At 47.0% G+C, this 140,568-nt stretch overlaps 6 protein-coding genes, 2 long non-coding RNA genes and 1 pseudogene across 17 annotated transcripts; 5 read left to right on the top strand and 4 right to left on the bottom strand.

Annotated features, from left to right (window-relative positions):
• The first annotated feature begins 45,199 nt into the window (after nt 1–45,199).
• On the top strand, nt 45,200–54,694 carry LOC128098217 (uncharacterized). Its single transcript, XR_008214166.1, has 3 exons — nt 45,200–47,176; nt 47,761–47,949; nt 54,523–54,694. It is a non-coding gene; the product is annotated as an uncharacterized LOC128098217 (long non-coding RNA).
• Nucleotides 54,695–58,082: 3,388 nt separating this feature from the next.
• Nucleotides 58,083–65,451, top strand: Mat2a (methionine adenosyltransferase 2A). The gene is made up of 9 exons (XM_052719006.1): nt 58,083–58,287; nt 60,666–60,743; nt 61,010–61,132; nt 61,810–61,922; nt 62,010–62,153; nt 62,316–62,534; nt 62,840–63,022; nt 63,117–63,250; nt 63,833–65,451. Exons 1-9 carry the CDS (start codon nt 58,197–58,199, stop codon nt 63,933–63,935), a joined length of 1,188 nt encoding a protein of 395 aa, XP_052574966.1. The 5' UTR covers nt 58,083–58,196; the 3' UTR covers nt 63,936–65,451.
• A 490-nt stretch (nt 65,452–65,941) lies between these two features.
• Ggcx (gamma-glutamyl carboxylase) lies at nt 65,942–85,175 on the bottom strand. Of its 5 annotated transcripts, XM_052718996.1 has the most exons (15): nt 84,976–85,160; nt 84,590–84,760; nt 81,743–81,901; nt 81,289–81,454; nt 77,060–77,138; nt 75,349–75,455; nt 72,928–73,091; nt 72,124–72,389; nt 71,835–71,966; nt 70,949–71,100; nt 70,354–70,523; nt 70,060–70,190; nt 69,473–69,620; nt 69,120–69,315; nt 65,942–68,800 (listed from the first exon to the last, which is right to left on the bottom strand). In XM_052718996.1, exons 1-15 carry the CDS (start codon nt 85,016–85,018, stop codon nt 68,608–68,610), a joined length of 2,277 nt encoding a protein of 758 aa, XP_052574956.1. In that variant the 5' UTR covers nt 85,019–85,160; the 3' UTR covers nt 65,942–68,607. The 5 variants fall into 5 exon arrangements, with proteins under 5 accessions (XP_052574956.1, XP_052574957.1, XP_052574958.1 ...); XM_052718997.1 differs by lacking the exons at nt 81,289–81,454; nt 81,743–81,901; nt 84,590–84,760; nt 84,976–85,160 and adding an exon at nt 80,509–81,276; XM_052718998.1 differs by lacking the exons at nt 65,942–68,800; nt 69,120–69,315; nt 69,473–69,620 and having other exon boundaries at nt 70,061–70,190; nt 70,379–70,523; nt 84,976–85,169.
• A 1,907-nt stretch (nt 85,176–87,082) lies between these two features.
• LOC128098219 (uncharacterized) lies at nt 87,083–107,756 on the bottom strand. The gene is made up of 3 exons (XR_008214168.1): nt 107,645–107,756; nt 90,874–91,446; nt 87,083–89,856 (listed from the first exon to the last, which is right to left on the bottom strand). It is a non-coding gene; the product is annotated as an uncharacterized LOC128098219 (long non-coding RNA).
• Nucleotides 107,575–112,516, top strand: Vamp8 (vesicle associated membrane protein 8). The gene is made up of 3 exons (XM_052719043.1): nt 107,575–107,813; nt 109,902–110,060; nt 112,106–112,516. The coding sequence occupies exons 1-3, from the start codon at nt 107,811–107,813 to the stop codon at nt 112,247–112,249; spliced, it is 306 nt and encodes a 101-aa protein (XP_052575003.1). The 5' UTR covers nt 107,575–107,810; the 3' UTR covers nt 112,250–112,516.
• Nucleotides 112,517–116,639: 4,123 nt separating this feature from the next.
• LOC128099696 (spliceosome-associated protein CWC15 homolog) lies at nt 116,640–117,158 on the bottom strand (annotated as a pseudogene).
• Nucleotides 117,159–117,316: 158 nt separating this feature from the next.
• Vamp5 (vesicle associated membrane protein 5) lies at nt 117,317–127,777 on the top strand. 3 transcript variants are annotated; one of them, XM_052719040.1, is made up of 3 exons: nt 117,317–117,931; nt 126,479–126,616; nt 127,253–127,777. In XM_052719040.1, exons 1-3 carry the CDS (start codon nt 117,929–117,931, stop codon nt 127,421–127,423), a joined length of 312 nt encoding a protein of 103 aa, XP_052575000.1. In that variant the 5' UTR covers nt 117,317–117,928; the 3' UTR covers nt 127,424–127,777. The 3 variants fall into 3 exon arrangements, with proteins under 3 accessions (XP_052575000.1, XP_052575001.1, XP_052575002.1); XM_052719041.1 differs by having other exon boundaries at nt 117,324–117,974; XM_052719042.1 differs by lacking the exon at nt 117,317–117,931 and adding an exon at nt 117,939–118,145 and having other exon boundaries at nt 126,483–126,616.
• Nucleotides 127,778–132,848: 5,071 nt separating this feature from the next.
• Nucleotides 132,849–135,610, top strand: Rnf181 (ring finger protein 181). Of its 3 annotated transcripts, none has more exons than XM_052719039.1 (5): nt 132,849–133,102; nt 133,780–133,907; nt 134,073–134,182; nt 134,328–134,402; nt 134,614–135,610. In XM_052719039.1, the coding sequence occupies exons 1-5, from the start codon at nt 132,978–132,980 to the stop codon at nt 134,698–134,700; spliced, it is 525 nt and encodes a 174-aa protein (XP_052574999.1). In that variant the 5' UTR covers nt 132,849–132,977; the 3' UTR covers nt 134,701–135,610. The 3 variants fall into 3 exon arrangements, with proteins under 3 accessions (XP_052574999.1, XP_052574998.1, XP_052574997.1); XM_052719037.1 differs by having other exon boundaries at nt 132,857–133,102; nt 134,606–135,610; XM_052719038.1 differs by lacking the exon at nt 134,328–134,402 and having other exon boundaries at nt 132,850–133,102; nt 134,606–135,610.
• On the bottom strand, nt 135,566–139,289 carry Tmem150a (transmembrane protein 150A). Of its 2 annotated transcripts, XM_052719033.1 has the most exons (7): nt 139,057–139,286; nt 138,609–138,656; nt 138,236–138,322; nt 137,321–137,388; nt 136,857–136,984; nt 136,529–136,706; nt 135,566–136,318 (listed from the first exon to the last, which is right to left on the bottom strand). In XM_052719033.1, exons 1-7 carry the CDS (start codon nt 139,119–139,121, stop codon nt 136,077–136,079), a joined length of 816 nt encoding a protein of 271 aa, XP_052574993.1. In that variant the 5' UTR covers nt 139,122–139,286; the 3' UTR covers nt 135,566–136,076. The 2 variants fall into 2 exon arrangements, with proteins under 2 accessions (XP_052574993.1, XP_052574994.1); XM_052719034.1 differs by lacking the exon at nt 138,609–138,656 and having other exon boundaries at nt 139,057–139,289.
• Nucleotides 139,290–140,568: the final 1,279 nt, after the last annotated feature.

Below are 140,568 nucleotides of genomic sequence, written 5' to 3'. Positions count from 1 at the left end.
ACACCCAGCCCACCAGTAACATAGGAATAACGCCATGAAAGTTCACTTGCTGGACATACCCTCCATTCTTAGTCTCTCTCTGTCCCAACAGTCTCGTGTAACAAGCTGGCCTCAAACTTTCTATGTATCTGAGCATGGCCTTGAACTTCTGATACTCCTCACTCTTCCCATGTTCAAGGAGTGCAGATTTGGTCATTATACATTACATGCATGTGTTGAAAGATTACATTGTACTCTATAAGTATGAATAATTATGCTTTAGTTAAAAATAAATAGAAAAGCATGGTAGGATTTTTTGTTTTCCAAGACAAGTTTCTCTGTGTAGCCCTGGCTGTCTTGAAATTCATTTTGTAGGCCAGGCTGGCCTCAAACTCAAAGATCCACATGCCTCTGCCTCCCAAGTGCTGGGACTAAAGGCATGCACCACCACCACCCAGCTAGTGGGCATGCTTTTAATCTCAGCACTCAGGAGGCAGAGGCAAATAGATCTCTGTGAGTTCACGGCCAGCCTGGCCTACATAGTGAGTTCCAGGACAGGTTGGGCTATAGAAGAACCCTGTCCTCAAAATAACAAAAAATAAAATAAGATTTAGCTAAGTGTGGTAGGTACACTTATATTCCTAGCACTCAACTCAGAGACAGAAAGAACAGGAGTTCAAGGCCATCCTTGGCTACTTTGCATGTTAGAGACCAGCCTAGGCTTCTCAAGACCCATTCTCAAAAAATAACAATAGTAGGAGCTGGGGAGATGGCTCAGTCAGTCAAACACTTGGCAAGCATGTGTGAGGACCCAAGTTCAATCCCCAGCACCCACATAAAAAGCCAGCTGTGATGGCATGGGCCTGTACTCCTCCTGCTAGGGAGGCAGAGCCTGTGAGCCAGCCAGCCTGGCAAACTGATGAGTCCCAGTTTCAGTGAGAGACCCTGTCTCAAAAAACTGAGCTGTGCCGGGCGGTGGTGGCGCACGCCTTTAATCCCAGCACTCGGGAGGCAGAGCCAGGCGGATCTCTGTGAGTTCGAGGCCAGCCTGGGCTACCAAGTGAGTTCCAGGACAGGCTCCAAAGCTACAGAGAAACCCTGTCTCGAAAAACCAAAAAAAAAAAAAAAAAAAAAAAAAACTGAGCTGAAGAGTGACTGAGGAAGACACCCACTGTTGACCTTTACCCTCTTACACCCATGTGCACACACAAAATGTACACACATACACACGATTTTTAAAAATAAAATTAAGCATCGCACATTTCTGTGGTTATTATGTGCCACTCACTCTAAAATCTAAAAGCCTTATGAGGATGGGGAATTCATCTGTATCTTTTTTTGTTTGTTTGTTCGTTTGTTTTTTGAGACAGGGTTTCTCTTTGTAGCTTTGCGCCTTTCCTGGATCTCACTCTGTAGACCAGACTGGCCTCGAACTCACAAAGATCTGCCTGGCTCTGCCTCCCGAGTGCTGGGATTAAAGGTGTGCGCCACCACCGCCCGGCTTGTCTGCATAGTTTATGGCTAGAGTCCCGCACATGGATTAGTTCTTGGCTCACAGTTCAGCAAATACTAAAGCTGCTTCTATGAGTGTGTACAGGAGGCTAAATCAGTGTCCTAGGACAAGGTAGAGCAAATAGAGAGATTCAGAAGGTTAATCGATTTCCCTAAGGTCACAGGTCTGATTTAACTGTGACATGTGATTGTGGAACTTTCCATCTCTCCATCCTGTCAAGGCCGCCTTTGAGATCACTTGCTCCCCACTGCTTGGGTCTGACAGTGCCTTTCTAAATAGCACCCTGCTCATCAGCCTCTCATAGCTCAAATCCATTCTATAAAAAACACAATAAAGTTCATGCTCTTTGTGTAATGACAGCATGATTCACGCTCAGCCAGGAAAACAGGAAAAAGATTTTCAAAATAGAAAAATATCACCTATCACCTAGAGTCTAGAGGCTATAATGGCTATTATGTCATCATTTTATTCCAGGGTTTTTTTTCTGTCCTAAAAGAAGAAGGAGTGTGTGTGTGTGTGTGTGTGTGTGTGTGTGTGTGCGCATGCGCGCGCGCGCACGGGTGTTCACATGTATACATATGTCCAGGTGAATGCATGCCACAGAATGAGCCTAGAGTCAGAAGACAACTTTCAGGAGTCAGTTTTTCTTCCTTCCAACCTGTTGAAACACGGTCATGCTTGTTTCCGCCTCGCTGTGTGTACAGCTTACTGTGGGTTCTGGGTACTAAACAATTAAATGTGGAGTCTTGTGTGGCAAGCATTCTGTACTGAGCCACATTACCAGCACATTTCTTTTTAGATAGACTCTCACACTGTAGCCTACTGTGGTCTAGAACTCACAGGCTGGCCTCAATCTCACAACTCAAGGCAGTCTTCCTACCTCAACTTCCCAAGTGCTGAGATTAAGGGATGAGCCGCCTTGCCTAGTTTATCCCATTCATTTCAATAACATTTGTTCATAATAGAGGTGAAAATTATAAATCCTGGCCCAGAGATCTCTGGTTGGAATCCCAACCCAAGAGAAGCGACGGTAGCAATGGGAATAGAAGGACTGGCCTGCTTCGGCTAGAAAGGACGAAGGGAGGAGGTGTCCCCAGGCAGGGAACAGACAAGGAGAAGCTGAAGGATAGGAGCGGAGGGGTGTGTGTGCGTGTGCGTGTGTGTGTGTGCGTGTGTGCACAATAACACTTAGGGAAGTGAATGGAAAGCTGTGGTGAGGGAGACCTGTGAAAAGCTGTGAACAACAGCTGAGACTGAGGAATACTGACTCGTGGGCTCAACAGAGAAAGCCCGTGCAGGCTCCGGCTGCAGGGTGGACGTCATAACCAAGAGGGGAACCAGAGCTTCCTCCCCAGGTCGGCAGCTGAGTGCCTGGGTAAAAAGTGGTGGCTCTGTAAAGACTCCGAGAGAAAAGCTGATTTGGGAGGCAGGAGCAGGAGGGGCAGGAGGAGTTCAATGCCATCCTCAGAGACTTGAGGTGGTAACCCAGCCTACCATGGACAGAGCCATCCCTAAGCAGGCGGGCCTGCGGCTGTATAGGAAAATGGGTGAGCAAGCAGAGGAAGCAAGCTAGTAAAGAGGGTTCCTCTGTGTCTCTGCTCTAGTTCCTGCCTCCAGGTTCCTGCCTCCAGGCTCCTGCCTCGAGGTTCCTGCCTCCAGGTTCCTGCCTCCAGGTTCCTGCCTCCTCGGTTTCCCCTCATTTGTGGATTATAACCTCTAAGACAAACAAACCCTTTCTTTCCCAAGTTGTTTTTGGTCAGTGTTTACCGCAGCAATAGAATAGCAAACTAGAACACCGCTGTTCTGGAGAAGCCAGGCTTGGTTCCCGGCACCCTCATTAGGGATTTACTATGACTCCAGCTCCAGGGGAGCCAATGCCCTCTTCTGGTCTCTGCGGGTACCCACACTTTCATGCACATAACTACACACGGACACACAAATAAAAAAATGGCTTCCAGCACAATGAACCCTTCCCCATCCCATCTTGTTGGTCCCTTGGGCTCCATATCATGTCCCTAATTTGTGTATGCAGGGCTTATTTTTATTATACTGGATTATACAAGGCCATTGTCATATAAGTACATAGATGAGCATACATGTTGAACATATTGCGTTCCATACCCATGGCCCTCCCTCTTTACCCCCATTAGTACCCTGCTCCCTTAGACAGCTTTTAAAAAAGATTATGTGTATGGATGTTCTGCTTGCATGTATGTGAGTGTACCACTTGCATGCCTGGTGCCTGAGGGTGCCAGAAGAGGGCATTAGATCTGGTTACAGGTAGGGGTGAGCAGCCATGTGGGTGCTAGGAATCAAACCTGGGTCCTCTGGGAGAACAATCAGTGTTTCCTTGATTGGCCCTGTTCTGACTGGGGAGAGATGGAATATTTATGTACTTTTAATTTACATTTCCGTGATATCTATTGAAGTTGAACTTTTTTCAAATATTTGTTGACCATTTGTACTTCATCTTTTTTTAATGTCTTTTTTTAAATTTATTTAATTTATTTTTGTTTTTTTCGAGACAGTGTTTCTCTGTGTAGTTTTGGTGCCTGTCCTGGATCTCGCTCTGTAGACCTCGAACTCACAGAGATCCATCCGCCTGGCTTTGCCTCCTGAGTGCTGGGATTAAAGGCATGTGCCATCACCACCCGGCTCATACTTCATCTTTAAATTTTTTTTAATTAATTCTTTGTGGATTTCACGTCATGCATCCTGATCCCACTTATCTCCCTATTCCCCCCATTTCACTTCTGCCCTCTGCCCTTGGAATCTCCCTCCCAAGAAACCAAAATTTAAAAGTAAACCTCCCCCCCCAAAAAACCTGAAACCTAAAATCCAAAGAACAAAACAAAACAAACAACAACAACAACAAAAAACAAATAAAAAAGTCTTGGCAGGGAGGCTGTAGTGTGGCCCAGTGAGTCACACAGTGTACCCTTGTACTTCATCTTCTAAGAACTGCCTGTTCATTTCATTAGACTGTTTATTGACGGTGTTGATTTTGTGTGTGTGTTTAGTTTCTTGAGTTCTATATATATTCTAGATATTAGTTCACTTCCAAATATATAATTAGCAAGATTTTCATAGACTTTTTTTTTTTTTTGAGACAGTGTTTCACTGTACAACCCTGCCTGACCTAGAACTGGCTGTGTAGCTCAGGCTGGCCTCGAACTCAAAGAGATCCACCTGCCTCTGCTTCAGGAGAGCTGGGGTTAAAGATGAAAGTCACCATGATGTCTGGCTTCATAGAGCATTTTATATTTTTCGTTTTAAAAAAAGATAGGTTTATTTTATTATAAATAAAGGAGAGGACATCGGATTCCCTGGGATTGGAGTTACAGATGGTTGTGAGCCACCATGTGGGTGCTGGAAATCGAATGAACCCAGCTCCTCTGCAAGAGTAACAAGTGCTCTTAACCCTGATCCATCTCTCCAGCCCCCTTCCACCTTTTTGTGGGTTCTCAGGATGGAACTCAGGTTGCCAGTCTTATAGGGAATCCTTTTACCACTAAGCCATCTAAATAGCTACCATAGGCCATTTTCTACATCCATATCAGACTTCTGTCCTGACGCCAGCCCATTTCAGGTGGGGCTCTGTTCTGCCTGACCTATGTGTCAGAGTTACAGTCATAGACCGTCTCACAGCTACAAACAATGACCACGAAAGCCGTTAGCCGAACTGGTGACTAAATCATGGTGACTAACTGGGTCCCTATGCCAACGGAGAGATAAGGCTTGAAAATATTGCCTGATTTCCAACCTCAGAGGCAGAAGATGGATGAGGTCAATCGGGATCATGGAGCTTCCTTCAGGACCAACTCTTTTTATTTTTATTTATTTATTGTTTTTTCAGGACCAACTCTTGTGGATCAGCAGAGTAGAACTCTCCCTCTCGAAGAGGGACTGAAGATCACTAGGAAGTCAGGCACATCTGGAGGGCTTAGGGACATTCCTATAGATGATTGCAGAGGCTGTGTAGACAGAAAAGAGCAGAACTGAGAATCTGGACATTCGGGGGCGGTCTTTACCCATCATGCAACCGGAAGTTCCCAGGAGAGTCGCCTCAACTAAACTCTCAAACAGACTTGTCTCTCTCAGGTCCCAAATGGCATCCATTCTAGCCCTCCCATGCAAGGGGCACCAGGCAGGGTACAATTAACTCTGGGCCTTTCCACACATATCTTGGATTCTTTATTTATAATTCTTTGTAGTTAAAAAAATTTTAAGACACATTCTTTGGGCTGGAGAGCTGGCTCAGTGGTTAAGGCTCCTGCGTTGCCGCTCAGATTCCATCCCAGGACCCACATTGCATGCTCACAGCTGCCTGCGTCTCCTTCCTTGTCCAGGGCATCTGAAACCTTCTTCTGGCTCCCAAGGGCACCTCCATGCAAATGGTGTGCACACATTAAATAAATAAATATTTGTAAAAAAATTTGCATTCTCGATGATATTTCTAAATATTTAAAAATATTTTCATGTGTGTGTGTACCACTTTCAAGCCTGGTGTTGGCAGAAGCAGAAGAAGGTGCTGGATCTTCTGGAACTTGAGTTACAGAGAGCTGTGAGCCACCATATAGGCTGAGAATCGAACCTGAGGCTTCTAGAAGAGCAACAAATCAAGTGCTCTTATTCTCTGGGTCAGCTATCTCTCTAGCCATCTCCCCCCTCCCTCCCTTCATTCCTTCCTCTTGAGACAGAACAGTCATGTAGCCCAGGATAGCCTCAAATGCTCTACACAGAGGATGATCTTGAACTTCTGATCCTCCTACCTTTACCTCCCAAGTGCTGAGATTATAGACATGTGCCGCCATATCTAGTGTATGTGCTTCTGGGCCTCAGACCCACGGCTTCATGATAGACAAGCACTATACCAACTGAGCTGCGTCCCAGGCTCAGAAACATTTCTCTATACAAAATTTAAGCCATCACCAACAGAAACCACAGCAGAAATAAACATTTCCCTTCTGAAGTTCACTATAGTGAGCAGCAGAGGAATTGATTTTTAAAGATGGAAATGACCAAGAACAAAGAAAGCCTTGGAGGGGACATAACCAATAAAAACAGTTGTGGACTGTGGTGAGTGCAGCTCAGGGGTAGGTCATGGGTTCAGTGGTGTCAGGCCTGGGTTCAGTCCCAACACTGAAAAAATTGTCCATCATTGGCAACCGAATTAGAAGACACGAGAAAACCAAACCCTGTCGGCTGTGAGAAAATCAAGAAGCATCATTCCTGCCCTAGAGTTCCTGAGAGGCCTGGGGTTTGGAGGCACCAGAGAACCCCTGACACATGCTAAGAGCTGCACCTAAAGGCAGGAAGGCTGATTAAAAGTCTGTTTGAAGCCGGGCGGTGGTGGCGCACGCCTTTAATCCCAGCACTCGGGAGGCAGAGCCAGGCGGATCTCTGTGAGTTCGAGGCCAGCCTGGACTACCAAGTGAGTTCCAGGAAAGGCGCAAAGCTACACAGAGAAACCCTGTCTGGAAAAACCAAAAAAAAAAAAAAAAAAAAAAAAAAAAAAAAAAAAAAAAGTCTGTTTGAGAAGCAGACCACTGACCGCCACCCTGTTCCTTACTGTCCTTCGGGAACAGCTGTCCCCTTTCTGCTGTGGGATGGTCTGTATGTCAAATGTGTTGCTGATTGTTCAATAAATAAATCACTGATTGGCCCGTGGCCAGGCAGGAAGTATAGGCGGGACAAGAAGAATAGAGCTGGGAAGTAGAAGGCTGAGTCAGAGAGACACTGCCAGCCACCATCAGGACAAGGAAGATGTAAAGTACCGGTAAACCACAAGCCACGTGGCAAGGTATAGATTAATAGAAATGGATTAATTTAAGCTGTAAGAACAGTTAGCAAGAAGCCTGCCACGGCCATACAGTTTGTAACCAATATAAGTCTCTGTGTTTATTTGGTTGGGTCTGAATGGCTGTGGGACTGGCGGGTGTCAGAGATTTGTCCTGACTGTGGGCCAGGCAGGAAAACTCAAGCTACACCTTTCCACCCAGAGAAAGGGACTAGGCTTCCTCTGGGAAATTTTAAAGAACAAATAGGGTTTCTGGGCTGGGAAACATGCTTTGCAGATTAGTGGCCGGGTACCTCGGTGGAAGTTTAAGGAGTATGTTGTCACCCTCGCACACTAAATAAGGATACCGACATCACGTCTCTCCTTCCCACTCCGCAAGCAGAACTGTAGCACTCAGACTGATTCCCCCTTGACAGGAAATCAGAAGAAACTTTTCCAGGAAATTTGGACAAGCCAAGACAGAGGAAAATTCCTACAGCTGTTAACACCAGAGGCTTCCCAAGGATTCTACAGTGACGTTCCCAGATCATGGGTCCCACATGTTCAAATGGAGAGGCCAGTGAGTGTCCCACCCTTAACTATGTCTGTAGACAGAAAGTCCCCCGAATGGTGGCCAGATAAGATGCCAAGGCCCCTACCTAAGAGGGGAGCATCTACAGAGATGGGAGTAGGTCAAAGACCCTGGGAGATAGTTCTTCAAAGTCATGCAATTGACGGAATGCCCACCGCATTTGAACTTACTGAGAGATTTATACTGCTCTGGGGAGCTGCAGGGGGTGGGGCTGAATTAGCAATAAGCACATAGAAACCAGGCAAATGACAAACAAGTCTTTTACTAATTCTAGAGATAAAGGAGAATTCTGCAGGAAAGGGAATGCAATCCATTGGATGGTTGGAGGGCATGGGGATGTGGTGAAGGGGGCAGTCTGGGAAAGGACATCCTCACTTTTGCGAGTTAAGAGCCAGGGGCTGGGACTTAGTGGTAGGGTGCTTGCTTAGTGTGTGCAAAGCCCTGATTCAAAACTTCCTACAAAGACTGGTAAGATATCTCAGTGGTAAGGTATTTGTGGCCAAGAGTGATGACCTGAGTTCACAAAGGGAGCACCAGCCTCCACACGTGTGCTGTTGTACACGCACATCCCTCCCAAACACTATACAAATAAAACTTAAACAAAAACAAAAGTAAACTTCCCCATAGAAACCAAGAACAACAGGGTCTCATGTACCCCAGGCTAGACCTTGAGCACCAGCATTCCCAGTTTATGGGGTACTGGGGATTGAATCCACAGCTTTGGCTTTGTGCATTCTAAGCAAGCTCCCTGCCAATTGAGCTACATCCTCAAGCCCTGCCTTCTTAACATAGTCCCCCTTTCAATCGAGCTCCCCAGAGTTGCCCTCTGTTGTTTGAAACAGAAAGCATGTTAGCTACATGAGTCTCTGAGGAACAGGCTTCTCACCCAGGTCACAAGTCTCTGGTCCTTTTGATCCCTTATAACCTGAAGAGTTACTCATCTTCTTTCTTCTCCACGCACCTTACCCCACCCTCCTTCCAGTATCCATCACACCCATTTACCAGAGCCGGATTTCCTTTGAATGTGTGGGTGGGGGTGTAGCACGGCCTGAATTATGTTACCAGGAAGATACTGAAAAACTTCCAAACTGAGGTACCTGCCTAGGCAGTCCCTGAGGGAAGGACCCTGGATTTCGACTCTTTAGATACATTCCATGCCTTGTCAATTTTTGACTTATGATTTTATTTTTCCTTCCTTTCTTCCTCCTTCCTTTCTTCCTTCCTCCCCTTTGTTTTGAGACAGGTTTTCCTGTGGCCCGTATACCACCCCCACCCCCCACCCCCCGGCTTTGTTCTGTACTGGGTATCAAACCTGGACCTCATATGTGCTAGCTAAGCACTCCATTAACTGAGATACATCTCCAGTCCCAGGAGACATGAATGATGCCATTTTCCTGCTTAATATTTCCTCCCAAGTGAGCCTAGGGCTGTGTGCACCCTAGACAAGCTCTCCACCAATGAGCTGTATCCCCAGACCTGCTTGGATTCACAGTCTTAATGGTCTACACTTCCAGTGGCAAATTGATTTAATTGGGGTGAGGGCTGTCACAAGAGCTCCCTACGATAGCCAGGCTGACCTTGAACCTGAGAACCTCCGGATCTGATCTCCCAAGTTCTGGAGTTACAGATGTGTGTCACCAGAGCTGGACTGCAAATTGGTTTTTTATTTTTAATTTATTCTACCTTCCCCAGAGACAAATTTGAATGAACTTTACACAATAAAATAGAAGTAATAGTAATTAGTAAATAAAACCAGACCAAACTGAATGCCACAGGGACAGAGAAAAGAGCAGCATTTCAGGGGATCTGTGGTAAAGTGATGTCATAAAATGCTGATATTGCTACAAAGTCATTGGAGAGTCAGACTGTCCATAGTGACAGGGGTAGAGATACAGCGCCACACTGCTGCCAGCACAGCCCTGGAGAGTTCTCTTCCCCTTTAGGGACAGACCTCCACTCAGGTAAGAGCAGGGTTCCTGACTTGGCTGTAGAAAATCATTTCAGAACAAACTCATATAAATCAGGATTAGAGTTTATTAAGAGGTCACAATATGTATTTTAAATGTGAGATTACTAGAAAGAGGCTCAGGAAAGGGAAGCCATACCCAAGTGTGGGCATGGGTTCCCCAGAGCAGAGTTGCCCTATCGTTCTTACAGTGGGTTGGAGTATCATCCTGTGGTTTCCGAGTTACATGCTCAGAGGTGTAATTAAAGGTTAAAGAACCTTCCTTTGTAAACAAAGAGGTAAGGTGAGTTTACGAGGGGTATTATCCAGACTTAGTGGTAAGATGAGAGCGCCCAAAAACCAAGGTCATGGATCATTTTCAACACAGCTCATTTATTGCCTTTGACCTCTTCCTTTCAGATGTCTTTTTCTTTATACTGATTGTGAGTTGACTGATTGTGTGTATGTGTATGTGTTTTCATGCACACACCATGGCACACGTGTGAGGTCAGAAGACACCCAGTTCTCTCTTTCCACCATGCGGGGTCCAGGAATAAACTCAGGTCTTTAGATTTGGCACCAATGCTTTCCCTTGCTGAGCCATCTCATGGGCCCCAGTTCAGATGCTTTTGGGAGAAGCCCACCTCTGTGGGCAACTGGCTCCTACAGTGGTGTGTGAAGTTTCCTGATTCCGTCACAAGGAAAAGCTAACCAGGTCCTTGGGTGAAGGGCCTTTTCCTTTCCTCTGATTTCCTTCTCCTGCCTCCTTCATTTTCTGCCTCCCTCTCTGAGCTAAGCTAGAAATCTCAGGCTTTAGGAATTACCCTAAAAAAGACAATTGTGATGATTGGAAGGAGAAACATCCCTCATGGCCTGAGGCGTCTGAACGTTTGGTCCCTGGTTGAGTCTCTTTGGGAGGCCTTGTTGGAGGGTGTGTGTAGCTGGAGGTGGGCTTCCAGAGCTAAAAGACTGGAGCCTGGCAGAGTTCTTTGCAGTTGTGCTTGAAGATGTGAGGCCTCAGCTGCTGTTCCTGAACCATGACCGCTGCCTGCTGCCTCTGCCCCACCATCATGGGCTCCAGCTCTCTGGAACCGTAAGCCCAAACAAACCCTTTCTCCTATTAGTGCTCTGGTCATGGTTTATCACTGCAACAGAAAAGTAACTAAGGTACTTACTGAGTACTGAAACCATCAAGATTATGGTGGGCCACATCTAAAAGAGAAGAAGCTAGAATGTTCTATTTGGGGGCTGGTGATTTTTAAGTTTACTGATGGGGGTATGCCGTAGTGTGTTTGTGGAGGTAAGAGGACCCCTGAAGCTCCAGGTGTCTTTCCAAGCTGCTGCTGTCATGTCTGCATTCCAGGCAGACAGAAAAGATCAAACGTGAGGAGGGAATTTCCCTTCTCTATTAAGGGTGTGTCTAGGAAGTCCCACTTTCATTTTAATGCCCCAACGTAATCACAGGACACTGTAGTGGTACTTCCTCATCAGGACCTCCAGCCTGCAAATAATGACATGGAGACATTGTTAATTATGAAATCTCAGTCATATAGCTTACATTTGTTTCTAACTATAACTTAAATTAACCCATTTATATTAATCTACATTCTGCCATGAGGCTCGTGGCTGTTACTTCTCCTTCTGCATGTCTTGCTTCCTCTGTGTCTGGCTGGTGACTCTCCCTTTCTTCTTTCCAGAGTGCTGTAGGAGAAACTTTTGCTACACCAGAGTTCTCTCTCTGCCTGGAAATCCCACCTATACCTCCTACCTAGCTATTGGCCATTCAACTTTTTATTACACCAATCACAGCAATACATTTTTCACACAGTGTACAACTATCCCACAACATTTCCCCCTATTTGTTTAAATAAAAAGGAAAGGTTTTTTAACTCTGATGCAATAAAATTATATACAATAAGAACAATTATTAGGTAAAAATTACATTCACAATGTTTAGTCCATATGTATTTGACAAATTGGGAAAAAATACTGTATTATCTAGTATATCTTAGTCTAAAGTTTTATACCTAAATCATTTTCTATCATAACTTATATTACCATCCTAAAATATCTTTTTAGACCTTAAAACATCATTTTGGATAAACAACTTAAGCATTTATGTTTCTCAACCTTATAAACTTTACATATCTATGTAAGTTTTTTTTTCTCTGAATTTGGTAACAAGGAAAACTGTAGCTATAACTATCTAGTTTTGGTTTGGGGTTTTGAGACAGACTTTCTCTGTGTAGCTCTGGATATCTTGGAACTCGATCTGTAGACCAGGCTGGTCTCAAACTCAGAGATCCGCCTGCCTCTGCCTCCCGAGTGCTGGGATTAAAGGCGTGCGCCACCACCGCCCGGCTTTATGTTTAATTTTTTAAGGACATTCCATACTGACTTTCCCAGTGGCTGCCCTAGTTTACAATCCTACCAGTGAATAAGGGTTCCATGTTCTCGACGTCTTCACCAGTATTTGCTGTTACTTCTTTCCTTGGCCATAGCCTTTCTAACTGGGTAGTTACAATTTCTAAGGCAAGCATTAAATCATTAACAAAATGTAGGATCATTAAACATATATCTTGATTGGGTTGCTGAGATGACTCGGTAAGTAAAGGCACCAAGCTTGAAGACCTGAGTTCAAGCTCTGGAACTCAGACAATAGATAGAGTGATAGAAACGACTCCCTCATGTAGTTGGGCTTTCTTTGGACTGACAGGTCCCAAATAATGACGCAGAGACTTTTTATTAATTATGAAAGCTTGGCCTTAGCTTAGGGCTTGTTCCCAACTAGCTCTTAAACTTAAATTAACCCATTTATATTAATCTATGTTCTGTCACGTGGCTCGTTACCTCTCCTCCATACTGCATGTCCGACTCCCTCCACATCTCATTGGCTAATCCTGCCTCTCTTCTTCCCAGAGTTCCTATCTCTGCCCGGAAGTCCCACTCGTCCTCTCCTGCCTGGCTATTGGCTGTTTAACTCTTTATTAAACCAATCAGAAGGTGCCTTGGCAGAGACACATTTTCACAGTATACAAAAAGATTTTCCCACAACACCCTCAAGCTGTCTTCTGACCACACATATGCCATGATACACACACACATACACACATACACACACACACACACACACACACACACACACACACACACACACACACACACAAAATACGTACATACATACATACATATGTTAGATAAAACAACAAGGTAGCCTTGAGTCTGTCTAGAGACACAGGGGAAAGTTTATGAAGTCTGTGGCAGCCATGGGGCTCCGTCGCCCTCACTTGTAATCCCAGCACTTGGGAGGCTGAGTCAGGAAACTTGCTGTGAGTTCCAGAAGAACCTGGTTTACACATAGTATAGCCTTGGCTAGAGTGTGAAACCCTGGCTCAAAACATGCTTCCTGTCCAGATGTGCTGGAGAGCCATGCTTCCTGACCTGAAGCTCAAGGCAAGATGGGCTGTTGTCTTAGATGATGGCCCCTTTACTCTTTTCATATGGAAGACATGACCAGGTGCACATACTTACGTGCAGGCAAACACCCATATACATAAAATAAAAGTAAATACTAAACAAAGAAAAGCCCATGAACCTGCACCAACAGGTAACCTCTGCAGGCCACACACATTCTAAGTCATTGTAACAACATTCATTCAGGCATCTGAGATGAGAGTTCGGAGTTCATGTGGCCCAGGACAGCATCCAGTGACTGGCAGGATGTGGAGAAGTTTTTGTTTTTGTTTTGATTTTGGTCTTTGGTTTTTTGAGACAGGATTTCTCCGTGTAGTTTTGGTGCCTGTCCTGGATCTCACTCTGTAGACCAAGGTGGCCTCGAACTCACAGAGATCTGCCTGGCTCTGCCTCCCGAATGCTGGGTGGCGTGTGCCACCCGGTGTGGAAAAGTTTTGAGAACCACGGGTGAGAATGTGGCTTTTCTAGAGGGAACTTGTCAATGTGTCAAAAACACTTGAGAAACACACATTCCCTTTGACACCTCAGTTACAGAAGTCTCTCCCAAGGAATCGATAATAGCCTGGCACAGCAGCACACTTCATGTCAGCACATGTTCAGATCAGAGTTCAAAGTCAGTCTGAGCAACACGGTGAAACCTGTATAAAAATAAAACAAAAGCAAAGTGGGGGGGGGGGGGCTGGAGAGACGGCCCAGTGGTTAAGAGCTCTGACTGCTCTTACTGAAGACTTGGGTTCAATTTCCAGCATCCACATGATGTCTCACAACCCTCTGTAATTCCAGTTCCAGGGGATCTGATGCCCTCTTCTGGTTTCCAAGAATACCAGGCACCCAAGTGGTGCAGGCATACATGCAGTAAACACCCATGCACACCAAGAAGAAGAGGAGGAGGAGGAGGAAGAGGAAGAAAGAGGAGGAACAGGATGAAGGGGGAGGAGGGAGAGGAAGAAGGAAGAAGTAGAAGAAGGAGGAAGAAGGAGGAAGAAGAGAAGCAGCAGTGGCAATTTTTGACCTTCTGAAACTATTTCCTGAACAAGAATATAACTTCCTGCCAGGTGTGGTGAAACAGGCCTATAGCCTTGGGAGGGCAAGGCAGGAGGATTCAGAGTTCAAGGTCATCCTTTACATACAGAGTTGGAGGCCAATGGAGGTACAAGAGACCCTGTTTCCAAAGTCCAAACAATAACAAAACTAAACAAAAACCAGCCCAACCAAAATAAAACCAATGTATTTCAATGTTGGACAATATCTATTGAGTTCTAGCCAAGAAACATGAGCAGTCATGTCCTTAGCCCTCTCTTCCTCTCCTGACTCTCCTGATTGTGTTGGCCATGTCATTTTCATACAGGACAGGTTAACAGTATCCACCTTCTCATACCACAATCCCCACAGCTGTCTGGTGGGCTATGTGTCTAAACCTGGTGTTCATCATCGGTCTTCTCCCATGACATCTTTATTCCTGTTTTTAGAGTCATCTTTTGACTGGTGATCTTTCATTGTCAAATAGTCTTTTTCATATTGGTATTATTAATTCTTGCATTCTTTAAAGTGTCTTTATTTATGTACTTATTTTTGAGACAGGATCTCACTATATAGTGCTGGCTGGCCTAGAGCTAGCTGTGGAGACCAGGATGGCCTTGAATTCACTGAGATGTGCCTGCCTCTGCCTATTCCTTGCTGGAATTAAAGGTGTGTGCTACCACACCAGGCTGTTTTTTATAGTTAAAGGCCAAGCTGGGTCAAAAATGATTGGGTCATTCTTTCTCTTAGATTTCTGTAGACATTATGTCTTAGGGTTTTTATTGCTGTGAAGAGACACCATAACCACAGCAACTCTTATAAGGAAAACATTTAATTGAGGGGGCTTGCTTACAGTTTCAGAGGTTCAATCTGTTATCTTCATGGCAGGGAGCATGGCAGCATGCAGGCAGACATGGTGCTGGAGGATGCTGAGAGTCCTATATCTTGCAGGCAATGGGAAGTCGACTGAGACACTGGGCGGTTTTCCTGAGCATAGGAAACCTCAAAGCCCGCCCCCACAGTGACACACTTCCTCCAACAAGGCCACGCCTACTCCAACAAAGCCACACCTCCTAATGAGATTATGGGGGCCAATTACATTCAAATGACCACACATTGTTTCTTTGAATGTTGTATTTGGTTAAGTTCAAGGCTTAATGAAGATTAAGAGGTTTTGTTTGTTTGTTTGGGAACAGGGTTTCTCTGTGTAGCTCTGATTGTTCTGGAATTCACTTTGTAGCCCAGGCTAGTTTCAAACTCATGAGTGCTAGGACTGCCACTCAAGCTATGCACCATGCACCACTAGGTCCAGCAAGATTTATTCCCTTATATATGATCTATTCCTTTTACATGGATATAATACAATTCTCTATTTCTGTCATTCAGCAACTTTACCAATATATACCTTAATCTGTATATTATTTAGGATACAAATCCAAGCAGAAACCCAAAATAACAATAGGTTTATTTATGTATTTAGTTATTATGTGTGTGTGTGTAGGAGAGAGAGAGATCAGAAGTTTGAACAAAGGTAGGTATGTTGACGCATCATCTAACCTAGTATCTATCACTCTATAAGCTTCACGGCAGACTTTCCTGGGTTGATGGGAAAGGTCTGGGAAAGCAGCACTTTGGAGATGAACTAATGGAGAGGAAGTGGAAACACTTTCCTGTAAACACACTGGACAGTAGCCGCCACGCTAAAGTGGCTGAGGTCTCAAGATGTCTGTTTCTCCCTGCCTCGTCACATTCTGTATTGAGATGATTTCCTAGTAATCAAATTCGTATTTTTCTTTTGTTCACATAAGCTATAGTATTAAACATAGATCCATCTTATGTAATGAGACTCCTGTTAGACAGCCAGAAAACTGGATTGCTCTTACAAACAGATGCAAAGGAAAACAGACATATAATCCACCTGCCTTATCCTCTCCCAAGTGCTAGAATTATAGGCCTGACTCAACACACATGGCTAGAGCACAATTTTTTATTTTATTTGCGTTTGTTTATGTGTATATGTGTGTGCTCTTGTGTGTGTGCATATGTGTGGAGGTCAGAGGACAACTTGTTTTCTACCACATAGGTCCTAGGAATTGAACCCAGGTCATCAGGCTTGGCATCATGTATCCTTACCCACAGAGCAATCTCACCAGCCCAGAGCACGCTTTTCAATCAACTATTTGCTTTAAACACCTTCTCATCAAATCTGTTTTCTCCTATCTGAGGCTATACCACACCCATGCCTCAGTTTTCATGATGCTGTGGCCACAACCCCCAAGACAACATTTGTGGCATTGCTGGTCTCTCGTTCTCTCTTAGATCCCTCATCCGAAGTAAGTCCCTCAGCCTGGTGGCATTTGCATGTGGCTCCTGTGGTATTTCTTCTTCCCCCTTTGGCTGCCGACGGACGTAGGGAGGAGCTGGCATCTCTGTGCGCATTCCAGCTGCTTTACTTGTGGCTGACAATGGACCCATTAAACTGGGCATTCCCAAACAGTGCCTTTATCTTTTGAAAATTCTTCCTCTTCCTCCCCCTCCTCCTCTTCTTCTTTGAGTCAGGGTCTCACTGTGTAGCCTTGGCTGGCCCAGAACTCACTATGTAGACTGGGCTGGCCTCAAACTCTGTGAGTCCCAGGTACAGTGAGACAACCTGTCTCAAAAAACAAGGTTGAGAAGTGATAGAGGAAGACGTCCTTGTAAGTACATACACATAACCACACACACACACACACACACACACACACACACACACACACACACACACGCACACAGAGAGAGAGAAATGTATACATAAAACCAAACAACAGAAAGAAAAAAACACAAAAATCAACTGAATGTTAAATCACAGCAAGAAAAATAAACCTAGTAATTTCATTTATATAATATATAAGAACTCACCCCACCGTGGTAGTACATGTCTATAATCCTAGTATTTAGGAGGCAGAGGCAGGAAGATCAGAAATTCAAGACTAGCTCAAGCTATATAACAAATTCAAGGTCAGCCTGGACTACATGAAATCCTATCTCAAAAAAAAGAAACAAACAAAAAACAAAGCAAAATGCCCCCACCCCCAAATAGAAACATATAGTGTGAGAAAATACACAGGAAAAGTAAAATTCTGAAAAAAGGAAGGGTAGAATTAAATTAAATTCAGATAATGATTGACTCTGGAAGTACATGGAGGAGGACCTCCTAAGACTCCAACTAAATATATTACTTTAAAGCTGGATAAAACACACATGTTTCACTTTTGATTTTAAACTGCACATTTATTTATGTGTAGCCACGTGTGCAGGTACATATGTGTGGTGGCGTGGATGGAGGACAGAGGTCAGTCTCAGGCATCGTAGCTCAGAAATACCATCCACACACACACATTCTTTAAAGATTTTATATATTTATGTATTTACTGAGACAGAGTCTCACTATGTGGTTCTGGCTGGCCTGGAACTCTGTATGTAAACCAGGCTGGCTTCAGACTCATAGACATCCACCTGCCTCTGCCTCCTGAGTGCTGAGATTAAAGACATGTGCCACCATACCCAGCCTTACCCCGTCTTTTAAGAGACAAGAGTCCGGGCAATGGATGGCTCAGCCAGGAAAGGCACTTGCCAACCAAGCCTGAAGGCCTGAGTTTGATTCCTGTAATGGTTGTTGCTTCTAATATTTTAAAAAATATTTATTCATTTTTTGAGTGGGAATGTTTCGCCTGCATGCATGTATGTGTGTCTCATATGTGCAGTGCTCACAGAGGTCAGAAGAGGGTTCAGATCCCTGGAACTGGAGTTGTGAGCCACGATGTGAGTGCTGGGACTCAAACCTGAGTTCTCCGCAAGAGCAACAAGTGCTCTTAACTGCTGAGCCATCTCCCCAGCCCCCGCTTCTAATCTTTTACTCAAAACATAGTCCAGGCATAGTGGCAAATGAACACCTACAATGCCAACATCATTTAGGGATATTAGCAAGCCGATCATTACCCATTTTGCTTGGTTGATTTGTGTGTGTGTTTGATATGTGTACATGTTCATGTGTGTACAGGTTCATGTATATGACCAGAATTCAACATAGGGCAACTTCCTTTGTCAATATCTGCCTTAAGGACTCTCACTGACCCTGGAACTCCCCAGTTGTCTAGACTGGCTAGCACATCAGCGTTTAGATGGATGAAGCCAGGGCTCTGTCCTTTGAGCTGTCTTCATAGCCTCCCTTAGAACACTGTGACTCTTGTATGTGCGTACATGTGTCCATGTGATGTGTGTGAGGGAGTGCTGGAGTGTGTGCTGCAGCACGTGTGGAGGTCAGAGGATGACTTTAGGGAGTGGGTTCTCTCTTCCCACCGTGAGCTCCAGGGACTGAACTCAGGTCACCATGTATATGAATCAAAAGCTTCACCTGCTCACTGCCCTTCCCCCGCTTTTTTTGAGACAGGGCCTTCCTGTGTATCCAACGCTAGCTTCAATCTCACTTTGTAGCCCAGGCTGGCTTTGAACTCATGACCTCCAGCCTCAGTCTCCTATGTGCAATGACTACAGACATGTAGCACCATGCCTGGGCCATTTAACTTTAGTGCAGTGTTATAATACCTGCTTTGAATTTCCTGACTGCTCATCGACTCATCTAATCTTCACATCATCTGCTGAGGTAAGAGCTTTTATTGCAATTGTGATGATAGTTACCCACTAAATAAGTATACTTAGTTACACAGATAGTATAGAGTACATATTACAGAGATCTTGAATTGTTTCATATATATATATATATATATATATATATATATGTGTGTGTGTGTGCGTGTGCGTGTGCGTGTGCGTGTGCGTGTGTGTGTGTGTGTGTGTGTGTGTGTGTGTGCGCGCGCGCCATGGGCATGAGATGCCCAGGGAGGCCAGAAGAGGCTGTCAGACCCTAGATCGCTGGCGTTACAGCAGTTGTGAATTGCTTCACATGGGTGCTGGGAACTGAACTCACGTCCTTTTAAAGAACAGCATTCACTCTTAACGGGTGAGCCATGCTGCTCACGAGTCATTTGCTGAGTAGGAAGCGGATTTGTTTTGTTTACCCCTTGTTCCACATGCCTAGGACACTGCCTAAAATGTATTTGTTGAGTGAATTCTGCACACAAAGTGAGCACACAGAGGCTTAGAGATGTTAAATAGCTAACTGACCCACTATTAGGTTACCAGTTAATCCAAACATCAGTTGGATTTCATCTTCTGACTGGCGCCCACATAGTCTAGGATCACAGAGCTTGGTGGGTTCCTAGCTAGTAAGCAGGGAGCTGTAGAGAAGAACTGGCTGCCTTTGAAAAGGTATTACTTCGTTTTGCAGAGTTTTAGGAACACGGAACAGGACTGAGAGGCAAGCGGCAGGCACAGCTGCACTTCACTTGCCCCCTTTCAGGGAGAAGGGGCAGGAGAAACTCACTCCTGGCTTTGGAGGAAGTGTTCTCAGGTGTCCCAGCTACAACTCCCTAGACATCTTGTCTGTAAGGAACGCTTTGCTCAGACTAGAGATCATTTGGTTTCACAGGTTTTTCTTCTCAAAGGAAATCTGGTGGAAGTCAGTTCCAGTTTGTATAGGCTGCCTGACTCTCATTCTCTCTCTCTCTCTCTCTCTCTCTCTCTCTCTCTCTCTCTCTCTCTCTCTCTCTCTCTCTCCTTTCTTTCCTCCCTCCCTCCCTCCCTCCTTCCTTTCTTTCTTTTTGATTTACTTATTTCATTTTATGTGTGTGAATGTTTTGCCTGCATGTATGTATGTGCACCACATGCATGCCTAGTGCTCTTGGAGGTCCAAAGAAGGCATCAGCTTCCCTAGAACTGGAGTTACAGATGGTTGTGAGCCGTCAGGTGGGTGCTAAGAACTGAACCCAGGTCTTCCATAAGGGCAACAAGTGCTCTTAACCACTGAGCCATATGGTTTGCCTCCCTCCTCATTCTTACCAAACTTGCATGAAATAACAGGCCAAGAGAGCCAGACAGAGAACTGACAGCAACCCAAAGTAGCACCCAAGACCAACATGGTGAACCATAAATTCAACTGGGTTTACCCAAGATGGAAGACTTTCATTTCAGAGGAAAGTACTACAAGTAGATGTGATTGTGATTGCGTATAACCCCAGCACTTAGAGGTAGAGGCAGGAGAATCAAGAGTTCAGTGTCACCTCCCAGCCCAGACTTCGTGAGGCCCTGTCTCAGTAAAGCAATTTGAAAGACTGCAAAGAAGGCTCAGCAGTTAAGAGCGCTTGTGGCTCTTCCAGAGGACCTAAGCAGGGTCGCCAGCACCCGTATCAGGCCACGCCCAACTGTTTATAACTCCAGCTTCAGGGGATCTGGTGCCCTTTTCTGATTTTCCTAGGTACACACACACACACACACACACACACACACACACACACACACACACACTCACCCTTGCACACACACATCGAGAAACCAGCTCCCCTTCACTGCAGCACTGTGAGGTATCTGGGTGCAAAGATCTCAGAACCTTGACTTCCCAACCGGACATTTGCTGGAATACCAGCACTTGGAGAGCAGAAGCAGGAGGACAGGGAGCCTGAGGCAAGCCTGGGCTACCCAGTGAGACCAGGAAAGAAAGAGCGAGGGATGGAGAGGGAAGGAAGGGACAGAAGGAGGGCGAGAAGGGCGGAAGTGGAGGCAAAGCGGCGTGGTTTCTCTAGCTTTAGTAACGACATAGGCATAAATCCCGAGGATTGCATCATGGCTGCAGTCATGTCATTCCCATAAAACAGCCTCTGGGCAGATGGTTGCTGAGTCACGGGGTCTGGTCGGTCTCCCTCTTCAAGTCAACTGTCTACTGCTTCTTACAGAAGCAGAAGAATTAAAACAAAACAAAAAAAACAGCAACAGAACATTTTCTGGTCCATGAAGAAATTGGATTTTATAAATTCTTAAAATTTCATGATGGAATTTTCTTAGGTTGTGCTAGGTTAATTTTCTTAGATGTAATATGGTGTTTATTTATGAAGGAGAATATCCTGATTTTTTTTTGAGACAGGGTTTCGTATATTCTGTTCTGGCCTTGAACTCACTGTGTAGCTGAAAATGACCTTAAATTTCTGCCCCCACTGCCTCTGCCCCCTGAATACGGGGGTCACAGGCGTGCACCGCCACAGACTAAGCCCAGCACTTCGTGCATGCTAGGCAAGCACCCTACCAATTGAGCTACATCCCCAGGCTTATGAGTACACTTTCCCTTTGTGTGTGCGTGTGTGTGTGTGTGTGTGTGTGTGTGTGTGTGTAGTGTATTTGCATGTGCATATTTTTCAGGCATTTTATTGACAGTCATCTCCCAGCCCTATGCAGACTAATTTTTAAACCAAGATTCATGATTCACATAGCATATTAACTATTATCTACCTTTGGCCTTTGCTTTCTCTCTCTCTCTCTCTCTCTCTCTCTCTCTCTCTCTCTCTCTCACACACACACACACACACACACACACACACACACACACACACACACACAGGATCTTGCCTCATAGTCCAAACTGGTCTTAAATTCACTATGTTGCCAAGGATAATTAAAACTCTCCCAACCTCCGCCTTCCAAGGATTACAGATATGTACCATCATGTCCAGTTTACAAGGTGCTAGCACCTAAACCCAGGACTTCATGCATACTGGGCAAACACTGAAGACTGAGCTATATCCCAGTCCTATGCTGGTTTTTTAAAAGGCTATGTGTGGAGATATATTGTGTACCCTAATAAAATATGCCTGAAGATCAGAGAAGAGAGCAAGCTACTAGATTAAACATAGAGGCCAGGCAGTGGTAGCACACACCTTTAATCCTAGCACTTGGGAGGCAGAGATCTGTCTGGATCTCTATGAGTTCAAAGCCACCCTGGACTACATGAGATTGACTCAGTCTAGGAGAGAAACAGAGGCAGACAGTGGTGGCATACACCTTTAATCCCAGAACTTGAGATCTCATGCCTTTGCCTGGGAAGTCACACACCTTTAATTCCAGCACTAAGAAGGAAGTGATATGGTTGGGTGGAGAAAATTATATAAGGCGTGAGGAGACAGGAACCAGAAACCTTTTCAGGCTGAGGAGTCCTAGAGGCAAGACGTGGCAGTGGCTTGTTCTTTTGTCTTTCCAATCTTTCAGCATTTACCCCAATATCTGGCACCAGGTTTTTATTAAAAGACCATTTAGAAATTGGTGTTACAGCGATGCCTAAGGATGAAGTCCTCACTGTACTTTCAAGTGATCTAGGAAAAATATACAGAAACTTTTAAGATTAAACCATACAAAATTTGCATATAAGGAGAGAGCCAGGGCTTCCTGTTTCCCAGGCTGGTCTTGAACTCCACATGTAGTCAAAGATGACCTTGAACTCCTGACCTTTCTATATCTACCTCCCAAGAGCTCCAGTTACAAGGGGTCTACCACCATGCCTACTTTATTGAAATTATTGAAATAACATAAATTAACTTAAAATAATTTGGTAAAAGATACTCAAACTAGAACAAAATTATTGGAACAGCTCAGAGGCCCAGTGTATACCTTTAGAGGAAAATAAGGAAAGCTAGCGTGGGTTTTCTTTAAGAGGAAAGTGCCGTACTTACACCCTACCTGAGAAGCACTCGTCTGTAAAGACTCCTGCTGCCAAGCATGCTGACCTGAGCTTGATCCCCATAATCCACATGGGCGGAGGGAGAGAACCAGCTTTTACAAGTTGTCCTCTGACCTCCAACACACCCACAGGGTGGCATGTGCATGTCCACACACCCACAACGCACACAAAATTACTTGGTAAAAGGTACACATGCAAAAGGAAGCTGGTGCTGTGTTTGGCTAGCCTGCGGCTCTGACCATGTCTCCTTAGGCAGTCTTCACACTCCATGCATGCCTGGTGGCCGATGCCGACTGCTCAGTCACTCACAACTTCTGTTATTCATTCCAGCCTTCGTGCCCTCCCCAAGCATTCGTGAGTTGGGCAAGCTGGCCAAATAGGTAACTGTCTTTAAAAATGGAACAGGCCGGGCGGTGGTGGCGCGCGCCTTTAATCCCAGCACTCGGGAGGCAGAGCCAGGCGGATCTCTGTGAATTCGAGGCCAGCCTGGACTACCAAGTGAGTTCCAGGAAAGGCACCAAAGCTACACAGAGAAACCCTGTCTTGAAAAAAAAAAAAGAAAAAAAAAAGATTAAAAATGGAACAGAACTGCTGCCCCGACCTCTCCCTTTCTAAATGCACTGACTCCAACTCATCTCCTTTTCCAGCTTTGGTCGCATGGGAAACCACCCATGAGGGAGCAGGTGGGATCCTCACCCCCTTGGGAAATGACTCTTTATGCCTTGAGGTGAATGAAGGGCCAGAAATGCAGTTCCTCAAGAAACAAGATAGGCCAGGCAGTGGCGAATGCCTTTAATGCCAGCACCTGGGAGGGAGAGGGAGGCGGATCTCTGAGAGTTCGAGGTCAGCCTGGTCTACAGAGTGAGTTCCTGGACAGACAGAGCTGTTACACAGAGAATCCATGTCTTGAAAAACAACAACAACAAAAAAAAAAAAAAAAAGAAAGAAAGAAAGAAAGGAAAAAAAGAGAAAGAAAGAAAGGAAAAAAAAGAAAAAGAAAAAGAAAAGAAACTAGATGAACATTCAAGAAACTGAACGCCAGTTCCCTTCTTCATGTTCAGAGAACCCTGGAGATCCCAAACAAAGCAGGCTAAGCCAGAGTTCCTTGTGTTCTTTTCCGTGCCAAGCATTTTCCACAGTTTCATATGTTGGAAACCTATGGGCTGTATCATTTGTGGGGTTTGTGTTTCCGTTTTACTGGGAAAGAGCTTTCCCAAGCTCAGGATTAACACAAAACCAGAGACTTGACCTGAGAGAAAAGGCACCAGGGCCTGAAGGTGTAGCTCAGCACTGGGGCGCATGCTTAGTAGACAAGAGCTCCAGGTTCAGCACAGCAACAAGTCAGGGCTGCGCCCACAGACGGTGCTGGTGGTGTGCCCTCTGGAAGTGACTCAGCCTGCCTCAGTTTCCTCCCCAAAATGGTAACAAGTTGTAACGGTTATGTTATGGGGCTATTTTGAGGATGTGTTAAATACCAGGAACCTTCCTTCCTTTCTTTCTTGTTTGTTTGACACCAGGTTTTTCTACATAGCCCTGGCTGTCCTGGAAGTCACTATGTAGACCAGGCTGGCCTTGAATTCACAGAGATCCACCTGCCTCTGCCTCTCGAGTGCTGGGATTAAAGGTATGCCTGGCAGGACCCTTTATTTATTTATTTATTTATTTATTTATTTATTTATTTATTTATTTATTTATTTTTGATACAGAGTCTGGATATGTAGCCCCAGTTGGCCTTGGACTCACTATGTAGCCTAGGTTGGGCTTGAACTCAGATCAGTTCTCCTGCCTCAGTCTCCTCAGTGCTGGGAATACGTGTGCACCTACATGGTCAGGTATTTTTGTTGTTGTTTTGTTCTGTTTCTTTTGCAACACTGGGGATTGAACTCATGGCCTCACACATGGTAGGCCATCACTCTGTCACTGAGCTATATTACCTGTTAATGTTTTTGTCTGAAGCAAGGTCTCTTTCTATAGCCTAACCTGGCCTAGAATTGAGCATGTAGCCCAAGCTGGCTTTCAACTCTTGGCGATCCTCCTTCCTCCACATCCCGACTGCTGTGACCACTGGAACAGTCTGGTTAAGTTGGTTGATTTGTGGTTGTTATTGTGGTTATTCAGTGCTAAGGATCAAACCTTGTGCATGCTAAGCAAGCACTCTTGCCCCTGAGCCTTAGTGAGCATTTTGATAATGAATGATATTTATTATCTTTCTGTAAAGTGGAGATAATAGCCATCTTACGAAGTTATGGTTGACACTACATGAGATGGTGACTGTAAAATGCTGGTGTGGTGTTGTTAACACAGTACAAGGTACTTTGCCAGCATTAGCTCTCTCTGTATCCTATGGCTCATCCGCAGAATCGGGGCAGTATTGTCTGTAGCTGTTGATAATGGTGGCCATGACCCGGGGAAAAGAAAGAGGCAGAGTTCTCAGACAGAGTTGGAGCTTAGGATTTATTTAGACAGTGCACGACTTTGCAGTCTTGTGTCTTGTTTGTTTGTTTGTAGATCCCGTAGCCAGAATTTAAGATGAGCCTGTCTCAATCTATCTTGGGACTCTTCCAACTAATGCCCCGGGCTGCCTCCCACAAGCATGTGTAAGCTAATGCAATAAAAACTGTGGAATTGAGTTGGCCTTGACTCCCAAACTGGACTGCTTTGGAGAAGGAAGAGGGGCACAGAGAGCCTCACTCAGAGCCAGAGACCCAGCCCAGCTTCCCCGAACACTGATGAATGTGCTGTCCTGCTTACTGCTTTACCTAGACTCTTCCCAGAGCATGCACAGTGTCGAGGGTCCTGGTCACCAGGAGAAGCTGCAATGCCCAGTGAAAGAGGTTTACCCACCCAGTTTTGCCCTAGGGTGTATCACACCTTCTTCTGGAAGACAGGAACCCCGACAGGCAGAAGCTTGCTCCAAAAACTATAGTGCTAATCAACCCACTGCCTCAGCTGCCCACTCAAGGCCTGGTTGGCACCCTCACTTGCTCCTGGCACTCCAGTCTGCAGAGGCCTTCACTTGAGTGGGCATGGAATGCTGGCAGGGGGCATAGGTCATTAGAAATTGGAAGCTGGGGATAATAAAACTGCCATCACTGCTTGCCCAACACTTCTACAAAAAATATCTCTGTCTACTTTTCACTTAGCCAAGGCCTGTGCAGAGCTGGCCTCCAACGCAGCCTTTTCACTAGCTTTAACTGGGAACTTGCTCCTTTCGGTATTTTTTAGTGTGTGTGTGTGTGTGTGTGTGTGTGTGTGTGTGTGTACCAGAGGATATCCTTGGGTATCAATCTCAGGAATGCCCTTTACCTTCTTTGAGACCAGACCAGTAGGCTAGACTTGCTGGCCAGGGAGCCCCAGGGAGCCTCCTGTTTCTACCTCCCAGAACTATGCACAGGGTAGAGGGTCCTGGTCACCAGGAGAGGCTACAATGCCTACAAGCATGTGCCATTATGACCAGCATTTTTATGCTTTTTCTCAGGTCTTCACAATTGCAAGGCAGGATATCTACCTACTGAACTATCTCCCCAACCCTGGTGAAATCAGTGTTGTCTGCCCACTGGTAGAGCAGGTATATGCAGGTATTTTTTTTAAAGATGTATTTATTTATTATGTATACAGCATATATGACTGCAGGCCAGAAGAGGGCACCAGATCTCATTACAGGTGGTTGTGAGCCACCATGTGGTTGCTGGGAATTGAACTCAGGACCTCTGGAAGAGCAGTCAGTGCTCTTAACCTCTGAGCCATCTCTCCAGCCCCATATGCAGGCATTTTTTGTTTGTTTGTTTTTAGATTTGCAGACTCTACACACTCAATTAGTTTGATATTAGCTTGGCATGCAAGCTCTTTCTCTTTATCCTGCGATGGGAAGTCGCTATGTGTCCTGTCTTCCTGAGGGACTTCTGGGGCAGGTGCTTCGGGCCCAGGCAACCTAGGCTGCCCACACTAGTGCTCAACATTTTCTGGAACCCTGTTGGCCACCCCACCCTGCCCTTTCCTCACAGAGGTCACTGTGCCCATGAGAGTCAAGAGAAAAAGCAAATGCATGCATTAGATGCCTGGGCCAACATTAAAGGCCTTGCCATGGACTCTTAAGCCTCCACATCAAATTGCTCAACAGTCTATTTCCTTGTGCTTAGTTTGTCATGATTCTAGAACATACCAGGCTTAATCCTGCCTCGTGGCCTCTGTTCAGCTCTTCACCCAGATTGCCCCATGCCTCTTTTCCTAGTTCCTGCTTCTCCTCACATCTCAGTCATTTCTCCCCTGAGGTCTTTCTTGGCTGTGTGCTCTCCATCTGCAAGCCTCCATCATTTCCCCATTCCCACCCCTTGCCCTTGGCCTTCCTCATCATTGACCGTACTTCTCCTATCTACAGCTGGTCTCCCCAAAACTGCCCTAAGTAGCTTTGCCTGTTTATTCTCAGCTGTGTCACTGGCCCAGTTACAATACGTGATACAGCATGCTGTCTGTGATATCTGTCAATTCTATAAATGAATGTGGTAGATCTGTGAGCTAATAAGCTTTCCCTATGGCTGACGCTAGGCAGCCATGTGGTTTGGGTTAATCCTGTTCCCTTCTGTCCCTGACTTGTCCATCTGTCCAATAAAGCAGGCACATGGGCTGATGTGTGTAAGCTGCTTTCCAGAAGCAATAATTGATGAGTCTAGGCCATATCCACTTACCACCGCAGACAGGCCCAAGAAGACGGCAAGAAGGGAAGGGAGGGAGGGGAGGGCGGGGAGGCAGGAAGCAGCTGCCAGGATGACTAATTGCGATCTCAAGCCATCCCCTTGTGCCAGTCCTTACAGGCCACAGTGAAGCTCGGGACGGCTAGCTTTTGAGACTCACGTGGTCTCCTGGTCCGATCTGTCCCTAAATGACCACGGGTTGCACTGAGAAAAGCAAAGCCATGTGTCATGGCGGTGACACTGTGGGCAGGAGCAGGACCAGAGGAGTGCCAGCTTTGGGCAGTTGCTCTCTAAAACCAGATTTGTGCTTCCTGGACCTTCTCAACAGCAGGCCTTGTGCTGGGTGGGAGCAGAGCAGGAACACAAGGGCGAGCCCCTCCTCTGGGTCCCGTGCTGGTCAGGCTGACACACCTGCTTCCTTTAGCCCCTGCTCTCCAGGATCTTCAGTCTCCTGACCCCAGCTCTGTCTATGTAGGTAGATGGATCCTTCTTCTTCAAAAGCATGCCTGGGATATCCCTGCTGTGCCAGTGGGCATAAGTGACTGATTTCACCGGAGCCCCCTCCAGCCTCCCAGAAACGTCTGCTGTTCTTCTGAAAATGCAGTTCCAAATCTTGACTCCCTTCCTCTCTCTCTCTCTCTCTCTTTTTGCATTGGTGTTTTTGCCTGCATGTATGTGTGAGAATGTCAGGTCTTGGAGTTACAGACAGTTTTGAGCAGCCATGTGGGTGCTGGGATTTGAACCTGGGACCTCTGGAAGAGCAGTCAGCGCTCTTAACCATTGAGCCATTTCTCCAGCCCCTTGACTCCATCTCTTACTCCCAAACCCACACCAGGCCTTGGTCCTACCATCCCCTGACTTGCTCATGCAAGGCATGACCTCTTCAGCTAAGCTCTGGGGTTGACAACATTTTAGAGACTCCACAGATGCCATATTTATGTACAAAGAGCTGAGCAATGAGGAAAAGAACCCAAAGTCCCCTCCCCGCACAACTGTGAATTCCCTGGTGGCAGAGAAAAGGTGTTGAATAACCTAACAGAACAGTGAGAGCTGAGAATTTCCCATCTGCACCAACAGGAGTAGGAAGTCCATGCAGCTCTTACACTTCCCAGTGTCTTATACCCCAAAGCCACAGAGTGGGCAGTAGTCTGCATGAGGGGAGACAAGCTATACACATCTACCAGGCAAGGACTGCTCTGTCCTGAGTCCTTTCCCATTCCTTAACCTGTCGTGTGTGTGTGTGTGTGTGTGTGTGTGTGTGTGTGTGTGTGTGTGTGTGTGTGAACATGTTCTTATGAGTGCATGCACCTGTGCAAGCAGCATACATATGCACATATGTGTAGTTAAAGGTTTGCATCCAGTACTTTCCTAGAACTCTTTCCTCTATTTTTATCCCTTAATTTAATTTTATGCGTAGGGGTGTATTGTCTGCATGTGTGTCTGGTACTGTATAGTTCAGAAGAGGATGTCAGATCCCCTGGAACTAGAGTTACAGATGGTTGAGAGCCACCATGTGGGTGCTGGGAACTGAACCCAGGTCCTGTGCAAGAGCAATAGTGCTCACTGAGCTATCTCTCCAGCCCCATCCTCCCCTTCTCCTTTGGAGACAGGGTCTCACTATATAGCTGTGGCTGGCCTGAAGCTCTCTTTGTAGACCAGGCTGGCTTCAAACTCACAGAAACCTGCCTGACTCTGCCTCCTGGGTGCTGGAATTAAAGGTGTGCACCACCACACCTCTTCCTTCTCATTTTGTTTTAGGATTTTTAAACAACTATGTCTTTATATCTGTGTATGAACACAGAGGCCAGAGGCCTTGGATACCATGAAACTGGAGTTGCAGGCAGTTATGAGTCACCAAATGGGTGCTGGGAACTCAACCTAGGTCTTCTGGAAGGGCAGCAAAGTGCTCTTAATAGTTAAACCATCTCTCAAGCCCCCTCTTTATTTTTTGAAGTAAGGTCCCTCAATGAACCTGAAACTTGGTGATTTGGCTGGGCTGACTAGCCAGTAAGCTCTAGAGACCTGTCTGTGTCTGACTCTGTCCCTCACGCATTGGGGTTGCAGATTCTCAGCGTTTATGTGGGTACTGGACATCCCAAGGCAGGTTTTCCTGCCTGCACAGTTGTGCAGTAGACACCTCACTAACCGATCTCCCAGTCCCTGGGGTTTCTTGTTGTCTGGGTTTGTTGTTGTGGTTTGATAGTCTCATGTAGCTCAGGCTAACCAAGACTCGTTATGAAGCCACGGAGTGTGACCTTTAACTTCTGAATTCCCTGCCTCCCTTCTGAGTGTGGGGATTGTGGGTCTGCAAATATACTCTCCCATGCCTGGTTTATTTGTTGTTGGGGATTAAACCCAGGGTTTCCTCCGTGTTATGCAAGCACTTTGCTGAGTTATATTCCCAAGCGCTTTCTTCTTCTTCTTCTTCTTCTTCTTCTTCTTCTTCTTCTTCTTCTTCTTCTTCTTCTTCTTCATCTTCTCCTCCTCCTCTTCCTCCTCCTTCTTCTTCATCTTCTTTTTTTTTTAGCTTTTTGAAACAGGGTCTCATTTAGCCCAGGCTAGCCTTGAATTTGCTAAGAAACCTGGCATTGAATTCCTTGATCCATCTACCCCACAAACGCCATGATGACAGGAATACATCACACACAGGACTTTAACTTCTCTTTATGTCCTTATTTCTCCTCTGTCACACTGTGAGCTCTCAAGGCTTCCTACCAAGGGGTTGACCCCACAGAACACGAACTATTAAGAGAAAGCTAGCAAGTCTCTGGTCCAATATTCTCATTAGAACAGAAGAACCAGGCTCTTGTCAAGACCATATGTCCAGGAATTCTTCATGTAATTAGTTCTGGGAAGTTTTGGACTGCTGAAGTACAGCCACTACACATTGGGACCGTCCCTTTACTGTGTGTACTGAGCCTATGGACGTCTCCCGGGCTAGAAAGGACAGCAAAAACAAAAGTGGTGAACGACCAATAAGGACCTGAATGATGGCTCATCGGGAAAAAATGCGAGCCTGATCACCTGACTTCACCCCTTGGAACCTCTTTTTTTTTTTTTTTTTTTTTTTTTTTTTTTTTTAAAGCAGATACGGCATACATCTAATCCCATCACTCCTATGGGAGGTAGAGGCAGGAAAGTCACAAAATTTAGAAGGACAGCTAGCCTTGAGTATGCAGGGTAGTGCAGCAGCAGAAACAGCAGAGCGAGGCTGGAGAGAGGACCCGGGGTTAAGAGCCCACACTGCTCTTCTGGTGAACCCCAGTGTGGCTCCCAGCACCCACAGGCAGCTCACAACCACCTGCAACTCCAGCTCAGGCTCTGAAGCCCTCTTCTGGACTCTGACACCTGTATTCACATATGCACATACCTACAAGTAGACACATGCACATATACACATAATTACAAATAAAATAAATCTAAAAAAATAAAAGAAACAAGAGAGACCCTGCCTCAGCAAGGTAGAAGGGAAGAACAGACTCCCCAAAGTTGTTCTTTGACCTCCACACATAGTCTACTACATCACACACACACACACACACACACACACACACACACACACACAATTTAAAAGGTTCCAGTGTGCCGGGCAGTGGTGGCGCACGCCTTTAATCCCAGCACTCGGGAGGCAGAGGCAGGTGGATCTCTGTGAGTTCCAGGATAGGCTCCAAAGCTACACAAAGAAACCCTGTCTCGGAAAAAAAAAAAAAAAAAAGCTTCCAGTGTTAAGGAAGTCAGTATTCAAACAGAAATGCCTTCAAGCTCACAGACAACCAGATTCCAAAGATACAGGGGAAGCATTGCAAGATGCTTTTCACGACAGGTACCAAGGAAAGCCATGTGGGTGTTAAGCTAGGCTTGACGGGTCAGGATGATGCAAAACTGAGGTCAGAACCTGAGCCAGCTCATCCACCTAACAAATCCTTATTGATCTGGTTACCACGTGCAAGCATCTAAGGGTTCAGAAGTAAATCCCCACCCTTGTGAAGCTGACATCCAAGTGAGGGTGGGGAAATCACTAACTAAAATGTATAAGCATAAGTAGGTTAGATAGGTCAGTGGGATTAACGTAAAACGGTGCAGCCACAACATGGCAGTCCTCAGAAATCGAACACTGCGATCACCATTCGAGAGGACTGGAGAGATGGCTCAGCAGTTAGAACGCGTGTTGCTCTTAAAGAGGATTCAGGTTTAGTCCCCAGCACCCACATCAATGCTTCCCAGTTCCCCGTAACTCCAGGAAATCTGGTGTTCTTTCTGGCCTCCACGGCACCTGTACACAAGGAGTATACATACAGACATGTGGGCATACACACACAGATGTAAATGAAGAGCGGAATGACAACTTTAGGGACGGAAACACGGCTCGGTGATAGTGAAATCTCGTGTTTTAGGAAGTTTTCTTTTATGCACATGAGTTTGACAGTCAGCAAAAGGGCCTCAAGGAGGCTGCCCCAGTTAGCTAGCCCATTATGTAACATGTCAGGAACTTCAGAAACTGCATGTGAGGAAACAATGGATGATAAGACTAGCTGGAAGAAATAGTGATCTTTGTTCTCAAGATCTGCAGAACCGAACAGGATCTTGTGACCAGCCACAGGACAGCACATGTCTCCTCAGGGTCACCCACTGTGAGAAGGCTCTGCAGTCAACCTTCCCCCACCAGGAGAAGGTATCCAGCAGCCTGAGAACATCCATCAACCATTTACTTTTATTCTTTAAAATGTATGTGTGGGGGTGTTTGCCTGCGTGTATGTCTATGCACCATGTGAGCGCCAGAATAGGGTGTCAGATCCCCTGAAACTGAAGTTACAGATGGTGGTGAGACACCATGTGGGTGCTGGGAATTGAACCAGGTCCTCTGCAAGAGCAACAAGTGCTCTTAACTGTTGAGCCATCTCTCCAGCCCCAACCACACTTTATAAACTGCTCCTAATTCAACTTTATCAAGGTGGACTTTGGACAAGAATCCTCCATCTTCTCATTGAGCTGACTCTCCCAATATAAACGTCTATCTCGCTTCAACACCTTGTTTCCCAACTTGGACTAGCCTGTCAGGCAACAAGTAACTAGACTTGAGTTTGGTAACAGTAGATACACCTAGCTTAACCTCTACAAGACCCTGGCTTCAATCGCAACATTAAAAAAAATGCCCATTTGATCCAGCTTTTTTGTATTAGCATATATTAAGTATACATTATAATGGGTTTCATGATGACATTTTCATACATGTGTATAATGTGTTTTGACCATATTCACCCTTATTCTTCTCCCTTGTTTTACTCCCACTCCCACTGATCCTCTCCTTCTTTCTAACTAATTCCCCCTTTACTTGAATGTATTCGTGTGTGTGTGTGTGTGTGTGTGTGTGTGTGTGTGTGTGTGTGTGTGTGTGTCCCAGTGTGCATTAGGGTTGTTGACAGAAGCACGGACAGCTTACCAGTGGCTATAACACTGAAGAAAATGTTTCCCCCTCCTCGAACCAAGCATTAGCTGCCTACTGACCCTCCGGTTTGAGTTTTGAGCCAGGGTCTCAGGGTAGCCCAGGTAGGTCTCAAACTTACTGTGTGGTCAAGGATGACCTTGAACTCCAGATCCCCCTGCCTCATCTTCCAAGTACTAGAATAGCAGACATGCATCAGAATACCTGGCTTGACCTAACAATTGTACTTGTAGGTCAGAACACAAAAGATTTGAAAGCAGAGGCTTGAAGAAAGAACTGACCACTGGTACTCATAGTGCTATTATTCACAATAGCCAAAAGATAAAATCAACTCAGATCAGGTGGACAAACAGATACGGAATAAACATATGAATAAGTAGTATTAAGCCTTTAAAAGGAATGAAATTTTCTCACATATGCTATAATATGCATAAGCTCTTAAAGACCTTATGCTAAGTGAAATAAACTAGACTCTAGAATACAAATGCCGTATGATTCCATTCACTTGAGGTACCTAGTATAGTCCAGATTATAAAGACAGGCTGAGCTTGACAATCCAGCTATTAGGAGACTGACAGTTCAGGGCCTGAGTTATAGACATAGTTCAAGGCTAGCCCTTGAGCTAGGGAGACCTCAGTTCAAAATAAAAATAAGTTTGTTTGTTTTTAAAGGAACTGGGGATATGGTTCAGTGGTAGAGAACTTGCTTACCATGGCTGAGAACCTTAGATTTAATTCCCAGAAGCAGAAAAAGAAACCCCAGAAGCAGAAAGTAGTGTGGTGTCTGAAAGGGCCAGGAGGGGTGGTTTTAAAAGTGGTTAGTGTTTAAAAGGCACAGAGTTTCCGTGGAGAAGACGAAACAACCCTGGAGAAGGTGTTGGTAGCGGCTACACTAGTGTGTGCATGCACTTAATGTAATGGAACTGAACCCTTCAAACGGCTAAAATGGAGCTGGAAGGCAGCTGAGTGGAGTCATGCCTGCCTAGCATGGAGGAGGTCTCGGGTTTCATCACCAGCACTGGGAACAGTGACTGCCACCCCAGGAGGGAAGAAGAAAGGTGACAACGATAGATTTTATGGTATGTATATTTCACTATAATAAAAATAAGCCAGTCGGAGTGGCTCACCCCTGAAGCCCCAGTATTCTGGGGCTAAGGCGAGACCAGGAACTCAAACTCACCTTTGGCTACATAGAGAGTTAGAAGTGGGCCTGAAAACCAACCCACCAAATAAGCAGTAAATAGATAAGGAAGGACTGGGGCACAGCTGAGTGATGGACCACTCGCCTAGCACGCCCAAGGCCCTGGGTTCAAATCCCCAGAACTGAAAGGAAACAACGGCAAAGCCGAGTGCATGCTTATAATCCTTGCAGGGGGAAGCAAGAGCAAGGGTGAGGAGTTCAAGGCCAGGCAGGCACACATGCTGCATCAAAAAGCCAAAACCACGGGGCTGGAGAGATTAGAGAGATGGCTCAGCAGTTAAGAGCACAGTTGCTCTTGCAGACGGCCCTGCTTCAGTTCCTCAAACCCACATGGTGGTTTTAAACATCTGTAACTCCAGTTCCAGGGGATCTGACCCTCTATTCGGGCATCTTTGGGCACCAGGCATATACATGGTGCACAGATACACATGCAGACGAAACACTTATACACACAAAATAAAAATAAACATGGGCACAAACAAGGGAACTGAAAAGATGGCTCAGTGGTTAGAGAGTGCTTACTGCTCCTGTAAAGGACTGGTTCCTCACACCCACGAGGCAGCTCACAACTGTCTATAACTCCAGTTCCAGGGGATCCCACACCTCTTCTGAATGCTATAGGTTCCTGCACACAGTGCACATACATATGCTCAGGCACCCACGTATGCACATTAAATAAGTAAATAAAAAACAAAGACCAGTGAGAAGGTTCAGCAGGTAAAGGTGCTTGCTGCCAAGCCTGATGACCTGAGTTCAAGCCCAGGACCCACATGATGGAAGGAGAGACCTGACTCTTGTAAGCTGTACACACACACACACACACACACACACACACACACACACACACACACACACACATACAGGCATGCACACACAGGCACACAAAATGTAATAAAAAATATCTCTAAAATAAATAATAAACAGATCAACAAATGCAAAAGCCTTAGGAAGGAACAGCCACGAGGCCATCTTGTCCGAACCATTTTTGTGAGAAATCATTGGTTTAGCTTTTTAAGTCTTTATAATTATAATCAAGTCTAATAGTACCAGGGGAATAGCTTATGCATGGAGCAGGGGGAAAATCTTCCTCAACCTGGGGTGGGGAGGGATACACTGTGCATATGGTAATATTTGGTTGAGATATGGGGGCAAGAGTTCAGTTTTATTAGCCTCCTAAGTGAAGCCACAGGACTGCAGAGATGGTCAGCCATTTAGAGCACTGGCGGCTGCTCTTGCAGAGGACCTGGGTTTGATTTCCAGCATCCACACACTGGCTCACAACCATCTGTAGCTCCAGTTCCAGGGGAGCTAATGCCCTCCCCTGACCTCTGTGAGCACCAGGCCCACATGTAGTATCCATCCATCCATCCATCCATCCATCCAGGCAAGACATTCATACATATAAAATAAGTCAATCTTTTTTTTTTTTTTTTTTTTTTAGGCTACTGTTTATAGACTCCAGTGACATTTCTTTTGGGAACAGGAGCACCCACCCTCTGAGAGTTGCATGTGACCATCACTTCATTTCTCTGGAAACAGTTCTGCCAGGACAGGAACTGAGAATTCTTTCTGCATGACGTCTGGATGCACGCTCTGAGAACACTGGGTTCCTGCGGTTCTCATTAAACTGCCCTCTAAGCTCCAGGGTCTGGAAGAGGTCACGGTCATGAAACTCCCTTATGACTTTTTCCCCCAGAGAACCCTGGATAAAGGTGAATAAAAGCCTCATCTTAGGTAGTAGGTTCTGCCCCAAAGATGTTTCCTCCCATAAAACCAACCCCGAGTCTCATGCCAGGGGCGTTCCAGACAAGGGCAGTACAGCCAAGTGTCAAGTGCACGGTTTCATGAGCCAAGGCTGAGAGGCAGCTCTCCTTGGGGTTCTTTAACTGGCAGGTGCAAATAGGTAGTAAAAGGATTTGTTTTCCTTCGGAGATCCGACAGCCAGTGGCTAACCCCACCAGTGGCTAACCCCACCGCAGCTGCCTTAAAGGCTGCAGGGCACCTCTGACAGATGTGGTGGCTGCGGACCAGCAAGGTCTGCAGAGAAAGCTTCCTTGACCCCTGTCCCCACCATCTTGGCCCAGTTCACAACGCAGCTGCCTGGACTCATTCTGCTTTGCAGTTCCCGTGGGATTGCTTGCCTATTCATTTGTAGGAACCAACACTCACACTAATATTTTTTTGGGAACTGACTTAAAATGTAATGCTGAGGGATACTAGGGGTCTATGGGCAATCTCTCAAGGAAATTTGTCTAGAATTCTATGCTTGGACTTTGTCTAAGCCACAGTGTGATGGCTTATAGCAAGCAGAGATCAGAAATCTGAGGTTGTCAAGGGTGATTTTGTTTTTATTTATTTATTTATTTGATTTTTTTTTTTTTAGATAGGGTTTCTCTGTAGCTTTGGAGTCTGTCCTGGAACTCACTCTGTAGACTAGATGACCTTGAACTCACAGAGATCTGCCTGCCTCTGTCTCACTAGTGCTGGGATTAAAGGCATGCACCACCACCACTCAGTGGTTTTGTTTTTAATAATTGATGTCATTATTGTGGAATGATTGACAAAATTATTATAATTAATGCATATAACCATTGTTTTGTACAATAATCTTTATTTCTGTTTATTATTATTTTACCTTTAAGAACTTGAAAGCTTAAGCATGGATATACCTCTGCACATATTACTTCTGTTTGCGGAGCCAACCTCCAAGCCACTTTTTACTTCTGTCTCTTGTTTTGTGCCCCAAGAGGCTGACGCATATATGGACTTCAATACACCCCCTTAACATCTGATCCAAAGAGGCCAAAGAGAATCCCTCCAGAGCCAGTGGGGAAAAGGCAAGAGGAATTGGACATCAGTTCCTCTCCATTCTCTGGCCTGGTGTCTGAAGGCTGGCCACCCTGACCACTGCCGTTCTCCGGGCTCTAATATCTTCAACAGCCTCCCTGTCTCCACGCAGACTTTATAGCACCTCACAAACTAGCCCTGCAGTTGCCACACCCTGACCTTACATTGATAGTCTCACATTATTGAACTCTGATGAAATTATGGAACTAGAGTGTACCTCTGTTTCTCGACATGATCCTGATAGATACTGTCACTTAATGAGTCAAGAGACCCTGGTCATGTCACATAGGCACTATAGCCTTAATACTCAATGGCATTTTATCTCCACTTTGAAGATGAGCTCCGCATGTAAAGGTACCTGTCACCAAACACCAAGACCTGAGTTCAGTCCCTGGACCCATGTGGTGTGTGTGTGTGTGGGGAACAAACTCCCACAAGTTGTCCTCTGACCTCTAATCCCACCATGACATGCATATGCCCACACATATATAAACACATATGCACACATACAAAAGGAATAAATAAACGTGTGCTAGAATTTTCTAAAGCCAGTTCTTGCTGGGGGGGCCTGTCTCAGTAATAAAGTATTTTCTCAGCATGCGCCAGACCCTAGGTTCAAGAATTAACACAGAATAAGAGAGACTATTGTTTGTCTGTTTGTTTGAGACAGGTGCTCTCGTAGCCCAAGCTGGTCTGGAATGTGCTACGAAACCAAAGCTGCTCTTGAACTCATGATCCTTCTGCTTCCACCTGCTGAATGCTGGGATTGCAATCCTGTGCCACCATGCTTGGCAAAATGCCAGTTCTTACTCTTCCCCACAGGTGTTTCATCAGGAAGCACACTCACTTTAAAAAACCAAAACCCAAACCAAAAATCATTGTGTTCGTGCTTTCTGGGTTTCACAATTTCAGGAACAACTTAAAATAACATGCTGGGGTTTTTTTGTTGTTGTTGTTTTGTTTTTATGTTTGGATGTTGCTATTGGGGCAGGTGTGATGGCAAACACCTTTAATCTCAGCACTCGGGAGACAGAGGCAAATAGATCTCTGTGAGTTCAAGACCAGCCTGGTCTACCTATTGACTTCCAGGCCAGCCAGGGCTACACAGAGAGACCCTGTCTCAAAGAAATAAACAAACAAGCATATCAAAATTGATGCTGCTGTGAAAAAGCAGGCACTGAAGTCTTCTTCCTAAAAATGCTCAAAAGTACTGCATTTTACTGTGATAGACACAAGAAATAATAGCCTGACAATACTCCATTCCTAAACTTGATCACAAACTCAGGAAGGTAAAAGAAAATGTTTTCAATATTTTGGCCCCAACTGACCAGCATTTACTAAGAGAATGTCAAAGAAAATATTGGTGTGTTTTTCTTTTCTTGGTTGGTTCAGTTTTTTTGACAGTGTCTCATGTAGTCCAGGCTGGCCTTGAATTCTTGATCCTTTTGCCTCGACCTCTCAAGTTCTGTGGTCACAAGCTATCATCACTAAGGTGGTTAACGTTTTTCTTTTTAATTGACACACAATAACTGTTCATATTTATGGGGCAAAGTTTAACAATATAATGCATATATACACATAGTGTCATAGTCAAATCAAGATAATTAGCATTTCTGTCTCATCATTTCTCTGTTTAGAGTCTTCAAATTTCTATCTTCTGGGCTGGCAAAATGGTTCAGCAAGGAAAGGTGCTTGCTGTCAAGCCTTATGACCTGAGTTCGATCCCTGAAACCCACGTGGTAGAAAGAGAGAACTGACTCCTGCAAATTGTCCTCTGATCTGCACACATGCATTATGGCATATGCATGCATGAACACATGTAACACAAACATATATGCACACACATATACATACACCCCACTCACAAATGAATGTAAAAAATCCCCCTCTTCTAGTTCTTTATAAAATAAATAAATATACAGTGTTATTGTAAGCTGTAGTCAGACAATGGATGTTCCCCAAAGCTTGTTTAAAAAGCTCAGTCTCGTATTGTTCTCATCTGATTAAGAGATGGGGTGGGTAGGGTACTGAGGATTGCTCACATTTGAGACTCAGAAGGGTATGGCCCAGGTCTGGGGTGGGGGAAAGGCTTCACGGTGAGGGGACCTGGTAGAAAGTCAAATGTCCCCACTCACCTACCACATAAGAGGACTCAATCACAGCATCCAGGCTACAGTCTAGATTTACAGGGGAATGGAGGGGTCCTCACGGCCAGGCTCTCGCCCTTGAGGACTTTCCCTTCTATTGTTATTTGGTTTAACAGAAAGACAATGATTGATGAAGGGGCTACACTTGCCAAACAGTGTGGTTCACGCAGAGCTTTTCATGTGGAGTATCTGCTACAGGCGGCAAAGAAGAGTTGAGCCCGGAGAAGAGCTGGGGACAGGGCAGGGCATCTGGGCCCTCCAGTAGAGAGGGGACTGGCTACTTGGGGGGAACAATGACTCCTGTGATGGCAGAAGCTGGTCAGGTTGCCAAGGACTTGGTGAAGCCAGACTTAATAGAGTTTAGATCCAACGCATGTGGAAATGAAAGCCACTGTCCATCTTTGAGCCACGACCCCAAGTTGAAAGGGGAGTTTTACAAAGGTGGGTTTTGCCGATATGGATGGAACGAAATAAGGAAATGCAGAGGAAAGACATCCAGAACTCTCAAACTGTTTTCTAGCCATCAATACCTGGAAGGCTTGAGCTGAGCTGAGTGTTTATTCACAAAGAAGTCCTTCCTAGAGTAAGTGTGTTCTTTTTCCCTTTTGAGAGCGTCTCATGTGGCCTAGGCCTCCTCAAACTTGCTCTGTAATGGAAGATGATCTTGAACTTCTGATTTCCTGCGTCCACTTCACAGTGCTGGAATTATGAGCATACACTGCCATTCCTGGTTTGTAAAATGCTGGAAACCAAACCCAGGTCTGCATGTACACTAGACAAGCACTGTCCCAAGTGAGACATCTTTCTGGCTCTCTCTTCTCTTTTAATGAACTTTATTTATGCTTCTGTAAGCTGGGCATGGCAGCACATGCCCTGTAGTCCCTATACTCAGGGGGCAGAGGCAAGAGGGTCATTGCAAGTCCAAGACCAGACTCATAGACAGAGCAAGCTCTTAGCCAACCAGGGAGATATATTGAAACCCTGTCTCAAAAAAGCCCAGAATTAGTCTGGGGAGGAGGCACAAGTCTGTTTCCTCGGCACCTGGGAGACAGTCAGGCTAATCTCTTCATCTAGTCCATCAATACAGAGTGAGTTCCAGGCCAGCCAGAGCAGTCTAGTGAGTTTCTGTCTCACAACAAAATAAAATAACAACACGAACGGAAAACCCCAGAGAAGTGGGCCTTTCGGCCTTTCTTCCGGATGGTGGCCTGAGCCTAAGTATGCTTTTTCCAGGACTTTGGACTTTTCCGCCTTTTCTAAAGCTCTGTTCCCGACCATGTGACTGACCTCAGGCCTAACTCAAACAGCATGGCTTTCCCTCCCTCTTAAGCTCCCACCTGTGAATATATAATAAACCTTTCTCTAACACTCAAAGCAACATAGTGTTCCTGCCCCGGGGCCCCTATCACTCTCAGGAGTTCCTTTTCACATTTCCTTAGCAAATATATTCCCTGTGGGAGAAAAAACCAAAAACTCCCCAAGTACAAAACCAAGTTCAGAGCCAACTTAGGCTTCATGCTGAGGCTAGCCCAAGAATGAAACCCTGATTCAAAAAAGGCAGACAGCGGCAGGGTGAGGACTGTAGCTGGGTGGTAGAGCTCTTACCTGGTATACTTGGGGCTCTGGTGTACATGGCGTATACAACAATAAAAAAACCCACTTCCATCCTGTCTTTAATCCTGGCACTCAGAGGACAGAGGAAGGCACATTTCTGTGCCACCATGTCCAGCTTTGGGGGATTTTGCTGTTTTGACACATTGTCTCACATAGTCAAGGCTCGTCTTGAACTCCTGATTCTCCTGCCTCCACTTTTTAAAAAAAAAAAAATTTAATTTACTTTAATTTTATTTTTCTTTATTAAGAAATTTTCTACTCCTCATGCTATCCACAGAGCCCCCCTCCTCCCTCCTCCCACCCCCCAGCCCTCTTTCCCAAGCCACCCCTACATCCCCCAAACGAGGTCTCCCATGGGGAGTCAGCAGAGCCCAGCACACTGAGCCTAGGCAGGTCTGTCATCATAGGGCCTTTGTCCAGTGACTGATGGAGGCAGACACAGAGATACGGCCAGGCACCAGGCTGAGCTCCAGGAATCCAATTGATGAGAGAGAGGAGAGATACTGCAGGTGAGGGACGTTGAGATCATGATGGGAGGATGTGCAGATATGACCGCCCACACTAGTGGAAGCCCATGAACTGTGGACTGGTGGCTGTGGAGCCCCCATGGGACTGGACTAGGCCCTCTGGATAAGGAAGACAGATGTTTGGCTCGAACTGTTTGTGGGCATCCAGGCAGGAGGATCGGGATCTGTCCCTGGTGCATGGGCAGGCTTCTGGGAATCCGGTGCCTGTGGTGTGACACCTTGCACTGCCTCCACTTTTTAAAGACTGGAGTTACAGGCCTGCGCCAGTATGTCCAACTCTGGATGAATTTTATTGAGACAGGATCTCATACTGTAGCCCAGGCTTGCCTTAAAATGACTATGTAGCCCAGGCTGGTCTCAAACCTGGGACAATCCTCCTGCCTTGGTACCCTGACTACTGGGATGACAGACATGTGTCACCACATCTGGCTTTGAATATGCCTACTTTTGCTCATACATAGTATTGATCTACTGGTGTTTCAGAAGGGGGCCTAGGGATTTGACTCGACACTCTGGTTGATCAACTTCCCTTTCACAATTCACCCCAGCCCGGGCTTTGGCCTGTTAGCCTCAGAGGCACCTGGCCTACTTCCCTCAACAGCCAATGACCTTTTGTCTCAGGTCCAGTAGCGTGTTTATCTTCCCTAGGCTATCGGAGCCATTAAAAGAATGTATTAGTTTGCTTTTTGGCTTCCCTGTTCTCTTCTGTTTCCTTGCTTGACAAGATAAAGAAATTGTACAGCTTTGTTTCTTAGCAGATATTTGTTGTTGTTGTTCTTAGGGGAAGGGGCAGGAAGGAATGCCTAATCTGAAACAGAATGAGAGAATTATTCTTTCATTTCTCCACTGCGTGAACCTATTTGTCATTGTGTCCTAAAACACAGTAGTTACTGGACAGGACAGAGTGTGTGGAGGGCGTTGAGTGTCGCAAGTCCATGTTGTTATTCCTGACTTATAGGGTCTAAAGTCCACTCAGCAGTCTGTGCAGAACTAGCTTTATGCTCTGGATCAGAAGGGAATTGGGAAGGGAAAGAGACAGCCAAAGGCTAGGGTGGTCAGGAAGGTCAGAGGAGGTAGAACTCGGAAAATGGGTGGGTGGGGCTGGGAAGTAGGAAGCCGAGTAGGGGGTTCCAGGCAGAGAGAGGCCCAAATCAAAGTTGCAGGATCTGACATGGGCCAGATATGTCCGAGAACCTTAGTGTTAGGAGTTTATTGGAGAAAACAGGGCAGTGGGTGCAGACAGCAGATGGTAATGAGGACAGGGCTCATGTTTCTTTTTGTAAATTGCATTTATTTATTGTCTGTGTATCTATACGTGTATGTGCATGCACTCACATTTACAGTATACAAAGGCCAAAAGACAACTTATAAGAATTGGTTATCTCCTTTTATCATGTGTATCCTGGGAATAAAATGCAGATTATCAGGCCTGGTGGCAAGTACCTCTATCTACTGAGCGCTCTTGCTAGACTGAAGGAGAGCCTTGTCGCTGAGTGGGGACCCCAAGCCCACGCTGTGGCTGATGCTGAGGGTCTTGCACTGGGAAAATGCTTCTGTGACAAGTGCTTGTACAGGCTTTTGCAGGCAGCCGTAAAGGGTCAAATGGACTGGGGAAAGCCTTGCATTTATCTTTTCTTCTGTGGAAACGGATGAGTTGGGCAGTGAAGCAAAAGAGAGGTGACATGAGCCGGGCGGTGGTGGCGCACGCCTTTAATCCCAGCACTCGGGAGGCAGAGGCAGGCGGATCTCTGTGAGTTCGAGGCCAGCCTGGTCTACAGCGCGAGATCCAGGAAAGGCGCAAAGCTACACAGAGAAACCCTGTCTCGAAAAACCAAAAAAAAAAAAAAAAAAAAGAGAGGTGACACGAAAAAACGAGGTTTCCTCTCTGGGTTTTTCTCGTTGCTGGTATAAACACTGTCTGTGGGAGTACCACACTCTCCTGTGAAGGTCAGGGGACACTTTCTCTCCTCCCACCACGTGTGTCCCGGGGATCAAATTCAGACTGCCGGGCTGGGCTGCAAGATGGCTTCTGTCCTCTGAGCCATCTCAGAGCCCTCTTCAGCATACATTTAATATTTAATTAAAAATTGAAAAACTTGCTAGGGACAGAGGTTCCCTGCAAAAGACTTGATTATAAAGCTTTATCCTCATGATCCCGGAACTCCAAGCTCATCTGTCTCTCTCTTTGTTTAACAGTCAGGCCAACAGAATGAAAAGGCCAAGTTTAAAGACTGAGCAAACACAGACGAAGGAAAAAATGACACGGGAGCCTGAGAGTCTGCTTTCTGGATCCCGACCGTCTGCTTTTTAGCATTTCTTCTTTCAGATAGTTCACTTACTGTAGTCACAAACATTTCTTGAGTGTTAGAGGCAGGGATGGTTTAGGTTGTACAGACTGGGCAGTTCCTGGTCTGATGGAGGCGGCATCATTAAGCCATAAAGCATGAACAAAGAACGGCCATAAGATAAACTAGGACAGAGTTAGAGCACAGGGCAGCTGCATGCTGCCAAGCCTGGAGAGGCGCTAGACGGCGATGTGGGTAGATGCACGCACGGCCACTGAACACTTAGCAGTATTCCACGCAGTCCATATTAACTCCCGTGATCCTCAGCTCACCACAGCCTCCCCGAGGTCGGTCCCATCACTGTCCCAAACTATAGAAGACAAAACGGAGGCACAGCGAGGCTAGGTCACCAGGCCAAGGTCACCTGTGAGTGTTGAGATGGACCTCAAGTAATGTCGCACTGTGCTCTTTCTCTTGTCTTTAAAATTATTTATTATTTAAATTTTTCATTGTGTATATTCACGGCACATGGTACTGTATTATAAGGACATTATTATACAAGTATATATCGTACATCAAACACTAACTCCATTTCTTCCCATGACCCCCTACTTCTTCTTTACTGGGGATTACACATGCTAAGGAAGTGCTCGCTCTACTGCTGATATTTACCCCTAGACCTCCGTTTATTTATTTACTTACTTATTTATTGAGACAAGCTTTCAACAGGTTGCCCAGGCTTGGCTCCGTAGCTCAAACAGTCCTTCTCATCTCAGCCTCCCATTGTCTGGGGTTACAGGCCTGTACCGCCAGAGCTAGCTATATATTATTATTATTTTTTTTTTTTTGCTGGTGTTGTTGGGTGTTTGTTTGTGTTTTGTTTCGTTTTTGCTTTCAAACAAGGTCTCTTGTAGCTCAGGCTGCCCTGGAACTTGTCATGATATTAACTACTTTTTTCTATGACTATCTATACCCATTTTCTTTTCTTTTTAAAGCCTACACACAGTTTTGTTTTGTTTTTTAAACACACTGTAACCTGTTTAGAGTTCTTTTCCCCTTCTGGATCTGTCTTTACTGAGCATCTGCAGCATTCTCTGATGGAGTGAGACAAATCTTAAACTGCTATGTCAGCCGACGCCTGTGTGGCTCAGCTTAGTGCAGAGCACTGGCACATGGCACTGGTGGCTGGCTCCAGTCTGCAGGCAGTCTCTGTACACTGAGCCTACCCGAGAGACCGTGGTCACCAGGAAGCCGTGTTTGACTCCATGTTCCAAACTTTTTTTTAAGCCTTTTTAGGCCTTATGTGGATATACATGGCTAGGTATTGGGTGTCATATGTCTTTTTCTGTCCCACCAGCCAGCTCCCAAATAATGACATGGAGACTTATATTAATTGTGAAAATTCAGCCGATAGCTTAGACTTGTTTCTAACTAGTTCTTATAACTTAAATTAACCCATTTGTTTTAATCTGTGTTCAGTTACCTTTACTCTGTGCTGCCCATGCTGCTTCTTCTCCACCTTTCTTTTTCCCAGTGTCCTTTGTGCCTGGAAATCCTGCCTAGCTATTGGCCATTCAGCTTTTTATTAAACCAGTCAGAGTGACACATCTTCACATTGTACAAAAAGATTATTCCACAACAGTCTCTTGTAGCTCAGGTTGCCCTGGAACTTGCCATGATATAGCCAAGGAAGCTCCTTAACTCCTGATCTTAAACCACAGAAGTTCACTACACACTGTGTTCTGAAGCTCCATACTTTTCTTTCCCTCATTTCTCCCCTGAGAAAGTGACATTCAAGCTGTGACCTGATAGATAAAGAGTAGGACTAGAAGGGGGTGAGATGCCCTGTATTTATCACCTGAAGTTTTATACAAAGAGCAAAAATATTTAGCCACAAAAAGTGTGTGATATTCCAGCAGAACTAGACGGTAAGACCTCACTGCTGAAGACACAACATGCTTTGGCTGCAGGACCCAGTGAAATCAAGCTGGCACTGAGCTGGGAGTTTCTTCCTTGCCGACTAGGCCTCGTCACACTGGAAAGTGCTATGCGGGCTGCTGAGGAAGAAAGAGCGTCAACACTCTTGCTCAGCTGTGGACCCACTACAGACCCACTAGACAAGATGAGTCCACAAGATAAATCTGCCACAGGATAACCAGTTGCTTTCTGATGGCCCGTGGGGCCTGCTCCATAGGAAGGAATTCATGTCTGGTGTTGTAAACCTGGTCAAAAGCCCATGTCTCAGAGGCCACGGGCTAGAGGGGGAGCTACTGCTGTTGGCAGCTGAATGAGCATGCTATGCCTGTCCAATTGTCTTCTAAACAACTACGCTTATGCCCATAAATTAGTGCGGCTCTCAGCCAAGCTCCTTTTGCAACGGGCAGCTGGTAATGCAGAGACTAACTGGTCGGCGTGCTGAGAATCAGTGACCACTGAATGGTCAGCTACAAACTGGGCATTTCTAGCACCCTGTCCTTGACTCAGGGAGCACTGCGGAGGACATGGCAGAAAGAACTGGAGAGTCAGAGGGAGGAGCAGATGGTTTTAAACACTGTCTTCAGGGCGTGAACACAGCCCCTGCACTTCTGAACTCTCAGCAAGCGTGAGTGCTGACACAAGCATGCACAAACATGGTCCACCCAAGTCCTCTCTTGAAGCACGAGGAAGCTCACAACGTCCCACCCACCCTGAGAACCTACAGGCAGCTAATAGTCATTGGGTGAGCGAGAGACACTTTTTTCAGTGGTGTAGCGACTGGTAAGTTGCCTGTGTTCCTTCCTAAAAACAACCACTCACCTATGCCCCCATAAGTAACCCTAGTGAAACTCACCAGGACACACGTGCACCCGCACATGCACACACATGCATCCCAAAAACCGTGAGAGGGGGACACCAGCTGGGAAGAGGAAGGAGATCAGCGGGAGGACAGAGAGGGAATTAAGGGACACATGATCAAAACATATTTTATTCACGTAGGAAAGTGTCGTAATGAAACCCATCACTAAGTCAATTGATATATGCTAATTAAAAAACTTTGAGAAAAAGAAAACCACCCTCCAAAAGTGTGAAGGCTCTTGCTGAGAATACTCCTCCGTTCTCTGTCTTTTCTTTCAGACTTGGTCTGAGCAGAGGCAGCCCAGGACTGAGGTGCACTCTGGGGGAGGTGGTTTGAATGGTGTGGTTATTTTCTCTGGGTGAGACTTAGACCTTGGTGCCAGGGATCTGAGGGTTTCATGGCAACAACTGCCAGGGCTCCTGGGAAAGTCCCCAGGCATCTAGAGCCCTGCAGTCTTGGCAGCCCCTGTTCCCCAAATGGACACGGCATCAGTCAAGGCCAAGAACCCAGCAAACAGCTGGCGAGCTATTTTTAAAATCCAGTGTAAAGTCATATACGTATAAGCCCCAGTGGATTTCCCTGGGGGAAATCTCGTCCCTCGAGTAGAAAATGCTTGAAGTCAAATAAGGAAATCTCTATTTTGATTCCCAGCAAGGCCAAGTGCAGGGCCCTGCTGCCTACAGCAGTAAGTACTAATCCGGTTTAAGCAGGAGAGCGGCAGAGCTGGGGAGCCAGGGCAACTGGGGGGCCTGGAGAAAAAGGTCAGGCCTACTGATATTTATCGGGTTAACACTGTTAGCGTGTGTCCAGGTGGGTCCGGCAGAAGAAAAGAACAAAGACAGGAGCTGCAGCTGCGGGGAGGAGGGAGTGAGGCTTGTATCTGCCCATCCGCCGCCGCCGCCGCCGCCGCCGTGCTCTGGAAACCTTAGATTCCCTCGTGTCCCTGCCCAGAAATTAAAAATACAATTAGAGGACCCAGAGGAAAGAAGAGGGAGGGAATCCATGGTTCTGGAAGGAGTGGGCAGACAGGGCAGGAGGCGGCAGGCCCGCTCTGTCCAGCCAGCTTGTCTGGCTCTGGCCACTGCTTCTTTTTGTGATCTTGCCACTCAGCTTAGGTCTCAGGCGCCAATGGGAAGATAAAGTATCTTATCCCTGGACCAGAGGCACAGTATGGCCCGTAAGGACAAGCATTTTGCTTCTCCTAACAAACACTTTTTTTTTTCATACAGTAACCCAGATTTACTTGTCTGTGGTTTTCTTCTTTGCAAGGCCTGAAGTAACAAATTGGACTGATATATCTAGAGAAGGATGTCTTCTCTGTTCCCCCCACACTGGGCACTTCCCACCGCTCCTGCCTCATACTCGCCTGAACGTAAGACCAGGCGTAGAGAGCCATACGCCTGTGATCTCAGCACATCAGGAGACCAGGAGCTCAAGATCATCTACGTGGAGTTTAAGGTCAGCCTGTGACAGTAGGCTATTTCCTTGCGCTATGTGGAACTATGTTGAATCCATGTCATCAGGCCCCCGCCCCCAGTCTAGTCTTTTATGCCCCCCCATCCTCCTCCTACCGACCTGGTCTTCAAAACTCCCAAATGCTCAGGTCCCACTGTTTTCATTCACACAGCTGAAACAATCATCTGGGTCAGGAGAAACCAGCATTTTCTCTGCCGCAAAGTTCCTCATCTGCCTCTCACTATGTGGGTGCTGGGAACCAAACCCGGGCCCTCTGCAGGGCCAGCAAGTGCTTTCTTTTAACTAACCTCTCTAGCCTTCAGGCTGACCCTTTTCTCTGATCCTCTGATCTCTACTTCCCAAATGCTGAGCTTACAGTACACTCCATCACCCAGACTGAGAAGTCAGTTTCCTTTCTCTCTCTTACTGTTTTTTGTTTTGTTTTGTTTTGATACAGTTTTGTTTTGTTTTGTTTTATATAGCCCTGACTGGCCTTGAACTCACAGACATCTGTCTGCCTCTGTCTCTGCCTTCCTAGTGTTGGAATTAAAGGCATGCGCTGGCTACACCTAGCCAGTTTTTTTTAGTTAAAATTTGTATTTATTTCATGAGGAGTGGGGGGCATGTGCACGCCACAGTGCACGTAAGGGGGTCAGAGGACAACTGCAGGAGTCCATTCTTTCCTTCCACCTTATGGGTCCCGGGGATTGAACTCAAGTCGGCAGACTTGGTGGCAAGCGCCTTTACCTGCTGAGCCTTCTTGCTGGCTGAGTAATTAAAAAAATGCAGTCTAGATTGTTTTCTGTAGTCAGAGTCAGTGCCTGTGGGATTTAAGTTTTGGAGTCTGCAGTCCATTCACAGGGCCCAAGTTCCCTTCTCATAGGGATGAAATGATTTCATTTTGCCTGCATGATGAAGCAGGCCAATGTACAGGCCATGCCTTGACCCAGAAAAGGAATCAAGATCGCAAGAGAACAAGGTTCTCCAGCAGGCTTATCATCTGCAGTCCAGCTGAGAGCTGAAAGGATCATTTGCACACTTAAATGTGCACTTTTGCAAACAGGGATGGCCCTGCTTGCCCAGGAGGTCCTAGATGATGGAAGTTACATACTTACTCCTCAATCAAAGCTTTGACTTGAGGCCTAATATGTCGCAGGTCATTAAAATGAGCGAGGGAGCTGCTAGAAGCTTTTATTTTGCCAGTAATAATAAGTGTGTGCAGAATTTCTTCAGTAACTACAACACTGTTGGAGTTCTGGGCACTAGGGCTCATAAAAGGGCTGGATGTACCTGGGGGCCACTCCAGGAACACACATTGCTTCTGTCAGTCTTACTCAAAGCCAATGATATGCAACCATCTGCCAAGTGGTCCATATCTCACAGCAACATCCACCACATTCTAGCAGACCCCTTCCCAGACAGCAGAGAGTAGAGCATCAATACTGTGGCATCCTAAACTCCCAGGGAAGCCTGAGCAGGTTTGATTAACCACATCTGCACAAATCCCTGGATTCAGTCCTTGGTCACAACTAGCTAAGCGGCAGATCCACTAGGAGTGCCCGGGGTCTGCCTTCTTAGTCTCCTTGGAGAGGCAGCCAACAACCATCAGTGCAGAGGTCTTTATAACCTGCATCCTTCCAGTCTTTGCTCATGAGTGACACTGTCTGCATGAACTGCTGCTCACTGGTATAGGAGCACACCTCTTCCTGGCAGTCAAGGTTGTATAAGTGGCCCAGTGCCCCCAGCCCACGGTAGGGGCACTGCCAAGCTATAGGCAGGAATTAAAGTGTAAGCATGCAGGCCAGTACTTTTGCTTCGGTGCCACCGTGATCAGAGAATACCTAGACAAGCTTCCACCTGTAAAAGCTGTTAGTTATCAGAGTCATTTGTTTTCTTAAATGTCCAACTGCAGCCTGCTGGGAGCTGCCTGCATCTGCCTACAGCCGGGGATAGATAGCTGTGAGAGCTAAGGATGAGAGGGGGACATCCAGATGATAGTAAAAAGGATTTCGGGGGCCGGAGAGATGGCTCAGTGGTTAAGAGCATTGGCTGCTTTCCCAAAGGTCCCAGGTTCAATTCCCAGCACCTACATGACAACTCACAACTGTCTTCGACTCTATATCCAATGGATTCAACTCCCTCACACAGGCATATATGCAGGCCAAACACCAACACACATAAAAATTCAATGAATAAATAAAATTTAAAAAAAGAATTTCATCCTGTCCCAATGCTCATACTAACAGATCAAGTCAAAAGAGCCATGGCTCGAGACAACTAGACGAGAAACAGCTGGACTAAACAGCCGCCAAAGTGGTGTCATGGCACCTGTAAGAGTCACTGGATGTGAGAAGTGGCCTTTGGTCACAGCAGGTGCCACTTAACCACAGCTTCTTGCCACTGCCGCCTCTATCTATCTATCTATCTATCTATCTATCTATCCATCTATCCATCTATCTATCTATCATCTATCTATCTATCTATCTATCTATCATCTATCTATCTATCTATCTATCTATCTATCTATCTATCTATCTATCTATCTTATATCCGTTTTATTATTGGCCAAAGAACAGGATAATCTGGGAGACAGACTCACAGATCACCTTCTCAACCCTTGGAGGTGTTGGAAGTCAAATATAACTAAAAACATGAAAGGGAAGAATATTCATGCTTTTTCTGGGAATGGGAGACTTTCCTCAACTTCAGACAGGCCCACTTTTTGCTGCTTGGATGTTTGCTCTCTGTCATCAAGGTAATTGTCAACTGCTGTAATGCTGGGGGATGAAGTGCCATTTAACATGCAGATGAATTATAATGATGCTAACTGGTGCTTTTTAAATAAAAAATGTCTCTGGGAGGTTCATGTATTTGAACACTTGATCCCTAGGTGGTGGTGCTATGTGGAGACATTACAGAACCTTTAGGAGATGCAGCCTTGCTGGAGGAAGGATGTCACTGGGGTGGGCTTTGAGGGTTTATAGCATCTCCCCACTTCCGGTTCTCTCTCTCTACTTCCTGTGAATTATGGAAATATACTCTCAGTTTTCTGCTCTTGCTGCCACGCCTTCCTTGACATCATGAACATCTAGCCCCTGGAGCCATAAGCTAAAATAAACTTATCCTTATGTTGCTTTGGGTCATGATATTTCATCACAACAACCACAATAAAATAACTAAAATAATGAGGGTCACTCTGGTTGCTGTCTTAGATGTAACCAGTTTTGACAATCTCACCTGCTAAGGAACTTATATCAACAGACATCCTGTCCTCACAGTAACATTAGAGTTGGGCAGAAATTGGGCTAGGTCACACAGGCAGTACAGTGGGTTACAAGCGTACCTTCTGACCAGTTGTGTGGCTTACAACTGTAATCCTAATTATACAGGAGGCTGAGGCAGGAGAATTGTAAGACCTATGCCAGTCTGGGAAACTTGTTGAGACTGTCTCAAAAAAAAAAGTCTGTCTGTCTATCTGTCTATCTATCTACCAGTCTACCTGTCTGTCTACCTATCTATCTATCTGAAGGATGAGAGAGATAGATACCAGTACTAGAATGCTTGCCTAGCGTGCTTCAAACCCAGGCCCCAATCCTAGTACAAAATAAATAAACAACAAACATAAAAGAAAGGAGGGCTGAGGAGGAGTGGGAGAGAGACTGACTGATTCTAAGCTGGGTATGACGACACAAGCCTGTAATTCCAGCACTTGGGAAGCCGAGACAGGAGGATCATCCAGGCTGAGCGACACGGTAAGACCCTGTCTCAACAATGACAGTAATAAAAGTATATTCTGAGGCACTGTGGGGTTAGGTTATAGCTTGAACGTATGGCACCCATTCAAGGGTACCCATTTTTTAGCTCGTAACAGTTATCAGTGGACAAATCTGATTTTTTTTTAATTGAGTTCTCTACAGCTGTGGCTGGTCTCCAACAGCTCCTCCTCCTCCTCCGAGTACTGGGATTGCAGGTGTGAGTCTGCACAACTGCCCAGCTCCCGCCACCATTTTTTTGCTTCAGTTTTCTTGTCTCTTACCTGGTACCTACCTCACTGCGTTCCTGTGCCACAGGTGTTAGGGAGAAACCTCAGAGCTAAAGACCAGACTGAGACCATACCTAGTGTTTCCAGGTTCTTGTCAGAGAAAGAGATGAGACCAAGTAAGCGGGGGAGAGGAAGCAGATTTTAGAGCATATTCAAGAGGGAGTAGACTTCTCCCCACAAAAAAGCAGCTGGTATATTTTTCTAAAAGAAAATGAGGAACCGGGCAGAGTGGCACACATCTGTGATCTCAGTACTTGGGAGGTGGAAACAGAGGATTAGGAATTTGAGGCCAGCCTGGGTTACATGAGAACCCTGTCTAAGCACAAAGACATGCACAGAGAGACAGAGAGAGGGGAAGAGAGAGAGAGTGAGTTTATCTCTGGGTTGTGTCTAGAGAAAAAGTCGCTGAAATTGCTAAGAGAAAACAGTCATGCCTGGCAGCTCAAGCCTGGTATCTTGGCTACTCGGGAGTTGGGGGGGGGGGGGTCAGGGGGACAGAACACTCAAGGCCTCCCAGGGCTACAGAGCAGGTTCAGTGCTGGACTAGAACACATACAACTCCTACAAAAGAATTGGGGACACAGCTCAGCGGTAGAGCACTAGCCTGGCATGCTCAATCCTCCACTGTTGAAGAAGGCAGAGAGACACCATGACACATTTCTCTGAACAGTAAAGTGTGTGTTCATGGGAAAGTTATGAGATGATGAAGTATTACTATTGCAGAGAATATGACATTTATTGTTTGGCTATAAAGAAATCTTATCAATTTAGATATCAGATCTTTGACCCAGGCTCAAGTCCCCGATCTACCACTGAGTTGATGATGTATGACTTGGATGAATTACATGCCAATTTTTTCATCTATAAAACAAGAAGAGAAATAAATACCAACTGCTCATTAGAGCTGTTTTGAGGTGCAGACATTACAGCAGTGCTTGTCCAGTTGTAGATACTGTCCTCAGTATCTCCTTCAGTGTCTTATCACTGTACACATGCATTCTTCTATCCTTCACATTAAGAATCAAGAGACAAAACAGAAATCCAAAATGTCTTTACAAGGAAGGAGATTGGGCCAGTGAGATGGCTCAGCAGAAAAAGGTGCTTGTTGTCAAGTCTTCTGATCTGCATTGGATCCCTGGTAGAGAAAGAACTCCTAAAAGTTGTCCTCTGACCCGTGCATGCACCCACAAATGTACACACATATACACAAACAAGTTTTAAAAGTGGGAGGGAATTGATATAGTCCCTGTTTCTGATCCTATTAGAGTTAGCTTGCTTCTGAAGCTGTCTGCCTAAAAGCCAGGCACACGTTTGGAGATGTCCGGCATAGATTTCTTTCTCCTTGGTGTGTCTTTGCGTGGAAGGCTCCCAGTCTCAGGCTTTCCTTCAGTTTAGCTTCAGCTGCCCCGTCTGTCACCTGGTGATTGACACATGCTCACTATTGTTCTGGCCTTCTGCTGTGAGTAGGCATCCTTTTCTCTGGTGCTGGGTCAATGCCGCTGCTGGGGTTTGTTTGTTTGTTAGAAACAGAAACTCTTGCAGTCTAGACTGATCTCATACTATGTAGCTGAAGGTTGGCCTTGAACTCTTGATTATCCTGCCTCTGCCTCCATCCCAAGTGCTGAAATTACAGGCGTATGCCCATGATAAGCTTTTTTTTCCCCTTTGGGTGAGACAGTGTGATGGCTATTCTTGGTTGTCAACTTGACTACATCTGGAATTAACTAAAACCCAAGCTCTGAGGGATTTCTTCTTGATTCGGTCACTTGAGGTGGGAAGATCAAGCTTAAATCTGGGTCACCCCTTCTGGTGGCAGCCTATATAAGGAACATGGAAGAAGGAAGCTCTTGCTCCTTGCCTGCTGGGCCACACTCATTGGCTAGTTCATCCTTCCACTGGCTTTAGAGCCTACTTTAGGATCTCGACACATACTGAACACCAGCTGAGACATCCAGCCTCATGGACCAAATAAGTATTGGATTCTTGGACTTTCCCTCAGCAGACAGTCATGGCTGGAATAGTTGGACCATAGCCTGTAAGCCACTCTACTAAATTCCATATATATAATATGTATTCATTCTATCAGTTCTTTTCTCTATAGAACCCTAATACAGTGTCTTGCCTGTGGCACTGGTTAGCCTTGAACCTGAAGCAGTCTTCCTGCTTCAGTCCTAGAGTGCTGGGGTTACAGGCTACAGGCCTGTGCCACAGTGTCCAGCTCAACGGCATACATATGTGACATAGATGTCTTTTTTCACTTGCCAGAACTCTCTCCCAGAAGCTCTGCTAAGACTCACAAGACCCGGGTTGTTCTAGTTGCTGAGTGGGTACCAAACATCAGCTTTCCCAGTCCTGTCTTTAAAAGCGTTCATAGGTCTTACGATACATTATGATTCTCTGGGTTGAGAAATCTGGAGCCTTCAGGCAGTGATTCAAATGTTCCCTATGTGCTTTATAACAATTCAATATTCAACACGTCTCATTAATTCTAAATATGACTTAAACTAATAACTTCTCATTTATTTTGCCCTCAGGACACTAATTACGAAATCAGAAATCTCATCCTTCCTCCAGAACAGGATGGCCATGTGCCTCTCTGTTAGTGAAGAGCTCTCGATTTTATTATTGCAAGGCTGCTCACAAAGTCAAGGTAGGACCTCTTTTCACTGGTCTTGTCGGATCTCCGAGGTTCATCTCCCTACTTGTTTCTTGCCTCCTTCATGATGGCCCTTCTTCGCTTTAGACACTCTCTCCAGCATCTTGTTCAGTGCATTCAGGGCAAAGCTTCAGCAAAACAGACCACCTGATGATCCTGGAGATTATGTACCAAACTGGGAAGTGGAGACACCCATCAGTTAGTCATTAAATCTGCAATTTCAAATAGCACTTAGCAGCGTGAGAAAGAATAGCTAAACCCTGTGAGAAATCTCTGGAGGCGAAGGCTTCACCTAGGAAGTGGCAGCTGAGCTGGAAGAAAAGGACAGAGTGTGCCAGGGACCATTTTGAAGAGTCTAGACTAGGACAAGAACCAGGCCTGTCGTCATACCAGTACCTGCCAGCCTCACAGTTGTTCTCTTACAGAAGAAAGGGATGGACAATGTGGATAACATAAAGAATGAAAATGGGCCCTATTCTGATGTGAATCAATTAATGACTTGAACTGTTAGTAAAAGAGATTCAAAGTAGAAGATGGAGGGGAATGTTGTACATGATAAGGTTGAAGTAGTAGTAGTAACATCATACTCCATCCTTTAAAGACAGTATACTCGGCTTTAGCCAGGCATGGTGGAACACACCTGAAATCTTAGCTCCCTAGAGGCTGAGGCAGAGAAGCCTTGCCATGAATTTCTAGGCCACTCTTGGATACACAGTGAGATCCAGGCCAACACAGGCTACAGAATGAGATCCTGTCTCAAAAAGCAAAGCAGAATATTTAGAGAATTTTAGTCTCTGTCTTACCAGTAAATGGACACCTGTAAAAGATCATTCACTGCTTTAAAAATTCTAGCCGGGCAGTGGTGGCGCACGCCTTTAATCCCAGCACTCGGGAGGCAGAGCCAGGCGGATCTCTGTGAGTTCGAGGCCAGCCTGGGCTACAGCGCGAGATCCAGGAAAGGCGCAAAGCTACACAGAGAAACCCTGTCTCGAAAAAACAAAAACAAAAAAACAAAAACAAAAACAAAAAAAAAATTCCTGTTATAAGCCAGGTGGTGATGGCACACACCCAGCACTCAAGTAGTCTGAGCCAGGCAGATCTCTGTGAATTTGAGGCCAGCCTAGTCTACAGAGAGAGTTCCAGGCTGTTACACAGAAAAACCCTGTCTCAAAAAAAACAAAAACAAAAATCCTGTTATATGTTAGACACTGTTTTAAAAATTTCTTGAAAAAAATTTCCTAGAGTTGGGGATTTAGCTCAGTGGTAGAGTGCTTGCCTAGCAAGCGCAAGGCCCTGGGTTCGGTCCTCAGCTCTGAATAAACAAACAACAACAAAAAATTTCCTACTATTATCCCAACTTTACAGGCCAAAGACGAGGTACAGAGGTTGCTTATTCTGTTAGTAAACAGCAGAAGCATGACCCAAAGCTGGAGGCCCCTATATTGACCTATGAGCGAGAGTTAATAATGTACAACTGAGTCTAATCCTTTGGCAGGAGCAGCCAGCTGTGGAGCCTGGAGCGGAGGAGTATCAGAATTTAATGAGCTAATCATTGAATTCAATCCCTTTCCTCTCCCTCCCTACTAATAAACTTTTTAATTATATTCTGGCTTCCATATGGATTTTTCTGCAGGAAGATAATGCACTGACCAGTCTACATAGGCATTTTGGTCTAGTTGGCAATTTTACTACTCATTGTGAGTTACTTACTCTTAATGGCTGAGCCATCTCTCTAGTGCCCAAAACAAGTAAAAATTATGAAAGCCTTGACTATTTTCCCATGAAGGGCTAGTTTGAAAAAGAAAAACAACGAATAAGAACAAAATATTGTCTCTTTGGTGCCTTAACATCAGGGATGTGCTCTTGGCCATGGAGAAGAGCCTGCTTCTCCTATCTTTGTTGAGGCTCCAAGCACGGCCCAAGAGCTTCCTTTGTTTTCCACCGTGCCTTTCTCAAACTCCCACCTTTCCACTGGCACACACCCTAGAGAGAAAGGCTCCTTGCCGTTCACAATGTACCTAATTTTCCGAGCCATCAGCATCACGGTATCAAGCGCTTCCTATGGTAGGAGCAGACTGTTCACTAAAAGCCGATGTTCTTCACAAATGATAGATCTCGGGAGCCACCAAGGACACCAGCTCCAGGCTTGCCCTACGGCTGGTCAGAGCAGATGCCTGACACTGGCCTCACAGTGGCTCTCTGCATGCAAGCAGCTCCCCACTCCACTCTTTGGTGGCACATGTTTTATTTCACTTTTTCCTCTTAATTCCTTTCATGGGCAAAACTGAGACAAATGCCAAGGTTTGAAAGGGAGAGTGTCATGAAATCGAGGCCATTTGACCTTGACAAGCGATCTGAAGCACATTCGAAGGCTTGGCTAGCGCCCTCCCCAAGACACACACACACACACACACACAAAGGCTTGGCTAGCGCCCTCCCCAACACACACACACACACACTGATCGCCCTCCCCAACACACACACACACACACACACACACACACACACACACACACACACACACACACACACACACACACACACACTGATCGATATTCTCCTGAAAAGACTGATTCGACATCCATTTCTCCCTCCGAAGGATGCAAAGCCAAACCGTGCAAGGTCAGACTTAGGACAGAAGAGGCTCTAGCGAGGCCTCCGCGACTCCAAGGGTCCACGAAGCCCGGCGCGGGGGGAGGGGAGGCTGGCAAGTGGCAACCGTTTTTAAACAATGCAGCAATCCCGTCAGTTGCCTTTACGGCCGTTTTCCCCGGAGCAGTTACGCGAGCAATGACTAACACATGGGCCGGAGCCCCTCGGAATCTCTCGCCCCCCGCAGGGAACCGCGCAGGATGAAAAAGGGCCGCGCACAGCCGCCTCCGCGGCCAGCCAACATGGCCACCTTGCCAGGGCACAGGGCCACCCGGCGCCGGCGCACGAGGCGGGGGAACGGCGCGGGGGGGGGGGGGGGCAGGAGAGACCCTCGGCTAGAGAGTCACCGCACGAAACGGCCGCCATGCCCGCCGCCGCCGCCGGGGGGCGCGCGCGCCGGCGGACCTCCGCGGGCAACGGTCGGAAGGGATGTGCCATGTCCCCGCACAGGGGGAGACCGTCCCTCGAATCCAAGTCGCCTTCCCCTCCGGCGTCCGTCGTGGGAAGGGGCCTCGAAGCCCGGTCTCTCCACGTACTCACGCCTCCGTTTACCTTAGACCGCCGAGACGGCTAACTACGGGCAGGAGGCGCGGTTCCCTCCGCTGTCGTTCCCCCCCCCCAGCCCGGCGGCAGAATGGTCTGGCCCGCACTCGGCGGGGCGCACCCGCCTGCCCACCCCGCACCCCCGCCGCTGGCGCATTGGCGCGCGTCGCCGAGGGGCGGGGCCCGAGCCGGGCGCGCGCCGGCGCCGCTCTATAAATACCGGGCCCCGCCGCCCGCCGCTCCGAGTCTCCAGCCTGCCGAGAGCCGAAGCCAGCCTCCCTCTGCGCGCTTCGCAGTGCCCTGCCTCGCCGCTGCTCCGTCGCCCCCGAGTCGCCTTCTCTCGCCGCCGCCGCCGCCATGAACGGACAGCTCAACGGCTTCCATGAGGCGTTCATTGAGGAGGGGACGTTCCTCTTCACCTCCGAGTCCGTGGGGGAAGGTCACCCAGGTGAGCGGACGGGGACTCGGAGCAGGGAAGGGGCGGAGGGCAGTGGCGCTGGGAGGCGGGGGCGGGACGGGGGGGGGGTTGTCGGATCGGTGAGCGCGGCGGCCGCGCGCCTGCAGTGTGTGGCCGCCGCTCCCCTCCCCCCTTTCTCCCATCCCCATCCGGCGGCGCGCCCCGGCATGCGGAAGGTTCCAGAAAACGAGAAGGGCGGGGGCCCGCGGCAGCCTGCGATCGGCGCGGGGAGGGCCCGGTTTCCTCTTTGGTCCCGTCATCTGGAAAAAGGCTCCAGTGGGCGACCCCGCCCCGCGTGCTCGCGCCCGGCCGTCGGGAGCGCGCGCCCCGCATTGCAGCGCCAACCACGTGTTCACCGCATGTGGCTTCGGGGCGAAGCGGAGCTGGCGGGGCCTCGAGCTACCCGACCCCTGGGTTTGAAGTGGGGGGGGCTGCTGTCTCCAAACGCCCTGTCTCCATTATACATGGCTTCCGGCCACTGGAAATGCTTAAGAGTATGGGTGGACATGTCCTTAGGCCTTCAAGGTGACAGGCAGCCGCCGACTAAATATAGCGCGAGTTAGGGAGGGCATCCCTTATTTGGAGGCTGCGTGAAAAGGATGAGGAGCATGAATTAAGTGCAGACTCCCATCGCCTTAGGTTTCCTTTTAAAGTCTTTCCTTTGGCGCTTTCCCTCGACTAAAGGAGGATTTTTTTCACGATTCTTTTGGCTTTGTCCACTGAGCCGCCATGATGAAATGGGTTACAATGAAGCTATTTTAGGGAACTTTGGGTCTCAGACTGAACATACCATCTAGTAAACAGCATGCTATTTGAGCTGCTTCTGTTAAAGGGTCCACAGTAACATACTACTTGGTCTGGTGGAAGAGATGATCTGCTTGTAGTTAGTGGCCTCATTGATGATAAAGAACAAACCCAGGAGGATCTTGATGCATGAAAGTCGAGTGTCGCTGTGGGTTTTTCCTCGAGGAAAGGGGTACCTCCACATCGATTGAGCCACTCCCTTGTTACAGTTGATAGATTGGGTCGTAAGACTCTGGCTGCAGTACACAAAATCCACATGACTGGAGCCAGGCATGGTGGTACACTTCTGTAATGCCAGCATTTAGAGTGTAGAGGCAGGAGATTAAATTTGAGGTTAGCCTGGGCTACATGTTAACACCTTTTCAAGGAGAAATTGAATATGCTATAGAATGCATTTGAACAGTTTCCTGGATCATCTCTTGCTGTTAATTCCTGTTCATAGTTTTAAAAGTCTCGTTTCCCAGTTAGGTTAGTGTTCTTCAAGGTTAGAGTGGTTGGTCTACATATGGCCTTGGTTTATTCAGAACCCCAGGTACAGAGATTTGGTACTAGTTAGAACTTAAGGAACTGAGTGGTTCTACTAATAATAGGGGAAATGAACTGTTCTTTTAAGAAAGAGACCTGACAGTTGGCTTTTTTGGTGGGTTAAATTTGTAACGAATTTTAAATGTGGGGGATGAAATAGAACGATTGATCTTTAAAACATACTGTGAAGTTATTTCATGGCGTAGGCTTTGGGATTTCAAGATAATCATCATTTCTACTTTGGCTTGATTAATCTGAGTTTACGTGGCCGTTCTGTTTATTATTTAACATAGAAAATAATTGAAATACTTTGAGGTGGAACTGAATTCATTGTAAGGTGTAAACTATATAATGGACTAGAATGGCTTAAATATGCTGAATGAATGTTCTGGCTTTTGGTGAGCATGTGTAACGATATTCAGGCTAAAATACCAAGTTTTCAAATAGCGTACATCCCTGTATACAGTAATTTTTATTCTGGTAAATAGCTCCTGGTAAAGCAGTGCTTTTATTTACAGTTAAGATCTCATACTTAATGCAATGAAGTAGAATTGTTCCCTTCAAAGTTATGTGGGTAGGGCCAGTGAGATTGCTGCCAAACCTGTTGAGACTCTGTCAGTCTCTGGGATCTGGGATACATAATGGAGAACCAACTCCTCTTAATGTTGTCTCCTGATCTTTACATGAGCACCATGGCACAAGTGTGAGCCAGGATTATACAAATAATGCTGTCTTATTTTTACCATAAAAAGTTCTAGCCTAGAATGGTGATGTGACACATGCTTTAATCCCAGCATTCTGGAGACTGAGTCAGAATTGCCATGAGTTTGAGCTCAGGCTAGGTAATAAGCTGAAACCCTATCTCAAAAAACCAAAAGGCTCCAGAGATTTTTCTGGTGCGGATAAGTCTATAATCTTTTGACAGCACAAGATTTTTGTCATCTACAAATTCACAGCTGTACTTGGCCCTCAAGGTGGCCATCTACTGCTAGTTACATTATAGATGGGGTTAAATTGAATCAGGAATTTTTATTTTCCAGATAAGATCTGTGACCAGATCAGTGATGCTGTTCTTGATGCACACCTTCAGCAGGACCCCGACGCCAAAGTGGCTTGTGGTGGGTACACAACACTTGTTTATGAGTGAGAAAGAGGGCATTTGAAGCAAAGTCTGGTGATTGATCTGTGATGCTACTAGCTACTTGGGAGATTGAGGCTGGAGGTAGCAAGTTAAATGCCCGTGTGGACAGTTTAGCAAGACCTTATCTCAGAAGTAGAAAATGAAGCCCAGGGATATAGCATATACAAAATGGATTGAATTCTCCAACTTCCCCCACCCCACCCCCACCACTAATATTTTAGGTATAAATTTCTGTTTTATTAGAAACTGTTGCTAAAACTGGAATGATCCTTCTTGCTGGGGAAATTACATCCAGAGCTGCCATTGATTACCAGAAAGTAGTTCGTGAAGCCATTAAGCACATTGGATATGATGATTCTTCCAAAGGTATGTTCTAAATATTTAGTTTTCCGTAAACTCATTTTTGCAGACATAGAATCTGATGCTGGCCAGAGAAGCTTCTAGAATGTTGCTAGTAATCCTTAACTGATTGCAGTTTACCATATCCTCTCAGCTTTCTGATCCAGCCTATTCTGTCCTCTAAAAGTGTGACATTTAGTGCAAAAGCAGTATCTTCTACAACTAAAATACAGATTCATATCAATAGAGAGGCCAGACATGATGATATACCTGTAAATTGAACTTCTGGAGGTCAGGCAGGAGTTAGCTGCTTAGTTTGAGGCCAGCCAAGTTAAAAACCTTATTTCAAACCATGTTGGGAAGGGGGGCAATAAGTGAATTGTATGAATATGGTCTCTTAAAATAATGAATCGTAAATCTCTGCATCAATATTTTTTTCTTCACTTAATCCTTAGCCTTTTATTTAACCCCTCCCCCCCCCTCAGGGTTTCTCTGTGTAGCCCTGGCTGTCCTGGAACTCAGAGATGTGTCTACCTCTGCCTTCCACCTTCCAAGTGCTGGGATTAATGGTGTGCATGTGCCACCATCACCCCGCTACCCTTCTTGTAAAAAAGTAGAAGTGTCTCAATTGCTAGCAACACAGCACTACTCTTAACACTAAAAGAAAAAAAATGAGGGTGATTGGAACACCTTGTTGTTTGTAGGGTTTGACTACAAGACTTGTAATGTGTTGGTTGCCTTGGAACAACAGTCACCAGATATTGCCCAAGGTGTTCATCTTGACCGGAATGAGGAAGACATTGGTGCAGGAGACCAGGTATTGTGATAGTTTGTTGGCATCTCTTTTAACAGTAAATCTGAAACTTGGATTGCACTTTCCCATTTCACTTTTCCCATTTCTTAGGGTTTGATGTTCGGGTATGCCACTGATGAAACTGAAGAGTGTATGCCTTTAACCATTGTCTTAGCGCACAAGCTAAATGCCAAACTGGCAGAACTACGCCGCAATGGCACATTGCCTTGGTTACGCCCAGATTCTAAAACTCAAGTAAGTGGTTATTTTAAAGCTACGTTCATCTCAAATTACATTAAAATTCCTAAGTTACTTAATTATACTGACTGGGGAGAGTAATGTCTTTTTGCTATATTTAAACATATCATAGAGAACAACGCTGGTTAGACAAGTGTTCTGGTCTATTTTGCATTCAAGGTGACTGTGCAGTATATGCAAGATCGAGGTGCTGTGCTTCCTATCAGAGTCCATACAATTGTTATATCTGTGCAACATGATGAAGAAGTTTGTCTTGATGAGATGAGGGATGCCCTAAAGGAGAAAGTGATCAAAGCTGTTGTACCTGCAAAATACCTTGACGAGGATACAATTTACCACCTACAGCCAAGTGGCAGATTTGTTATTGGTGGGCCTCAGGTAATGAATGTATGAAATGTTTTGGTTATTGTTGGTTAGTTTTTGGCTGACTCCACCCCCAGGTCACATAACGCACACCCCGGGTCTCGTGTAGCCCAGGCTACCCCCAATTTCACTGTGTGTCTGATGTTAATGTGGCTGTGTGCAGCTAGCCTTCAACACCTTGTCCTGCCTCAGCCTTCCAAGCACTAGGATTGTACATGTGAGCTACTGCTAGCCACATATGTATCTTGAATGGTTCCTAATAGCCTAGTCGAGAACCACTTAGTAAGAAAGATTACATGACTTAAATCCTATAATTTCAGGGTGATGCTGGTTTGACTGGCCGCAAAATCATTGTGGATACTTATGGCGGTTGGGGAGCTCATGGAGGAGGGGCCTTTTCAGGAAAGGATTATACCAAAGTGGACCGCTCAGCTGCTTATGCTGCTCGTTGGGTAGCAAAATCCCTTGTTAAAGGAGGTCTGTGCAGGAGGGTTCTTGTTCAGGTATGTAATGAACAGGGAAATGGGAGAAGGGTATTTAGTAAAATAGTTTATATACTTCCCTATTTTATAACCATATTATATCACTGACTTTTAGGTCTCTTATGCTATTGGAGTGTCTCATCCATTGTCGATCTCCATTTTCCATTATGGCACTTCTCAGAAGAGCGAGAGAGAGCTATTAGAAATTGTAAAGAAGAATTTTGATCTTCGCCCTGGGGTCATTGTCAGGTAAAGACGGTAAAGCCTGTTGCTAGTGAGAAACGGGGAGGGGGTGGGCATACATATAAAACCTGAGGAGATGACGGTGGACTCCTCTTTGAATTCCTAGAACATGCCAGGATGTTCAATTGCCTGGAGAGGACCTAGCTGATAAAGTTAGTAGTGTTCTGTGACTCAGTAACATCCTAAAAAGTTCTCCATCTTCAATTCTGAGCTTTGTGCTTAATCTTAACTAAGGGTGCTACATTAAGAATTAATAAGCTAAGGTGGGATGATCAAAGTTACAAAGAAAATAACCATAGTGGGCAGTGCTTGGACCTTGGTAAGTATTTAACTGGAATTCCTGTGAATGATAAGTTTTCCTATTTGTCAAGCCAGGGCTGGAAAACAAGAACTGTAGTTACTAATAAGGACTGTGCAAGGAGTTTGGACACCAGGGAAGTAACAAACACTTCTGCCCTGAACTTTTTTCCTAGCAAGCCCCAGGGAGAACTGAACTCAATTGCCAGAGCTCTTGAATGAGTCTTGCTGATTGTTTTGCTTTGTTTTAATTTAATGCTACATATTAAGTTATGGACTTGTATATTCCAGGGATCTGGATCTGAAGAAGCCAATTTATCAGAGGACTGCAGCCTATGGCCACTTTGGTAGGGACAGCTTCCCATGGGAAGTGCCCAAAAAGCTTAAATACTGAAAGTGTTAGCCTTTTTTCCCCAGACTTGTTGGCGTAGGCTACAGAGAAGCCTTCAAGTTCTGAGGGAAAGGGCCCTACTTCCTAAAATTTTCTGTCCTCTTTCAGCTCCTGATCAGTTGCAGTCACTCTAATCAATGACATGAATTTTAGCTTTTGTGGGGACTGTAAGTTGGGCTTGCTATTCTGTCCCTAGGTGTTTTGTTCACCATTATAATGGATATAGTGAGCATAGGTGATCCATGTAACTGCCTAGAAACAAACACTGTAGTGGATAATGCTTTGAAATCGAACCTTTGTGCCCTGTCACCTAATCCTCCAAAGTCCTAATTGCAGTTGCTTTCCCACCAGATGCTGAAAATGTCCTTGTAATGTGCACGTAAAGTACTTGTAGTTTGACTATAGACGTTGGCAATGCCATAGCCCTGTCAGCATGAATTTGTAATGTCTTGAGCTCTATTTATTGAATGTGAAGCCCCTTCCCTTATCCTCCCTGTAACTTGGTCATTTCTAATTATGTAGTTCTGTGTCAGGGAGTGTTCCCTATCCAGTCAATCTTGCATGAAACGCAAGTTTCAGTTGGAGCTCTAGCCTGACTTTAAAAAAAGGCAGTTACAATTAAACCATCTCCCTGGTGCTTATGCTATTAATTGCCACCTCTTAAACAGCACCAAATCAAAATCTCTCCACTTTTCAGCTGTCTTTGGAGGACGTACGTAATAAGGTTTTATTTAGTAAACCAATCCTATGCATGGTTTCAGCACTAGCCAAACCTCACCAACTTGTAGTCTAGAAAAACAGGCACTTGGCACCCTGTGATGTCATACAGAGAAGTCACGGGGCAGTACCTGAGGGTCTGTAGGTTGCACACTTTGGTACCAGGTAACTTTTTTTCTTTATAAGAAAGACAGTACTCCACACTGCACAATAGCTCCTCCCAGGGTTTTAACTCTGTTTTATTTTCAAAACCAGGTCCAATGAGCTTTCTGAACAGCTGGTGTGGCTACAGAGAAACCAGCTTCCTTCAGAGAGCAGTGCTTTTGGCGGGGAGGAGGAAAGCCCTTCATACTTGAACATTTTCTAATTGCTTATTTATTGTATTCTGGGGTATGGCGTAAGTACAGAGAAGCCATCACCTCAGATGGCAGCTTTTAAAAGGTTTTTTTTTTTTTTTCTTTTTTTTTTTTTTCTTCCTCAACACCATGATTCCTTTAACATGTTTCCAGCATTCCCAGGTAGGCCAAGGTGTCCTACAGAAAAACCTTGGGTTAGACCTACAGGGGGTCTGGCTGGTGTTAACAGAAGGGAGGGCAGAGCTGGTGCGGCTGGACATGGAGAAAGCTGACTTGGCTGGTGTGGTACAGAGAAGCCAGCTTGTTTACATGCTTATTCCATGACTGCTTGCCCTAAGCAAGAAAGTGCCTTTCAGGATCTATTTTTGGAGGTTTATTACGTATGTCTGGTTCTCAATTCCAACAGTTTAATGAAGATCTAAATAAAATGCTAGGTTCTACCCAAACTGTGTCCATAAGTTGCTTTCTGATTTAAAATCTGTATGCAACTCCTTACTGCATCTGCCACCCATTGCCAAAGGTAAAGTTCTCAACCATGTATATGAGAAATCGTGGCTAAAAGTTTGGAGTGGTAATTTAGGAAACCTAGTTTAATATTTTGCACATACCATGGTGTGTGTGTGGAGATCAGGACAACATGTAGGGGTGCTTTTATTTACATTTGCCATGTGAAATCCTGGGAAGCATCACTTTACATGTTTGCATGCTGTGGAGGTTAAGTGTCCCCCCACCCCCCAAGCAAGTAAAAGATTCTCTTGAGTTTAAGGATAGCAGAACTAGTATGCTCCTGCTATCTTCAGGTGGATGGGGAAGATTCTCAGGAACTTGAAAATACCTATTACCTGGGATTTACAAGTATGGGTTTACCTGAGGGGGGGTAGGGCTTCTGTGGTGACAGGAAGACATTTTAAGACACTTTGCTCTTTCAACGCTAAAAACATTTTAAGAGACTTTAAAGTTTATTAAAATAATTGAACAAATTTCCCAAAAGTACAGCTTTAATTTATGGCAAACAAAACCCACTGTATGGTCTGGTAAAGGTTTAGTGATTTCAAGGAGCCTAGAAACCAAACCCTCTGTGGCTCATACTTGGAATCCCAGCATTCCAGAGACCGCAAACTTGGGTTATTTAGCAATTCTCCATCTCAAGTCTTTAGATGCCATTCCATTGTGAATAACCTTGTTGGCTAAGGACAGGAATGAGATAAATGAAGGTTGCTTAGTAGCAAGAACAGCTATGGAGAATTTTTAAATTGCTCAGTTGGCTGTAGTGGCACATGCCTGTGGTCCCAAATGCTGGGAAACGGAGATAGCCAGATTTTTTTGAGTTTGAAGCTAGCCTCTGGTATACATCGTTCAGGACAGCTAGGGCTACATAATAAGACCTTGTCTCCAAAAGTCCAAACATGGTAATAACTGCAATACCAGCTGATTCAGAGTTCAAGATTATCCTCTGCTACAGAATTTATCTTTGGGGATAGCCTGGTCTAAGTGAGGCCATCTCAGAATTGCTGAACTGCATAGATGTGCTTACAAGATCTCTGGCCCTCAGACTATAACAGTGACTTAGGGCAGAGTATGTCCTAAAAATACTAGGTACATGAACACTAGCTAGACCAGGGAAAACAGAAGAAAAAGTAAAACCTTGGAAGCGGGTTCAGGGCTAAGGACAAGCATAAAGTATACACTAGAGATAGTAACATGGGGTACAAATTCTTAACATTGAAAGGAAATTTGCATTTTTAAATTTTGCTACATGTATAATGGTAGGCCCCTTGGCTTTTAAAAAGACATCAACGATCCATTGCCAGAACAATTGTAGTTGGAGAGCCTAGTTTCTCTGGCAATGCTAATAAACTTCAACCAGATAGTTTCGCCTCTCCCCATGCTGGCTTTGAACTGATCTTCCTGCCTCTATACTGAGGTCACAGATACGTATCATAGAGCTTCACTTACACAGTGCTGAGATCAAACATGCATGGCAAACTAACCCTCTATCAACTGAGCTCCATCTCTAGCCCCAAGCAACTTAAATTATTAGTAATGCCCCCATCTCTACTTAATTCACCCAACATTTTTCTTGGGGAAAAAGGTAGTAAATGAGCACGGAAGCAGCATCTTTCTACAAACTAAGTACTTTGCATGAAACCTGGGTTCATTTCTCAGCACAAGTTTGAAAGACACCCCTCCCGAACAAAAACGCTTTTCTTGCTAGTCAAAGGTGACAGGTTAAGGGAACAAGGAAGTAGCTGAACTTGGAAAGGACATAGTGCCAAGGTGTATTCATGGTGTTACGTAAGAAAAGATCACGAAGAAGAATGCAAACTGGTGGTGGTTTCCTGTTTGAGAAAATGATCAGAGCTCTCTGCATGGCCATCAGTAGCCTATATACAATGTTTTGTATGCATTAAGAGGGACTTTTGGTCTCCATACTTGGGCCCAACCTGTGCAAAAAAAGATGGTGGCCCTGCCTTGGTCTATCCTTAAATAGACTGCAGTATAAAGGGTAAAGGAATAGGCCGATAGTAGAAATAAAAATAGGATGAATAGAAGATGTGATGGGGCTTGACACCAAGGAAAAGGAAAACCTCAAGGCTTATGACTCAGTCATGGCTTAGAGAGCTGCATTCACTAAGCTGATTTATACTAAAGCAAGCCATCTGGCTTCCCTATTTAGTAGTGCTACTCTGATACCACTGCTACTGAAAAACTTGCTATAAAAAGGAATTGAAAATAAAGAATTACTTTGCATTTAGTACCTGACCATCCTAATCAATTAGATTAACACAAGTTTTAAGCTATACTGCTTCAACTTTACTGTCAGTGGTTCTGAAAAGCATTAAAGAGCAGCACATGAGACCTTAAGTCCAACAGATTTCAGTTCAAATTGTCAACCCACTCCTGGATGCCTTTGGGTAAATTTTACTTGCTTTCCTTTCTCCAAAGGTAAAATTTAAGCATTTAAGACCAATGCTTCTTAAAGTACTGAGTATGATAATTCAGGTACACTGCTTCAAACAGTACCAGGCACATAGCAAACACATGGGTTCAGCTATTTTCATTGTGGTACATTCCTTTTCCTAAAGAACCAGCTTAAAAATGACTTTTATAAACCAGGCGGTGGTGGTGCATACCTTAAATCCCAACACTTGGGAGGCAAAGGCAGGTGAATTTCTGAGTTCAAGCTCAGCCTGGTCTACAGACAGTTCCGAGACAGCCAGGGCTACACAGAGAAACCCTGTCTTGAGGGGAAAAAAGGAAAAAACAAACAAAAAAAAACCCCTTTACTGTAAGAGGATAGTTCATATTGCTTCTAAAAAGAGCCTTCAGTTCTTCAAATTCTTCTCTGTTGCCTTGGATTCTATAAGCTATCATCTTAACTTATAAGAGGGGTAATGTAAAAGGAAAAAACTAGGTTTGGTGATGTACATGTAACCACTCAGAGGCTGAAGCAGAGGAACTACCATGAGTTTGAGGCCAGCCTGGGCTGTACTGTAAAAGCCTGTCTCAAAATAGATGATATTTCTCCAGTAAATATCCTTTGCATAGGCAGCAACCTGTACCAGGCTGTCCCCACACCTCCACAGAACATCTGGACTTCCTCACAACTCAGAGTGAACATGCTCAGCATCTGGCTCTGAAGGGTTCGGGTTTGAAGAGTCGGGGTTGGAAGCACTCGACTCATCAACTGGTTCAAACGGTCGCAGGTTTGCGTATGTCACCTCTTGGGCTAGCTGCTCTAGGGAAGGTCGGCCTAAGAGCAGATTTCGGAGTGAAATTCGAGTCATCAGGAAGCTGAAAAAAAGTTAAAACAGTCCAAATTTATGTTTCCACATAACTCCAATAAAGCCCTCAGGAAACACTTGGTCTTAGACCCATTCACCTGGGGACACAGACATCTACTTTATTAACCTTCCTAAATGCAAGGACCCTGCTCCCTCCGAAGCCTGACATATTAGAACAGGAATAACCATGGAAAGGTTACAGATAAAAAGAAGAGGTGGGTGAGGAGGGTAAAGATCCCTAGGAGTCTCTACTGTTACCCTCACTAGGGGAAAGTGACCAACTTGCAAACATCTGACGGCATTGACAAATGCTGTGTGAGTGAACTCACCTGCGTCGGAAGACATACAGCTTTCGCAGCAAGAAGCGCAGGAGTCGCTCATGCAAAGGGCTATTTCGCCGGCGTTCAATTTCTTGGAGTTTCCGCTGTCGTCTTAGAAAGGTCTGGACCAAAGGTGTTGGCTCAGGGCCCCCTTTTACTTCCCCTTCCAAAAGAGGCTGAAGTTCTGGAGGCAGAGGCCCCGTTTCTGTCCAGAAGACAGCAAAAAGGAACCTGAGATGGACCACTCTCTCCCTCAGCCATTTCCCTCAACTAGAGGCTTCAAGCACTCCCTTTACTGGTTAGAACCTAGAGCCCCGACTTCTGAACCAGGCGCTCTCTCCGTCACACCTCCATGCACTCACCACTTCCGTTCTCCACCTTCTCCTTTAATTCTTGCAGATATGCCAGGTCTTGCTCCAGGGCGACCTCTGTAGTGTTGACATAGACGTACATGTAGCAGGAAGGACTGGACGATACAGTATAGACTTTGTGGTACTCTCCAGCAGGCAACTGATGGGGGAACAAGAGATACATTCACCTCGAACCTCCCTAGCTGGCCTATGGCCTCCCTACTCTGACCCTGCCGGCACTCTCTTTTCCTGTGTCTTGGAGTTGAAATAATGGCCTCTAGAATCTGGATAAAGTTGTTCACAGCCTCAGGGCTCCTTTTTTTTCTTCCGGTGTTGTGTTTTGAGTTTTGATCTCACTATGTAGTCCAGGCTGGCCTGGAATTCTCAGTCTTCCTGCCTCAGCCTCCCAAGTCCTGAAGTTGACAGGCAAGTATTTCCGATGAAGCCCTTGCTTTCTGAGCCCCCACTACATTACTGCGCTGATAAGGATTTCTTTGTAACAAATGAACCCTGCTTACCTAAACTTCATACCACTTCTAAAGTTTTTGTTTGGTAGTACTAAGTCCCCAGCTGCTGTCACTGTTAGCCCCAGCAAATACCTGCATTTTGTCTCCCTCCTGAAGAGTCTGGTTTTTCTGTTCTGCTACCAGTTCCACAGTGACCTCTCCCTGCAGGAGCTGGATGCTAGTGTTGCCCAGGTCTTCACTCACAAAATTCTCCAGGTGAAGACCTGCCAGAGGCAAGAGAGTTCACCATCCCACCCCACCCCGCCCCAGCAGAACAGATTTTCACTACCATCACCTCCAGAGTCCCCTCCCTCCCCCACCATATGCAATGTCTCTGGTCAAGGAAGTCAAGGAAAGAGCAGACTCTCCCCTCACTTTCCTCCATACCAGGGAAATCTGCAATGAAGACCACCTCAGTGTGGTTGTCCAGACTGCTCTTAATGTCCTGTAACTTGGTCCTCCAGGGAGACAAGTCCATCAAGAGTGGCTGCACCCAAGGTGTGCGCTGGAAGGGGGACCAGACAGCCTGCACGATGTCCACACGAGGGTCAAAAAGCCTTAAAAAAGGAAACCATGTTCTAAGGAGGCAGTGGCCACCCACCCACCAGACTTCTTCTTTCTGTTCCTTTCTTCACTGGACCCATGGAGAGGGAATAGGAGTTCCCAAAAGGAGCAATGCCTACTGTCAGCATGTTATTGCCAGTCCGTGACAGAGAGATGGGAAAGAATGTGTGTTAGTGGCCACCTGAGGAGAAGGCATTGTGTTAACAGTGTCTGAAAGAACAGTCAGTTCACTTTCTCCTGGATGATGGTGCCCCCTGCTGGACATAACCAGCTATGCCCACAACCAGATCAACCCCGACATGCACTAGACTGAGAGACAGCCTTGTAAAAAGCAAGACAACATGAGGAGACATCAGCTTTTCATCTTGACAAAAAGAGCTGTGCTTCATCTTTCCCTGTCTCTGCTCCCCTTGCCCACCTCTGCTGGAAGCGGTCATTGATGGAGACCCAAATATCAAAGTAGATCTGGGGCTCAGTGACATTGTACTTGGGAAGCAGGAGGCTCAGGCAAGTGGCATATTGCTTCAGCATGTCTGCATGATCCTTCCATCGCCGGCTCTGTGTGAATACCTGCCCCAAACCCCCATATTAGTCCCACTTTGTCACTGTCAACCTCCAAGACATGCACTGCCAATAACACAAAAATCTCTGCCTGCTGCCTAATTTGAGCAGGAGGGCAAAAAAAGGAACTTGTCTTCAGGTGTGAATTTTTCATTACTAGGTATTTACTTACCTTTCCAAAACATAATCTTAATTCAAAACAATGACATCTCTATCCACGTTAAAAAATAAAAAGTCCAGCACTAGACATTATAGCTAAAAAGGGACCAGCCTGGGCTACACAGAAAGACTCTGGCTTAATTAATTAAAAATACGGTCTGGCGAGATGGTTCATCACGTTAAAAACATTTGCCATGAAACCTTGATGACTTAAGTTACCAGAACTCACAGAGCGGTAGAAATAACTGACTCCACAAAGTTGTCTCCACATGCACCTGTCTATCTGTCTCTCATGTGCGTACACACGTACACACGTACACATACACATACACAATACATTTTTTTAAACTACAAAAGATCCAGGGATGAGGCTATAGCTCAATGGTAGAGTATACACTTAACATGTGTCAGGCCCTGGGTCTAGCACCAAAAAAAAAGAAAGGAAGAAAAAAGAAGAAAAGGTTCTGTCTGGTTTTGGAGGAAGTGCAGAGACCCAAATTTGTTTTACTTGATGGTATGTACAGGACCAAATAAAATGTCGAAGCCCAAGGAGCTCCGCAGAAGTGCAGCACCAGATGTCTCACCCCAGGGTTAAGGTAGCCAAGCTCGCCAGTGAGGCCATCACGGTAGGTGATCTTTACATGCTGGTGGGAGCGCGAGTGTACCATCATGTCCCAGGAATAGCCGTACAGCCCATTTGTCCAGTTGTTGTAACCCTGGGAGGGCAGAGCAGAGAGCATCAGCTTAGTGCCTCTCAACCCAACCTCATCCTCCAAAAGGGAAGAGCTGTAAAGCCAAGCCCTTCCTTCCCTAATCCTGCCGCATCCGCCACAGTCCAAGCTCAGCCTCTGTGGCATGTATTAAGGAACAAACCTGGGTGAGGAAATGGGAATATGGCAGGAAGAGCTGCTCCAGAAGGTAGAGCAGGGTGAAGACAGCTCCCAGCTGGTGGCGCAGCCCCACCTTTGGACCAGCTCTGGCACGGGCTCTCTTATACACACAGGAAGCACTAGGCCGAGGAGCATCTTTGGTGGGCAGCAGCTTTTGCAGCCTTTTGGGGCATCGAGCTACCAGCTTCCGAGGCCATTCGGTTGAGCAGAAGAGGGGGCTGCTGGCCAGCATGACATAGGGAAACATACCTAGGAAAGCAGAGACATGTCAACATGGTCAGGCTCCCCCTACCAGCTTCCCTTATGAAGTACCTCTAACATATTTTACTTTAATGAGCTCCGTCTTCGTTTTCTTGAGACAGAGTCTCATGTAGCCTATGCTGGCCTAGAACTCATTATGTGGCTAAGGATTACCTTGACCTAATCTTTCTTACTCTATTTCCCGAGTGCTGGAACAAGAGGTGAATGCCATCACACCTGGTTGTGTGTGGTGCTGGGGATGGACCCCAGGACTCTGTGCACACTAGGGAAGCACTGGAGCAGCTGAGCCTCGTGCCTGGCCCTGAAGGAAGTGCTTAACTTGTTCTCCCTGCAGACCCTCACTGTGCAACATGTTGTCCCTGAGGTCCCAATCCTCTCACCCTTACTTGTTCCTACTTCACAGTGACTACACTGGGTTCAGCTTAGCTCCTGACCCACCACCACCTCCACCCACAGACAATGCCTCTCTCCAGGTGTTCCACACAGCTCTGCAGTCACTGCTTCCTACCAAGCGGCAGGTACTGACCTATGCTGAAGAGCTGAGAATTCATGCAGTGGAAGTAGGACACGAAGAAGAGGCCAATGGATCTCGAGGCATCAAAAAAGAGCAGGAAGCCAGCTGAGAGGTCAAGGAGAAGGCCGCACCAGTGCACCACCAGCAGGCTTGTTAGCTCCTCGGACAACACCAGCCTGCAGACACAGGGACAAAAGTCCAGGCCCAGCCAGCTGGGTCACCCAGCAATCACAGCACAACTGAAGTACTAGTTGCCTTAGCAACTTGTCCCTGATGAAGGATCTGCCCACCAGTGGGGTACAACAGCTAAGCCCCAAATGCACCCATAAAAATGTTCTACATTGGAGCTTACTAACCCCTTGACATTTTCAGTAGTCCTTTTTTTAAATATCCCCTGTGTGATGAGTAAAGCCCAATCTTCTAGGATAAAATTTGATGGAAAAGTATACTGCAGGGAGCCAGTTCCTCATGGAAGTCATAAATGAGAAGCATTGAAAGGTGAGTGCTGGGCATGAATGGGCTGGCCCTGAAGGCCCAAAGAGGCAAGATCTGCATGACACAGGACAACAACAGGATATCCAAGAGGAGTCCCAGTGAGAGCCCAGTATCTATGGTGTAGCATAAACCAGACGCCTCAAACTAGACCAGTGACTCATTGCAATGAACACTCACAAGTAATGATAGATGACCAAAGGGCATAGTGTGTGACTCACTGTGTCCCGCTACAGCGTCCACAATGATTTTTCTTTTCTTTCTTTTCCTCTTTTCTTTTAAATTTTATTTTGTCTTATCCTGGGAGGGAGGTTGCAAGGGTAGAGGGTGGATGGGAAGGGACAGGGAGATGAGTGGGATCAAGATGCATGATGGGAAATCCACAAAGAATCAATAAAAAAAAAAGTTAAATTGGGAGGGAAAAAAAAGGTGAGTGCCAGGGCTGGTCCCCAGAACTTCATAAAACTGGATGTGCACACCTGTAATCCTAACCCTTGGGAGGCAGAAGCAGGAAGATCAGGAAGTTCAAGTTCATCCTCAGGGAGCTGGAGGCCAGCCCGGGATATCTTTTCTCAAAAGACAAAGAACAAACTTGTTTTAAAACGCTGACTGCTTTGGGCTGGTGAGATGGTTCAGTGGACAAAGGTGTTTGCTACTAAGCCTGGAGTCAGGAGGGAAGGAAAACTCACAGATGGAGCTGTTTTAGAGTTGGTAACAACTGCTCTGCCATGCAGGAGAAGCACTGTCTGTCTCTACTAAACTGTCTGAGGAGCTCCTACAGAAGACTGTGGTTACACCGCCTTTAATCCCAGCACTCGGGAGGCAGAGGAGCTCTGATCTCAAGGCCAGCCTGGTCTACATAGTAAGGTCCAGACCAGCCAGGCAGGCCTACACAGTGAGACCCCGTTTCCAAAAGATTAAAAAAATAAAACACAATAAAGAGTGGGTTCAGGGCCAGGATGCTTGCCTTACGTGTATGAGACCCCAAGTTCAATCCCCAGTACTGTCAAAATGTAATAAAAATTTCAAAAAATGGGGGTTGACAAGGCAAGGACACAAGCAACTCCCACTGCCACCCAAGGTAACTGCTGGGTCCTGGCTCATTGACAAGTGTGCTGCCTAGTTCACTGTCACATCGCACAGGCTGGAGTCATCTGGGAGGAGGAGACCTAACTGAGGGACTAGAGGAAAGTCTTTCAGGACATTTTCTTGATTGATTGATGTGGGAGGACCCAGTCAACTATGGACAGTGGCACCTCTGAGCAGGTGGTCCTGGTATAAGAAAGCAAGCTGACAGGCCTGGAGAAATGAGTGAACAGTTAATACTGGCTGCTCTTCTAGAGGACCCAGGCTTGAGTCCCAGCACCCACATGGTGGCTCAAATCTGTAACTCCAGTCCTGGAGGATCTGATGCCCTCTTCTAGATTCCATCAACACCAGGCACCCATGTGTTACACTTACAGGCAAAACAGACACATAAACAAAATTTTTCTTTCAAAAGAGGAAAACTGAGTAAGCCATGAGAAACAAGCCAGTATGCAGCACTCCTCAACAGTCTCTGCTTCTGCTCCAGCCTCCAGGTTCCTGCTCTGCTAAGTTCCTGCCTTGGCTTCCCTCGGTGACAGCTGAGGATTAGGATGGACTAAATGTGGGAGGCAAATAAACTCTTTCTCCCCAAGTTGTTTTTGGTCATGGTCTTATCACAGCAACCGAAAGCAAAGTGGGACACTACGTCTCCCAATTCTGATCCTTTCTCTTTTTGACCATCTATAGCAGAGTCTCCCAGAGGCAGCTGGGCCCCATCTCTGACTATCATTGACTCTGCATTTGGCTGAATAGGGAGACAAAGCAAATGTCAGACATGTGTTACACAGACCCGACAGATGAATCACCCACTCAGTACACGGAACCCAAAAAGGCCCCTACCTTGACTCTACTCACTTGAAGGGACTAAAGAGCCAATGCCGGGACAAGTGTTCCATGGAGTAGCCCTCAACCCAGTCTGCATCCAGCTTTTTCACACCCGCAATGAAATACACAATGAAGATCTGTAAACATAACACGCAGCATGAATGTTTAAGCAAACAAAGAATCCCTGGTTTTTTCCAGAAAGCTCTGCGGTTAAGGACTTGCTGCTCTTGCAGAGGATCTGGGCTTGGTTCCCAGTACAACCACCTCTAACTCCAGTTCTAGGGCATCTTCTTCTGGTCTCTGTAAGCACTGCATGCACATGGTACACACAGACAAGCAGGCACACATGCATACAAAAATAAAAATAAATGTAACTTTAAAAAAAAATTTAAAGAATAAAAATTCTCATCTCAGCCAGTACCCAAGAAAGAACATACCCATTCCTCTAACCTTTCGTCTCACAGTCATTCATCCAACAAGCTCTTTAAAAAAAAAATCTACCTATGCCAGGCACATTAGGCACAAAGGAAAAAGTAATAAAAGCACAGAAGTGATTATCTCATGAGGAGTCTAACCCAATAGACAAGGTACTATTCATTCCACGATGGGATGAGAACTCAGGGACTGGGGAACTGGAAAAAATGGAGGGCCCATCTAGCTTTCTAGCAAAAGGAACAAAGAAACATCCAGTGCCGACAGGATGGCTTAGTGGGTAGAAGTGCTTGTGGTACAGGGCTGACAACCTGAGTTCAATTACCAATGTGAAAAAGATGCAGGGGGCGCATCTGTAATCACTGCTCCAAGGATGGGAGACAGAGACAGGAGAACCATCTAGAAGCTTTTGGGTCAGCTAGCCTGGAGTATTGCAGCAAGGGAAAAACATCAAGAGACATCCTCCCTCAACACAGTAGAAGGAGGGACCCAACTCCCCAAAGTTATCCTCTGATTTCCACATGTATGCTGCAGTACATGCACACACACAATAAATTAATAATTTTCTTTTGAGTTCAGGTCTCACTGTATAGTCCTGGCTGTCCTGGAACTCAGTATGTAGACCAGGATGGCCTTAAACTCACAGAGATCCCCTGCCTCTGCCTCCTGAGGGCTAGGATTAAAAGTATGTACAACCAGCCGGGCGGTGGTGGCTCACGCCTTTAATCCCAGCACTCGGGAGGCAGAGGCAGGCGGATCTCTGTAAGTTCGAGGCCAGCCTGGGCTACCAAGTGAGTTCCAGGAAAGGTGCAAAGCTACACAGAGAAACCCTGTCTCGAAAAACCAAAAAAAAAAAAAAAAAAAAAAAAGTGTGTACAACCAAGCCCGGCTATATAAATAAATATTTTTTAAAAACAAGAAAGAATCTGAGGAGGCAGAGGAAAGGGCCTCTGACCACTGCTGACTATTAACAGCTCACAAGGAGCCCCTTCCCCACCTTGGCTGGGAGGTACACAGTGGGTAGAGCATTCTCCACAAATGAATGCGGGTCCACGTTTGAATCCCCAGAACTCATGTAAAGTAAGGCATAGTACTGTGCCTCTGTATTTGCGGCATCCTACAGTAAGATGGGAGATGGACACAGGGGAATCCCTAGAAGCTCATGGGCCAGCCAGCTAGGTAGCATCGAACAACAAGGAAATAGAGACTGGGCTTGATCCAGGTGGAAGGTGTACACACACACACACACACACACACACACACGCACAGACACACAGACACACAGACACACACGCACAAGATTCCATACCTGGCCTCTTAGGACCGTGTAGTTCCAAAGGGGAACGTGGGCATTTTTCTTTTGGGCATTCAGCAGGCCATCCACAGACCTATAGGAAGGAGGTGAAAACATCAAGGAAGGCTTCTTAGTCCAGCTACATTCCCACCCTCCAATCAGGCCAGATGTATCTACCTCAGAAATAGCTCTCAAACTGGGCAATGGTGGTGCACGTCTTTAATCTGAGCACTTGGGAGGCAGAGGCAGGAGGAACTCTGAGTTTGAGGACAGCCTAGTCTACAGAGCTGGTCCCCAGGATAGCCAGGGCTACACAAAGGAATTCTGTCTCAAAAAACAAAAAAGAAAGAAAGAGACAGTGAGGGAGGAAGGGAGGGAAGAAGGAAGGAGGGAAGGAAACAAGGAGGGAAGGAAGGAAGGGAGGAAGGAAGGGAGGGAGGGAGGGAGGGAGGGAGGAAGGAAGGGAGGGAGGGAGGGAGGGAGGGAGGGAGGAAGGAAGGAAGGAAGGAAGGAAGGAAGGAAGGAAGGAAGGAAGGAAGGAGAGCAAGCTCTCATGCCCTCCCTGATTCTCTGGGCTATTCTGAGGATCTCATGAAACACATGAGTAAATCCTTCTGGGACATGATGTTGAAAAGAGGGGGTCTCATATCACAGACTGGCCTCAAACTCACTAGGTAACTGAAACTGGCCTTGAACTCCTAATCTTCCTGCCTTCACTTCCCAAGTGCTAGAATTACAGGAGTGTACCACCATGCTAGGCAATATGAGTACACTGTAATGGTAATTACTATTAAGATCATAAGAGAATACTATCATAGATGTTCTGTAGCTTATAAAGTAATATCCCAATAAACCCTTTAGAAGCTGAAAATAGCCTTAATTTGAAAATGTATTTGATATACATAACCTACTAGATATCACATGCACGGCCTATATGCTGTGTTAAATGTGCTCAGAACACTGACAACAGCCTGCAGTTGGGCAAGGTCATCCAGGACAAATATTTAATAATTAAAGCATTGGCTATTTGGTTGAACACTGTGCCAACTAAGTGAGAGACAACGGATATGCTCTCACTACCACATCGAAAGACACTAAAGTTGAACCCTAAGTTAGACACTGTCTACAGTAAATCATAAGAATAAAAACTTGCTGGGCATGGTGGCGCACACCTTTAATCCCAGCACTTGGGAGGCAGAGGCAGATGGATCTCTGTCAGTTTGAGGCCAGCCTGGTCTAGAGTGAGTTCCAGAATGGCGAGGGCTGCTACACAGAGAAACCCTGTCTTCAAACAAACAAACAAACAAACAAACAAGAACTTCAGTGTAGCAGGTATAGTGGCGCATGCCTACAATAGTGGCGAATGCCTACAATTCCAGCACTTGGAGGCAGAGGCAGGAGAACTGCTCAAGTCTGGAGCCAGTACGATCTACATACAACGACAGTTTGACTCAAACCCACACATACACAGTGGTTCCTATTAGCTCAAGACTGGAGCCAGAACAATCTACATACAATGATAGCCTGACTCAAACCCAACCACACACAGTGGTTTCTATTAGCTCACTCTTCAGTTTGTCCTAAAGAGTCACATCAGGTTCAAAGCTATAATAGAAAGGACAAGGAGAAACAAATCTGAGGGAGTGCTTGAGAAATCTAAAGGGGTGGGCTGGAGAAACGGCTCAGGTCAACAACTACAGTTCACTCCTGGAGCCCACAAAAACCTGACCTCTATACATACACCACAGCATGTACACCCTTGTTCTCCTGCATCCTGTGTTTCCATGTACTATGGAGCATGATAATAATAAATACAATTAAAAAATAAAAATAGACTGGGCATGGTGCACACACTTTTAGTCCTAGCACTCAGGAGGCAGAGGCCAGCAGATCCTCATGAGTTCAAGGCCAGCTTGGTTTACATAGCAAGTTCTAGAACGACATAGTGAAACTTTGTCACACACACAAAAAAAGAATAAAGTAAATAAATAAATAATAAAATCACAAAATGGGGGACTGGAAAGATGGTTAAGAGCACTGGCTGCTCTCCTAGAGGACCTGGGTTCAACTCCCAGCACCCATGTGGCAGCTCACAACCGTCTGTAACTCCAATTTCAGGAAATCCAGTGCCATGTTCTGACCTCCATGGGCATAGGAACACACATAGTACACATACATACATGTAGGATAAATATATACACACATGAAATAAAATTAAAACACAGATACAGAGGTGCATAAACACATGCACACACAGAAATACACACTGCAATATCTTTTATTTTGTTATGGTGTTTTGAGACAAGGTCTTACTTTGTAGCCCAGGCTAGCCTAGAAGTCACCACGTAGCCCAAGCTATAATCTTCAAGCCTCTACCTCTTCAATGCCGGGAATAAAGGTGTGCACCATCACATTCAGCTATACAGTATATAATCTTGGGGGGCGGGGGGGGCTGGGAAAGTAGTCCAGAGACTGAGCACTTACTTAGCATGTACAAGGCCCTGAGTTTGACTCCACTTCCATAGGGGTAAAAAAGGAAAAATAAGTTCAAAATACTCCCCAGCAAAATAATGCAGAGCATAAATGAACATTTATAAAATGATACCAGGATCCAGTGCTGGAAGATACTGATTTTAAATCTTATCCTGAGAGAGAACTGAAAAAGCTAGAACATTCACACCAGACTTATTCTGAGGCAGAAATGAAACAGGTTTTGAAGAAGTGAGGGAGAACGTGGCTTACACTGTGGTTGGAAGACCTAGACCGGCAGTCAAGGACAACGAAGCCCATCTGTTTCCTCCCTGCTGTGTAAACTTAGCACGGTCTTCATTTTCCCAAGATTTACTTCTTCATCTACAAAACTAGTCCAACTCCAGGAACCTCGTATTTGTTTTAAGACAAGGTCTCACTATCTATCTATCTATCTATCTATCCCAAGCTGGCCTCTAATTGAAAGCAATCCTCTTGCTTTGGCATCCCAAAGTGCTGGGCATGAACAACCAAACCCGACTTTTCATAGGGTTAATGAGGAAAAAATATTTAAATATGCCTGCCACATACAAAGCCCTGAGTATGTGATAGGTGTTCTTTTTTCAAAATGTCTAAAAATCATAAAAATGGAACTTGGAAGTGGGAGATATCTGTCAAAATGACCTCTTAATTCTCTATGATCAAAGCAAGACATCGTGAATGGGTTTCAAGTTTGACAAAGATGGGGGCCAGGGCCTGGTGGGAGTGGACATGCTCAGCATGCGGGAGGCCGGGGCCAATCCGCAGCCCATGTGTGCACACACAAAGTTTTATGGGAAAGAACTATACACTCGTGCATCAGTGGTGAGCCATCTCCATCTAGCTCACTGAGCTTCCACAGCTACCTCTCACTAACAGGAAAAATCTCCTCGAGGTCTCCTGCCCCACCACCCTGGCTCGAAGGCTCTCCCCCACCTCCCCTGATAGATGGTCACCTAGGCCAGAGACGGAGTGGGTTACTTTGTCCTAGGACAGCACTGCTGGGCAACCCTGGCGGCCCTCTCCTCTTGGTATCTGCTATCATTTCCACCTCACAGCAACGTCTACGTTTGGCTATCACTCTGCCTCTCTGGGCTGGCTCACACACAGAAAGTAAAGTCTGCAGCCCTGGAGTATCTGAAAACAGCTATATCTGGCTTTAGTCTTCTCTTCTTCTAAGAGGGATACAGGAGTGGATATATCAAGGTACCTGGAGAGATAGGGAAAAAGTGAAGGAGTGGGGTGGAGCCATTTTCCTAGGTCACTCCAATCACCCCATTTGCTGGTCCTTCCCCTCCCCAAATCCATCCAAGCCAGGCAAGCAATAGAACCAAGCAAATAAGGGCCCTCACCATCGAGCCTACCTCAGCTGGATCCCCAGAACCCACACGGAAGGGGAGAACAGGCTCTCCCGAATCCATGCAAGTCAGAGTGTGATCGCAGACCACACTTTGCAAAACTTGGTTAAAAATGTGTCTGTGAGCCGGCACGGTGGCTCACACTTGTAATTCCAGCCCTCAGGCTAGGACAGGAGACCAGAAGTTCAAGGCCAGCCTAGACTACATAGTGCGTTCCAGACCAGCCTGACATACAGCAATACAAATCCCACCTCAAATCCCCGCTCCCAAAAGATCAAAACACCAATAAAAGTTGTGCCTATTGGACAATTTCTAGGACTTCACTGCCCACCCCCTCCAGTAAGCATCCTTATCCCTATTATTTCCCGAGGCACATACCAGTAGTGGTTTGCATCCATGAATGTCAACTGAAAGGCCAACAGACCATACAGATAGGAGTGGTTGTTCCACGACGTCTTGTCCAAGAGAAACACGTACCAGTACGGGAGCAGGAATAACACACAGCTTAGCCGGTAGCACAGGCCCAGCAACATGCCCAGAGCCCCTGGGGGTTTGTGAGGAGAGGATTCAAGGTCAAAGTATCACCACAGGCCCCGATTCCCTGGGACTGAAATTAAGAAAAGTCAGCAGGCATTTTATAATCAAGCAGAGAACGAAATGAAAGAAGGGTAATGGGGTCATGACGGCTCACATGACACAGATGAGCGGCATGAAGCTGAACCACAGCAGAAGTGATACAGACATCCGTGGCTCACCAGCCTGCTTCTGGTGAGTTTCCGACAGGCCAGTCAACTCTCCCTGGTTCAGACCCCCAGCACCCAGTTCCCCTCACCCAGAAACATGATGGTGTAGACAAGATACATCCAGTCAAGTGGCAGCGGGCGCAAGGCATCCAGCAAGGGGAAGCGGCACACATCCAGCCCATCCAAGTACTTTCGGTCCAAGGAGCTAAGGCCTCGTTCCTGGGGAATGTCCAGTAGCATCAAGAACGCTATAAAGCAAGTGGGGGAAGACAACTGTTAGGCATCCACTAACAAGGCAAGACACAGCTCTTAGCATGCCCAGCCCCACACTTGAAGTTTAACACCAGCCTGAGCTACACAGTGAGTTCAACTGCAGGCTGAGGTAAAGAGAAAAACCCTGTCTCAAAAAACCAAAATAGCAGTCACTACTATTAGTACTGAGCCTGCTCTGTGCTAGGAATCATGCCACTTGTGTGGTCTGAGAAATCCTAAGGCTCTGTGAGCGGATTCCCACCTGCAACAACCGTGCTCACACTTGGTGCAGGGGTAGAGAGGTTGGAGAGATGGCCCAACTGAGCAGTCACAAGGACTAGAGTTCAGATCCCGGCATTCACATAACAAGCTGGGAATTCTACGCACATCTGTAATTCCAGCTGTGAAAGAGGTGGAAACAGGAGGCTTGCTGGCTTTACCAGCTTCTAGCCTGTTGAGAAACTGCAAGCCCCAGGGGCTCAGGGAGAGATTCTGCCTCAAAGGAATGAGTGAGTGCAGTGTGACAGAGACCATTTTCTAGCCTCTGTGCTCATGCACAGGAACTCTCCCCTGTGCACACATGTGGGAGTGTGTGTGTGTGCATACATACACTCACACAGTAACAAATCTTAAAAAAAAAAAAAACCTTCACAAGCCAGTGTTCCTAGAACACACCTTTAATCCCAGCACTGGGGAGGCAGAGGCAAGCAGATCTCTGTGAGTTCTATGCCAGCCTGACCTACATAGAGAGTTGTAGGCCATCCAGGACAGTGAGATCCTGTCTCAGTAAAACAAACAATAAATAAGACAAACAATAGCAAAATGTTACAGGGTTGAAGATAGGATTAAATAAGAGCTATGTACAAACCGCTATAGAAACTGTTAGGGTTCAATTATTACATCTATAAAGATAGTCTACTGAGTCATAAAAAGTGTTCCAGAGGGACTTTAACACTTTTTTCTTTCTTTTCTTTTTCTTTTTTTTTTTTTTTTTTGCCTTCTGACATACCCGGGAAAGCAGTGGTATTTGATCAACACACTAAGATAAATAAGGACACTCTGATCTGGAAGCCGGTTTAGGTTCAGGGAAGGTTTCTCAATCCCAGAAGCAGTTGCATTAGCCAGTCTGGTTAATTATCTGTAGGGCATTTACTTGCTCATGACAAGATATCTAGTGCATCCTGGTACCAGCACAGATGCCAGCAACCACCTATTCCTCTTCTCCAAACGTTCTGACAATTAAAAATGTCTTCAGGGAGCAAAATGGCCTGCAGCTGGAAACTACTGGACTTAAGGGAGTAATATCTTGGCACATCTGTAACTCTGTCAGCTGTTATGGTTATTTCTCTGAAGGACTTATCATAGCTCCTAAGCAGCTTCCTAACAGGAACAAAATGGGTCCCTTGTCAGGTGTGCTGGTGTTTGTAATCCTAGCACTCAAGAAGAAAGAAGAGCACTCAAGAGGCCAGGCAAGCCTGGTCTATGGAGTAAGACCATTTCAAACACCACAGAGAGCTGGGGGGACCACTCAGTCAGTAAAAACAAAAGTGCTTCCTGCAAGTAAGATTGCCTGAGTTCAGATCCCTAGTGCTCATGTAAAAAGCCCAGCCCAGTAGCTAGCGATCTCAGTGCTGTGGAGGCAGGGGGACAGGATGACTGAGCCCTGGGATTTGCTGGCCAGCCAGTCTAACTCAATGGGTGAGCCCCAGGCTCAGGAGAGACCCTGTCTCAAAAACTACGGTGGAGAAATGATTAAGGAAAACACCTGACATTGACCTCTGGCCTACACGTGCGCGCGCGCGCGCGCGCGCGCGCGCACACACACACACACACACACACACACACACACACACACACACACACCTGGCGTGCCTATGCTTGAACCCGTTCCTCTAATCTATGTATCCTATATAGCCTCAATCAAAGCATTTCTGAACACTAAACCCTAATGAGAGGTGACGAGGCCAGGTATGATTCTAAACTTCCAAGGAATTCTTCCACTATTCCAATACCTTCAGCGCTAAGGAAAAGAGAGTATCTAAGAAGTAACCAAGAAACAGGTGACTGGGTTGAAGAGAACGGCTCAGCAGTCAGGAACACGCACTGATCTTCCAAAGGACCAGAGTCCAGTTCCCAGCACCCATATCAGTCAGCTTACAACTGCCTTTCAATCCAGTTCCAGGGAATCCAACACCCTCTTCTGACTTCTACAAGCAAGAACAGACCTGGCATACATGCACACAGAAACTGTCCTGATTAAACTTGTCCATTTCAAACAATCTAGAGGAACCTCAACTGAGAAAATGCCTCGATCAGATTGGCCCGTGAGCATTGATGTGGGAGGGCACTGCCTACTGTGTGGGCAGGTGATCACTGGCGGTGTAAGAAAGCAGGCTGAGGAGTCCATGAGGAGCAAGTCAACAGCAACGTTCTTCCATGGTCCCTTCTTCCGTTCTGCCCTCCAGACTCCTGCCCTGACAACCCTTTATGATGAACTACACCTGTAGGCTGAAATAAACCCTTTCTTTTCCATGTTGCTTTTTGTCATGGTGTTTTATCACAGTAATAGAAAGCAAATTAACACACACACACACAAACAAAATAATAACAAATCTTAAAAAGAAATAGGATGTCATTTTCCCAACCACAACCAAAATATATCCCCATCTAGAAAATGAACTTACCAAAGAGAAAACGAAAGACAGCCAGGTTTGCGGGGTCCGTTGGTCGGTTAAGCAGGGTCACGACACTCTGCCAGCTAGATAAATCTGTCCATTCAAACCCCAAAAGTTTCTCCATGCGGCTGCCCTGGCTGAGCCCTGATGTCCGCGAAGACTTGTTTTTATGTACTTTATCTACAACCAAGAAGTGGGGAAAATGTGTGCATAGGAAAACCGAAGTCCCCAAAGCCTAGGGTCTCTACCCACTGGGTTCTCCCATTGATCGGACTACTGAACGCTTCTGGGTTGCAGGCCCTCCTCCAGGATCCTCCTACGGTCTCACAAGACTGCCATCTCTCTCAATATGCCCCTTTCCAAGACACCGTCCCTCTCGCCAACCCTTGGCCTACCTGAGGCGGTAGCGGCCCGTGCAGAGCCACGGTGCAAAGCCATGACTGCTGGGACAGACGAGCCTGTGCAGCTGGGTCCCAGCGAGTGGAGTCCCAAGACTTCTCTGTCTTAGGCTCCGCCTCCTCGACACGTCAACACACGCGCGGCAGGCCGGAAAGCGCCCGCACTGTCGTAAAGGCCGGAGCACCAGGGGCGTGGGCGGGGCTAGGTGTGTGGGCGGGGCTAGGGGCGGGGTGGGGCGGAGAGATCCTGAGCACAGGGCTGAGCCCAGAGAGCTTGCCGAGCAGGGGGATGGGGAGAGGGCAAGGGGTTTGGGGGGATGGGCAGCGCAGGGGCAAAGGGGCATGCATAAATCTAACCTTGGCATTGTGAGGGAGGAGTGACCGTTCCCAGAACAAGTATCTCTATGCTAGCTACCCATCACACACCTGAGCTTCAACCCCTGACACCTCTGTTTGGTTGTTTTGAGGCAGCGTCTCTCTTTCTAGCTCTGGCCGTCCTGGAGCTCGCTTGTGTAGACCAGGTTAGCCTAAAACTTACAGAGATCCATCTGCCCCTGCCTCCGGAGTGCTAGGACTAAAGGCATTCACCCCCATACCCAATTTACCTCCTTTTGAGACAGAACTAGGCTGGAACTCGCGGTGATACTCCTGCCTCTGTTTCCCAAATGTTTGGATTGCAAGACTAAGACATACTTTACTAACCTCCTTATGTCCTTCCCGAGTCCATCAGGTGTCTCTGGGTTTGAGTGTCCCTAAAGTGCTTCCTGGCATTAAAATAAAGTAAATCGAGTGGGCTAAAGGGCAGACTTTCCCACACACTGGAGAGTTAAGGATGCACTTGGAAGAACTGCCTCTATTTAAGGCTAGTGTGCCAACCTTTCTGTACCTAAAAGAACCCCTAGGTTTGAAAGCAGCAGGAAGGTGAAACAAAGGAGAGATGCAGAGCAAGCGCTGTGAGTCCAGCCATCAGTCAGAGGGTCCGGAATACAGTTGTAACATTCAATTCCCTGCTGGAGGTGGCCCACAGAATAAGGAAAAGCACCCAGAACAGGATGCTTCACCAACATTTTGGTCTCAGGACACTTTTACACCTTTGGAAACAGAGGAAACTAGTTTTCTGTGTTTATTTTTGTTTTGTTTCGAGATAGGGTCTCATGTAGCCCAGGCTGGCTCAAACACTGTAGGTGAGGGTTACCATGAACTATCAATTCTGTTGCTTCTACCTCCTGAGTCCTGGTATTACAGACATGTGCTGTGAGTTCTGGCTTTTTTTTTTTTTTTTTTTGAAGTGTGTGTATGTGTGTGTAATGCTGGGACTCAAACCCAAATCCTAGAGTACACTAGGCAAGCACTGTATGTCTGAGCTACAATCCCAGCTTTGAAGATTTTTTTTTTTTTTTTTTTTGGTTTTTCGAGACAGGGTTTCTCTGTGTAGCTTTGCGCCTTTCCTGGAACTCACTTGGTAGCCCAGGCTGGCCTCGAACTCACAGAGATCCGCCTGGCTCTGCCTCCCGAGTGCTGGGATTAAAGGCGTGCGCCACCACCGCCCGGCTTGAAGATGTTTTTAAAGATCTCTTTTTATTAATGTGTGTATTTGTGTATCTATATGCCTTGTGTGTGCAGGTGCCCACAAAGGCCAGAAGAGAGTGTCAGATAACCTATAGCTGGAGTTACAATGGGTTATGAGCCCCAGAATGTGGTGCTAGGAATAGACCTGTGTCTTCTGCAGAGTAGCAACTGAGTGTCTTTCCAGATCCTATTTTGAAGAGCTTTACATTGAGAAGATTTTTAAATGAGTATCTAGGTGTGGAGAGATGGCAGCAGTTCAGAGCGTGTTTAGTCTTGCTCTTGTAGAGAGGACTCTCTTTAACTCCAGTTCCTGGGGGATTCCAGGCCTCTGGCCTCTGAGGGCACCTGCAATCATGTGCACATTCCCTCACACAGACCTACACACGTAACTAAAAATAATAAAAATAAATTTCAAAAAATATACATCAATGCTAAACGTGGTGGTGCAAGCCAACACTCAGAAGGTGGAGCCAGGAGTATTGGGAGTTCAAGGTTGTCCTCAGGTATATAGTAAGTTCCAGACCAACCTATATAAAAAGAGAAAACAAAACAAGCAAACAAAAAAAAAAACCCAAAATTATATAACATACACATATATACATGTCTGTTGACTTATTCAAACACAATTAAAGAATTATTACATGTTTAGGTAAATTACATCTGTAACATAATAGGTCACTGGTCTAGCATGTGTGAGGCCTTGTGTTTGATCCAGCAAGTACTACAATCTTTTGTGGAAAATAAGTATATTTCAGACCCAACCATAAGGCCTTTGTAGTGGTGTAAAAGAAGATGGCCCCCAAAGAGAGTGGCACTAATGGGAGATGTGTCCTTGTTGGAGGAAGTGTGTCACTGTGGGGATGGGCTTTGAGGTCTCCTATGCTCAAGCTACACCCAATGAGACAGACCACTTCCTGTTGCCTGCAATCCAAGATGTAGGACACTTAGCTACCTCTTCAGCACCACATCTGCCTGCACACCACCGTGTCCCATCATGATGATAATGGACTGAACCTCTGACCTGTAATTGAGCCACCACAATTAAATGTTGTCCTTTATAAGAGTTGCCATGGTCATGGTGTCTCTTCACAGCAACAGAAACCCTGACTAAGACAGAAGTTGGTACCAGGGACTACGATACTGCTGTGAAAGGCCTGACCATGCTTTTGTTTGGAGGAATTTGGACTTTGGTACTTTGGGTTAGGAAAGCAGTGGAATGCTTTAAGCATTGCTTAATGAGCCATACTACTAGGGGCGTGGAAAACAGTGGTGATAAGAGTGATTTGAGCTGGTCAATGGTGGCACACATTAAAGAATTCCAGAGGCAGGTGGATCTCTGTGAGTTCAAGGCCAGCCTGGTCTCCAAAGGAAGTTCCAGGACAGGCTCCAAAGCTACACAGAGAAACCCTGTCTCAAACAAAACAAAACAAAAGTGATTTGAACTCTGTGTGTGTAGTGGGGAGCAGGTTAAAGAGGTTTCAGAGAAGAATTTTAGTATGTTGCCTAGAGATTGCTCTTGTGATATTTTGGTGAAGAATGTGGCTGCTTTTTGTCCTTGTCCAAAAGGTTTGTCTGAGGTGTTGCCTGTGAGTCAAGATATAAGGACTCTCATCTCCTGCTCTAGTATCATGTCTGCCTGAATGCTACCTTGCTTCTTGCCATGACAATAATGGACTAAACCTCTAAAAATACAAGCCACCCCAATTAAATGTTTCCCTTTTTAAGAGTTGCTGTGGTCGTGGTGTCTCTTCACAGCAATAGAAACCCTAACTAAGACAGTCCTCAAGAGACAGGCCTCCTCAGAACCAAACACTTGGTGGCAGACCTGGTGTGAAAATGAAGACAATCCTTCCTCAGTGCTCAGAGAAGGGATTGGAGAGATGGCTCAGTAATTAAAAGCACTGGCTTCTCTTCCAGAGGACCTGGGTTTGATTCTCAGCACCCATATGGATGCTCACAACCATCTGTAACTACAATTCAAAGGGATCCGATGTCCTGGCCTGTTCAGGCATCAGGCACACACATGATACACACACACATACATGCAGGTAAAACAAAAAAATAAATCTTGTATTTTAAAAAAGTTTTGGCTTGACTTTTGAGCACATATTGAGATATGGAGAGGCCAGGTGACAAGCATAGAGTATGCCTGTAGAACAGATTAATAAGAAACTGGCCTTTGATCTGCTCTGTGGGATCTGGCCAGTGACCCTCTGGCAGTGTCCGTCAGGCCCTGTTTATCTGTTTCGTTGACAAGCTACAATTGTGGGACCTGATAATATCCCACATCAGGGCTGGAGAGATGGCTCAGAGGTTAAGAGCACCGACTGTTCTTCCAGAGGTCCTGAGTTCAATTCCCAGCAACCACATGGTGGCTCACAACCATCTGTAATGAGATCTGGCGCCCTCTTCTGGCCTGCAGGCATACATGCAGACAGAACATTGTATACATAATAAATAAATCTTAAAAAAAAAAAAATCCCACATCAAAGTGATGTATTCTTTTTGACAATTCATTTCCCTACAAATCACACAAAATTGCATTTATAACAAGAATTTATCAGGCTAGGTAGTGGTGACACACACCTTTAATCCCAGCATTCAGGAGGCAGAGGCAGGTGGATCTCTGAGTTCAAGGCCAGTCTGGTTTACAGAGAGAGTTCCAGTACAGCCAGGGCTACACAGAGAAACCCCGACTCAAAAAACAAAAAACAAAAGCATCATTCAGATATTCAGAGCCCTGGCAGCATTTGTCTTGACACTGTGAAGTCACAATGTTTTTCTGTTTTAACTGTTTTTTTTTTTAATTTAGGTATACATATATGTGTGTGTCATGTGTATGCCATGTATGTGCCCACAGAAGCCAGATCAGATCAGATCCCCGGGGGCTAGATTTACAGGGAGTTATCGATGCCCAGTGGAACTGAACTTGGGTTCTGGAAGAGCAGCCACTGCCTTTAACTGCGGAGCCATCTCTACACCCTCACTTTAGCTATTTCTAAAGTCCATTAATCCATTTGTTCACTGCTTTGTGATCCAAACCAAAATGACCTCCTAGTGGTGGACTGCAGGGGTCTATAAAGCAGACGGGTAAGTTCAAGAATAGACTCAGAAACATGCCTTCAAGTCGGAATAACCTGAATCATAGGTGGAATGAACTTTAAATCACCATTCCTGTTTTAATCTTCTTACCTGGATGTTTCCTGTGAGACCTCATCCTTTTGCTTTTGTTAATCCCTGCCCATTCATTACATGCTCATATGAGAAGACTTAGTTCTTCCAGCTTTGAACAAAAACAGCTTTGAGGAACTGCAAAATAGTTACAAGAGAACAATTGCCCAAGATTCAGGGAAAAAAAAAGTTGTTTTTTTTTTAATGGAACAGAGGGTGACTGGAGAGATGGTTCAGGGACTAAGAACACGTGCTGCTCTTAGAAAAGACCACAGTTTGGATCCCAGCATCCATGCCAGGTGGCTCACAGTTTCCTGTGACTCCGGCTCTAGGGGATCTAATGCCTTCTTCTGGCCCCCATAGGTACCTGAACTCATATTTACATACCCACACACAGAGGCACACACATAATTTAATAAATAAACTAAATCTTTAAAAAATGGAACATGTGTAGCAGGGTAAGAGGTCTGCAGAGCAAACACAGTATCTGAGTTTGGATACCTCACACTCATAAAAACCAGGCCTGACTCTGTGCTCCTGGTCCTAAGGGATGGAGACAGAAAGATGATAGCCAGGGCTCACTGAAGCAATCACTAAGCAGTTCATCAAAAGACTCGGTCTCAGAAAGATCAGGTGGAGGCTGGAGAGATGGTGTTCAATGGTTAAGAGCACTTATTACTGTTGCAGAAACCAAGATTTGGTTCCCGGCAACCACGTGATGGTTCACAACCATCTCTAACTTCCTCTTGTGTCCTCCTGAGGCACTGCATGCACATGGTGTACAGACATACATGCAGGTAAAACAAACACATAAAATAAAAATAATAAATGAATAGCATACGCCTATAATTCCAGTACTCAGGAGGCAGAGGCAGGTGGATCTCGGTGAGTTCGAGGCCAGCCTGGACTACAGAGTGAGTTCCAGGACAGGCTCCAAAGCTACACAGAGAAACCCTGTCTTGAAAAAAAATCCAAAAAAAAAAAAAAAAGAAGAAGAAGAAGATACCAGCCATTAACATCTGGGCTACACCCGCATGCACACATGTGTACACACATGCACACACACTGGAACATGTGCATTAGAGCCAATGCCATCACTCTAACTTGGTTATGAGACAACCATTCCTCACTGCTCTGACAAGCTGAAGAAATAACCTGAGGTCGAGAGAAATAGTTGCTTAGCATCCATCAACGGAAGTGACATTACTCTGGCAGCATCCATTCTTGTCTTGTGTTAGAGATGTGTGGCTACATGATGCACTTTATGCTCATGGCTGATGTATCTGAAGTTGGTGTTGAGTTTATACCAGCAGAACAGAAAACGCATTATTTTTGCATTACATTGTGTAGTTAGATTTCTGTTGCTGTGATGAAACACCATGACGAAAAGCACCTCAGGGAGGAAAAGTTGGTGTCAGCTTCCAGTTCCGCATCACAGTCCATCACTGAGTGACATCAGGGTGGGAACACAAGGCAGGAACCTGGAGGCAGAAACTGAAGCAGAGGTCCTGAAGGAGTGCTGCTTACTGACTTGCTAGCTCCTGGCTGGAACTAGCTCCTGCTAGAACGCTGGATCACCTACCCTGGGGTGGCACCACCCACAGTGAACTGGGCCTTCCCACATCAGCCATCCATCAAGAAAAATGCCCCCACAGGCTTGGGCAAATGACTCCAGATGGTGTCGAGTTGACAGAAGAAGCAGCCAGCACCCATTTCTTCTTCTAGCACCTACGTGAATGGAGTAAACTGTCACTGGGCAGCTGATCAGCTAATAGCTCTGCTAGTACTGGCTTATTTTTCTTCCATCAACCCCAAAAGTATATTTCCCACAAAACTCAGTGTTGTTTTATATACAGTTCTCTTACATTTTTGTTAGTTAAACATAGCTACAATCTTATATTAGCTTCTCTATTCAATCTGTTTTGAAATGTTAGTTAAAAGATATGAAGGAAATAGGGTCATGCACATATTTAACTGGATAAGAGGAAAAATCAATTTAATAGCCTTTTTTAATCACTGTAGATTCTTCTCTAGTACCACACCTATCCATACTGTAAAAATGGTTTTATTTATTTATTGTTTGTGTATGGGGGTGTGCTTGTCTGTGTGTGCGCGTGTGAGAGCACTTGTCGAGGCCAGAGGATCACCTTAAGGTGCTGGTCTCCACCTTCCACCCTTAGACGGGTCTCGTTGCTGCAGCGAAAGCCAGGCTGTCTGGTTTGCAAGCATCCTGAGATTCTCCTGCCTCTGTTTCCAGTCTCCTCCTGAGAGCATACTGGGATTACAGCTGCTTGTTCCTTTTCATTCAGCTTTTATGTTGATTCCGCGGAGCCCAGCTTGGGTTATCAGGCTTGCACAGCAAGTGATTTTACCCACCAAGCCGTCCCCCAGCCCTCTTTATTTGTTTTGAACAGCACTGGAGGTTAGGAACCATAGCTTTCTGTGTGCTCAGCAAGCACTCTACCACTGAGCTATATCCTCAGCCTTTTTGAAACTTATTATTTTAAGACAGTGTTTCCATAAATTTCCTAGGCTGGCCTTGAATTCATTCTGTATGCCAGGCAGACACTGAATTTGTGATCCTCCTGCCTTAGTCTTCCAAGTGCTTTGAGGCATATACCACTACACTCAGCAAAGTAAATTGTCTTTGGTACTGAGGGATTCAACCTAGGACATTGCACATAATAGACAAATGCTTTACTAGTGAGTCAAATCCCAGCTCATCAAGGGCATTCATAATTGAAAATGGTATTATTATTATTATTTTTTAAAACAGGATCTCTCTATGTAGCCCTGGCTGTCCTGAAACTTGCTATGTAGACTAGGCTAGCCTCAAATTCACAGAGATCTACCTGCCTCTGAATACTGGAATTAAAACCATGAGCCACCATGTCTGCCAAAAATGGCATTATTAAAAAATTGGGCATGGTTGCATATGGTAATAATCCTTGCACGTGTGAGATAAAGGCAGGGGGTTGTTACAAGTTCCACGAAAGCCAAGTCTACTTATGGAGTTTCAGGATGTCCAGGGCTGCATCATGAAACTCTATCTCGAGAGTCCAAAACCAAGGAAATTAAAATGGTACTTTTTAACAATTCTGAGCTGAGGGCTGGGCACAATGCCACCTGCAGCACTTAGGAAGCAGAGGTAGGCAGATCTCTAGGAATTTGAGGATGATATGGTCTATGTAGCATGTTCGAGGTAACAAGGCTACTTAGTGAGGCTCAAATAAAAAGAGTTGCAAGCTGAGGCTGGGGAGATGACTCAGTGGGAAGCCTGAAGACCTGAGTTTAGAGTCCCTAAACCTGTATAAAACCCAGAAGTATGCATCTGTAATCCCAGTGATTTTAAGGAGAGATGGGAAACACAAACCAGAGAACTCCTGGAAGCTTGCAGGGCCAGCTAATTTATCTGCCTAAGCAACTGTGAAAAGCAAGAGACCCTGTCAAATAAGATGGATATTAAGAACCAACATCTGAGATTGTCCTTTGACCTCCACATGCACACCATAGCATGTGCACCCCCTCTCACACACAAACAGACACAACTACACACCCACATTGTAATCTGGGGAGCTAGGGATGTAGCTCAGTTAGTAGAATGCTTGCTTAATGTGCATGAAACCCTGGGTTTCATGGGAGGTGGAGGCAGGAGAATTAAAAGTTCACAATCATCCTGGGTTACTTAATGAAACAGCCTGGGATATATAGCACCATTTTGAAAATTAATGAGGGCATACAAAGATGGCTCAGTAGTTAAAGAGCACATATTGCTCTCTCAGAGACCCAAAGTTCAATTCCCTGCACCCAAATTGGGCAATTCACAACCACCTATAACTCCAACTCTGATGCTTCTGGTCTCCATGGACATGTGTATTCATGTGCACATATCCACATGCACACACACACAAACACAGACACACACAGATATACACACACACACTAATTAAAAGTAGAATAAAGAGGACTAGGGAGATAGTTCAGCAGTTAAGAGCACTGACTACTCTTCCAGATGGTCAGGGTTGAATTCCCAGCACCCACTTGGAAGCTCACAACCATCTGTAACTCCAGTTCTAGGGGATCCAAGACCTACTTCTGGCCTCTGTAGGCACCAGGCTCACATATGTTGCACAGATATACATTCAGGCAAAACACTCACATGCATTTAAAATTTTAAAATAAATAAAAATAAAATAAAGTATTTTTTAAAAAATCAATATGGTGGCTGGAGATATAGCTTATCAGTTAAGAGTGCTTGCTTCAGCCAGGTGGTAGTGGCACACACCTTTAATCCCAGCACTTGGGAGGCAGAGCCAGGCGGATCTCTGTGAGTCTGAGGCCAGCCTGGTCTACAGAGTGAGATCCAGGACAGACACCAAAACTACACAGAGAAACCCTATCTTGGAAAACCACACCAAAAAAAAAAAAAAAAAAAGAGTGCTTGCTTCTCTTTCAAAGGTCTCAAGTTTGATTCCCAGCACCTACACTGAGTGGTTCACAGCCACTGTTACTCTGGTTCCAGGGTGATCCAATGTGTCTGGCCTCTGAGGGTATCAGGGACACACACACATACACATAATCTAAAAGAAAAGGAAGGAAGGAAGGAAAAAAGAAAGAAGGAAGGAAGGAAGGAAAGAAGGCTGGAAATATGACTTAGTAGTTAGCATTTACTGCTCTACCAAAAGATCATAATTTGGACCCAACACCACAAACACCTGCATCTCCAGCCCAGGCTACTACACCGAGCAAAACTTTCAATCACCATAGATAGAGTGCACAAGATATTCCGAAGAAAAAAAAACAGATTTAAACTATACCTAGCCACAAATTCAGCCCTATAGAAAGCACTAGAAGGAAAAGTCCAACCTAAGAAAGTCAAATGCACCCACGAAAACACAGGCAATAGACAACGCCACAACAGCAAATCCCAAAGAAGGGAAATACACACACACTACCACCAAAAGATAACAGGAATTGCCGGGTGGTGGTGGCGCACGCCTTTAATCCCAGCACTTGGGAGGCAGAGCCAGGCGGATCTCTGTGAGTTCAAGGCCAGCCTGAGCTACAGAGTGAGTTCCAGGAAAGGCGCAAAGCTACACAGAGAAACCCTGTCTCGAAAAACCAAAAAAAAAAAAAAAAAAAAGATAACAGGAATTAACAATCACTGGTCAATAACATCTTTTAATATCAATGGACTTAATTCACCTATAAAAAGACACAGGCTAACAGAATGGATATGAAAACAGGATCCATCCTTCTGCTGCATACAAGAAACACACCTCAACTTCAAAGACAGACACTACTTCAGAGTAAAAGGCTGGGGAAAGATTTTCTAATCAAATGGACTTAAGAAGCAAGCTGGTGTAGCTATCCTAATATCTAACAAAATTGACTTCAAACTAAAATAAATCAAAAGAGATTGAGAAGGACGTTACATATTCATCACAGGAAAATCCACCAAGATGAAGTCTCAATTCTGAACATTTATGCCTCAAATACAAGGGCATCCACATGTATAAAAGAAACAATACTAAAGCTTAAATTGCACATCAAACCCCACACATTAATAGTGGGAGACTTCAATACCCCACTCTCACCAATGGACAGGTCTGCCAGACAGAAACCTAAAAGAGACATGAGGGATCTAACAGATGTTATGAGTCAAATGGACTTAATAGATATCTATAGAACATTCCACCCTAACAAAAGAATATACCTTTTTCTCAGCATCCCATGGAACCTTCTCTAAAATCAACCATATACTCAGTCACAAAGCAAATATCAACAGATACAAAAAAAATTGGAATAACCTCCCATATTTTATTGGACCACCATGGTTTAAAGTTAGATTTCAACACCAACAAAATTATAGAAAGCCTACAATCTCACAGAAACTGAATAATGCTCAACTGAATCACCAATGGCTCAAGGAAGAAATAAAGTAAAAAATTAAAGACTTCCTAGAGATCAATGAAAATGAATATACTACATACCCAAACTTATGGGACACTATGAAAGCAGTGCTAAGAGGAAAATTCATAGCACTAAATGCCCACATAAAGAAGTTGGAGAAATTCTCACACTAGCAACTTAACAGCACACCTGAAAGCTCTAGAACAAAAAGAAGCAAACTCACTCAGGAGGAATAGATGCCAGGAAATAATCACATTGAGGGCTGAAATCAATAAAATAGAAACAAAGAGAACAATACAAAGAATCAATGAAACAAAGAGCTGGTTCTTTGAGAAAATCAACCAGATAGACAAACCCCTATCCAAACTAACCAAAAAGCAGAGAGAGAGAGCATCCAAATTAACAAAATCAGAAATGAAAAGGGAGACATAACAACAGACAATGAGGAAATCCAGAGAATCATCAGGGCATACTTCAAAAACCTGGACTCCACAAAATTGGAAAACCTAAAAGAAATGGACAGTTTTCTCAATAGGTACTACATACCAAAATTAAATAAAGATCAGATAAACAATTTAAATAGACCTATAACCCCTAAGGAAATAGAAACAGTCATTAAAAGTCTCTTAACCAAAACAAACAACAACAACAAAACAACTCAGGACCAGATGGTTTCAGCTCAGAATTCTACCAGAATTTCAAAGAAGAGCTAATTCTAATACTCTTCAAATTGTTCCACACAATAGAAACAGAAGGAACATCATCAAACTCTTTTATATGAGACTACAGTTACCCTGATACCCAAACCACACAAAGATGCAACAAAGAAAGAGAATTACAGACTAATATCCCTCATGAACACTGATGCAAAAATACTCAATAAAATACTGGCAAACCAAATCCATGAACACATCAAAAAACTTATCCATCATGATCAAGTAGGCTTCATCCCAGGGATGCAAGGATGGTTCAACATACGAAAATCTGTCAACGTAATACACCATATAAACAAATTGAAAGAAAAAAGCCACATGATCATCTCATTAGATACTGAAAAAGCCTTTTACAAAATCCAACACTCCTTCATGATAAAGGTCTTGGAGAGACCAGGAATACAAGGAACATATCTAAACATAATAAAGGCAATTTACAGCAAGCCAACAGCCAACATCAAATTAAATGGAGAGAAACCCAAAGCGATTCCACTAAAACCAGGAACAAGACAAGGCTGTCCATTCTCTCCATATCTATTCAATATAGTACTCAAAGTACTAGCTAGAGCAATAAGACAACAAAAGGAGATCAAGGGAATACAAATTGAAAAGGAAGAAGTCAAACTTTCTTGATTTGCAGATGATATGACAGTATACATAAGTGACCCCAAAAATTCTACCAGGGAACTCCTACAGCTAATAAACACCTTCAGTAATGTGGCAGGATACAAAATTAACTCAAAAAAACCAGTGGCTCTCCTACATACAAATGATAAACGGCCCAAGAAAGAAATCAGAGAAACAGACACCTGCATCTTCAGCTCTAAGGGATCTGATGCCCTCTTCTGGTCTCCAAGAGTACACAACCATGCAAAGAAATAAAATCTCACTATGTAGGTATGACCTGCTTGGAATACACTTCATAGTGCAGGCTGTCCTTGAATTCACAGTGACCCACCTGCATCTGCCTCCCAAGTACTGGGATTTAAGTGCCGTCAGTCTTGGCCTTAAAAGTAAATCATTTAAAAATTTTAATAAATAAATGTAAGATTAATAAAACAGACAAAAAATTTCAAGTCAGGCATGTAATCCCAGCACTTGGGAGGTAGAAGCAGGAGGATGAAGAATTCAAGGTCATTCTTAGCTGAGTAGGAAGTTTGGAGCTAGTCTAGGCTACATGTGACATTGTCTCCGAAACAAAACAAAACAAAAACCATAAAATGAATAAATGAACACACAAGTAAATAACTATAGCAAATGTGGGACAGTAAGGCACACGAATGGATACTATTCCACTTTGCTGCCTCTGCCTCCTTCTTCTTTCTATGCTGCCAGCATCACCAATGCGAATGTCAACACGGCAGCGTTATTGTAGCTGTTGTCCTTGAAGTCCCCAGGAGCTCTGAGCCACCCTGAGCACCACGGCTGGCAGATGTAGACATAAAAGCAGGGGTTACTGGGGCCAGATGTGTTTGGCAGCTGGAATCACTAGGTCAATAGTGTTCCTGCTGTTGAGGACATGTCCACTGCTAGGTTATCCTAACAGGCAAGGCAGGTCACATCACTTTGGAAGCTACAGACCTATAAGAGATGGGTCTCTCAATCACTATCAAACTGTGACTCAACAGGCAAAACATCTGTACACAGAAAATAAAAAAAAAAAAACAAACCTGGGGCCCAACGGGAGTTAGTGCAGCTTGGAAAGTTTGTATTGACTCTTCTAGGACCATGCACAATGATGGTTCTGGGTTGTGTAGCTCAGTGGTAAAGTAGTTGCCTAACATGCATGAGGCTCCGAGTTTAAGCTTCAGAAGTACCCACCCACCCAAAGTTAATTCCACCAAGTTTAACCTTCTGGTCTGTTACATACAAGTGGCTCACTCTTGTAATCCCAGGACTTGGCAGGTAGAGGGAGGAGGGTAAGGAGTTCAAGGCCATCCTTGGCTACATATTGAATTGGAGACCAGCCTGGACTATACGAGGCTCTGTCTAAACAGCAAAGGGGGAGGAGGAGGGGGAGGACAAGAACAATCAATAGACTGGGGGGATGGAGAGTGGGGTTGAGTAGAAGTGTGTGCTTAGCAAGCATGAAGTCCTAGTTCAAGCCACAGGACTAAAAATAATAACAATAACTGTGGTGGTTTGGTAAGAATGACCCCCAGAGGTTCATATATGTGGGATGCGTGGTTCCCAGTTGGTGGACTCCTGGGAAGATTAAGAGGTGTGGCCTTATTGGAGGAGGCGAGTTCAAAAGCCCATGCCAGGCTCAGGGTCTCCGCTTGCTACTTGAGAATCTGCATGTAAAGCTCTCACTACCTCTCCAGCACCATGCCTGCCTGTGTGCCACCATGCGGACTCCCCACCATGACGAGGGACTAAGCCTCTGAAGCTGTAAGCAAGCCCCCAATTCAATGCTTTCCTTTGTAAGAGTTGCCATGGTCATGGAGTCTCTTCACAGCGACAGAACACTGACTAAGACAATACAAAGGCTGGGGATGGCTCAGTGACTGCTTCCAAGCCTAATGACCCGATTTGATCCTTGCGACCCACTTAGTGGAAGGAGACAATCAATTCCTGCAAGTTGTCCTCTGATCTCCACTCCAGCACATACACACACACACACACACACACACACACACACACACACACACGCACGCACGCACACGCGCACGCACACACACACGCGCACACACACACACACACACACACACACGAATGTAAAAAAATTAATGGTATGGAAATAATAGGCACCTTCTGTAACCATCTACTTAATAGGAGTGAAGATCTGCTAAAGAGAGACACTTGTGCCCCTCCCTAGGCTATCAGACTATTGGTTCCAAAGAATTACAATTTCTCCAGGATTCCCAAGCTAGAGTAAGGGACAGGCTGAAGTCTGGTGTCAGCCAGGAAGAAGTTGCCTCCCAGGAGAGATTTCACAGAATTCTGACTCCTTATCAGAGGACACCATGGGCCAGACTTGAGTAGAGGCAGTGAGGGGTCCATGATGAGGGGGGCGTGCATACTGACCAGGACTGCTCAGTCTGTATGCTGTCTTGCCCTCTATTGGAATCTGACCCTCAGGGCAGTCAGTGCTCTAAAGGTGGACTTGTGGTCACGGGACCTCTTTATTTGTTCCTCTCTCCGATGTGGACACATTGGATCCATCTCCATTTTTCTGTTTCTGTCACTTGTCTCTTTAATTGGTGTACTGGGGTTGGTGGCCAAGCCTAGCTTTCGGGAGCTTTTAGAGCCCAGGCTTTGCCCCTAAGAACTCTAGTGGTACCACTGTTGTGACGTAGGGAGTCATAAACATTAAATGAATTCTGTGGGAGCACTGGGAAAATGAACTAGGCGTAGAAAATCAAGGAAGTTTCTGTTTGTTTGTTTTGAATTTGGGCTGGTGGTACAGCTCCGCTGCTCAAGTGATTCCCTAATTCACCTTATTCGCTCTAACTTTAACATCCAAAACATTGAATGAGTTGTCTTAAGAGGAAGCTATGTCATATAACACAAAACGAGGACACAGCCCCTGCCATCTGCCAAGGAAAATTAAATCATTAAAACTAATATTTTTTTTTCAGACAGGGCCTCCTGAAGCAGCCCAGGCTAGCCCAGTATTTATTTATCTCTCCACTTGTGGCTTCTGGGAGCTGAGACTGCAAGTGTGCACCACCACTCTTGTGCCAGGCCTTTCTGTCTTTTTAAGTTTGAGATGTGATCTTTCTATGTTGCAGGCTGACTTTAGCCTCGTAAGTAGCTGGGATGGCAGGTGCCACGCCACTACCCACGCCTAGCAATTAAGATGTTTTTAAAGTGGATTTGGGAGATTGCAAAAGGCCTGCGCGCAGACCTGCTAAAAAGTTAAACCACAGAATGTTCCAATAGGCTTGGGTAAACAACTGAAGCCAGTATCTGCTGGCCTTCGACATTTCTCAGCAGGAGTACCCTCAATAACTAACAGGAAGGTTTGCAATTTAGGATGTCTGCCCAAGCAACAACTGCCTCCAAAAGCCACTCTGGAAATCCCCAGTTAAGAGCAAAACAAAAGAAGCCCCTGCCTTTGCCTCATGCACTGTTTTAGGGTGCTCTGGGGCAGTATGTCCAAACAGTTCCCAGATAAATGCTACTTGGCTTCAGTGTTTTGTGAGGTTCTGTGTTTGTCTGTTTTGTTTGTTTTTTGAGATGGTCTCAGTATATAGTCTTGGCTGGCCAGGAGCTTACTATGTAAACCAGGCTGTCCTCAAATTCAGAGATCCATCTTAAAAAAAAATAAAAAATAAAAAAAAATTAAAACTAGTACTGTGTTTCAGAATTTAAATATAAACCAGACAAGGTGCCCCATGATGGTAAACCTAGGACTGGCAAGGTTGAGGCAGGCAGATTATCATAAATTCAAGGCTAAGGGGCTAGAGAGATGACTCAGAGGTTAAGAGCACAGGCTGCTCTTGCAGAGGTCCGGAGTTCAAGTCCCAGCAACTACATGGTTACTCACAACCATCTGTAATGAGATCTGGTGCCCTCTTCTGGCATGCATGCATACATGCAGGCAGAACACTGAATACATAATAAATAAATAAATCTTTAAAAAATAAATAAATAAATTCAAGGCTAACTAAGATTATATAGCCAAATACAGTTTCAAGCAACAATAAATAAAAAGGGGAAGTTTTGGAGAAGCAGAATGTGTATGCAGCTACATGCACGCGTGTGAAAAAGGAAATTGATAGAGATGAGGGAGGAGGAAGCAAATTCAGTCCCGTGGGGAATTCCAGAAATAAAGAAATATGAAAAGAATTTCCACAGGCCCAAGGAATGAAGAAGCCCTTCAGCAGAAATGAGTGTTTGAGGAGGGCATGGGTAGGGCTGAGAAGGCTGCTTCCTGGAAGCTTGGGAAAGTGGGCAGACACCCAGAAAGTCTGCCTTTAACTGGGAGGCAAGGTGAATTTACTCAAGTCTGTTTGGGGGACACAGCAAGTAGTCTCTAAAGGAATGGATGGGACCAGAAAGGTAGGTTTGGAAATGGAGGGAGTTGTCTAGAGCAGAGACCATGTTCTAGCCACTGGGAAGCTGGAGTTGGTCGAAAGAAGGGAGTGAGCATACAAAATGACCAAGAATGAATGAAGAGATGGACAGCCCCAGGCATGGTGCTGGGATCAAACCCAGGACTTGGCTTGGGCTAGAAAAACAGTCACAGAGCTATGCCCAAGCCCTGGCTTCTATGCTTGCTTCATTTTTTTGTTTGTTGGCTTACACTGTAGCCCAGGCTAGCTCTCCTGCCTTACCACTGCCCCCTCCAATGTGGAGGCTTTACAGGCATGTGTCACCACACCCCACACCAGCCGCCTCGTTTTTATTTTGTTTGAATTTCTTCCCAAGATAGTTTTATTTTTAAATATCAGACAAAAAACAAGGCTATCCTACAAAACAACTTGACAAAGGAAGCATGTAAAGCATGAAAGTGGCCCTAAATGTGACAGACCCACCACACATTTCTCCTGAACAACAGGCCTTCCTGAACCGCAATCACACAGGGCATTTAACTTGTCATCCAAAGGAGACTAAGCTCCCTGGCTCTCCCCAAGCCCGGCATCTAGACTGAAGTATGATTGTTTGGTTGAATTTGTTTGTTTTTGAGACCAAGACTTCCTTTTTTTTTTTTTTTTTTGAGACAGGGTTTCTCTGTGTAGCTTTGTGCCTGTCCTGGAACTCACTCTGTAGCCCAGGCTGACCTCGAACTCACAGAGATCCGCCTGCCTCTGCCTCCCGAGTGCTGGGATTAAAAGCGTGTGCCACCACCGTTCGGCAAGACCAAGACTTTCTTACTCTTTAGCCCAGTCTAGCCTGGAACTCATTATGTAGCCCAGGCTGGCCTCCAACTCAAAGTGATCCTGTCCCCTGTTGCTCGACTGCTAGAATTGCATGCATGAACCATCACGTCCACCTTTGTTAAGAGACGAAGTCTTGATATGTAACCCGGCCGGCCTAGAAACAGCTGTCCTCTTAGGCTGTAATACTCCCCTTCCCTATTTTATCACTCCGTTTTCTCCCCTTCCCTCACTTGCTGTTTTTCTCATTTGTTCTGCTTGTTTGTTTTTTGTTTTTTTTTTCTAAAGATTTATTTATTTATTATGTATAGTTTTCCATCTGCACATATCCCTGCAGGCCAGAAGAGGGCACCAGATCTCATTACAGATGGTTGTGAGCCACCATGTGGTTGCTGGGAATTGAACTCAGGACCTTTGGAAGAGCAAGCAGTGCTCTTAACCTCTGAGCCACCTCTCCAGCCCCTGTTCTGCTTGTTTTTAGACAGAGTCTGGCTATAGCTATATAGCTGAGGCTAGCCTTGAACTCCTGATCCTTTTTGCCTCTGCCTCTCCAGTACTAAGAGTACAGGAATTTGCTACCATGCCTGACTTTTTTTTTGTTTTTGTTTGTGAGACTCTGTTAGCCTAGGCTGGCCGCAAGCTCATCGTGTAGCTCAGGCTGGCCTCAAACTCACAGTAAGCCATCCTCCTGCTTGGCCTTCACACACTGGGATCACAGGAGTGAGCCACGTGCTCAGCATAAGAAGTGATTTTGCAAGTAGTCTTCACTCCCCTTCCTGTTTGCAGAACCAGAAACTGAAAGCTCCAGAGGGAAACTGAGGTTTCCCCAGCTGAGTCGGCAGCACAGCCGAGGATCCCAAGTCTTCCGTTCACTAGAGACTGAAACCATCCTTAAACCACGGCTTCCCTAGCCTGACCTACGGCCTACTGCCCTCATTCCTTACAAAGCTGCTGTCACTCAGGGTGAGTTCCCTCTCCCCGGGTATGCATTGGGAGCCTGTAATCCCAGCACCAGTGGGGTGAAGACAGCAGGATCATTCTCAGCTGCCTGGTGAGCTCCAGGCCAGCCAGGCTACCTAAGACCTGGTGTCAGGGAGAAAAAAAATCACACCTTAGCAAGAGGCACAGAAAAGTTACTGAAGCAGAGCATCCTCTTCCTTCTAGAAACAAAAGCCCACAGAAAACTATCTCAACAGGCTATACCCAGTCAGTCCAGAGTCTGGGGAGTTCTATGGGAGGTAAGGGGGGAGGGAGGAACACTTGGACATTTGGCTGTGGTGATGTATTGTGTACCCTAATAAAATTTGCCTGAAGATCAGAGAACAGAACAAGCCACTAGATTAAACACAGAAGCCAGGCAGTGGTAGCACACGCCTTTAATCCCAGCACTAGGGAAGCAGAGATCTGTCTGGATCTCTGTGAGTTCAAAGCCACCCTGGACTACATAAGATTGACTCAGTCTAGGAGAGAAACAGAGGCAGACAGTAGTGGCACACACCTTTAACCCCAGCACATGGGAGTCACACACCTTTAATCCCAGCATTAAGAAGGAAGTGATATGGTTGAGTGGAGAAAATTATATAAGGAAGGCACAAGGAGACAGGAACTGAAGCTTTTTCAGGCTGTGGAGTCCTGGAGGTATGACGTGGCAGTGGCATGTTCCTTTGTCTCTCCGATCTTTTAGCATTTACCCCAATATCTGGCTCTGGGTTTTTTTTTTATTAAAAGACCATTTTTAGGAATTCATGTTACATTTGGCTCACACCTATAATCCCCAAATTTAGGACTCTGAGGAGGGAAGATCACTGTGAGTTTCAGGTCAGCCTGGATGACATATCATATTTCAGGCTACTTGAGTTACATTATGAGACTCCGTCTGAAAATATAAAATAAAATAAAAAATAATAAATCCAAAAGAGAGGACTGGAGAGGTTGCTCATAGTTGAGAGTACAAACTGCCCTAAATTCAGTTGGCCACACCCACATCAGGTGGCTCACAACAGTTCCAGGGATTCCAGCACCTTCTAAGTCTTTAAAAATAATGAAATGAAATGAGACTGAAGGTGTGACTTGACAGTAGGCTCTTACCTAGCATGCACCTGACCCTGGGTTCAAATGACCCTGACTCCAGCACCCACCTCCAAGGAAAAAGGAATGAAGTTTTTATTAGTTGTGCAGTTTAGTTTTTTCAACTAGTTAAATAAAAACTGTAAGAAGCTGGAGGTGTAGCTCAGATGGTCCTCAGCTGGCGCTGCGGGAAGCATTAGATTTGAACCCAGCACCATATGAAAGCAAGCTTGGCGGTACATGTGTATCTTTCTGTTAACTGAATGTATCCAAAAACATCATTTCAACATGCCATCAGTTGGTTGGTTGATTGATGGATTGATTGGTTGATTGATCGATTGAAAACATGGTCTGCCTATGAAGCCTGAGGTAGCCTTGAATGTGATTGTCCCAGCCTCAGATTCCTGAATTCTGGGATTATATGTATGGAACAGCACACCAGGCTATAAAATATTAATGAAATTTATGAAAGTATCATTTTATACTAAGTTTTTGAAACGTGACATGCCTTTTATGGCCTCAGTTCTCACTAGCCATACTGTGAATGCTCAATGGCCACATGTAGTCAATGTTGTATTGGACAGTACAAGTAGGGAACAAGGATTTGGGGGTGGGAGGTCTTGGGACAGAACCTAGGACTCCAAACGTTCTAGGTAAACACTCTGTTGCTGAGAGATCCATCCCCACCTTTTTTTTTTTTTTTTTTTTTAAGACAGAGTCTCTCTATGGAGGTTCTGGAACTCACTTTGTAGACCAGCCAGTTTCAGACTCACTGATATCCTCCTGCCTCTGCTTCCCAAGTGCTGGGATTAAAGGCATTTGCAACCATACTTAGCCTAGGTGGGTTTTATCTTGTAGACACCCCTGCAGTTTAAGATGACTCTTTTAAAATATAATTATATTATATTAAAATATAATTCTTCCTTTTAAAAAATATTTAATTTAATTTAGCTTTTATTATTTTTTGACAATCTCATCACATAGCCCTAGTTGGCCTGGAACTGGATAAGAACACCAGGCTGGCATCAGACTCACAGAGATCCACTTGCTTATTATTATTATTCTTTTTTTTTTTTTTTTTGGTTTTTCGAGACAGGGTTTCTCTGTGTAGCTTTGCGCCTTTCCTGGGACTCACTTGGTAGCCCAGGCTGGCCTCGAACTCACAGAGATCCGCCTGACTCTGCCTCCCGAGTGCTGGGATTAAAGGTGTGCGCCACCACCGCCCGGCTTATTCTTTAATTGTGTATGTCTGTGTGTGTGCGTACTTGTGCACATAAGTATAGGGTCTACTGGGGCCAGAAGAGGGCATGAAATCCCTTGGAGCTAGAGTTACAGGTAACAAGCTGCCTGATATGGGTGCTGGCAATCAAATTTGGGTCCTCTGGAAGAATAGCACATGCTTTTAATGGATGGGCCATCTCTCCAGGCCCCAATCCTTCCTCTGACCACTTGAGTCCTGCCTCTTGATGAGAGATCGCAATACCCTAAAGACCTCATCTAGAACTGACATTCTCCTCACCTCTTGGCCTTTTGGCTAAGATCGGGTGTAGAAATGACATTCTCTGTTGTAATCTCATTCCTGTTTATTCTAGATTTTTCTTTTGCTTTACTGGGAAAGAAAGAGGTTGTGCAATATTCTGGCGTTATGAAGGAGCTGGAGAGATAGCTCAGCAGCTGAGAACAGGCATTACTCTTGTAAGGGATCTTTTTCTGTCCCACCTGCCAGCTCCCGAGTAATGACACAAATACTTATTATCTATGAAAGCGTGGCCTATAGCTTAGGCTTGTTCCTAACTAGCTCTTATAACTTAAATTATCCCATTTATATTAATCTATGTTCTATCACATGGTGTTACCTCTCTTCCATCTTGCACCTCTTGTTTCCTCTCCATGTCTCCTGGCTCTGCTGTGTGCCTAGATTCCTCCTCCTCTTCATCCCCCCCCCCCCCCCCCCCCCCCCCGCTTCGCCCCCAAAGTCCTGCCTACACCTCCCGCCTAGCTATTGGCCAGTCAGCTTTTTATTACAACCATCACAGCAATACCTCTTCACACAGTGTACAAATCCCACAGCATACCCTTGCAGAGAGAGTTCAGTTCCCAGCTCCTACATCAGACAGCTCACAACTGCCTTTAACTCACCAGGGAACCTGACACCTCTGACCTCAGACATACACACACATACACATAATTAGAAATCCTTTAAAAAAAGATCTATTTAAAAAGTGTTACTAGTTGCTTTGATTTAGTTCTGTAAAGCTAACAGTGCAGTGTTTGGGGATGCAGTTCGTCCATGAGTCCCTGAGCATGCCCAAGGGAAAACACAAAAGTTTCTCAAAATGATACAGGGATTCTAAATTTACTAAAGCCTCCCCCCCTCCCCCTTAGGCTCTTATTTGTTGGAGGAGCTAAGATTTCCTCCTTGGCGTTGTTATTTCTTCTGGGGTGGGAAGGAATGTCTGTTCTCTTGGTGCCCTGTTATTGTTCTGTCTTGACAAACTCCATCCGGAGAAGAGCAGATTTTCTCTGGCGGAGAGCCACATGTGGTGGAAAAACCCTTCACCCCGGGCCCCCTCCTAATCCACTGGACAAATCTGTGACAAGTGACCAGGGTCACCAACCCCCATGGTGACCTTTGGAGGGAACTCCAGAAGGGAAGGAGGGGCTGGTGAGTGAGCTATCACTTCCTGATTATCTTCTGTCCTGCGACACTGCTAAGGTGACCTGCCCTGCCCTCCTCCCACTGCCTAAGGTCAGCCTCAGCACCTGAAAAGCCCTGGGAAGAGGAGGACCAAGATTCCCTCAAGGCCAGCTTGGGACTTACCCAGAGATTTTAAAGATTTTAAATATGGGCATGAGTGTGTATGCGCATGTGTGTTCACATACCCACAGAGGCCAGAAGAGGGCACCCAGTCCCCCCAACCACCACCCCTGCCCCCCCCCCCATCTGCAGTTACAGGCATTTGTGAGCTGCAGATGTGGGTGCAGGGAACTGAACTTCCATCCTCTGCAAGAGAAGCGGGTGCTCTTAACTGCTGACCCATCTCTCCAGCCCCGTTTTCTGGAGATTTTAGTGCTTTCTTCTCACCCAGGATGGCCCCGGGGGACAAAGGTCGCCTAGGAGATATCTTCGCCCGGACATTCATTTCTATCTGAACAAGGCTAATTTAAGTCCCTGAAAACTAGAATTACTTCTCTGAAGCATAAAAAGGAGAGGTCACGGGTTTCTGAAAACTTAGGAGGGTTGGTTGATCCTTTCTTTTCACCTTCTGGACGACTTAGACGCTCCCCCCCTGCCCCCCCCCGCCCCCGCCCCCTCCCGCCCCCGCCCCGTCCAGAGTGCTCTGTTGCTTTAAGCTTAAGCTTTTGTTTGGGAGGAGACTGGGAGGGCAGCAGAGAGCGGACGCCTACCTGGAGAAACCTGCAGTTAGGTGTGGCAGGAGCTGGAGAGGCTGGAGTCGCGGGATGGGCAGGAGGCGGGCAGAAAGTTGGAGTAAGCAGGAAGTGAAGCTGTGGCTGCCTTGAGTGGAAACAGACTAGGCGAGTACTGCTTTGAGAGGCCCAAGTGCTCCGAGACATGGTGAGTGGCGTGGGGGACTAGGAAAAGAGAGATTTAGGGGGGCTACGAGAGGGGGATTGGGCCTGGGGGTTGCCTGTGTCCAGATAGGTAAGTTGGCGACAGTCAGAGGGCTGGCCCTATTGGGCCGGCGCTGCCTCTGTCCCTTTACTTTTGACAACTCGTCCACAAATAGCTCTGCGCTCCGGGCCAGGGGTTCCTGACACTTCTCCACCGCCTTCCTCCTGTGACCTCGGAGCTGGATCCGATCAGGGTTTCGGTGGGGGCTGGGGGGGGGCCCGAATTCCAAGCCAAGCTGCTGCGCCGCGCCCTCCCCCTCCTCCGCCTCCTCCAGCTGGGCCTGAGCCCGGTGTTGTGACATTACTGGGCCACAAGTGCCCCTGCTTTTTGGAGCTCAGATTCCAGCCCAGCGGGCTGGAGTGTTCTCCCCCTTAGCCTCGCGCTGTATATATGCAGACACCCAAAGGATCTGCCTGGCCACCAACAGCAGCCCCTTCTCTAGAAACATTAGCAACAGCGCCGGGGTTGGTAAAACAGCCAGGCGTCGGTTCTCCCAGACAATCTAGCTTCAGCCCACACCCGTGGCTGGTACCTGAGGCCCCCTGGGTCACTAAGGGAGGAGGAGTCCATGCCTTTTCCCTCCGAGTTCAAAAGCCTTATCTAGAGGCCTCCTGGATAGAGAGACCGCAGCAGGGAGGACTTTCAGTATCTACATAAGCAGGCGGTGGTGTGTGGCCTACACCAGGCGCTAAAGCAGAAGGTGCGGTCCAACGGCACATGACGCCTTCTGGGGGCCACAGCCACTGAACCGCGGTTACACTGCGCAGCAGGCCGGAACCAGAACAACTCACCAACAGCTGTCTGGAGAGGCACTCGGATTGGGCCAGGCAAGGGTGCTCTGCTGGCCAGCTCTCACACTTTTAGTGAGAACCCACCAGGATGGGAAAGAGGGTGGCGTGGAGACCGGTTAACAGGACTTGTCTGTGCACTGCTGGGGGAAACTGAAAGGCCAGCTGTGTCATCTCCCCGGCCTTTGTGGAGAGTGGAAATAGGGACAGGTGTGTGTTGATTTTCCTTGTCAGGGACCCTGAAAATCCCCCCCCCAAAGAAGGCGGATGACAGTCCAGAATAAAATCTCATCTTCTGGGACTTAAAAACACACTTCTGTGGCAGCCAAAATGGCTTGGCAGGTAAAGGCGCCTGCAGTGCAAGCCTGCCAGCCTGAGTTCAAGATCCCTCCCACTTCCATCCGCAGCCACTGCAGAAGACGATCTGCTGGTGAAAGTTTCCCTCTGACCTCCCCATGAACGCTGTGGTGTGCATGCATATCCCCAGCCCACACCCACTGATAGATAATACACATATATGGCACTTAGGCAGGACTGAGTGTGGCTCAATTGGTAGAATGTTTGCCTGGCATGCGTGACGCTCTGGGTTCCATCCCCAGCAGCTCATAAACCAGGAGTGGTGGGGCACACACCTGTAACCCCAGCACCGGGGAAGGTAGAGACAGGAGGATCAGTTGTTCAAGGTCATCCTGTTTAGGAAGGAAGTTTGAGGCCTTCCTAGGCTCTATGAGACCCTGTCTCAGATAAATAAGTAAATAAATAAAGCTGGTGGGGTGGCTCAGTGGGTAAGTGCTTGCCACGTAAGAACGGAGGTTGGAGTTGGATCCCCAGATCCACATTTAAAAAAAAAAAATCCAGGTGTGGTGGCCACAAGCACTAGGTGTGATGGCTCCCAGCACTGGGATGGTGGAGATAGGCTGATCCCTGGGGCTTGCTGGCTAGCCTAATCTGAGAGCCCCAGGCCAACGGGAGAGACCCAGCCTCTGAGGGGGGAAAAAAAAAAAGCAAGGTGGAAGGCTCCTGTGGAATGACACCTGACCTCTGACAGCTGATCTCTGACCCTCCATGCCAGGTTACACACATGTGCGTGCACGCGCGCACACACCCACCCGTGAACATAGACAAAGAACATTCTCTTTGTAAAGTATTAGAAATGGCTAAAATCTGCTTTAGCTCTTCCAACCTCCTCTAGCCTCTTGGATCCTCGCTGCTTGGTCTAATTAACCCCTGTATTGACATCCAGGAGGAAGCCAGTGGGGGTGCCGGAAATGACCGAGTTAGGAACCTGCAGAGTGAGGTGGAGGGAGTCAAGAATATCATGACCCAGAATGTGGAGAGAATCTTGGCCCGAGGGGAAAACTTGGACCATCTCCGAAACAAGACCGAGGACTTGGAAGCCACGGTGAGATGGGGAGCAGACTGGGATAGACGGAGAGATCTCACCGGGGAGAGTTTGCGGGGGGCTGGAGGGAGCTGTTGAGTCCCCTCTTCTGGTTCCTTGCTACACGGCTGACTGGTGCAGAGCCCAGTGAGTGGGTCCATTTGGGCTTGGTCGGGGGGTCCACCTACAGAGCCTTTCCTGAGATAGCTCAGTCAACTGCTGCATTCTTAGGCTTCTTTGGGCCACGAAGCTGATTCTTCTTTTGAAGCCCTTGACAGTCCTTTGGAGTTGACGTCCCCAAGGCAAACCTCTGAGCACCGGGGAAGCGGTCCTTGGCTTTCAGCATTTTCCACGAGTTATTAGGCTGGGAGTGGGAAAACAGAGTTTTGCTGAGTCTGTTTAAAACACAACTAGGAAGAACAGTGAAATTCTTTGATCCCAGGATCCCTCTGCCTGCCAAAGGCCAGAATAATATCTCCTACACATCTTGCTTAGGCCAGCTGCTCAGGGAGGCAGGAAGTCCGGCATCAGCCAAGGCTGGAGCCTCAGTTTCCACATGCTGTGGAGAACTCTGGCTTTCTGGGCCCCAGGTGTAATCATGGAATCTAGTGTCTCCTGCAGCGTAAGCCGGGTACACAGAGACTTTGTGTCTGTAAGTAAACTTGGGGGAGCAGGAGGCCTTTTCTTACTCTCTCAACGTTCTGTAGTGCCCTGATTCTTCCTCCAGCTTCCACAGTCCCTAGAAGACAAAGTGTCATAGAGCCAGGAGATGTACCCATCTGGAGCACATTCCTGTACCCCTCCGTCTGTGGGTCCGCTCTCCAAAGGCCAGATGGCTCTGCCTACCAAACAAACCTGGATTGTGAGCATATGTAAAACACCCCTCAGTGTGCAGGCCAGTGGGGGGGAGGCAAGAAAAAGAAGGGAGGCTGGATATGGCTCAGGTGGTAGAGTTCTTGACTAGAATTCGTGAAACCCTGGGTTCAGTCCCTGACAACATATAAACAGAGTATTGTGGTACATGCCTATAATCCCAGCTCTTGGAAGGTAGCAGCAAGAGGACCAGAAGTTCAAAGCCAGGCCATCAAGATGGCTCAGGGGGTGAAGGCACTTGCTGCCGAGCCTAAGGACTCGAGTTCCGTACCTGAGATGCACGTGTTTGGTGGAAGGACAGACTTTTAAAAGTTCAAGGTCATCCTTTTCTACATAGGAGTGGAGGCCAGTCTTTGCTATATGAGATCCTGGCTAGAAAGAAGGAAAAAGGAAGGAAGGGAAGTCCTGGCCCCTGCCATGCTCAAAGGGATGCCCACGAGCTCAAGAATTCTAACCCTGAACTTGGCTTACAGCTTGTTGTGGAAAGGGATGTATCGAGGTAGGAGGGTAGTGCACTGTGGCACTCAGCAGGCAGAGATAGACAGATCTCCGAAGTTCCAGGACAGTCAGGGATACATAGTGAGACCCTGTCTCAAAAGTTAAAAACAAAACAAACAGACAGACAAAACCCCAGAGAGATAGCTCCAGGGGTATAGACTCTTATCATCATGCCTGATTCCATGAGTTCAATCCCCAGGACACAGAATGGAAAATGAGTACCGTTCCTGTGAATTGTCCTCTGCCCACCACGTGAGCGGTGTGGTGCATATGTCAACACAGAGACACCAACCAATGTTATAAAAATATTTTAAAAGCCTTTCCATTCCCACAGCTGGACATGGTGGAGTACACCTTTCATCCCAGCACTCGGAGGTGGAGGCAGGCGTATCATTCTGAGTTTGAGGCCAGTCTGGTCTACAAAGCAAGTTCCAGGAAAGTCAGGGCTGTTACACAGAGAAACGTTGTTTCAGCAGAACAAAACAAAAATATCTTTCCATTCCCATTGTAACAGGAAAGATTTATTTGTTTGTTTGTTTATTTTGAGGTAGCTATACCGTAGCTCCAGTCTGTGTTTCAGGTCCTCACTTCAATTTACAATGTAAACATCTACACTATGGCATGTGGGCCTCCACCTGTACTCTCGTTCTGAAGGAAGGACTCACTGGGTCATGACTTCATTTTGTCCCTAACAGTCTGAACACTTCAAGACAACATCGCAGAAGGTGGCCCGGAAGTTCTGGTGGAAGAATGTGAAGATGATTGTCATCATCTGTGTGATTGTCCTTATCATCATCATCCTTATTGTGCTCTTTGCCACGGGCACCATCCCCACTTAGAGCCCCTCTCACCCCCCACTACTCTTCAGGGGTAACCCTCCCTGATGTGTGCCAAGAGGGGCCCTCTCCTGTCCTCCTCCACAGAAATGCTGCTTGGTCCCCGTGAGGGCCTTCTGCGACATCTGCTCCAGAAGCACCTTGATCCCCTGGGAGGAGAGAGCTGGACTGTGGCTGCATCTCAGGGGTCCTGAGAGTGGGTTAGAGAGACCCAGAGGACCCTGCTGGTGGCTGGCGGGCAATAAAGACCTTTCAGTGTCCCTAAGAGTATGAGCACGTCCCTCCTTTCTCTTTCGCCCTTTGCCCTTCGGTTTCTCCCTTCCTGAGGACCCCCTCCGGATTGGTTTCTCCCAATCTAGGACCAAGATGGTGCAAAGATAGAGTACAGAGCTATAGAGGAAAGATGGCAGCTCAGGGGCTTTGCACACCTGGATTACAGATGTGAGTCACTATACCCAGCTAGAATCAATAATTCTGTCTGGCACACACACACACACATACACTCATACACACACATACTCTCTCTCGCTAGTGTGTGTGTGTGTGTGTGTGTGTGTGTGTGTGTGTGTATGTATGGACTTACTTTTATTTTTTTTAAAGTATGGGTATGTGAATGCAGGTGCCCCCAGAGCCCAGAAGAGGATGTCGGTTCCCCTGGCATTGGAGTTACAGGCAGCGGTGAGCTGCCCAACATGGGTGCTTGGACCCAAACTTGGGTCCTCTGCAAGAACGGTTTGCCCTCTTTTTTCCCCCTCCTTAGGTAAAGAATTTTAATTTGTTTATTATTAATTAAAATATAATTATACTGGGTTGCCCCTTCCCTTCAGCCTCCCCACGCTCCCTTCACTCCCTCTCAAATTCATAGCCTCCTTTTCTTTAGTTGTTATTGTTTTACACACACACATGCACACACACACACACACACACACACACACAAATATAGCCCGCTGAGTCTGTTTGGTGTTGATTGCATGCATAGGACTTCAGGACTGACCACTTGGTACTGGATAACCAGTGAAGGAGCTCTTCTCTGGGGAAGACTGATTCTCCGTCTCTCAGCACCCCTCAATTGCCTGTAGTTCTCTGTCTAGGGATGGGGCCCTTTGAGAGCTCCCCTTCCGTGTTCGCAGATCTATTGGTGTTGTCCTTGTCTAGGTCTTCTTCAGGCAGCTAAATCGTTGGACAGTTTGCACCTTTTCCGTTTTGTTTTGTTCTGTTTTCAAGACAGGCTTTGTAGCCCTGGCTGTCCTGGAACTTGCTCTGTAGACCAGGCTGGCCTCAACCTCAGAGATCCGCCTGCCTCTGCCTCCCGAATGCTGGGATTAATGGCCTGCGCCACCACCGCCCAGCAAGTTTGCACTCTTAACCAAAGAGCCAGCTCTCCATCTTCTTCCCTTCCTCCCATCCTGTATATATGTGAGGATGTACATCTGTGTGGATGAATGCAGGTGCATGTGCACCTATGCGTGCCTATGTGTGGAGGCCAGAGGTCAACGTTGGATGTCTTCATTGTTTTCCACCTTACTATCTAGCGGGCCCTGTTTTTCTTCCTGACAGTACCGGTGACTGAACCTATGGCATCATGTATGTGAGCTAAGCACTCTACTACTGGTTTACAGCTCCAGCCCTCACCATACTTTTTGAGATGGTGTCACTCACTAAACTTGGAGCTCATCAGTTTGGCTAGGATGGCTGGCCCATGAGCTCCAGGGATCTACCTGTCTCCATAGTGCTGAGGTTACAGAAGCGTGGGTCACTCTTTTACGTGGGCGTGGGAATCTTAACCCAGGCCCTCGTGCATGCATAACCAGCACTTTCCCACTGAGCCATCTCTCAAGCCCTCCTGTTTGGCTTCATACCACACTGTTCATTGTCACAGGCCCCAAGAGGAGGGATTTCCTAGGATCTTACCACAAGGAGAATCAAAACCTCCACAGCACTTTAGGGTAGGATGCAGGATTCAGTGTCCTCCTTGGATCCTATCATGTCCCTTAACTATTCTCCTGGATGTGTTTGCGAAGAGGTGACGTGTTATTTAGGGCCTGGTTCAAGGCCTCTTCTGCCGTGTCTCTTCTGTGGCCTTGGTATAACTCAGAGCCAAAAGTTGAAGGAGATCGTCAGCTTTTCCTTTGTTGCTTGTCTTTTGTCCACCCTTGCTCTTTTGGGTCTTTAGAGGGCCCTGGAGCTCAGCTGTTCTGAGGGGGTGGGGGCGAGCATCTCTCCCCAGAGTCCCATGCTAGTCACAGTCAATGTCACAGGACAGGGCCTGAAGCACAATGAGCTTTCTGTCTTCTGGACCCCTCCTCCCCACCAGGTTCTTCGTCACTGCTGTTCTTTCCCGGTCTGCATCGGTTTGTGGGAAGGGTTCTTGGCTACCTCTGTCCCTGTTTCCTCCACAGCCTTTCCAGAATTAGAAACAACCTGTTGTTGGGAGGATGTGAGGAAAGGGCAGGGTTAAGAGACACAAAGTTTGAGACTAAATAGAGGCCAGGTTCTGGAATCATGCTCCTGACTCCAGGGAGGGCAGAGAAAGTACCAAATAGCCCCTCTTGGTCTGCTTTGCCGTGCTGTGCCTACCCGCTCTCCCCCAGCCCGCTCTGAGGTGCTGTGTGCAAGCTTGGAAATGTGTGGTCTGTCCTCATAGTGGCTCAGCCCCAGGGAAAAAGCCCCTGACACTTTGGTTAAGAGGCCTCATTTGGGATGCCAAGGACTGCTGGGAAGGTGGGAGATGGGTTGGGTGACGGGAAGGCTCCACAATGCTAGAGGCACATGAGCATCGGCAGCACAGGAACAGGCCTGCACGTTTCTCATGAAGCGTTTAGAACAGAAAAAAGTCGGAGCTAGCACTTCCCGTGAGACGCCGCTTTCCTTTTACATTGGAGTGAAATTCATATGACACACTTTTTTTTTTTTTTTTGAGTCCAAGTCTCGCTTTGTAGCATTGTAGCCCTATTACTATGTTGCTCAGGCTGGTCTCAAATTCAGTCAGTCCTCCTGCTTCATCCTCTTAAGTGTTGGAATCACAGCCAAAAGCCAGAGGGCCAGCCCAGTTTGTCTTTTTGTTTTGTTTTGTTTTTAGACAGGGTCTCATGTGGTAAACACTGGCCTTAAATTCACCATAGAGTAACCAGGCAGTGGTGGTGCACGCCTTTAATCCCAGGACTCAGGAGGCAGGGTTGGACAGATCTCTGAGTTTGCGGCCAGTTTGGTCTACAGAGCGAATGAATTCCAGGACAGCCAGAGCTACACAGAGAAACCCTGTCTCAAAAAGCCAAAACAAACAAACAAACAAACAAAATCACTATATATCAGACCAGGGCTTTGAACTTTTGACCCTTCTGCTGCTGGTTCCCCAGTGCTAGGATCTCAGGCAATCTACCATCAAATCTGGTTATATAATGCTGGAGATCAAACCCAGAGCTTGATGCATTATAGGCAAGCACATGCCCAGCCACAATTTGCAATTTAATTTTTTTCCTTAACACTTCAGTCTTTTAAAAAAACTACTTTTTTTCCCGAAAGGCCAGGCCAGCATCCTAAACCCCAGACTGGTGCCTAGCTCAACTGTCATCAGAGAACCTTCATCCAGCAACTAATGGAAATACAGTCAAACATTAGGCTGAGTTCCAGGAATCCTGTTGAAGAGAGGGAGGAAGGATTGACTGTACAAGCCAGAGGGGTCAAAGGACACCACAAGAAAACCTACAGAAACAACTATCCTGGGCTCACAGGCGCTCACAGCGACTGAACTGACCACCAGGAAGGCTGCATGGGACCGACCTAGGCCTTCTGCATATGTGTATCAATTGTGTAGCTTGATCTTCTTGTGGGACTCCTAACAGTGGGAACAGGGACTGTTTCTGACTCTTTTGCCAGCTTTTGGGACTCTAGTCCTCATACTTGGTCGCCTTGCTCAGCCTTAGTACAAGGGGAGGTGCTTAGTCTGACAGCAACTTGATATGCCATGTTTGGTTGATACTCATGGGAAGCCTGCCCCTTTTCTGAATAGAAACAGAGGAGGAGTAGATTGAGAGGGATGGGCGAGGTGGGGGGATACCAGGAGGAGAGGAAGGAGGGGAAATTGCGATCAGGATGCAAAATAAGTAAGTCATGTTTTAAATTACTTTTTCTTTAAATTATTTTTTATTTTGTGTGTAAAGATGCTTCCCTTGCATGTGTGACATGCACCACACTCATGACTGGTGCCCTAGGAGTCCAGAACAGGGCATCAGATCCCCTGGAATTGGAGTTATAGACAGTAGTGAGCCACCATGTGGGTGCTGAGAACTCAATCTGGGTCCTCTGGAGGAGCACCCAGCACTTTTGACTACTGAGCTAGCTCTCCCAGCCCACATTTTAGTCTTTGATAAGCACAAAACCAGTACTACTTAATCTATTTCTCCCTGAGTTTTTTTTCCTTGTGAAGTTCAGATCACAGTGTATCACTTACAAATCTTTTGACTTTCTGATCATGCCTTTTGCACAGTCCTTAAAAACAAGCTCATTTTAACCTTGAAGTTGGCCTGAGGCTGGCCAGGGCCAGTGAGATTAAGGAAGGACTGCTCTTTGGCTGCTCTTTAATTTTTCCCAGTTCTGCAGGAAAAGCCGCCTCATCCCCATCATCGCTCTCCTTCCAATTCTCCGTCTTCCTCACCGGGTAGAGGTCCCGCAGGAATCTGAGGGAAGCTGTGTGTTCCCGGGCTGGACAACTCCGTTTGTTTTCCTTGCAGCAGCTTGCTCACCAGCTCGCTCCTCAACTCACCTTGACGTTCTTCAGGGCTTTCCATGTTTGTCTGTATTTGATTCTTGTAGGAAAGGGAAGGTCTCTACTGGAGTACTGCTCTGGAAGCTGGCTCAAATCTCCTCCTTTTCTTCTTCTGCCTCTTGCTGGTTCAAAACTTGGTCTGGCTGCTGTTGTCGTTTTTTTTTTTTTTTTTCAGGCTGGGATCCATCCCAGCAACTTTAGAGGCCCATCCATCCACACACCGTTGGTTGAGACTTTTAGCTCACAGAAACGTCTGCAGCATTTTAGCATTTAAAAAATCTCCACTCCCCGGTGTATGGAGGTCAGAGGACAACTTGCAGGAGTTGGTTCTCTCCACGATGTGACTCCCAGGGATGGAACTCTGATCATTAGGTTTGGCATCGAGTGCCTTGATCCACTGAGCCATCTCGCCAGACCTCAGTTTATCATGTTTAAGTGTACAACTCGGTGACATGTGATGTATTCAGAATGCTGCCTGCTCCGTCTGAAAACAATCAGAACTTTGGAGTGATTGATGTGTTTTAATTTCGGGTGAGATGCACTCACCATGGTGGTATCCTGGCCTGCTCACGAACATCTCGAGCACTTAGCACTCACAGATGCCTGTCGCATGACGGAATGACGCCTCCCTGGCTAACTCCTGTTGCAACTTCAGATCCAAGAGACACCAAAATTCACCAGGCTGGGGAGTCATCGGAAGTCGTACGCTGGTGGCCCGGTAGGAGGCGCCCCACGGGCCCCGTTACCGCTTTCGGTTTGCCCGGGTCGGGCACCTCTCTGAGAAGGCTCGCCCCCCGCCCCTTTGGCCCGCGGGCCCGCCCCGCCCCGCGGCTTCCTCCAGAGCCGCGGGCACAGAGGCCGCGCCGGGCAGAGGAGCCAGAGCCGGCGAGCAGGCGGTGGCGGCGGCTGCGGAGGCGATGGTGAGACCGGCAGGGGCAGAGGGCGATTGTTCAGGGGCGTGAGGTAGGAGCCCGAACCCCAGGGTGAGAGACACGCTGGTCGCATGGGCCAGACCCCAGCTTTGCAGGCAGCCGGGGAAGGAGACTCAGAGTGCGCCCCGTCGGGGCGGAGTGAGCGGAGCTGCAGCTTCCCACGCTCCTGCGGCAGTTACCAGCTCCCGGCAATACCCGGCAAGTCACTTAACCTCCATGAGCTTTCTTTTCCGTACCGTAAAGTAGGAGCAGCAATACCTACCTTAGTGGGTCCTTGAGAGGTTAAAGGAGATGTTTATAGTTGCTGCTGCCAGGCACTCAGAACCCTTTGCTAAGAAAGTGGTAGGTAATGTGATGACCTCTGCGGCTCTTCCCGGGGCTGAGAGGAGCCAGCGCTGGCCCAAGGGTGGAAACCTGAGTAAATGCTCTAGGCCGGGTGCTGAAGGATAAACACTTTCCCCGGGGAAAGAGAAAATAAGTTGTTTACTATAAAAGTTCCATGAAATTATCAGTGTGACACCGGCTGACTCTTTCCTAACCTCTACCTAGTGACATAACCCTGAGTTGACTCACCCAAACTCCTGCCGCAGACCTGCCATTTCCAAGGCAAAGGTGTCAGGGACCTCTGGTGCTAGGATCCCCCTCCCCTGGGGCTCCTGGGAAGATGGGCCAGGCTGGAAGCAAGTTTAGTACTCTAAGGCTGGATGGATACGGGCTGGCTAGAGATGGCAGTGCCTGGATGGCTTCGTCTCTGGGGAACTGGAGGCAGGAAAGGGAAGTGGGGCAGGAAGGTAGCCCTAAGCTTTGAGGCCACACCAGGAAACTGAGGGAGGCTCTGAGAATGGGCTGGAGCCGAGAGCCCACTTCCGAGAGTGCAGGGTAAGAGATGCGGAGGAGGGTGGGCCCTCAGCTCCTGGGGAGGAGAAGTTCTGAGATGAAGGTGAGCTAGGTTTGTTCTCTGGCCAGAGAACCTTGGGATGCTCACAGGTGCATTCCAGGCAAAGGGGCTTCAGAGCCTGCGGGGTACATTGTTCCTGCAGCCTGTCTCCAGCTCCATCAGCTAACTCTCCCTCTCTTCTTGTTCCTTTTTCTGTCTCCAGCTCTGACTACCTAATTACCCCCACCCCTTTCCCTTTCCGTCCGGTCTCTTCTCTGTGACTCTTTGGGTCAAAAAAGACACAGCAGCTCTTTTGTGCCACCAGCGTAGGACAAAGCAGTGGCAGGGAAGAGGGGAAGTGAGCAATCATTTTTTTGCACGTGTACACGTGTGTGGTGATATTCCATGTATGATCTAACAACAAAGCTTGCCTGAAAGATCAGAGAGGGAAAGGAACAAGCCACAGCCGCCTCTCACCTCACCAACCCCTCAGCGGACATGCTTGTTCACATGTGTGGGCACGTATGTGTTTAGGTGCACATGGAAGTCAGAGGTTGATGTCAGGTGTCTCATTCAATAGCTCTCTGCTTTATTTATGGAGGCAGGGTCTCTGGCTGGACCCAGAGAGAGCTCACCAGCTTGTCCTTGGGATCCCCTGTTTCTGCATCGTGAGCACTGGGATTTCAAACGAAACTGCTTGGCTTTCGTGTGGGTGCTCGGGATTCAAACTCTGGTTCTCAGACTAGGGCAGGAGGAGTTCTACTTATGAAGCCATCTCCCTAGCATCATAAATGATTTTTAAAAAGATTTCATTGTATGAATGTTTTGCCCACATGTATGAATGTGCGTCATGTATGTGAGTGCCTGTGGAGTCTGGAAGAGGGTGTTAGATCACCTCATGTTGGAATTATATATGGCTGCGAGCTGCCAAGTGGTGCTGGGAATGGAATCCAGGTCCTCTGGAAAAGCAGCATGTGCTCTTAACCACTGAGCCATCTCTCCAACCCCATTATAAACAATTTTAAAAAGTTACTTAGCTCGCTTGTTTTTGCGGGGGACAAGGTCTCATGAGGATCATGTTGGTGTGGAACTCACTATAAAGCTGAGCCTCCGTGACTGACTAGAATGAACTATTTTTTTTTTTTTTTTTTTTTTGGTTTTTCGAGACAGGGTTTCTCTGTGTAGCTTTGCGCCTCTCCTGGAACTCACTTGGTAGCCCAGGCTGGCCTCGAACTCACAGAGATCCGCGTGGCTCTGCCTCCCGAGTGCTGGGATTAAAGGCGTGCGCCACCACCGCCCAGCTCAATTTTTTGAGGCAGTCTTGCTGTATAGCCCTTAAACTACCTATAGACAAGGCTGGCCTTGAAATTGCAGCAATGCTCCTGCCTCTACCTCCCAAGTGCTGGGATTACAATGATCTGGTACCATGCCCAGCTACAGAATAGTTCTTGTTTGTTTGTTTTTGTTTTTTCTTGAGACAAGATCCCACAATGTAGACCGGGCTGGCCTCGAACTCTGCCTACTGAGTTCTGGGATTAAATAAATCCACAACTATGCTCAGCCGAAAATAATTCTTGAAGTCATTCATCTGACAGAATTTGGGTGTGTGGTCACAGGCTTCTCTCATTTGCACGCAAGCAAAGTTGGCATCATCAAGTGACTGGTAGGTAGTTTTCAGCCAGTCAGCTGGAGCATCACACCCCCAACTCTCTCTATCTGATTTAGCACAGGGTTTAGACTGGTGGCCCCAGGAGTCTGACCATTCAGCCCTTAGATTGGTTACCTACTGACTCCAGGCAACTTAACACCTCTGGGCTGTAAAAGGGGGCCAATAACGCTGTCTTTAGTGGGTTATTGTGAAGATTTAGCCAGATAGCCATATGAACAGCCAGCTCAGTGCTGGTCAGGCTGTGTGCCCACTGCAAAGTGGCTGTTACTATTGCTCGAGACTTAAGGCCCCGTAATCCCAACACTCGGGACCAGAGGCAGGAGGACTCCCCCAAGTCTCAGACCAGGCTGTGCACTTTATTGAGAGTCTCCTTCATGTTTGCCTGTTTGTTTGTTTTATTATTAAAATTTCTGAAAGGGCTGCAGTGTGTGGCATCCTAGATTCAGTTCCCAGTACCACACCCATAAACAAAGGTCTCAATGGCCTGTAGCACCTGATGAAAAGATAGCAGCTCCTGGGTCTAGAGCAGCGGTTCTCGAAGAGCCACAGAAGGTTCCTCATTTAGATAAGAGGCAAGTAAATGCATAAGTGTGCATGCGACGGGGATGGCTTGGCTGCTTGTGCATCTCCTGAGAAAGAAAAGGAGGGGTGACTGTCTCGAGGGACTTACACCCACATCTAAGATATCCTTCCTAAGGTCCCCAACACTTCTTCATAAGGGGGTGGTGTTGGCTGGAGTGTGGCTCAGCGGCTAAGAGTATTTGTTGCTCTCCAGGGACCTGCGTTAGATCCCCAGCACCCAGATGGTGGCTCACAACCACCCCTCTCCAGACGCCAAGTTCCAAGGACTCTGACTTCCTCAGGCATGCACATGGTGCACATACACACATGCAGGCAAAATACTCACAGATAAAAATAAAATAAGTCTTAAAACACTGGCTGCTCTTACAGGGGACCCAGGTTTGATTCCCAGCACCCACATGGCAACTAACAGCTGTCTGTAACTCCAGTTCCAGGGGGTCACACACTCTTTTTTTGGTTTCCTCAGGTACTGTATGCACCTGGTGCGCAGACATACATGCAGACAGAACACCCATACACACGAAAATCAAAAGAAATAAATCTTGAGGGAAAAAAAAAAAAAGAGTGGGCAGAAGGAGCCAAGTGTGTATGATGGTATATGTGTAGTGAGTTCAAGGCCACCCTGGATTACATCAGACCTGGAAAGAAAAAGAAAATGGGCTGGAGAGGGGCCTTATTGATTAAGAGTAATTGCTGCTTCTACAGAGGACCCCAGTTCAGTCCTCAGTATCCGTTTTGGGTGGTTCATATGGCCAGTGCCTGAAGAGACCAGAATAGGTTGTTAGATCCCCTGGAAGTGGAGTTACAGACGGTTGTACCCATCATGTGGGTGTTGGGAATCAAGCCAAGGTCTTCGGGAAGACCAGCCACGGCCTCTAATAGCTGAACCATCTCTCCAGCCCCCATAAATATTTTTTAAAGATAAATCTTAGGGCTGAAGAGATGGCTCAGTGGTTAAGAGCACTGGTTGTTCTTCCGGAGGTCCTGGATTTGATTCCCAGGACCCACATGGCAGCCCACAACAATCTATAATTCTAGTTCCATGGAAGTCTGACATCCTCTTCTGATCTTCTTGGGCACCAGGCACACCCGTGGTGCCCATATACACATGCAGGAAAAACACTCATTCACATAAAATAAGTAAATCTAAAAAAAAAAAATTCATATGTTTAAGAAAAAGAAGTCTTTAATAAAAAGAAAAAGGGATGAAAAATGGTCTCCATTAATACTAATTGGTATTATTTATTTCACATTTAGTATGGGCCAGGTATTGTTTAGGCTTTTGTTAATAATGTACTACATAATCTGAGCTAATCTGAGATCTCACCACTTTACAAAAGAGGAAGTGCTTGGTCAGAAAGGTCGCAGCCTCAGTGTTAGTGAATCAGCTGGGAAGTGGCAGAGGCAGGCGGGATTTGAGGCGAGGGATGCAGTACACCTTGTTTTTGACATAGAGTCCTCCCGTCTCCCATGCCCCCAGAAACGAGGTTATAAGTGCTCACCAATACACACAGTTTTTACATGAGAATAGCTAGCAGGCTCTGGGGATTTTCCTCTACCATGTCATGTGCTCTGTCCTCCTCCATGTGCTAGGGTTATGTACATGCCTGCTCACACCCTACTTCTTGTTTTTAAGAGACGTGGTCTCAGGCAGAAGCAGGCAGGTGTCTGTAAGTCCAAGCAGCCTAGTTGGTCTATATATTGAATTCCATGCCAGCCAGGGGTATGTAAAACAAAACAAAACTGTGGGTGGTGTGAGGGGGGAGGTGCTCACCAATAGATCAATGACAGACTCAAAGCCTGAAGCTCTCTCTGTCTCTGTCTGTCTGTCTGTCTGCCTGTCTCTGTCTCTGTCTCTGTCTCTGTGTGTGTGTGTGTGTGTGTGTGTGTGTGTGTGTGTGTGTGTGTGTGTGTTCCTGCTCTATCACTCTGCTGTATTCCCTTGAGACAAAGGCTCTCACCAAAGCTGGAGCCAGAATGGCAGCCACTAAAACCAATGATCCTCTCTCTCCACTCTCTACCAGAGCTGGAGGTATTGGGGTGTGCAGCCTTAACTGGCTTTTTATATGGGTGCTTGGGATCCGAACTCAGGAGCTTATAAATGCACTTTACCCACTGAGCACTCTCCCCAGCCTACACACCCCAGCCTCCGCCTCGAGATGGTCTCATGTAGTCCAGGCCAAAGATGGCCTTGAACTTCTGATTCTCTTGCCTCTGCCTCTGGAACGCTGGGATTACAGGCGTGTGTCACACCTAATGCTTTTGTCTTGTTTTTGAGACAGATCTCACTACATAGCCCAGGCTGGCTTGGGACTGGAGAGTCCCCGCTTATGCATGCCACCACACCTGACTTGGTTGAGTTTTATCACTTCCTCCACACTAGTTTCCACCCCTTGACTTCTGTGGCTTTCCCTAGCCCCACCCAGCCTCTCCACCCTCTGCCAGGTCCCTTCACTAGTGGGCTGTGTCTCTGTCTGCCAGAATGGCCCAGCTCCATTCCAACATCTGCCCTTTTGGTTACAATTCTGACCCTTGTAATCTACCCACTCCACGGGTGGCTAGGGCACTTTATGTCTCCGTGTGTAACTCCACCCTTCTCTGATGGTATCACATGTTTCTTTTCCTCAGCTAGAGAGAAATCTCCCTGAAAACAGGTACAATTCATTCAAAAAATATCTGTCATGTGTCTACCAGCTGCCAGGCCCTTGGCTGAGTTACAGGTGGCACAGGACAGCATGGCCCTTGCTTGCCCACTGCTCAACTCTTCCCCGACACTTTCCTAGCGATTTATCTTTCATACTTCCAGCAGAGACCTGTGCACATAGTTAGGGTCCTTTTGCCTCTGGTTGAGGGGGGCCAAAGTAGGCTGGGGATTGGTGGCTGTATTCCCTGGAATGTATGTGTTCTTTTAGGCCAGTAGCCCGTCTTGGCTCCTGATAGGCAGTGGCATGCTTTTGCTGTGGAGGGAAAAAGCTCCAGATTGTAGCTGGAGGCACAGGCAGCTCTCCACAGAATGTGACCCTGCGTTTCCCCTTGGATGGGAATAAGATAACAGTTGTAGCATCCAGAACAGAAGAACAGAGCTGGAGATGTAGTTCAGCAGGTAGAGGGCTTCCCTGAGCATGAATGAAGCCCTGGGCTTTCGTCACCAGCACCACATAAACTGGGCATGGTAGGACACCCTTGCACTACTGGTACTGGGAAATGAGGCTAACAGGATTAGAAGTACTAGGTCATTTTGGGCTGTATAGTGTGTTGGAGGCCAACCTGGGCGATACGAGACCTTGTCAAAAAGAAAAAAGATAAAAGAAAAGATGAAGAAAGGGGGAAGATGCTGGGCAATGGCTCAGTAGTTAACAGCACTTATCACTGAAGCATGAGCATTGGTGGGGCTTTCCGGCTACCAGACTCTTCCAGGTTCAGTGAGAGACCTGCTGTCAATAGAGCAGGACACTGGCATCATCCTCTGGCCTCTGGGTGTATTACAGGCAGGTGTACCAGCAAAACCACTCCCAACGCACTCATATGCTGCAGGGTGGGGGTGGGCAGTTGGGGAGAGGACAGACAGACAGGAGCCGGAGCCGTAAGGTGGCTCAGCAGGTAAAGCGCTTTCTCCACACAAGCCTGCTGCCCTGAGTTCAATCCCAGGATCCATGGGAAAGTGGACAGGATGTCCTCTGACTTCCCCATCTGGGTCCCCCTACAATAATAAAAACGAAAATACCCCCAGCATCCCACCAAGCCCCAGCGGTGATTCTTTAAATCTTTGTCTGTTCCCAAGTTTTTGGAGTGTTGGGATCTGGGGAAGTTCAAACAATGGAGCCTTGTCCAACAATCCAGTAGTCACGGTGGGGATGACAACTGACTCAGGAATGGAGGAAGCCGCCCTGTGTCCCAGCCTCTGCACCTTCTGCCTCCTTGGTTTGCCTGCCCCACTTTAAAAACAAGCTGTTTTTCTAGCTCTTAGATAAATATTGACCTATCTGGGTTTCAGATGCCTGTCCCTCGAAACTCCTGCTGGGCTAGAGAAGCACATCAGGAGAACCTCTCTTGAGACTAAAAGTTCCTTTTGGATAGCAATCAAGCAACTGACCCCTTTCCTGGGTCCTTGCAGTGATCAGCATTGTGTTGACCTCCCAGGCTTCTGGATGCTGGAGGATGGACTAGGGTGCTGCCCCCTGCCCTCCCTTTGGGAGCTTGTGATCTAGCTGTGGAGAGAGGACTCATGCCCTGGGAATGCTCTGAGGCTGTGTGCAGGGCAGCTGTGATGATCCTCTGTGAGGGTTCTTGCCTGTGGAGGAGGTAATCCTCTGCGACTACCAGGTCTCTTCCAACACACATTCTCTGGTTTCAAGTGGAATTCTGTCAAATGCCAAAATGTCTGCTGGGAACAATGGGAGATATGGGCTGGCCGGAAGTGGGGGTGGGGTTGACACTCTGTGAAAAGGAGATAGAATGGGGATGGGCTGGGAAGGATGAGGCTGAGGGGAGGGGTTGCTGTGGTTTGCTAATCCTCTGGTGTTCATCTTCCTGAATAGACCTGCTTGCTGTCTCGTGGTCTTGCACAAGGCACCTAGAGACAGCAGGGCTTTTGCCCCAACTCTTTTCTCCCCCTCTTCCCCTTTCACATCCCCCAGATTGACACTTGTGCCTTTCTCATCCCAATCCTCCAAAACAAACTGGGTTTCCTGGTTAGGTGAAGCTGGGCTGCCCAGGTTCAAAAGCCAAAGATTGTCACTTGGATCCCATTGAAAACTGAGGATCCCAGGGAAGCCCTGGCTGCATTGAAGGCTGGAGGCCAAAGGCCAGAGGGTCTCAGGTTCCCAGGAGGAGAGCACATTTAGAAGGTGGCCACTGAAAAGTGGAGAGCAGGTTAGCTCAGAGGCAGAACTGGCCTGACTGGTCAGGGGTCCAGAGAGGGAGAGATGAGCTGCTTGGTTTGGGAGGGGTTCTAGGCAGAGATGCTGATGTGACCTGGTCTCAAAAGACCTTTCTAGTCCTGCTGAGTGAATTTTTTTTTTTTTCTTGCCTGGCTCCCTGCTCTTTGCCATTTCTTGGGGTCAGTGGGAAGCCGTAGGACAGATGAACACTGGGTAGATGACATCTTGGAGCAGGTGAGCAAAGCATCTGCTTTGTGGGAAGTTGGAGGCCTGGGAAGCTCCCAGTTGGAGGTAACAGAGAAGAAGCTGAGATGCTGAAATCTGGGGCGGATGGATAAGGAGCCCGGAGGTCAATTGCTCAGAAGGCAGCCCTTTAACCTGAATAGCTGAAGCCTTTACACACAAAGGATGCTATTACTCATCTGCCATACCCAGACATTGTAGGGGAGCGGGAGTTTAGGTCTTTTGTGCGGGAGGAAGGCTGGGTGGGGAACTCTTGTATCCTTGACCTTGGGCTTGGTGCTCAGGCAGGGAAAGAATTGGAGCGATGCCAGCGGCAGGCGGACGAAGTGACGGAAATCATGCTCAACAATTTTAACAAGGTCCTGGAGCGTGACAACAAGCTGGCAGAGCTGGAGCAGCGCTCAGACCAGCTCCTGGACATGGTGGGTGACCGCTGGGAATGGGGGAGGGACAGGAGAAGTTTGACCCTTAGAGGGAGCTCTCAGGCTTTGCTGGGGAGGCTGTAGGTGGGGTCTGGGGCCTGCTTGCTTCCTAGTGTGGGACTTCTGGTTTCCTACTAGTGGATTTCACAAAGATAGCCTTGGGTTGGGGCTGTAGCTCAGATAGAGTGCTTACCTAGCATGCATGGCCCTGGGTCCACTCCCCACCATAGCATGAAACACAGCGGTGGTACACCTGTGATCCCAGCACTCAGGGAATCCAGAGATCAGAAGCTCACTCTCCATCACACAGTAAGTCCAAGTTGGAGCTACATGAGACCCTATCTTACAAAAACAAACAAATAAACAAAATAAATAAATAAACCTAAGAAGTCTTTGGAGCTGTGCACAATCCTAGAGGTCAAGGGCTAAGTGGGTGTGAACTAGCAGGAGGATCAAGAGTCAAGTGTTACAGCAGTGTTTGAGGTCGGGAGCCAGGCTGCAAGGGTCCCGGGTGACAGTGAGTGGAGAGGCAGCAGACAGGGTAGGGAGAGTGCTGGTGTAGGGATGGAGTGCTGGCTTTGAGGCCCTGTGGGAACCATTAACTCTCTTTCTCTCGGTATCTCTGGGTACCCACAGAGTTCGGCCTTCAGCAAGACGACCAAGACTCTAGCCCAGAAGAAGCGCTGGGAGAATATCCGGTGCCGGATCTACTTGGGGCTCGCAGTGGCTGGTGGCCTACTCATCATCCTGATTGTACTGCTGGTCATCTTTCTTCCAGGGAGTGGTGGGGACAGTAGTAATCCATAGGCCTAGGATACAGGCATTGCCTTAGGGACTGGGGACTGACCCAGCCAGGCCTGGAGGAGAGGCTGAATGACTGTACTGGCCTGTTCTGGTCTCCAGAGAATCCTGGTGTTTGCTTCCATCTCGGCCACCCCGGAGAGTACTGAAGGGCATCCTGGATATGTTCACCTCTGCATCTCCCATCATGCCATGGACTGGCCCTTGAGGGCAGCCTGCTGCTGCACTGGCCCTACTAGGCGACACAGCTGGAGCTCAGTAAAAGCAGCTGTTTGGTTAAAAGTGTTTGTTCTCTCTCTCTCTCTCTGCTCTCTCATGCACATACACACATCACAGACACAAATGTGTACACACACACTTCAGATGCAGAAACACAACACACACACACACATCCCACGTCAGAAACATACTGCATACTGTACACACACACACACACACACACACACACACACACACACATATATACACACTAAATTAATGTAATTTAAAAAAGAAAAGAAAACTTGTTGCCCAAAGGACTATATTCCAGTAGATGACTCCTTCCTTTGCTTTTTCTCCTTGGTTTTGCCCTACACAGACAGACCTGTAATATGGGGGCACAGACACAACAACCCACAAAACAGACCTTTGCATCTATTCCCATGAAAATGAAACCCATCATTTCTGACATCTTGAGGGTTCTTAGAGGACCCAGATGGAAGAATTAAGAAGAGAGGGCTTGCTGGGAGTCCAGCTCAGTTTTCAGAGTCCTTGCTTAGTGTGAACAAAGTTCTGGGCTGGATAGTGGCACATACCTCTAAAGACCCAGCACTGAGGAGGTAGAGGCAGGAGGATTACAAGGTCAAGATCATCCTTGGCTATAGTTAGTTTGAAGCCAGTCTGGGCTATATGAGGCCCTGTCTCAAAAGCAAAAAGTTGGCTGGAGAGACGGCTCGGTGGTTAGGAAGGCGTACTGCTCTTGCAGAGGACCCAAATTTGCAAGTTCAGTTCCCATCTCTCAAGTCAGGTACTTTATAACCACCTCTAAGTCTAGCTTCAGGGAGATCATCCTCTGTGGGTTTTTTTTTTTTTTTTTTTTTTTTTTTTGGTTTTTCGAGACAGGGTTTCTCTGTGTAGCTTTGCGCCTTTCCTGGATCTCCCTCTGTAGCCCAGGCTGGCCTCGAACTCACAGAGATCCGCCTGCCTCTGCCTCCCGAGTGCTGGGATTAAAGGCGTGCGCCACCCCCCCGCCCGGTGAGATCATCCTCTGCGGGCAGCTGCACTCAAGTGTACACACACTCACAATTTACACAACATTTAAGAAAAACAAGAAACATGCCCAGAGATAAGCTCATAAAGTGTTTGCCTTGAAAGCACAGGGACCTGAGTTACATCTCCAAAACCCATTTTAAAAAGCCTGGTGTGTAGTCCAATGTGGTAGCCTTAACCTTGATCTAAGCACTGGGCAAATAGGGACAGGCAGATCTCTGTGAGACTGAGGCTAGCCTGGTCTACATAGTGAGATCCTCTCTCAAAAAACACATAAACAAACAAAAACCAATATATTGACCTTCTTGTACATCCAGAACTGGGAAGGTAGAGACGGACAAATCCCTGGGGAATCAGTAGCCACCAGCCTAACCTAATTGGTGAGCTCCAGGCCAATAGGATATGCTGTCTCAAAAAACAATGTGAGCTGGTGAGTAAAGAATATGGAGTTGTCCGCCTGGCTGTGGTGGCGCACGCCTTTAATCCCAGCACTCGGGAGGCAGAGCCAGGCGAATCTCTGTGAGTTCGAGGCCAGCCTGGGCTACCAAGTGAGTTCCAGGAGAGGCGCAAAGCTACACAGAGAAACCCTGTCTCAAAAAACCAAAAAAAAAAAAAAAAGAAAAGAAAAGAAAAAAGAATATGGAGTTGTGGGGGCTGGAGAGATGTCTCAGCTGTTAAGAGCACTGGCTGTTCTTCTGGAGGACCTGGGGTTCAATTCCCAGCACTCACATGGCAGCTCACAACTGCCTTGTAACTCCAAGATCTGACACCCTCACACAGACACACAAGCAGGTAAAGCACCAATGCACATAAAAATAAATTATTTGAAAAAAAAAAAAAAGGCTGGGTGGCAGTGGCACATACCTTTAATCCCAGAGCCAGGCCGGATTTCTGTGAGTTCAAGGCCAGCCTGGTCTACAGAGTGAGATCCAGGACAGGCACCAAAACTACACAGAGAAACCCTGTCTTGAAAAACCAAAACAAACAAACAAACAAAAAAACCCACCAAAACCCAAAAACTGTGACGTTTGGGGATGGGCTGGTAGGGTGGTATGTGCCTTGAATCCCAGCCCTTGGGAGGCAGAGGCAGGTAGATCTCTATGAGTTCAAGGCTAACCTGGTCTACAGATAAAGTTTCAGGAGAGCCAGGACTGTTACACAGAGAAACTCTGTCTCGAAAGACCAAAACATGATCAAAATAATGCTCATCTCTTCTTAATCGCTGCTAATTTCTCAGCTCCAGATAACCTGCATAGATTGTCTTACTAGAGCTCAGGTTTCACTTCAGTGCTGCTGGTCTGGTGTTAATCACCCCTGATTCTTCAGCCCCAGCTGCCCAGAGCCATACCTTCCTTTTGGTGTTGTTGTTGTTGAGACAGGCTTTCTCTGGCTAGCCCTGGCTGTCCTGGGACTCGATCTGTAGACCAGGTTGGCCTTGAACTCACAGAGCTCTGCCTGCCTCTGCTTCCTGCGTGTTGGTATTAAAGGCATGCACCACCACCACCAGGCTAAGCCACAGATTTTTTTCTTTTTTTTTTTTTTTTTTTGGTTTTTCGAGATAGGGTTTCTCTGTGTAGCTTTGCGCCTTTCCTGGAACTCACTTGGTAGCCCAGGATGGCCTCGAACTCACAGAGATCCGCCTGGCTCTGCCTCCCGAGTGCTGGGATTAAAGGCGTGCGCCACCACCCGCCCGGCTAAGCCACAGATTTTTAATTCAAATATATCTCACAAACAGCCCCGACAGAGTCTTTAAGGGATTCGCAAACTTCCCTCTGAACCTTCATTAAGCCAGGCCTCCACCATCTGCATGGCTGTCCGCATTATCTTCCAAGTCCCCACAAGTTCATTAAGTTCTAAAACTTTAACATAACTTTTCCAGCCCAATGTCCCAACATCCTTCCCAGTCTTCCCAAACATAATATGTTCAGATCTGCCACAGAAATACCCAAGTCCTAGTGCCAACTTCTTTGCTTTGTTTTATTTATTTATTTTTATTTTATTATATATATATATATATATATATATATATATATATATTTTATTTTTCGAGACAAGGTTTCACTGTGTAGCTCTGGTGGTCCGGGAATTCACTCTGTAGACCAGGCTGGCCTCAAACCCACAGAGATCCACCTGCTCCTGCCTCCTCCAGAGTGCTGGGATTAAAGGCCTGTGTCTCCACTGTCCGGCATTGTTTTCTTACTATTGTGGTAAAATAAACACCATGACCAAAAGGAACTTGTTGAGAAAAGGGTGTGTTTCAACTTAAAATTGTAGTCTATTTTGAAGGAGAGTCAGGGCAGGAAACCAGGGCAGGAACTGAGGCAAGATCTGAAGCAGAGGCCATGGAGAAACACTGCTGACCGGCTTTCTCAGCTTTCTTCCTTCCTTCCTTCCTTCCTTTCTTTTAAATTTTTTTGTTTTTATTGGTTTTTCAAGACAGGGCTTCTCTGTGTAGCCCTGGCTGTCCTGGAACTCTTTCTGTAGACCAGGCCTGACCTTGAACTCACAGAGATCCGCCTTCCTCTGCTACCCGAATGCTGGGACTAAAGGCGTGCGCCTCCACTGCCCCGTTCATCAGCCTGCTTCCTTATACAATCTTGGGATGTCACTGCCTACAGTGGGCTGGGCCCTTCCATATCAATCATTAATCAAGAAAATGACTTTGTCTACAGGTTCATGTGATGGAGGAATTTTCTCAGTTGAGGGTCCTTCTTCCCAGATGACCCTAGTTTTTGTCAAGTGTAGGCTATAGAGGCTTATTACTTTTTGTTAGAGGCAGTGTCTCCCTAAGAACCCAAGCTGGCCTCTTAAATTCTCAGATTACCACCATGCTTGCTCTAAGAATTTGTTACCTTCCCTGGGTTTATTATCACCTTCCTCTTCTGAGAATGATGGAGGGTAGCACTTTGCCCTGCTAAGTAGGTCAACAACACTCACTTTGGGCAAGCCGCTTCTGGAACTCAGGTTTCATACATATAAAAGGGGGCAGAAGTTGGCCGGGCGGTGGTGGCGCACGCCTTTAATCCCAGCACTCGGGAAGCAGAGCCAGGCGGATCTCTCTGAGTTCGAGGCCAGCCTGGGCTACCAAGTATGTCCCAGGAAAGGCGCAAAGCTACACAGAGAAACCCTGTCTCAAAAAAAAGGGGGGGGGGGGCAGAAGTAATGCGGGTGCAGTTCAGTGGTAGAGAAAGTGCTTAGCATGGACTCAAGGCTCTGTAGTTAAGCCCCCATGAGAAAAAGGAAAAGCAGAAGGTACCTCACTACAGTATCAGACAATTACAGTGATCAAATACGGGCTTTTCGTTTTCTGTATGTGTCTCCTTTTATCCTGTTTAAGACAGGATCTTACTATGTAGTCCATACTGGTCTTGAACTTGCAATCCTCTGGCTGTCACCTTTTTTTTTTTTTTTTAAAGGATTTATTTTTATAAGTGTGTTTCTGCCAGTTGAACGTAGGTATCGGGGAGAAGGGGCAAAGAGGGGCTACCTGGAGCTGGAGTTATAGGAGGTTGTAAACTGCCCGACTTGAGCTCCTAACCATGCATGGTTTTGTTTGTCTTTCTCTTTCCTTATTTGTTTATATTTATTTTTTATTTTTATTGATTGACAGATTGAAATAGGGTCACACTTTGTAGCCTTGGTTGGCCTACCACTCAAAGAAATCCGCCTGCCTCTGCCTCCTGACTTATGGGATTAAAGCCATGCAGCACCATGCCCTTTTTTTTTCCTTTTTTTTCTCTTTTTTTTAATGTGTGTGGGTGTTTTGCTGCATGTATGCCTGGTGCCCGCAGAGAGCGTCGGAACGCCTGGAATCTGTCACAGACGGTTGAGCGCCGCCCTGTGGGTGCTGGGACTAGAACTTGGGTCAGCTTAACTATCTCTTTAGTTCCTCCACCCCTTATTTTTATGCCTAAAACCTAATAAATGCGTGGGAATTTTCCTCTCGAGGAGTAGGTGGGGCGTGAGGGTAAATTCAGCCAATGAGACTCAATACAAAGACTTCCGGCTCGCATTTTCCACTTCTGGAGCGCTGCGAGGGCCGTCTGAGCGTGGGGCCGGAAAAGTCCCCGGAATTTCCTTGTTCTACGACTCTATTGGCTTTAGCCTTTGGTCACCTGACCCATCCGACCAATGAGAGGCGGCTGAATCAGTACTTCCGCCTTTGTGAGCGGTCAGCGAGCCGCTATGGCCACCTCACGAATACTCTGATTGGCTGGCATCTCGAAGCTCGCTCGCTTATTGGCCAGGGCGGGATCCCGCTCTCCAGCGGCAAGCTAGAGCTGTGTCAGACAAGCCTAGCAACCCGGCGGCCATGGCGTCCTATTTTGATGAGCACGACTGCGAGCCGTTGAACCCTGAGCGCGAGGCCCGCAACAATATGTTGCTGGAGCTCGCGAGGAGAGTGCGCGGGGCTTGGAGCTGGGCCCCGGGCAGCAGGTTTCTGGGCTGGGGCTTGGCGGAGAGGGCCGGTAACCTGGGAGATGGGATGAATAATATGGAATGTTAAGTCTGGGCCACGCGATTAGTCGGAGTCGTTAATTTGGGCCATTAATGAGCAGGGCCCGCCAGGGGATCGTGGGAAGGACTGAGCTGGAAAAGGTGGGAGTCGCAGAGGGAGGCAGCGGAGAAGATTGTCATGGGGGCGGACACGGCCATGTGCTCACGTGCGTAGTAAATTGGATAGTATTTTGCTAGCAATAAGCTAGCACAAAAGCTCACTGTGGCCCTGGAATCAACTAAACTTTACCGGATCGTTCCTGAGCGACTTCCTTGAGACTGCTACTTCGTGTAAAATGGGAATGAGCAGCGAGCTGGGGTTGTCTGATCACACCACCATGCTGGTGTTTTGAGAGAGTCTTAGTATGTATTCCCAACTGTAACTCAGTATGTAGGTAAGGCTGGCCTCGAACTCACAGCCTCCTAAGTGTTGTGATTAAAGGCGCGGGACCCCTCCGCTCCCACCCCACTTTCATTTTTCCTACTGAGCAGCTATTGTGTACTAGTCATTATTACTACTGGCCAGGACAGGTGTTTTTGTCTGTTAGTGTCTAGTGGATTATGGGGCCAAAAATGTGGGGGTTTTTTTAGTTCTGATTCTTACACTTTTCCCTCAGATCACTCTTTAATAGGATGGACTTTGCGGACTTGGGATTGGTAGATTGGGAACACCACCTGCCCCCACCAGCTGCCAAGGCTGTGGTGGAGAGCCTCCCCAGAACAGTCATCGGTAGCTCCAAGGCTGGTGAGGATACAAGTTCTTTTTTTCTTTTTAGGAGATAAGCCAGACGTGCCATCTCCCCCAGGCCAGCACAATCTGGCCTGTTAGTTTTCTAGGCCAAGCCTGGGTCTGAGTGGGAGGTTGGGGTGGGGCCTTAACAGTTCTCCTGATCAACACTTCCTCTTCAAGAGCTCAAGTGCCCTGTGTGCCTTTTGGAGTTTGAGGAGGAGGAGACTGTGATCGAGATGCCCTGCCATCACCTCTTCCACTCCGACTGCATTCTGCCCTGGCTAAGTAAGGTACTTCTTCCGGCCTCACCTGCCCTGGCACCAATTCCTGAGCTGCTTTTGTGGTTCCGGACTGAACTGGGAAACCAGGAAGGGCGAGAGCAGGGGTGGGACTCAGGAGCAGGGACGGGCTGGAAGACTGCTCTGATTTGTCTAGACAAATTCCTGCCCCCTGTGCCGCCATGAGCTGCCCACTGATGATGACAGTTATGAAGAGCACAAGAAAGACAAGGTAGGGGCTGGTGCTTCTGAGGAGGGGGGGCAGTGGGCGTGGTCACCCCACCCCTCCACCTCAGCAGGCTCCTCACTTTGCCTCCCCTCCAAGTCAGTTTGGTTGAGGGGCAGAGGCCTTAGCATTGTTGAAGCTAGGAGCCTGAAAACAGGCCTTATCCATGAGTATTTGCCTGCCCTGCCTAGCCTTTGTCTGTCTTCCAGGCTCGGAGGCAGCAGCAGCAGCACCGCCTGGAGAACCTCCACGGAGCCATGTACACGTGAGGCAGCAGTTAGGGCTGAGAGCTCAGCCTCTGTGACCGAGTCCTCCCTTTTGCACTTTGAGTCTTCATTAAAGGTTTCTTTACCCGCCCTGCAGCTGCACCGCTCACACGCTGCCGGAGCAGGCCTCCGCATCCTCCACCCTGCTGCTAGTTAAAAGCTGGCAAACGCGTCAGATGGCGGAAGGTGCCAGGCTGCATTTCCCTCTCTGCTGGCCTCTAGCCTCTGGGTGGTGGGGCCCTGGGGGCAACCAGGGCTTGGGTCTGAGTGTTCTTGGTTAGAAGTTAAACTGTGTCAGGGCCTGGCACTTTGTAGCTGTTTAAAACTGATAAACTAACTTGCACCACCCCCTTCCGGAAGAATCTAGTTAACCTTGGAACCTTTAGTTAACATTGGAATCCTGGGGGTGTTCTTTAGTTCCCCTGAGAAAACTTTTAACATTGTAAAAGTTGCCCTCTGTATCCCATCCCCGTCCCTGTAGGCGCCGGTATCAAGGAATCAAAGTTCAAGCCAGACTGGGTAGGGGAAAGAAATGAGACTACAAAGCCAAGCCAGTTCTTTGGCCTGTTTAGAGACTCAAAAAGGGGGGCCAAGCACTTGTGGAGGTCTTGAGAGTGGGTCTATGTGACCCTGGCTGGCTTGGAACTCACTGTATTGACCAGGATGATCCTGGTCTATACAAATCACACTCTATACAGAACTTAGGAGATCCTCCTGCCTCTACCTCCCCAGTGCTAGGTTTGTACCATCATGCCCAGACCCTTCTGATGTATTTTGATGGCACCTGTCACTCTTAGTTATTGGCAACCCTCAAGAATCTCTCCTGGACGGACCAAAGGGCTTCTTTTCATCCCTACCTACTGGATCAGACCCTCCCTGATTCTCCAGAACAGACTGCAGACATGCAAATTAGAATTCTTTTAATAGATATAAAAACGTACTAAAATACTCATGTGGTTCTGCTGTGTTATTTGCCCTAAAGGAAGTGAGGGGCAGAGTGAAGAACCCAAGTGCAGCTGGGTGGGCCCTCCCTTAGGCTAAGGCATGCGCCTCCCATCATCCAGGCTTTGGGGCCCCTGCTACCCCAGCCCCCAATTCCTGCAGCAGGAAACCCCAGTGGTCTGGCTCTGGCACTGGGAATAGAAGGCACCTGAAGGGCTGGCAGGGCAAGTGAGGATAGGTGACCTTTAACACAAAATACTACTCTGGTATGGGGGGACAGGACATGTAGCAGAGGCAGCTGCTGAGACCGGGCTCCTCTATGGCACAGGTGGATGTTGGATAGCCACTTCTCCAGAAGTGAGGAAGCCTAGATCCCAACAATACTCTCTACAAATCGTTTTTGGTACAAAATAAATGCAAAGAAGGTAGAGGGTGTGGGTGCTGTGGAGGCTGGGCCAGCCACCCTCCAGACTCAGATCATGGCAATACTCTCGGGAGCACAGTTGAGGTGGGTAGAGGTGCTGCTGCTCCCGGAGGACTTACAGGTCCTGCCAGGGGCAGGCTGCAGTGCAGCCACCAGTGTGTCTGAGGAGATCGCCCCAAACTCATAGCTGAAGGTGCCGTAGAAAATGAGGATATCGAGGACAAACACCCATTCACACAGGGCAGCCCCGTGCTGTAGCTGAGAACTCTCGTGGAGGAAGAAGACTCCACCTGGAATGGGGTTAAGGAAAGGTTCGATACCATGTGTGGACCTGGCTACACTGTTTGGCCGTCCTAGATGCTGAAGTTGGCTGAGGTAAAGGATCAGACTTCCTAAGGAGAAGACTACTAGGCCGATGGGCACTGGGCTCAAGATCCCACCCCTCCCCCGACCTGGGGTGGGAGAAGGGTTGAGCTAGGGGGTGAGTCCCAGAAGGATACTAAGGACCAAGGTGATGAAGGCAATGACAGCCAGCACACTTCGCAGGTAGGCCATAGCCAGGTCCAGGGTGGTGGTGGCCCCATGGTAGAAGAGGACACATTGCAGGCACACAAAGAGCAGCCCGGCGGGGAAGGCCACACCAGCTCCGATGTAGTGTAGAGACTTGGCATGGTCCACCTGGCCCAGATGGGTTAATCCATGAAGTAGCCCCACCTCTCTGTCCCATCCATCCCTTCTCTGTCCCTCAACCCCTCCCTTCCTTGATCAACCTCCAGTGTTGCCCCTACAGGCAGCCAGACCCTATAAAGGGGAGGTGGGGGGAGGCACCTGGAAGTTGCCGACCACCACGAGGCCCGCGGCGTTGGTGCAGCCTGTGATGAGTGCTGTGGTGTTGATCCAGGAGTGCCGGCTCTGCTCCAGGAGCTGCCCGTACCGAAGGAGGCAGATCAGGGCCACTAGGGGAAGACAGTGATGCTGAGACCAGTTCTCGCCTTCCTCCAACCTTGCCTTCCCAGCCTGCCCTCCAGTTTCTCGCCTGCTCAGGCACTCCAGCCTCTTGCTGAGAGCTACAAGGTCGTGGACAAGTAGGTAGAATTGTTTCTGTGTCATCCCCCCCAATCCCAGGCTTTTACCCAGGGCAGCTGTGTGGAAGATTAGTTAGTATCTGGCCTTCACTGAACAGGAGAGAAGTTGCCCCTCTCACCAGCTCTTGGTGATGGGGCAGGCTGTGCAGAGTAAACATTTCTGGGCTTTTCTAGAGATGAAGGTAGGAGTCTGATGGTATCACTCACCCATAAAAGCACCCATGTTGCCAATAAGGCTGAAGAGGCAGCTCTCTGGGGGATATGTTCCACACTTGCTGAGGGGAGGGGTGAGGACAGTGAGGCAGGAGTAACCCATGGCCCTCTACACCCCTCCTATACTCCCCGCCCCCTCCCGGGGTGGGGGGTGGGGACTTTATCTGTGCTTGGCCCTTCAGCAGACAAGCCTCTGATTGAAATAGAGCTCCTGTGTAAGAGATAAAGAGGTGCCCTAGAGTGCCGGGCAGATCTCAGACTCCTTGCTGAGTCCTGCAGCTGGTCTAGATTTCCTTGGACTTGTGTTGGGCACTCAGAAGTGCTGACCTTAAATCCGGTACTTTCATTGGCTAGCTGTGTGACCTGAATGGATATTTCCCAGCCTGTTTCCACATCAAAAGCGGTGAAAACGGAACCTAACCTGAAGGAAGGGGTAAAAGGCACCACTGGCATATAAAACTCAGCAGAATGCCCAGCTCCTAGAAATAGCAAGTAGTGCATTATTTCTTTGGAACAGGGTCTTACATTGTTCAGGCTGACCAAAAACTAGCTGGGGATGACCTTGAACTTCTGATCCTCTTGCCTTAATCTCCAGAGTGCTGGGACTGCAGGCATGTGTTACCACATCTAGTTTTATGTGGTGCTGGGTTTTGCGCATGCCACACGGGCATTCTGCCAACTGAGCTGTATGGCCAATGCCCAGGCTCCCCCTTGTCTCTTTTCTTCTCTGAGGCAGGGTCTCACATGACACAGGCAGGCCTTGGATTCATCTTCGTACTACTTCCCAAGTGCCACTTTAGCCTTGCTAGTATTCACTGGCTCAGAATCTTTCTTCTTGAGATCCGGGGACAGTTCTGTGTTTGAGGGGCTTTCTGGAGGTCTGGGGTCTGCCCAGTTTCCAGGACCTACCTGATGAGAGGAACATCATCAAGGGTGCAGCAGGTCTTCGGGCCCCCTTGTTCAGCAGGGTCAGGGGAGCAGGACTCATTGTAGGACCTGGCAGGTAGGACACAGGGTAGAAGATTGGAGGAAGGAGTATCTCAAAACCTCAGCCTGGAGCCTTAGGCTTCAGGAGAAATCTTCCAGACCTCCCAGGGCTTTCCTGAAGCAGAGACAGAGGATGAAGGGATGATGGGAAGTGGGTGGATGGCCAGGATGTCAAGCCTGGAGACCAGTGTCAGAATAGCAGTGAGGTCTATGGTCTCCATGTGGCTTGTGGGCTCAAAGAGGGACAGAGATGAAGGGAGCTTTAGAGTGAGGCCACCTGCAGAGTGCTCCATACCAGTTCTCCACTGGGCACACGTGGCGGTTCATCACGGCCATGGCATACCTGTGGAAGCAGACCTGTCACTCTGTCCTCATGTCTCTTCCGGCCCAGCCACCCCCTACTGGCTCTTTGACTTTTGGCCTAATTCAGCCTCACTGTCCTTGCTGTCTTTTGGTGGGGTGAGGAGGTAGGTATTGATGCTATAGCAGACCCTGTAGAATTGCCTCCAACCAAAGACCCTCTGGAAGTTGCCCTGCTTAGAAGTATATGTCGGAGCTGTCTTGCTGGACTGCAGTGGTGCCCGCATGTCTCAAGAGGCTGTGTGCCCAGGAATCAGGCCAAGCTTTGGCGACAGAGTGACCATGGGTACCTACCATTCTGGAGCCTACAAACAGGTCAATGGACTGTGTGTTTGCCATCAAGCTCCTTTAGGCCCCCCTCAACCCGCACCCCTCTTACTCACACTGTCCATATGCCCGTGATGGAGAATGCTGACAGGCTGACAGGAAGGAGGATCCAGGCGGTCATGAGGGAGTGGAGCCAGGGTGGTGGTAGTTTGGGGGTAAGGACAACAGGTAGGTGGGGAAGAGGGGACAGGCCCAGCTACCTTGAGATATTTCGGTCACAATCATCAGCTGCCCTGGCCTGGTGGGGGAGAAAGATCAAGGTCCAGGGTCTGGTGACTGGCCAGGGCGGGGGGGAGGGGGAGGGTGGGCAACACCATCCCAGAGCTCTCCCTGGGCATTCGAGGGTCCAGACTTTGGGCTGTGCCTCAGCCGGAACGTGGCACCCTCTGGCTATCCATCGGGGGCCTCCGCGATCTACTCAAATGCCACCGGCGCGCTGAGAGCCTCGGGTAGGGCTGTAACATCTGGAAAGAGAGCCACGCTCCCCGGCCTGAGGGACACCGGCTTGGTGAAGGCTGGAGCTAGGACAATCAAGGGGATCATGCCAAGGAAAGCCTGGGAGGGTGCGCCGGGCCGAGAGAGCGGCTGCCAGGCGTTGGCGTGCGGGCAAACCACCTGACCACCGTGCCCCGGCAAAGGGGCGGGTTCTCGAGGGAAGCCCGACCGGGTCCCGCTCGCGTGGGCACAGGGACCCCAGCTTGGGTAGGAGTCTGCAGCCAGCGACAACTCCCCCTCCCTCCAGAGCCCGGCTTCCCAAGGCGATCCCTTGGAGGCTGCGAGAGAAAAGAAGTCCAGTACGCACCTCCCCGGAGCGCCCCGCCGCCGCCGCTCCCTGCTCGGCCCCCTCGTGGCTGCGTCTCCAGCTGCGGCCCTCGGAGCAGCCCTGAAAGGTTTAAAGGGCCGAGCGGCCCCGCCCCTGGCGGCCCCAGGCCCGCCGCGCCGCCCGCCGGGACGTGGAGTCCGCGTAGCCCCGGCCCCGGTGCCGGCGCCCCGCCCGAGACTACAACTCCCGAGCCCCCGCGGCAATGTCACGGGAGAAACGTGGGCGGTGCCCCAAGTCCAGGGGACCTGGGCGCCCGGGGCGATGGCCCGGACACCTCTGACACCGAGATCTAGAGGGCAGTTGGTTTTGTCATTCCTGCGGTGGGAGTGCGGGCTGGCCAGCCCTGCAGCTCCGCCCGTGACTGTAGCCTGTGGCTGTCATCGTGCACGTGGTTGGAAGAAGCCTTCCTTCACTGCCTTGGCGGACTGTTAAGGCTTTGGGGAGGCTCTCCCCTACCTCACTGTGGCGCCCCAAGCCTGCTACTGTCTTGACAGGCAAGAGGCCGGGGGGGTGAGAAGCCAAGCACCAAACCTGGACTTGGCTTAGGAAACCCAAAGCACGCTGAATTTGGTTTTGCCCACCCCACCCGCTAGCCTCCGGTCCGCCCCAATAGCAAACTCGGGAAGAGGGCTGCTTTTATTTTTATTTTGGGGGCATACAAGAACACAGAGTACTGGCCAGAAGTCACCATGTCCAAGATGTTACCCAACTAAGGACTCAACCCTTAAGTAAGGTTTAGGGTACT

Source organism: Peromyscus californicus, unplaced genomic scaffold, assembly GCF_007827085.1.
Source record: "Peromyscus californicus insignis strain IS unplaced genomic scaffold, ASM782708v3 Scaffold_6__1_contigs__length_162567912, whole genome shotgun sequence".
NCBI classification, from domain to species: Eukaryota; Metazoa; Chordata; class Mammalia; order Rodentia; family Cricetidae; genus Peromyscus; species Peromyscus californicus.
This window is presented reverse-complemented; position numbering and strand designations above follow the sequence as displayed.

What these genes read in the sequence shown, in the direction of transcription:
- Rnf181 (XM_052719039.1), top strand. Translation starts at nt 132,978, where the DNA reads ATGGCGTCCTATTTTGATGAGCACGACTGCGAGCCGTTGAACCCTGAG. An exon ending in CATCGGTAGCTCCAAGGCTG is followed by an intron (nt 133,908 to 134,072) that starts GTGAGGATACAA and finishes TTCCTCTTCAAG; the next exon opens with AGCTCAAGTGCCCTGTGTGC. An exon ending in TTCTGCCCTGGCTAAGTAAG is followed by an intron (nt 134,183 to 134,327) that starts GTACTTCTTCCG and finishes TGATTTGTCTAG; the next exon opens with ACAAATTCCTGCCCCCTGTG.
- Vamp8 (XM_052719043.1), top strand. An exon ending in CCGAGGACTTGGAAGCCACG is followed by an intron (nt 110,061 to 112,105) that starts GTGAGATGGGGA and finishes TGTCCCTAACAG; the next exon opens with TCTGAACACTTCAAGACAAC.
- Tmem150a (XM_052719033.1), bottom strand. Translation starts at nt 139,121, where the DNA reads ATGACCGCCTGGATCCTCCTTCCTGTCAGCCTGTCAGCATTCTCCATC. An exon ending in ATCACGGGCATATGGACAGT is followed by an intron (nt 138,657 to 139,056) that starts GTGAGTAAGAGG and finishes CTGCTTCCACAG; the next exon opens with GTATGCCATGGCCGTGATGA. An exon ending in CAACATGGGTGCTTTTATGG is followed by an intron (nt 136,985 to 137,320) that starts GTGAGTGATACC and finishes GTCTTCCCCTAG; the next exon opens with TGGCCCTGATCTGCCTCCTT.
- Mat2a (XM_052719006.1), top strand. Translation starts at nt 58,197, where the DNA reads ATGAACGGACAGCTCAACGGCTTCCATGAGGCGTTCATTGAGGAGGGG. An exon ending in CGACGCCAAAGTGGCTTGTG is followed by an intron (nt 60,744 to 61,009) that starts GTGGGTACACAA and finishes CTGTTTTATTAG; the next exon opens with AAACTGTTGCTAAAACTGGA. An exon ending in ATATGATGATTCTTCCAAAG is followed by an intron (nt 61,133 to 61,809) that starts GTATGTTCTAAA and finishes TGTTGTTTGTAG; the next exon opens with GGTTTGACTACAAGACTTGT.
- Vamp5 (XM_052719040.1), top strand. An exon ending in CAGACCAGCTCCTGGACATG is followed by an intron (nt 126,617 to 127,252) that starts GTGGGTGACCGC and finishes GGGTACCCACAG; the next exon opens with AGTTCGGCCTTCAGCAAGAC.
- Ggcx (XM_052718996.1), bottom strand. Translation starts at nt 85,018, where the DNA reads ATGGCTTTGCACCGTGGCTCTGCACGGGCCGCTACCGCCTCAG. An exon ending in TTCTCAGCTCTTCAGCATAG is followed by an intron (nt 72,390 to 72,927) that starts GTCAGTACCTGC and finishes CTGCTTTCCTAG; the next exon opens with GTATGTTTCCCTATGTCATG. An exon ending in CTTCATTGCAGATTTCCCTG is followed by an intron (nt 70,191 to 70,353) that starts GTATGGAGGAAA and finishes TGCCTCTGGCAG; the next exon opens with GTCTTCACCTGGAGAATTTT.